Source organism: Lonchura striata, chromosome 2 (genome assembly GCF_050655825.1).
Source record: "Lonchura striata isolate lonStrDom1 chromosome 2, ASM5065582v1, whole genome shotgun sequence".
In the NCBI taxonomy this organism is placed as follows: domain Eukaryota; kingdom Metazoa; phylum Chordata; class Aves; order Passeriformes; family Estrildidae; genus Lonchura; species Lonchura striata.
The window spans coordinates 112,376,398-112,520,576 of record NC_140704.1 but is presented as its reverse complement, the minus strand read 5'-3'; the positions used below and the strand labels follow the sequence as shown (position 1 = coordinate 112,520,576).

At 37.6% G+C, this 144,179-nt stretch overlaps 2 long non-coding RNA genes across 3 annotated transcripts in view; both read right to left on the bottom strand.

Moving 5' to 3' along the window:
* Positions 1-36,343: 36,343 nt before the first annotated feature.
* LOC116183323 (uncharacterized) lies at positions 36,344-84,595 on the bottom strand. 2 transcript variants are annotated; one of them, XR_004147926.3, is made up of 3 exons: positions 82,992-84,595; positions 81,021-81,170; positions 36,344-37,968 (listed from the first exon to the last, which is right to left on the bottom strand). It is a non-coding gene; the product is annotated as an uncharacterized LOC116183323 (long non-coding RNA). The 2 variants fall into 2 exon arrangements; XR_004147925.3 differs by lacking the exon at positions 36,344-37,968 and adding an exon at positions 43,112-43,163 and having other exon boundaries at positions 82,992-84,588.
* A 59,162-nt stretch (positions 84,596-143,757) lies between these two features.
* Positions 143,758-144,179, bottom strand: part of LOC116183322 (uncharacterized) — a 4,818-nt gene continuing 4,396 nt past the window's right edge. Inside the window, exon 2 of the long non-coding RNA XR_004147923.3 lies at positions 143,758-143,959. This is a non-coding gene — a long non-coding RNA (uncharacterized LOC116183322). The remainder of the gene's footprint in view (positions 143,960-144,179) is intronic.

Genomic DNA, 144,179 nt, shown 5'->3' with positions numbered 1-144,179 from the left:
ACTGATGCAGACTCATGGCTTAAGAATTCATGTTAATTCATCTTTTCTGACATCCTGCTAAATAAGAACTTCCTTCTCTTCTAAATCCAATCCCCTTTGTTAAGAAAAATTCTGCATTGAAAAGTACTTCTATTTATCTTTCTTTTCTGTAAATAGATATGGTGACTCACCCCCATAATTTGACAGGAATCTATTGTAAAATCACACTTGTCAAGCATTCTTTCACTTGACCCATCACCCAAAGAACAAAAAAAACTTCCAAGCAGGAAATATCCATTCCCTCTTCTTGAAGTTGCCCAAGGGCTACAGCTTAGGCCGAAGTTCATGGTATTTATGGGTGCATTCTAAGCCCTATTCTCTAATTGGATCCCCATTTCAACCATTTCCAAACTGTGAGCTGAGACACCAAGGCGAGTAGCAGCTCTTCAGTTCTCTCTGGATATGCATACACTCAGTCCAGCTTATAAATAAAGAAACAGAAAGATAAGGTGCCCTTAAATGGCATGTAAATCAACGCATTGTGTGTCAAACCTCTCTGGGTTGCATATTTGCATAATGTAGTATTAGCTATATAAGTAATTATTATATAATTAATTATTTATTTATTTTCCCCTCCCCTGGAGAGCCAAAGTGATTCTTTCTCACAGCAAGCCTTATTAAATGCACAGCGAGTCCCAAAGCTATGGCACAAAGTGATTTCTGCATACAAAGCAATACTTTGTTTTTCTATAACATACTATGACCATCAAAGACAAAAATGGTTTCACAATAAAGATATATATTATTCCACATGCTTGTACTCTCTAGAAACATATACAACAGGCATGTCTTTTCTGTTACTTGTATCTAAATTCTGCCTACTAATCCTATCTCAATATTTTAAGATTACACTTTTGTCAAAATCTATGTCTGCTCTAGACTATGGTAAACAAAGGCATCCTTCTGTGCTCCCTTGACAGCTTAAATGGCTATAGAAACCATCCTTTCTTTTTTGAGTGGTACCTCATGGCTACCATTTAGGACAAAGTAAAAGCACCTTGACTGCACAGCGTTGAATTCCTAGTCTTCCTATTCCTCATAGGTGCATGAGAATATTTGCTACCAGTTGTAAAAATCAGATGAGTGTTGATTGCCCTCATTTGTAATTAGCACTGAATACACCAGATTGCCATGATCACTTGGAGGCTGACAATGTCCATGTTGCTCAATTCATGTCATTTGAAGGATATTCCCCAGCTAGGTCATCATTAAAGGGATTAAAAAGCTACAAAAGGGGACAATGCTTTTAATTTGTTTGGGGATTTCTTTCACACTTTCCAGTGTCTTTGAAGTTTCTCAGATTTAACAGGTGAAATTTCCACTTGAACATTGAATACAAATGTTCTATTAAACATGGAGTCTTAGCAAAATTTATATTGATAATCAGACCAGGAAATATATAGATCTATATCCACTATCTTCTAGAAATCATCATAAATTCAATCAATAATAAAAGCTCTTTATCAAAGTGCCTTTTTTTTGTAATGCATTCTCAGGCTTGGCAAACATAATGTGCTTATAACATTTCAGTATCCACAAAATCTTGGGGAAGGGAATTAGCCTTTCATAGAAAATAAAAGAATGCACCCCCTCCCTTTACCACAGGTAAAACCAGGTGGAAAATACCTTTCTGTGCCTTTGTAATATAAAAAAGGTACACCTCACTAAGTTATGACACCAAGTTATCAAACCAGAAATCAACTCTTGCCCATTAACACAGTATGTTGTACCATCACTGCCATGCTATTCTCTTTTGCAGTACTCTTTTATTTCTTACTACATCCAATATTCTTTTGTGTCAAGAGTGAAGAGAGAAAAAATAATTAACTATATGACTATGCACTATTGTATAACATCCTGTTAATTTTGCTTAGCAAATACCTCTGCTGGAAGTTTTGCTGGAGAAAGAAATACAAAACTCATCCCTCAGCAATGACACTTCCTACTAAAATGAAGTGTTGGAGTCAGCATATGATCTTCAGAACATGATTAACAGCTTGACATGTCTTAGTAATTCCAGGAAACTGAAAGTGCATTAATCTACTGCACAGCCTAATGTATTTGTTTTCCATAAAAATGTATGTGTCCCATGGGATGAAATTTCTATTTCAGTATTTTGCTGTATTACTCAAGCTAACACACATCTTTAAGAAGTACCTTCAGCTGTCTCATTGTCCTTTGGAAGTCACACACATTTCCCACATAAATGAGTCAGTACTTACCTTAGAGATGCCTGTAAAGGAAAAGAAAGGTATACTTCTGACTGCTGTGGTAGCTCAGGACATACTGTTTTAAGATCTGAAAACAGGAAGATGGAATGTATTTTTATTTTTAGTTGAAAGTGACCTTTCAAAGTACCACTTATTTCTTCAGGTAGCTTCAAAATGTTACTTCTCTATTGTATAAATTCTCTTCAGTAATCCACCAATTCTCAATGACTCTTATTTGGGGGCAGGAGGGAAATGACATTCTTGGAAAGCATCAAATAAAAAATGAGAATAAAGTCTTGCGCCAAAATATTTTTTAAATATAAACTTCAACAGCATTAACTATTTCCAAACCGTATCAATATGCTTGTCTATGTACTGAAAACCAAAACACAAACCATCAGATTATAATAATGACATTTTTAAAGAATTCGGTGTGGCATAGGAAAAGCTGAGTTCTTGTTTGTATGAACTCTTCTTTTCCAAACCCAGTGTTTAATAAAGACAGAGAGTACAGCAATTATTTAATCTGCAAAAATAAACAGATAGCTATTAAATAGAGCAAATATTTGGTTTTTAAAAAGAAAGTGTTTTAAAATATTGCATATATTTGCAAATGTTGTACCAATTTACTTATCCTTGTTTATCTACATTATGACCGAATTTAAGATTGCCCACATTCTGTTTAATTTCTTGTTTTGAATTCAGATAAGCAACATTGAATTTTTCTAATTTGTTTACTTCTGCTGCTTTGCTTAACTGACAAAATATAGTAAATGGCTCATAACAATCTCTGCACCACGAAGGTATTAATGAGCTGAGGGTGCCAGTGAATATCTGGATGAACAGTGTATCTTATTTTCTTTGCCTTCAAGTTATGTTACTTACTTATGTTAGAGCTTGAAGGTCAAGCTCTAGTACTTCCTTTTTCTTGCCCCACACACTTATTTTTCCTGAAATTTTTCTCAGTGTTATATTGCAGTTTATAGGTTCCAGTGCAAGACTAAGCTGATAGAAATGCATCAAGGTTAGTCTATTTACAGTGGGAAAATTTCTTATGCTTTTTGTTAATGTATTCAGAATAGTTGAGGTTTGTTATCCTGTAGTATTTGTATTACCATAACAGCAAGCCTATTTAGGGTCTTGCCAGGAAAAGAAAGAAAAAACTGTTTCTTCAGACATCCTAAATCTTACACAGAAAGTTTAACAATGAGTGGAGAAGAGGAAAAAACACAAAGTCTCAGAGTAAACTATTTCCCAAATAAAAACTAAAAATAAAAGAATAAAAATGAAAAAGCATGTCAATAATATTTAACATATTGATTATGCCATAGTCAAGTATTAGCACTGTAATCACAGCTGAGATGAGCAAAATAATATTTTCTAACTCACTGAAGTTAGGCAAGTCAACAAAAGGGGAGCATCAATAGCTTTGCAAAAAAAAAAAAATAAACCAAAAATCCTGAGACATGAGGGAAACAAACTTCATCCATTATGTGCAACACCACTGTTGCACTTGTATTATCTGTGGCTTCAGTCATGGACAAGTATCTGAGTACCTTAAATAATTTGGCTTTTTAATTCTGGTTTTTCATTCAACATCCCAGAAATTTTTTTAAGTGGGAAGTTAATACAAAGGGAGAGTCAGGGTATGGGTATGATAAGGTAAAATCCCCTTCCTAACCCAGAAATTTCAGCACTGAAATGATTGTAAAGCAGGCTAAACCCGAGGGACAGAATGGAAGGGGGAGAAAAAGAGAAGCAGAACTGGTTGGCAAGAGAACCCATCAATGGAAAAAAAAGCAGTTTCACATCTGTTGAGCAGACTATAAGGAAATCTAAAGCTAGACACCTTCTATAAGTTATCCTCAAATTGATCTGTTCCTCCTGAAATATTATCAGGACTAAATTTTTTTCTAAGATGTTCAGCAACAGATAAATTAATTCCCATTCTCCTAAATCTCACTCATTATTTAGCAATTCATCATTCTCTACTTGATACTGACACTGAGACTGTCAAATATTATCACATATCAATGAAGATTTTTCTCCTGACTAATAACAATTAAAGTAGATGTGTTTAACAGTATTGCATCAGTAGAATCTGTTGCAAGAATGCAACTTTGAGGTAGATTATAAACTAACAAACATTTTCAGAAATATTTTGGCCAGTTATTTCTCTTTGTTCCTTCAGGAACCATCACTGGAAAATAAAGCCTAAGGCTACAGGATTGTGTAGCAGATGGTGTATTTTAATATAAACAATATCATCTATAAATCCCATGTATTTATATTTTTCTGATAAGAAAATATTGACAGTTCCTCCAATAAGTGAGCTGAACTGCTATTTAACCTTAATACACTTCACTTTTTTCTAATTATTGACTTCTTTGTTGAAGTGTTAAGGATAGGGTGGGAATTTTTCTTCTTTTTTTTAAGGAACAGCATCCTAAAAGAACCAGTCCTATATTTCTATGCTTAGTCAAAACTGATTAAGTTTCCTTGTCTGTTTCATGCCCTTTATATATTTGTGTCATAAGCTTTCAACTAGATATCATTGGCACATTCCTTTCAAATCAAAGAGATTGAGCTAGTACTAACCTGGATGCAAATCCATGCTCTGCAACAGATTTCCTGTTATAGCTGACATCCAAATGTTTTAGCGGATCTGGATGGAATTGACTTGTCTCTGCAGCTCATAAAATTTAATACACATGAAATTAATTGCAATGTGTCAGGGAACAGAAGAGGAATTGCTGGGGATATCTCAATGGTATTTTCCTCACATCATATGAAGCCTGAGAGAAGCCATAACTATTGTTAAAAGTGTAGCTATTAAAGAGGGAGAAATATATAATATATATTTTATATATGCAAAACATATATATTCCACATTTACACGTACATAATGTATGACTTATTTTAACATCAGATTTATAGCATTTTCTCTTCTTCCTCTAGTTTACAGAATATAATCCTTTTCTGTAAATAGCATTGTAACTAGGCAGTTTCTGAAAACAGAAAACAAGAATGCCAGCAGCCATGAAAAAATACCCAGAGATGTTCACTGAAAAGCCTTATTTAAAAAGAAAATGAAAGAATAATAATGATAAATATACTAATAGAGGCTGTAGTATAGGAGAAACACTTCCAGTATTTCTTTTTCATAAAGGGGTCTGCTAAACCAGTAATGAAGCATCCAGTGAAACTGGAAAGAGAGCATTTTTTTAAATGTTGAAAGAAAATTCTCCATGCACACAAAATTCACCTGCAAAATCTTTGCCACAGGGGTGACAGTTCAGCACAGGACTGAGCATTACCAAGAAGACAATGAACAGCTGCATTTCCAGTAAATGGAGACTGCCATAACTAACTTAGTGTTTCTTATTAATCCTCAAGCTTGTAAGCACTAGCTGTGACATGACTGGTTAGGATCAAAAAAAGAATGCTTCCCTATAAGAAGGTTATTGACCATTGAAAGTTCTTGGAGTTGCCTTTAAAACACTTGGTAAGGTTCAGTTTGTAGTATGCACAAATTTGAACAATTATGGCATGCCCAACATTATTATATTTGAAAGTAGGATATATATTTAATTTCAAATTACTAATTTGGTTATTAAATTGTGGAAGAAACTTGTGTGTTGCATTTTGAAAATTCTAGGTCCTTTTACAATTTACACGATTTATAATATCAGGCTTCTTAATAGAAAGATTTGGTATGACTTGACATTCTTCTCTCCTAGTATTATTATATTTTCTGCTCAAATTTCCTTTTATATTTATCCATCTGAACTAATGTAATGTTTACATCTGTAGAAAATATATTGGAGGTGAAGTAAACATAAGCAACTCATTTATTACATATTTATTTCTTACAGTACCCTATTGGTCGGGACAGTTTCCATTAGTATTTTCAATAGACAAATAAATAAAAATCAAAATCTGTTTCTATGATGATTTTAAAAAAATGCAGACTTAATGAGAAAGTACTGATTTCTGTAACAGCTACTATACAAATTCTCCATTTAATAATTGTAGTAACGGAATTTAGCCTGACTAACATTTCACTTCTCCTAGATTTAATTTTGACCCTGATAGCAATTTCCTTCTCCTCTTACACATACTTGTGTTGCACCACTTCCCCTATTTTTTTCAGCTTAACCAGTATATTTAAGTTCAACAGACACTGGCCACTAATAGTTGCAGCCTATCAGTGGCTGCGGTTACTGTCAGCCTCTGGTCCCAAGCCATGACTGAATTTTTACTTCAAAAACCACAAAACCCATCTCTTACCAGCTGAATTAAAGAATATTGTAAGAGATGAGAAAGTAGTAGATTACAATTCTTGTGAAAAGCAAGTCATGGTCATGGAAACAAGGTCAGTGTATTTTGCATTTCCCATTATTTATACATTCTGAGCCTTGTCCTAACATTCTCTGTGGCCTTTAAGAGCTCATGTCACTTCCTGAGACCATCTTTATTATAAATGCAGCTATATTTCTTGGAAAGTGTGGGATTGTGATAGTCATTACTGGAGAATGGCATTGTCATCTTCTGACAAATGCTTTAGCCCCTCCCTATCATTTACTGCCTGCATTTCACTCTTGGTCCTAAGTCACAGAAAAGTTTAATTCCTCTGGAAGCCAATAGTGTGGAGGAAAGATGGGGATTTACTACCTACTGACCATGTTTTCCTGAAAGTTGACAGCTTCATCACAGACTCCTCCGTGCTTTGGAGCTGGTCCCCACAGTAGAAACTATTCCTGGCTCTGTTTTCCCCCAGACAATGCGAGTTCCAAGAGATTCTTCAGGGATTGCTCTAATGGCCCTGCAATCCACTGTGAGATGGTTTTAAATGAAATAGCATTTCTTTGGCAACTCTACAGTGAAAGCAAGAAAAGAATGAAATACTGGCTGAAAATAATCTTTTCTGGAAGCACACTGTGGAAAACATTGCTGGGGAATGCATACCATAGAAAACTCACCTACCAGGTGCTGAAATATTAACTTGGACATGTAGCATGCTATGACCCAGTGCTTTTCTTAGACTCTTGTCATAGCAGCATGACACTGTCTGAAGGCAAAAACCACTCACACAGTTTGCTTTCAAGATCACCTATGGTAACAGACACTTGAGGCTTTTGGAATGCTCTCAGCATTTTAGGGTTGAAAGTGGGTTAACTAAGCTAATTAATTTCTTTGGACCATATCATTCATATAGAAAAATTACATTCCTTGTAAAACAGCTGTCTTGATTAATTTTTTTTTTCAAGTCCCTCAGATATGCAGCAAGAATACATTTCTTTTTTATGAGTCTTCTGGCTTTTCCCATAATACCATTATAATGTTCTTTGACAACTGACATTACTAGCATTACTTATATGCCCAGCTCATTGTTCTTAACTTACAATTTTTCCAAACTAACATTACCCAACTAGCTGAACAAAGTGTGCAGCACAATTAATTGCATAAACCTTTCAAATCTATATGAAGAAACACCATGAATCATGGTGCCATAAATATTTATTGTCACCTCTTCTTAAATACCTTTAGCTTTTAGACATATCCACAATGGATAGTCCAGTTTAATGACCCTGAAAAATAGCTATGGTATTTACAGAAATAGCTGATAGACATGCACAGTTTCCTTCCTCCCAGTTCATTTGAAGTAGTGGCAAGGTGCCTGCTCAGGGTCTTCTCAGATTCTATCCCATCATAAAATGTAGTAAATTTGCATAAATAACTTGCCAGAAAAAAAAAAAATGTCTTTTTGATAATGTCCCATCATGTGCCAACCGTGCCACATTGATACCACATGCCTCTTTTCAAAGGATTATATCAGTCCATATTTAATTGCAGAAAAGAGCTTACATATTTTTTGTAAACAGCATATTTTCAAACCAGAAGTGTTGTGTATAGCTGGTTAACACATAATAAGAAGAACGTTAATTCCTAAATAAACAGCATATGAGTCTTTACCCTCTGCCCCAAAATGAAACAAATAGAACTTGAAAAAACATAGGTGCCTTAGATAAGTCTAATACAGGATTAAAGCCTGTGTCAGTAACTGCAAAAGACATCATTATCCCATGACTTCTGTCTAACTTGCATCTTCATTTAGCTGTAGTTTTGATGCCATATCTAAATATATAGTCATTAATGGTTGTTTTATCCAGGTTTACTTCTCCTTGTGCAAGGTACATTCTTCAGCCCTTTTTAATATTCTTACATGAAAAAAATAAAAAATTACAAATACCTGCACTAATGAAGGAAGTGTATGTGAATGTGCATAAGAAAGGAACATTCTCTAATTAAAAAATTAAAAACAAAATAGCAGTTGCTTGCAATCTGTTCTTGGGAAGAGAATAAGAAAAACAATTTTACCTACAGCACAAAGTTGTCACCCTGCTAAATGAACTGCTCAATAGTATTCAAATATTTGAAGATATTAGAGTGATTGCAGAACTTATGTAATGGGAGTGGAGAAGGTCTCCTCCACACCTAGAGAAAAGGAATTGACCAGATGTATGCTGATGTATAGTTTGATGTAAAGCACTAGACTTAATGTCAAGGGTTATCTGCACATTATTGGAATAAATACATTCTTGAGACGAATGAATATCTGAATGGAAGAATGAGTTATACAAAACATTCACATTTCAAAATCCAAACTTCCTGCCTAAAAGGCAAAGCGTTTGAAACTGGACTTTGAGAAGAATCCTGTCTACTTTACTGCAGCATGAATTTTGACCAGGCTCAGGATAAAAATTCTTGTAATGAAGTCTACAATATTTATGTTGGTCAGATGGAAGAAATATCAGATGCTTCCAACTAGAAAGGAAGTAGTTTTTCTCAGACAGCTCAATGTTTAACCAATCCATCCAAAATCACTCGAATGATATAAAATCTTTTATATCATTACAGCTGTAACTGAAAGCAGATAACATATTTGTTTCCTGAATAGTCATGTAAATGCTGACTCCTTCCTTACATCTCTAGACCCCCTGATTCCTTCTTTGGCATATCCCAGAATATCCCACACAGTATATGAAAACATCACCTGGTACAAAACAAAGTTCAGGTGTATATCTCTTCTTCAAAACTCAAGCTATTTCTCCAGAAGAGATTTCTCACAATCTACAAGTATTCTAAGAGTTAAAAATCAAGTCTTTAAAAGGTGCCACTATTTTTAGATGTTACAAACTCCTATAACACACTTTCAAAAGTATTAGCCGTATCAGCTGTTCTTTAATGGAAGCAGCACTTATACAATTATGTTCACCTTCTCCTAAAAGCTTGCAATCTATACAGCATGGAAAATATAAAACATCCTGAAATACTTGCTTTTCTTTTCTGTCCAACATTTTTATTTCAGTAAAACTGCATTGTATACTAGATGGGAACAATTACCTCATGCCAGTCAAAGGCCAGACTGTAGCCATCATTTTTTCAGCTTGCATTAAAATTTTAGTGCAGGAATCTGAGCAAAACATAGGTTTGCAACTGTCACAGCAGGTGCACTGTATGCAGTGGTCTATTAAAGGAATAAAGATTAGTAAAGTAAGTGCAACACAGTATAATGCTGTAGGGTTAGTAAAATGTCTCTTAAAAGTATAGCACTTATGATGCTGTCAGACTATCGACTGGTGTGACATAAAAACCACTTTTCCTAAAAGCTGAGAGTACTCGGCTTCTCACAAGTCCCAGCCCCATCTATTGGTGAGAGAAATTACAAACATCTGGAGTCAGGAGCAAATCTTTACTCCCTGAGCATCTGCAACTTTAGTGTAGGGAGTATGGAAAATGGAGAAAGGTTTTGGTTTCCTTTTCCTCACACAGAAAGGTACATGTCAGGGATGGCAAAAAGCAAGTCATATTAAAATAATGAGCATGTTTGCTCTGCTTAAGGCTACATAGGAAACTCAGAAGATATATTCCTGATGTAGAAGACAGTAGACATATTGTAAAATTTTATCACTACTTTCCACTGCAAATAGTCTTGCCACTTACTAGTGTTTTCTTATAAATATAACACACATTGCTCTTTAAAAGTATAATGATATTTCTATATATGAGATTAGTTACATTATGTTAGTTTGTCTTAGACTTTGTTTAAGAGGGAGCCACTATTTTTTGTGGCTATTTGTCTTACTAAGCTGTGTTTGCTTAATAAATCTACTTCTCCAATTCCATCATACCTGATTACTAACCTCTCTGAAAATGGTCATTTTAAGTTGTAGCCCCTCACAATTACAGTTGTATTTTGAGGCTATCAGGAGCAAGGAGCAGGCATAAACATACATATCTAAGAAAGATAAGCCTTTTACTAGGGATCAGGTGATTTCAGAGGATCCAAGCAAGAGCAGCAATACCCATGACATGTAATTGCCTCCAACACAGACAATTGTGAGAGATGTTCACCTTATATTCTCCCTGCTCTTTTGGAGCAACCATCACATCATCACCCTAAGGCCAGCAAAGCAGCCAAGATAAGCCAGAGGTCCTGGCTATCTCCTTTTGTATTATTACAGCTATTCAGACTGAAACTGCAATCATGGTTGAGTAAGGGATGAGGTGTAGAAAGCCAAGTCTTACAAAGGTAAACCATTAGACCTTCAGTCAGTTGACAGTCCTCTCACTTATTTGAGTTAAGTGCTGAACCGGGGCTTTTCCAAGCCATCTGTGACTCATCTATGCGGTTCTCTCATTTCAATGTGCTTGCTTCTGCATTTATACCAGCCTTACCATGCACCACACAGGTGTGAATCACCTGTGAGTCACTTCTGCCACAGTGCTGCCACCTGTTTCTGTGCTGTGCAACCACATATCCCAAAACAGGTTAGCCACTAAATTTCAGAGTCCTCTTTATGGTGTAAATGGAGTAACAGAAATTCCACCAGAGGAACCACTAGAAATAACAAAAGAAAGTAAATACAAATTAAAATTTTGTCCTGCATTAACTTAGTAGCATGCTCAGTTACTTGCTTTGTATAACATGCATATAGGGACATAATCCAAATTTCAGCAGAAAAGCTGACATGAGGTAATATCCTAATGTTCAGTCTATCAGTCATGGAGCAGAACTCTGTGCATTAAAAGCACCTTTCACCATTAAGGAACGCAATAGCAAATTGACTGATTTGCATAAATGTAAAAATGTGTTGTCTCTCAAGAGCTATTATCATGCTTTCCAAATGCAGTTGTTTCAGTTTTTAAATTTACGAATTCTCCTGGTTTTTTTAATATATAAATCTTGGCACCCCTATCACACATACTATGATTCCCAGTAGGTAGGAAAGCCCTGAGAAAATATGAAATGAACTTTTAAAAAAATATGTGAAGCTGGGGGATAAAAAGACAGCAATTCAGAAAGGCAATTAGTGTTGGTAACAGTCTCAAATAAACTTTGGATTGGGAAATTTACAGAGTTTAGTCCAGTGAGATTTTGTTAAGCCTTGATATAAACTGCATAAAGCAAATAATAAATTAGTCTCTTCAATCTTTCACTTCTAAAATAAAATAGTGTCCTACTTCTGGTATAGAATGACACACACACACACAAAAAAAAAAAAAGTATGTTGATATTCATAAGACTATTCCCCTTCTGGAGAAAAAAAAAATAATCAGACCATTATCCCTGAAATCCAAATGTGCTAATCAGCTGAATTCAAGTGGTCCTTTCCCATGAAAAGGCAAAGAAACCCTGGCACTAGTCATTCCATTGACTTAAATAGAACCACTTGAATAAGTGAGAATCTCCCAACTGGGCCAGAGCTTTCTTAGCACTACATTGTAAATTATAAAAAGATATACTGTACTGTATCTCTTCCATTAGGCATAGTTCAGCTGTTGAAAATTGTACTGTTGGTGCCTTTTTTATCATCTAGTGAGAATATATCTGAGATAATGAAATCATACATTACCCTTTGAGATTTACAAATCTGACACCACATGTAATGTCTGCTCTCTTTTCTTTACATTAATATATATGAAGACATCTCTTTGTATGTGGAAAATAATTTCTTTCAGTTCTCCATAATTTTAGAGGTAATTTAATGAGGAGAAGGATGATTTGATAGAATCTTTCTCTCATTGTAACTAATCTAATAAGTACCTAACATTTTAGGTAGTACTGTGCTATCTGTATTGCTGCTCAATGAGGCTGCCACTTGTTCCAAAGACAAAAACCAGACTGGCAGGGAAGCAGCAGTTTGGCTAAACTTCACATACTCGCCTGTCGGAGAAATTCAAATCACCCTTCATATCTTTAGTGAGCTCATTCGTTCAGGAGAAACAGCTTGGGCTTGGCAACGGATTTTGGAAGTACATATTTCTCTGATGTTCTATGGAGTACTAATTTGTGCCTTATAAATTATACAAAGTACCTATCAAGCAGTAAATAGGTAAATGGAAGTGAAGGTCAGCAGTGTTTGAATGAATCTGCTGTTGAAGATTTGTCCTCTGATATTTTAATTGCTCCCCTCTGATGCATTCAGAAGGCATGATTACCTTTAAATAATGGTGAAAATATAGACCCTTTTAAACTCCCTCTGCTTGATCAACCAAATCAAGCTCAAATTTTATGTATTCACCTATAAGGGACCTCACAGCTCTGTCTGCAGTACTAGCTTATTTCTTCTCTTTCTCCTCTCCTTGCCCCTTCAAACCTGTCAAGCTGCAGGTTTTTATCTTGATCTTTTCCCATTTTATATAACCATCACTGCACCATTTTTCATCTTGCACAATAGTATGTGTAGTGATATTCTGACTAGTCTTAATAATTTGCCAGGTAATTTAAATTATATACACATGGAGCTCTGCTGTTGGATGTACATTGCCCAGTAGATTAATGCCTGTTGTTTCCAGTGCTTACAGAAACACTTTTTCAAGTCTTGATCCTATTTGCAGGGCAGAGCAGCGTGTTTTTAATGACAGGAAGATGAAAGGAACAGGTTAGCAGCTGTTTCCATACTGCAGCTCTGTAAATCCCCTTGTACAACAGAAGATTGGAGGGTTTGAGCCAATGGTTTGAAACACATCTCGTGACTCTGGGATTTTATAAGTTTTGAGGAAGAGGCGATGATTATTTTTTTTTTTTTTTGTGAAATGTTCACAGCCACCTCCATGTGGTGATCAGTCCTAGGTCAGAGTGAATTTTGCTTAGACTCACAGTCATCATACACTTTAAAGAGTTTGTTAAGCCCTAGGCAAAGACCCAGAACTCCACAGGTCACTTTATTACTGCTGCAGAGAGAAGTGACTGTATCACCTTCTCTTAAAACCTCAAAGCTGTTTGTTTTGAAATTTCTGATTTTCAGAGTTTTTAAGAGGCTACTAGTTGAGTAGTGACAATGATTGTCTTTCAACCTGTTTTATAGATACAGGTTTCTTGTCAGTAGGTTACAAATTAAATTCCCCAGCACACACAGACTGTTCAGTAATTCAGCACAGCTTTTTAATCATAACTCACAGTATGTGAAGTAGTTCTCCACAGGAATGAAGGATTGTCAGAAAAAAAAAAAATAATACAGATACAGATTATTCTATCATTGAGCAAAGGTTAGAGATGATGGACTCTTGAAGGTCTTTATTAGGGCTTCTTTAAAATATTTACTCCTTTTTTAACCTGCATAGTTTGCAAATACATGACTTCAAAGACTACAATTCCCTGATAGTAGAAGTATTCTTCAGGCAGCTTTCTATCAAACTGGAGGATGTTACCGAACTATCACAGTCATCGGGACTTGTTAACCAGAGGTTTGAAGCCTACAATAAAGATAATGTACAAGACAAATCCTCATGCATTCACCACTCACTGTAGATGGCTTCTGCTGTGAGCCACTTCTATTTCTTTTGATCACAAACTTCCCGAGGAGATGAAATAACAAGTATGCCTACGTGTATGCTGATTGTCTACATCAATTCACTGAAATCTGTGGGAGAGATGCAGCACAACAAAACTGCTTACAACAAACAGGTTGTTAAAGAAGTCTAGAACACTTCCTTTTTATTTCTCACCCACATCCCCACACACTCCCCTCTGGTATGTAAGTGGAACCCCTAGTTTATAGGGAAAGAGGCCAGGGAAAGTTTCACTAAACCCAAGGTGTTAGACCTCTGGATTTCTAAATTGTCTGTTTCTGAAGCTTCAGTGCAGCGAGCATCCAGCTCAAGCACTTCATCCACCCACAGACGTGATTATCAGAGCACAAACTGAAAGGAAACACAGAGATGACCTGCCTTAGGTAGGCAGCAGAATGAGCGGCAGAGAAGAAAAAACAAAGCACACCTCAGGCTCAATAAACGCCCACTAGTGGCAGCCGCCTTCCCTGTGCCTTCCCCAACCAATTTAAAAAAGTAATTTAAATCTGAGGATGAAAATCAATACCAAAATTTGAAAGAGAGGGGAAGGAAAGTGTCTTATTATCCTGACTAAACTGCTATAATTCACTCAAATCAAGACATTCCAGATGGTTTGGTACTAAGGGTAGGATTTCTGGTTTATTTAAAGAAGGGAGTTAGTTCTTAGCATTTATTATTTACCTTGTACTTTATTTATACTTATATGTACAAATTTTTATATTAAAATCTTATACCTGCAGTGCTGAAAATATTTTTGTCTGGGATGGTTAAAAATAAAGGTAAACTGAAACAGCTTTTGCTCTTATTAATCTTAAAACAGAAATTGGCTAGAAGAGTCTGTGTTTGCCTTAAGAATAGAATTGTGTAAAGAATATTTAAAATGACATAGCCATTCTTTCCTGGGGACCTCCTGATGGCTCCTGACATTTCAACCTCGTAATGTACCAGGCTGATTTTATTTTGTTTGTGCAATTAGTCATGTTACTTATCAGTACAAAAAGTGCTTTTTACACTAAACTCCAGGGAATAAAATATGCAGAATTCATGAGATACAAAACACATCAAAATTCATTTCCTGAGCAGAAGCACTGAAACACTGTGTAGCAAAAACTATTACTTTTTTCATTGTGTTTGTAATAAAGAACTCAAGCAACCATGCCCTTCAGGGCTGGGCTCCTCACCACTCCACTTGAACTCAGCCTCAGCATTGAGCCATGGCATGTGAAGTTAATTACTCTGGGCATTGGGGCTCTAAACAGAAGAATGACCCTATTTGCAGCTCCGTGTACCGTGTACCACGCTACAGTGAATTCTTTCAGTACCTACACACCGCACACTCAGCGGCTCCGAGTGGAGTAATAATTCTCACGCTCTGGAGGAAAGCTCAGCTGTCATCTCATTTTCACAGGGACACTTGTCTTCTCTGATAACCATTTAATGGGGGCTGACATCAGTCCACATCCAGTCACTGTCACCCTCCCAGTTCAAATGGCATGAAAATGCAAGGGTTACAGCTTTCAGAAACTGTCATGCAGAAGGGCAGGCTTGAAGCAGTTTCCGAGCCTGGATCTTGTGATCATGATGCCTTTCTATCAGCTTTTGTGATAAGGACATCAGAATTATGTAAATTCAAAAGTCTGTGGCTGGGAGTGACTCCCCATCCAAAGAACCAAACACTGTCTGCAGGATACCTGGTTTACATAATTTGACAGGACGGTTGACTGACCAAGAAGATGAATATTTTCACAGGAACTGCAAATAATTTAACAAAAAAGGCCATTAGACATGATTGCTCATCAAATACTACTCTCAGTTACTGTTGGAGTGAGAACTTCCAGCACCTTTAACAAATGAGAAAACAGAAAAATACCCTGCCCCTCTACATGTGCTGAAATGTCTGGCATTATCTGACAGTCAAAAATTATGTCAGATGGTGTGATGTATATCAACAGTAACATTAACCTACAAGAAGAATAAAATAAGTGAGGAAAGATCTATGCCCAGTAAAATATTTTGCAAATTTAACTCAAATAATAGAAGCATTTGGTTTCTTTAGCAGGATCTGTACTATTTTATTTATGTATACTATGATACATTTTCAACTTGAAATAAAGTTCTTAATGCTCAGGATTTTGAACAGTATTTGCAGGGAATTGAATAGCCACTTGGAGGTAGAAGACAAGAGCTGGACAATTATTTCTTGAGATACTCCATTTTTCACCATCGTAACACAATAAGTTTACAAAGTTTTTTCAATCCTTCTTGAGTTTTTATTTTTTTATTTCCTGATATTGGTTAATTATTTTATTTATTTATTTATTCATTCATTAATGTATAACCTTGAAAAGGTTATTTTGCAGCTTCTGATTTTAATGCATCAGATACATAAACTTGCATGTAGGGAGAAGAGAGTACAAAGAAGAACTATGAAATTGCTCTTGAATATTGCTTTAATTCTATATAAAATAGGAAAATAAATTATAGATTGAACTTTTAATTTACTAGGTCTGGACTAATAATCCAGGTAGTTTTTAATCCTGGCCACCATTTACTAATATTCTTTTGTCAATAATTATTCACAGGCCTTTGCTAATCTGTTATCCACCTCTAACAGAAGCAATGGTGTTTGATTGGATGTAGAGAAAAACACACTTGATCCCTTCCTGACACATGAATATGCTGAGAGGGGTTGCATTCAAAGAAGAATTATATGATTAAAAGGAAGAACATTAAATATTCTACCCTTGGGAAACTGTTCCCACTTTTGTATAGCCCAGATTAAGTTATTGGCTATTTCTTCCAATACAAGAAGGACATTCTTGATATGCTTATTGCAATACTACGTTATCAGTAGCTGTAGAGAACTAGATTTCCTCATTACAATTACCTGGCACTTCTTTTCTGATTGTTGACTCAGTAATATCACCATTTATTTCTACTAGATTTTTTTCAGGCCAAATGACAATGTGGGTTTTGGTTTTGGTTTTGGGTTTTTTTGTTTTGTTTTTTTTTTTTGATTAAGGAAAATGTGAGAAAGCATGTTCCCATCAACAAATTTTTTGTCTGAAACTTTCAAAATTCTAAAAGTAATCTCCCATATCTCCTGAAGCATCATCAGGAACAGAACTCTCCTATTTCTTTCTTTTCTTCATTCATTTTTTCTTCTGTTTTCAAGCTCTGAGTCTTTTTTTCTCCCAGAGCAAAATCTGAAGCTTCAAAACAGACAGCAATGAAGGTGACACTTTAAGAAAGCTAGAGTAGGTTAGATCTGGAATGGTTTTGCCTGAAATGACACTTTAATGTACAGAAGTTTCAGGTGACCCTGCAGAAAAGGAAGCATATTTTTCCTGACATACTCAGTGAAGTTACCACAAGCCTTATATGGGCATAACTTGATTATTGAGAAACATGCACTTCCATAAACCTTGATCAGCTGCCTTTATATTAGAAGAATAAACTGGGTTTCTTCCCACTTCCTTTTTTTTTTTCCTCCAAAATATAAGCCTTTATTTTCTACTTTATAAGGAACTGTTACAACAATCCAGATTATGAAATTTCAGATTAATCTATGTGATTTTACATGCTGCTTAGTCACAAATTGTCATAGTAAACCCTGATCTCAATCAGTACACTTTTCAGGTAAACAATACTTCACATAGTATCACTTTCTCTTTTTTATTATTTAGTATCTGTTATAGTCAGTGGCTTGGTTACATGATAATATATTTTCTTCTTATACCTGGATAGCTAAAACAATAAAGCCAGAGAATAAAGACCACAGGGTTGTGATATACAGCATATGATACTTCTAGGGGGATTTTTAAGAGTAGTATTTATTTTGGAATATACTTCTCAAAGTTTTTTACCTATGCATGGTTTTCAAAACTCCTAGACTGTTGTCTGAATAATCATCAATAATATTGAACTAGTTGTATAATGGGACTGATTTAATCTTTCCTTATTTCTGGTGAAAATTGACCTTTAATTTCATGTGTTTCTAGCCATCCTAGCTTACTTCCAATAAACCAAATTTTTTCTCTTATTAAATCAAATCTGATCATATAAAAAAGTGTCATAGTCTGTCAAGCATAAAACATACTAATCATTAATTGATATTAATATTTGACCCATTCCAAAGATTTTAAATGTTCCCATTAAGATATACAATCACTTGGTAGATTTAGAATATATTTAGGATATTTAAATTAATCAATTTGCTATGTCATCGCCAAATGTTCAGGGAAAAGTTGGCTTATGGGATCTAATTACAAATAAAATCACTCTAAGCATGCAGAGATTTGCTGGAAAAACAATACATAACTTCCAGGGTTCAATTCATATTATGTCATGCTTTGTGTGACAAACTCTCTGGATTTTGAAATCTGCAGTTTTATGAAACAATATTGAAAGGTTAAATTTAAAGAAAACACACTAGCAAGCCTCCAAGACTATAGGAAAAAATCAAATGCCATAATCTCACAGAATGTCTACAGCACCCAAATGAAAGGCAAATGTACTGGTTTAAGAAGCAACTGATTTGTGTGTTCTGCAGCAGTGCAGCAATTGCTGATGGAAAGATCCTTTGTGGTTTGCTTCTATGAAATGGAAGCAATTGATCTGATTAATATTTTGCAATTCCATAATTTCCCCTAAAATAAAACTTAATTCATAGAAAAAAAATTGTAAGGAAAGAAGGAACCCACATTGATAAGTACCTTTTAGAGCTCAGAACCAGGGACATGAAAGTCCCTTTAGAGAAGCAGACTCATGCCATTTTCAAAATGTTATGGACTGTTTTTCAATGAGATTTTCCCTTCTGCTCTCATTAAGTTTATTGATGAAAGCCAAAGGCAAAGCATATTCCTGAAAACTTTCCATTTTTATAAACCATCACAGCAAACAACTGGAATTTCCCAGGTACAGAAGAAGCTTGTTATTTGAGACAGAGCCACTCCTTCTAATACTTATTAAATATGCATTAATCTTGTTAATCTGTTATCCCACCCAGTGAGAATCCTGGACACATGGGATCAATTCTAAGGAGAGTGGTGGAGGCACGCTCTTAGATTGGATCTGCAAAATTTGTTCCCTCAGGTTCAATATGGTAGCAGTAAAAGTTGTATAATGGGAAGTCTTTATTGAGTATACAAAATCTACCACTGATTCATGGAATCTGCTGTTTCTGCAAGGAGTGTAAATGATGTGCTGATTTCAATTGAACTATTCTTACTAGCTAGCACCAGCTGAAAATCAGGTTCAGGACATGTAAAGTGTCATTATTAGACACAGCATTTACATAGGATATGTTTTTATTATTGTTTATCACTGATGTATATACCCTTTCCTCTTCTACTGTCATGGTATTTAGAAAGATGAAAATTAAAGAAGCAGCCATCTCACTTCTGTGCTATTCCTTTTTCTCTATTCTTAAGAGTACTGAGCAATGTGCTTTTTTTCCCCTATGGATGTTCCAACTCTACTATCTGTAGAGCAAATTATAGTAAAAAAAATTATAGTAAAAGACGGAAATAAAGTCACTGGATGTCAACATCTTGATTTGTTTTCTAAAAAAAAAAAAACCAAAAAACAAAATCAGTGTATTTCACAACAAAAAAATAAATTTAAAAAAAATTTTAAAAGGGAAGAAAGGAAAAAAATATGCTGTTGACAAGTGACAAGAGAAAATAACTTGTAGGAAGGTTTTAAGCCCTGAGGATTTATTTGTACCTGCTGGGTTAGAGACGGCCAAAGAGCAGAAATAATGATCAGACAGACAAATACACAACCACAAATAAGCCTGTGCCATTGCTCCTGGCAACTGTTCATTATTTAAAACAAACAAAGACCTGTTCTTTGTATAAAGGTAATGGAAGGCTGTGTTTAAAGATTGAGCATCCTGAGAGAACTTTGAAGGTAAAAGGCAGTCTTCCAGAAACATTTATTGTGACAGATATTTAGAAACAGGATGTGATTTGTGTAAAGTAAATCAAAAGTGTTCCAAAATCTGCAGCTCCATATCTATAGCAATTCAGAAGGGGTTGTAGATGTCCATGTTGTTTTGTTGCCATTTACTGAACCAAATAATTTAATTTCTGGTATGATTTACATGCTCAGCATACTGGGTTTATTCAAAGAATGCAAATAAACTAGTAAATGTAGCACTTTGAAGGAATGGAAGGGGAAAATGGCATACATGAAAGCTTTTCATTATATACACCACAGAATGAATCGGAAGCCCTAGGTACAACCTGGATTCTGAGGGACAGCATGTGACCCTTCATGCATCCAAAAAGGTTGTTTGAATATCCTACAGGTGTAAATACAACTTGCCAGTTCACCCAAGGAGTAAATGGTTTTTATAGTGTCACTTGGAGTGACTCCTGGGATGGTGCTGCACAGGCCAAGAAGTTGGGCCCGGTGATTCTTGTGGGTCTCTTCCCACAAGATAAGAGCAACTCAGCATATTCTGTGATTCTGTGAACTGCTAGTCACCTACACCATGAAAAAATCTACTGGGAGCCAGTAGATTCATTTATCCTTTCTATTCTGACTACTCTGTACTTGAGTTAATTCAACACACTTGCTTAAATAAAAACAAACTTCCCACATACAAGAAGGGAGCTTGATGCAAGAAGCTTGATGCAACAACATTTGCTTCTTTTCTTTTTCCTTTTAACTTTTGAAGAACTACATTGTTCAGCAGTTTATCATACTGACACATCTAGTTGTGTTACTGCCTGATGTGATGTGGCACAGCCCATCAGGTACTTGAGAGTCAAGTTCCACTTCTCCATTTTGGCAGCAGCCATTCAGTCCCAACACAGGTTGCTTTTACTTTCTTTGTTTCCTTTGCTGGTGTCACACTAACACATATTTGAGTGTGAAACAACAGGAGCAGAGCTAAAGTCACAACCTTGTGATGACACATTCCATACCTATGCTTCCCGCTCAGTCCTTCATGGCCACACTGGTGTCTGTAGGGTTTATCTAGATCTTTCATTTTAAAGAATAACAGAAAAATTGTGTTTGTTCTTTCCCAATTCCATATTAAGCTTAATAGTGCATGTCAATAACACTATCATGTCCAGGCAAGTGAATATACAGAGTTTAGGTTAAACCAGCAGGACTGCAAATCCCACAAGAAATTTCCTTCCAGTTTCTTTGTCCAGCATAAATCACCATCAGTATTCTTACATCCCAGACTTATTACTGGGATGCTTCACAACATTACAGTGGTCTTTCTACACACAGCCTTTGGAAATTTTCCAATAAAATGAATCTGAATTTCTCCTTTGAAGACAATGAGTTTACAGACAAAAAAACTTGTGCAGTTGAGGAGCTGACACTCCTCTCTCCTGTTGTTTCTCAGTTTCATTTTAAGTGAATAAAAGGAAATCTGTGTAGTTTGAAGTCCCTAGGAATTCTCTCAACTACAAAGAAAGAAGCTCACGTTGCTGAGGTGACAGCAGACAGATAAAACCAATACTCAGGAGAGAAAATACCAGCAGATCACATGGCTCAATTTGAAGCATTATTTTTATTATTTCCAGCTAAATCAATTATACCTAGTATTTTTAGCTGTAGATCAGATCTGTTCCTAGTTTTATGTGAATGCTGATGAAAGCATCACTTTTAGCACACAGTGTGAAGGTTTCTTTGTAGTGAATAAAAAATATATTCAAGCGATATTTTTCCCATTGAAACAAATATTTAAACAATTTTAAACTTCTCTTTAATTATGTATAACAATGCCCACTTTTATCCTCAGACAAGCCTCATGATTCGAAGATAAGCTTTGCCCAAGGTCTGGAGGCAATTCTAAACAAGTGTTTGAGGACCCCTGAAAATGAGCCTACTGCTATTTGCCTGGAGGGTGGTTATCCCAGTTACATTCTCATATACTGCTTAAGCTAAAGAATTAACCTTTTCATCATACAAGAATGACTTTTCAGTGGCTGCAGCTGAATTAAAATAACAAAGGGTACTAAACATTATAAATTTCATAGTGGGTCAACTGAGGCAGGAGAGAATATAGCACAGATCACTTGCTTAAATAGGTGAGTTTAGCAGTTACTTGTTTCCAAATTGAATTGCCTCTCTCTGGGAAAAGTTAGAGTAATATTTGCAACAGAAGAATTTTTGCTGAAATTTCTTCCCATATATCAATCTTTTCCTCAGTAATGTGGGAAGTTTGTTTTTATGAGCTCAGAAATCTATTTTATAGTTGTGATACTTAGAAGCAAAGATTACTCAGGGTCTGTTTTCGTTTGGTTTGATATGTGGGGTTTTCTTTACAGAAATTAACAGTTTAGATTTCCTTTGCCTTGTGATTGCCTAACTTAAGCAAGGTCACGAGGATAAGTTGAAATTTAGAAAGGAAATGTACACAGTTCTGGGGATCTGGGCTCTGCTGTGCAGTTGCATGATCTCATCATCCACAAACTCATCCTTTCCCACAGATCTCCCCTCACTTTGCCACTTTCTCCTCCTGCCCTCGTCAAGCAGGATGTAAGAGGACAGGCTCACACTCATCCCACACTCATTCCACAAAGCACAGCCAGCAGGGTCACAAAACAAAAAAGATTATTCCTTTCTCTTCCTCTCTTCTGCCATTTTGCTGTGAAACTAAGGGGACTGCATCAAGCAATAAGTACAACAGGCATGTCTGGAACCAGATCATTAGTGCTCACTCAGCAAACTTAAGAGGTATAAGAGGAAGGAAAGCAGAAGCCGACCCATGTAACGAGTAGTTTCATTGACTTGTGGGGCCAGATGTGGCTCTACTGCAATTTCATTGACGTGTGAGATTACCCCTGAGTGAATATGGACTGTAGAGAGATTAGTCCTCTAGGAGAAAATGACACCTCATCAGCCCATATTTTGCTTTCTGGAAAACTGCTTATGGCTTGAGTGCACAGATTTAGGCATGAAAAAAAAGAAAAAAAAAGAGCAATTACCAGTCAAGGTGACTATAGCTAGGTCTAAATCAGTGTGATAGAAATTAAATAGCCCATTTTTGTAAGATAGGAAGCTGTGTGGGACATAAACAAATTACAAAATTTTCTTTCTTTATGCAGCAATAGAGGGTCCTTGGAAAGTAAACAAAGAATGAGCACTAGGAAGGTTTATGTCATAGCACTAGTTTAAATCCAAGCCAAGAAAGGGGAAAATACCTTGGATTTAGCTATAGCAACAAAAATATTTTTAAAAGAACATACAGATATGCCTTCTGATAAAATCCTTAGATTATTGCAGGAAAAAATAGGGAATAAAAATGCACGTGCAGAAGAAGGAAAATACATGCTATATGAAAGCTCAGAATTAAAGAACAAGGTTGTCAGGACTTGGTTTTAGCAAATGCAAGAACCGAGGATCTCTTTAAGCATTTGATTGCCTCCCAGTCACAGACTTAGAAACAGTCTCATGGCTCCAATATAGACCATTAATAGGCCAGATTCTTCATCCTTACTAACTGCATCTGCAGCTGTCAGCCTGTGACTCCTCCAGGGGACAGAGAAGGAAAAAACATTGCAAATCTCAGTAGAGCTAAAACAATAAAAGCCTTCAACGTACATTTGTAAGCTAAACTGGAACAAGGGAGGTGTGGATGAATGTTCCCTTCTGCAGCTGTGTAAGAGGGGTTCTGCTCTCCAGCAGGAGTAGCAGTGCAGTAATAGCCAGCTGGCAAGGTGTGAGGCATGTGAACCCCTTTCACCATCTCACTGGGTTGCAAGGATTAAGTTTTAGAATTGAAGCCCATAAAAGTGATTAAGCACTCACCATTGTTGTAGGTTAAGCCAGGATACTGAAGAATAAAACATCCAGAAGGTGGATCAGGCTGCTAAGATTGAAGTGGCTCAGGTGGATCTGGCCTGGCAACATAAGAGTGAATTATTCATAGTTCTGTTGTAGTTTAACCCCAGACACACTAAGTACCAGCTGCTCATTCACTGCTCACATCTCCACAACCCTTGTGGGATGGAAAGGAGGATCAGATAAAGTAAGAAACAGTGGGTTAAGATAACAATCAATACTTGAAATAAAATAAAATATAATCATAATCATAATCATAATCATAATCATAATCATAATCATAATCATAACATAAAAAAGAGAGTGGGGAATAAACAAAAAAATCTAAGTAATGCCCAATGCAATTGCTCACCACCCACTGACCCAGTCTGTTCCACAGCAGTGATTGTTATGCCACAACTGATATCTCATTTTTCTCCATCCCTTTGGTAGAAGAGTGAAGGTCAAAATTTGCTTTCACTCGGAAGGTGTCCAGTACACCTGGAATCAGCTGCCCCAGGGGCGGAAACACAGCATTACCATCTGCCACAGACTGATCCAGCCTGCACTGGAGCCGAGTGAAGCTCCGGAAATCTGAGATACATTGATGAAATTATTGTGCCATGCTGTATAGCAGAAGAGGTTTTTGGGAAGAGGAGGAAAATGGTCTGAATCCTTCTGAAAAGTGTGTTGCCATAGAACAAAGTATTGAACCTGAATAGGAGAATCGGTTTTTAGAAAAAATATGGCAAGATGGACATCATCAGATGCCAGTGGATCAACTGATGTGACCAACAAAATAACAACTATACTTTCTTCGGCACTGTGAGTTTTGTAGAATGTGTATTCCAAATTACAGTCTGATTGTCAGTCCTCTCTATCAAGTAACCCAGAAGAAGAACAAACGGGACCCTGAGCACTGACAAGCATTTGAAAAAACTCAAACAGGAGATACCTCATGCAGAAGACCTTGGGCCACTTTGGACAGAGCAAGACATAAAAAAATTGTGCTCTACAACTCAGCCAAGAGAAATGTCTCTACCAGGAACCTCTGGCAAAAAGCACTTTGTGAGATTCTAGGTCAACCATTTAGGATTTTGTGTCTGGGATACAGAGGATCTGAGGCTTGCTATACTCCAACTAAAAAAAAAAATAGCAGTTTTATCTGCTTCAGAAATTATTTGTGCTGAAGCCCAGCTCCTGCTAGCACAGTGCTGGGTCGGATGTTTCAAAGGAAAGGTACCCTCTACACATCATGGACCTGATTCTACATGGAGTAGATGGGTCCCACTGATCACACAACTAGCTTGAATAGAAAACCCCAGTCATTCAGGAATTTTGGAAGTGGTCATGGACTATCCAGAAGGCAAAGATTTCATAAGATCACTAGAGAAAGAGGTAACAAGTGCTGAAGAATCCCCTGTTGGACACCAGTAAAAGACCATTGTGGCTTAAGCAAATAGGTGTTTAAATACCACACAGTCAGTCACTTACTCAGAGCCCTGTGGGGACAGGGGAGACAAATGGGGGTGAAAAAGTAAAATTCATGGCTTGAGATAAAAACAGTATGACAGGACAGAAAGGAAGCAATAATAATAGTAATAATAATAATAATAATAATGATGATGATGATGATAATAATAATGATGATAATAATAATAATAATAAATAATTGTAATTGTAATTGTAATTGTAATTGTAATTGCAATTATAATAATAACAATCCTATATACAAAATAAGTGATGACCTCTTGACCAATGCCCAGTCAGTTCCAAAACATCGCCCCAAAGCTACTTTTCCTCCTGGTTTTTATAGTGAGGATGGTGTCATATGGTGTGGAATATACCTTTGGCCTGGTTGTGTCAGCTGTCCCAGCTGTGTCCCCTCCCAGCTTCTTCTGCTCCCCCAGCCTCCTCACTGATCAAGTGGCATGAGAAAAGGAAAAGCCCTTGATAGTAAAAGCCCTTGATAGAAAGTAAACACTGCTTAACAATAACTAAAATATCCTTTTTTTTTTTTTTTTGGTCAATAATCTGGTCCAAAAGCTAAAATACAGCACCATATCAAATACTAGGAATAAAATTAGCTCCATTCCAGCCAAAACCAGGAACCTGTTTTTATCAATCACAACATAATATATAATTATAATATAGTAACTATTATCAGTTTAATATAATTGGAAAGATAAATTGATCTGATCTATTGTAGTTGAGTTTGGGAGGAGAAGAAACAAAAAAGTAATGAAAGCAAACAACAGAAAGACTGGTTTTTCAAAAAGTTGTTAAAAGTTTTTGCTTCTCCTAAAATACTTGCTTCTTAATGAAAACTTACAGCTATTCCAGAGGTTTCGGGAGTCTGTTTTTGCATTTCCTTTTGGAAGGGAACTTACTGCACTGTTGTAATTCAACCACTAAAATTTCCACACCAGGAACAGGCCAGGGGCAAAGTTACTTTGTTCTTTACTCTGTCCCAGAACTGTGTTTTATTACTGTATCCCCTCAGGTCCCTAAGTTACAATAGATATCAAAGTCAGCTTTCCAAATCTATTTTCACAATAATTCAAAGTGGTTTCATGCCTTTTTTTTTTTTTTTACATTTTCCATCTGTACCATGTTTAATATATGAAGTTAATTATATGTGAAAATGTAAAATTGTCTGATTTAATGAAAAAAATAAATATCACATGTACACTTCAGTAGAATAAATTGTGTTATTCCTTGCATTTGTCTTATGCAGCAGAATGTAAATACAGGATTTTGTAGCTTGTTCAAAAGTGTTGTTGATAATATTTTTTTTATTCCCTTGTCTCAAATTTATTGAAAATGGATGCAAACAATAAATAAAATTATTGCCAAGGTTACTTTTCCTAAAAGTGGCTGTTATAATCAGAAACCGGATGCTATAAAAATGGTATCTAATATCTCACATTTATTCTCCCTCAGTGACTTTTTTATCAATTGTGCTCATTTTGCAAGTCAAAACAAGATCCTACTGACTGCCAATACTGCAGTTCCACATGTTACTTGGAAAGCAGACAATATTCTTCTACTCTCTGTCAGTGATAAAGATTGCAGAATAAAAACCATACCCACGCATCTGGATGATGATGCAGGAGGAAAACATAAGGGTTTGAAATTCTGCTTTGCAGTTCAGATAGTGGAAAACATATTTATAGTTAAATGTAGGAAAATGTTAAAAACCTGAGGCAGGTGCTTGGGCTGCCAATTTGTGATTGTGCTTCTGGTGCCAGAGCTTTGATTCCAACAGCATGGCAATGCTTGAAGAATGGCAAGCATTGACATTGATGCAGCAGCAATTTTGAGCACACATAGCAAAGTTTAAAATAACTGAAATTATACTGAACTGTTGTCTTAGTCAGCATCTCCAGTGAGCTGATTGAGAGCTCAAGTCTGGGTCTGAACCACAGGGTTTTTATGGCATAGTTTCTAACAAACTGTCAGACCCTTTGCACCTTATTTAGCCCTGAGTAATGTAGTTACAGAAAAATCTCTAAATGTAAAAATAGTCAAGACCCTAATAAAAGTCAGTGTTGTGTTGGCTTCCAAGTTTTCTGGTGGACTTTTGGCCTATGCATAGAAGAACCAAGGAATTCTATGATCAATGTAATAGAAAGTTTTCCACCTTGAATTTCCTTCTACCTTCTTCATAGCTAGCCTATGCCTTTTCTGATTCTTTATTGATGATCAAAGATAATGGAATTAGTACTCTATTGCTACACCTGAAAATGAACTTTTTCTTTATAGCAGATACAGACTGCTGGAACAGAGACAGAATTAAGGCTGACATTAAAATGCCACTCTGCCTTTTTTAATGTTAGTGTTTTAGAGATTTTAGGGCTTCTTGTTTCAAAAGCATATCTTTGGAATTGTGTGTTTCTTAATAATAAATCATGTCTTCCTGTTTTGCATTGAAAAGACCAGTTCATACCCCTTGTATGAACCTAAAGACTTATGTTAAAATAGCGAAGGGAAAATAAATAAATAAATAAATAAATAAATAAATAAATAAATAAATAAATAAAGTTTAGGAGGCTTTGCTTTGGGAATGATGCTTTGTTTGGTTTTTTTTCTCCCTCATAAATTTAACAATCAAAATACTGTTTTTGCTGCAGTTTTAGAAAATTTGGAACTTAAAATATTTTCAAGTGGCTGAAACATATTATTTAAAGAAATTATTTGCTCTAACTTGCTTTCTTTGACTTACTTGGAATCTTTTAAAAAAAATGATCTTTCTGATAACTATTGACAATGTAACCTCTTGTTTGTTAAGCAGTCAAGATCAATTTACAACTTACCTTTTGTTTAAAGAAACATTAAACAGACAAAATTCATGGCATATTATGTGCTGCTTCAGTTAAAAAAATCAGCAATACAAACCTAATAAATGTTCTCAAAGTTCCACTGAACTGCCATTGGAGCAACTGCTGTATTGATTATTCTCTCTTTTCTTCTGTTTTAAAGGGCTACTTTAAAGGGCTACATTTATACAGCTCACATGTCTATCAAAAGAATAATCTTTACTTCAGTAATTTTTATTTTGTCTGAGCTTTTAGCACATTTAATGTGCTGCTGCTCTTTACAGCCTAAAATTTATAAACAGCATTTTGAGTGGCACACAATGGTTCAGTGTGAGGTACCTAAACATATGCACTTGTTTAACTATGGAAATTGTCACAGCGTCTTTCACAGCTCTACCTGCAACTGTGAAATTGTCTGTGCTCAAATACTTTGTTGAATGCATGACTTAGAGCGAGAGATATGCTGAAGATTTTTGCAGTGTCAAACTCTAATTATCACCAAAGATCTTCTTCTAGGTGTTTGTTTACACATATATCACCCCAGCAAACTTCCAGGACTTAACTTCTCTCCTATTTATTTTCTCACATCCCATTGTATGTACCAAGATCTAAACCAGCTTCTTCTTTAAATTTCAGTGAAGGAAACCATTGCCATCAAGTTGCCCACCAGACATTGGTGCAATTGACATGGTTTGCACTAGAATAAGCAACAACCTAAGTATGTTTACAGTGGATGCATTTTATTTTAGATGTTCAGCCTTGGGCACTGTCAGATTACCCTCAGAACCTTCTCTAGATTGACCTTTCCTTGATTATGTTTTTTCCCCTGGCAGAAACCTCTGAATAAGCTTTTCCCTTTGCTATTGTTTTTTTTTTTTTCTTTTTTTTATAGCTGCCTCTCTTCCTAACATACTGTTCACCCACCACAAATAGTTGTTGTATTTTTAAATAAGGCAGACAGACAGATACTGACTCGTAGCGACATATAGACCACCCAAATTATCTGTAGCTCCCTCCACATTTCAACTTTCTTGTCTGAAATGAACAATGACCAAAACTGGCTGCTATTAAAGTTCTGCAAAGCATAGTAATGGCAAACTTGCCAGTAAAGTTTAATCATGTTTTTCTGAGCCATATTTATCTGGTTCATATTACTGGGATTTATGATGTCTGTGTAGTGCTGGATCTTTGCCCCCTACTTTCATTTCTTTTCCCCTTAACTGAAAATGTAGCCTAGGTTAAACAAAATCCATAAAAAGCTATGATCAGGAAAAAGAGAAAATCAGATGCAGTGAGTGATATTTCAGTCAAGCAGCACAGCTAGAAACTCAACCCAGAGGTGCTGTTGATTCAGTTTATGTGTGATGCTGAATAAGCTGGAAGCTGCTCTCAAGATTCTTTGTTTCAAAACTGAATACCAAAGAAAGAATTTCTGCCAAGTACTGTCTCATAGCAAATGTAAAAGTAATTTCATTCCTTTTTAATTTCCTCAGATTACAGACAGTCAGGAATCATACAAAGACAGAAAATCTATTCTTAGCTCCACTGGAATGGTGAACCAGTTCAGATTAAAGAAGAAACAGCACAAATCTTTCATAGAAACTTCAGCCAAAAAAATTTAAATATTCTAGGATAAAAAGGGGCATAGTTAGCTCTGTGCTATTATTTCTATCAGATAACTTCATCTTTTCTAGTGAAATCAAAATACTAAAATAGCAAAAAAAAAAAAACAAAAAAAAAAACCCTCATGTTGTTTCAAAATACCTACAGGTTCTTTTTAGACATATACCTAACAGTATGCAGAATGTTTTTTCACATCTGGCTGAGATTGAAAGCAAATTAATAGAAAATGATAAGAAATAATTTTGAAAAATATTTTAAATTGTATGCTGGGGCAGATATGCAAATTAGTAATTTGCAAACAAGCTCCTCAATAGAGTAGTGGCAGCTGGGTCCATACCTCTGTCCTTGTTAGAACTGATGGGCAGCACATGTGTCATATTTAAATCCTGCTATCTATAAACTATTGTTTGAGTGTAAGCAATTCATTCTATTTAGCTTTAAATATAATATACTATACAAGAAAATCTAGTAAATTATAGAACTAGACAAAGCAGAGCAGTGCACATTCTAGGGCTCCCCATTTGCAAAAGAACCTTTCTGAGCTTGTGCTACTAATGATGTTACTGTGTGCTGCTGGAAGCTCTTTTTCAAAAGCTTCAGGATTAATTTGCTATCAAAATGGATGACAAGTATTCACACAGAAAATAATGATATTTTTAATTCATAATTTATCATGTCATGTGATGCCATAAATTAAATAAAGCTGTATTAATTCTAAGTGAAAACATCCTTTCAGGGGATAGCAATCAATTCACACATTATGTTTTTCAGACGAAGTGGGAGGGTCTGTGAAATATTTCTCCCTTAAAAAATGTATTTTCAAAACCTGGTGAGAAAGTTTACAGGAAGAAATGTCTGGAATGATAAACTGAATACAGTCATTGTTGGAACTAAAAAAAGCAAAGCAGATTAAAATATTTTTTAATGTAGAAATTAATTTGATATCACTTTTCAGTCTCTCATTCAAATAAGATTATTTTTGTTGCCAGTAAGATCATTTTCAGTGTGGATAGGATAAAAACTGAGGGCCAGACTGAACAACCCTTCCTCTAGTGGAAAACATATGAATGAAATAATGACAAAATTTGATATAAAAAACGGGCAGAAATATTTCACAAAATACATGTTGTTCTTTCTAGTTCTTTCACTAAACTATGAGGGACAAGAAGCAACATAAGCTAAATATATTCAGAAAAAAATTGGTCAGCTAACCTTCCTCCCAGACATAACGATAGAAAGCATAGCACACTGCATTTAAGTGGGAAACTGAACAAAACCCAAGCAATTCTAACAACTCCCATGCTTCTGCTGCACTTGTGAATATCAGAGTGCCTTGGAGACAAGGCTTCACTGCTGGCTAGAGGAGTCCTTGGGGAGGTGGGAGCTCTGGCTCAGATGTCTCTCTTCAGTTTGCTTTCCCTCCCCTTGCTGGCTGTCCTCATTCTCCTCAGAGAGCTCTTACTGCGTCAGAGAGAGCACAGAGCATTATCCCCTTTGTTCCAGGAGATAGCTGGGAAGTTGGAAGTTGGAACTGAGCTGCTTGACTGCTTGACATGGCTCATTATGAGCATACCCCAAAAAAATTACACAGGGAAAAATTGCAATCAGAACTTAAGGTGTACCTAGATATTTAAGGGGTGAACGGAGATATAAATGCCAGTGAAACACAAAAGAACATTTTGGCACCTTGGAATTCACCTAGACTGTGCAAGGGCCGGGCAGAAACTCATCAAGCTAATAGTGATCAGATTTCTACATCCACACGTTTTGGGTCAGCATGATACAAAGATGCAAACTAGGTATTGAAAGCAAATACTGTCTTGCTAATGCACAGCTCTGACTATAAGTAGAACATGTTAAGCCAGACACTCATTTTGCAAAAAATGGAAACGTAATCTTGCAGTCCCAAATCCAATGCAGCCTTCTCCGGTTTAAGCCTTGTGCTCCTAGGAAGTTCATGCCCACTACACATCTTCTCTGTGATTATAACTTTGGATTAGATTTTCAGGTCTCTTAAAACAGAGAACTGTAAATGTGCAGGTCATTACGGATGGAGACAGATTAAAACATCACGTGTTTATAGAAAAAGTGGAGTCAAATAATTCCTTCCACTTTAATTTGATATTAAATTTGTTACTTCTTTTCATGTTGTAAATACCATTGACACAAATATTGCTAGAAATTTTCTGATCGCACAATGATTCTTAATCTAGCAGGAAAAGGCATAACAGGATCTGAAGGCTGGAACTCTAATGAGAGGCAGAGAACAGTATTATTCACATGAAGAGGGGTGGTACAGATCATAATGGTAGGTCCCCAGCAACATTTGTACTAAAAGCTGGTATATTTGTACCAAAAAAATGAAAAAAAAAGAAGAAGAAAGAACCAAACCTAGTGTTTGGATCTTCAGCCCAAAGAACTGAATTTCATCTCTGATTTTGTCAACAAATTCCTGTGTCACTCATAAATCACTCTCCTAATTTCTAATTTTCTGAGTAACCATCTTAAAAACATTTAGTTTGATTTTAAGATGATCTTAAAAACATTTAGTTTGATTTTCAAAGGTCCTGAATAGTTACATCTGTAATTAAAGCCATGGGAAAGACACACAGAAAATGCTTTAAGTATGCTAAAGTCTTTGAAAAAGCAATATTTTGTGGTACAATGTTTGAAAGTTTAAATCTTTCAAACTGCAGCTATTTTGGTACGCATCTGGCTCATATGCAAATGGAGATTATTGTCTTACATTACCTAATGGGCATTTCAATAATAAATTCATTACACATATAAGGCAAAATTTATTCAATACTTGGCTACCTAAGAAAGTCAGATGGAAGGCTGGCAGTATTTTTTTAACACATCACATATCCCTGTGGCTGCACATGAATTCTATACTTGTATGTCTCCTCACACAGCAGTGATATGAGGGAACAAGTTTCTGACCTATACCATCTCTACTCCCTTTTTTTATTTTACATTTTTTCTTTGTGTGCTGCTTTTCATGGAAATTTAGTTGAGCTGATCACTCGTTATATACATTAATCCTCATATACTGTTTAATAGCTTTACATAAGTATAGTGGTGCTTAGAAATTCAGGAAGGCATAAGGCTTTCCAGTTTCATCAGACATGTTCTGGGCAGACAACAGTGTGTAGTTAAAAATATGATACTGAAACAAAGAAAATTACATTCTGTCCATTTTTCACTTGAAACAACAGCCAAACACATTGCTTATAGCAGTCAATCTGGACATTTCTAGGGCCCTGAAGAGAGATGGGAAAGCTGTTGGGCAGAGCCATCAGGTGTAGTAATGAGATAAGGGAGCTGGAGAGATCCTTTGAAAATAGTTGTTGGAGAGGCTAGGAGGAGGCAGTTTGGAGGTTTGGGTTTTTCATTTTGGGGCCACATATGCTCCAGGAAAGATTCATATTTCCTATCTCAAAGGAACACACATAGTATACCAGTAGGAAATACCAAACAATCATAAGCAGTGCCCAGCAACTTCTGCTCTCAGTGGATCTAAGTACAGAGATGATGAAAAGGCAGCTAAACACCAAATTGAATAACACTGACTCTAAAATAAATCACAGTACTCAGTTCAAGTGTAACCAATATTATCCACATTCTTTTGCCAAAACAATAAGAAATTATTGTCAACTCTTCACAGACATTTTAAGGCAACACTGTTTTTCCTTCACTTCTAGAGAATAAAATAATTGTGTGGAGAACATTTAAGAATGAATCTTTTTCCCTTATCAGACATTCCATAACTGACTAACCTGTTTATTCTCTTGGAAAAAAAAAATAAACCGATAAAAAAATTAGTTGAGTGGAAATTATATGTTTGACAGTTCAGCAAAAGTTCAGTTTTTTCCAAATGTGGGTATACTAAACATTGTGGGTGAATTCCAGTAATCTAGATTATTCATGCAAACTAGAAATTACTCAGGAAAATAGACATTTTATTTATAGAATTATCTAATTTTTCTTCCTCTTGATTATAACCTCTACTTGCTTAAGACATATACAGATTGCTCTAAAATCATACTTGACCCAGAAAATAGAGATCTGAAGTATTTTCAGTATTTCTTTTTAGCTTGCAACTTTTCTTGCCAATCAGTTCACACCCATTAAATTTTATATGTATTTTTTTCCCACTAATGATGACAGAAAACTGATTTGGAAAAGTAATTATGCTGGATTTCTTCCATTTAAGGGACTACTTCATTTTCATATAATAAAAAAAGAATATGAATAAAAACTCACATGTTCTCTTATGTTCTTTCAAAGTTAATGCTCCTTGTATCTTTTGTCTCATAAACCTTTGGGTTTTCTGGAAAAATGTTCACACAAATAAATGCTTTGTATATTTTTAAAAATAAAAATAACTCATGCTTTTTTATGAATATGAGATAATCATATCTCTTTTGAAACACCTCTATGCAAGTGTAAACTACAAAATGCTCTCAGATCTTTAGGAGATCAAAAAGCTCATAGCTTTGAAAGTCAGTCTCTGTTAACTGCAGAAACTTCTACACATTTGGATGTTTTATGATTGTTAAAATTTTGAATATTTAAAGATAGAACTAAGATTGACAGAAAGTGGGGTAAGGTACTTGCATGTATTTTTTGTCATATGGGTTCAAAGGAGACTAGTGTACAAATCTGCTTGTAGAAAAATTAATTTTGGAGGTCTTAGCCAGTAAGAATTAATTTATTAATTAATTAACATTTTCAGACAATTTTATATAGATTTATTCAGAAATTCTTTCTCTAATGATCTCACCCAGACTTTGCTTTGATGTAACTGGGGCTTGTGTATCAAGCTGCTGAAGATTACTAGATTTGCCCTCATTCTATCTGAGGAAGAATATTTCCTCCTTCCATCCAAATGAGGTCCTCCCAGACCAGTCTATTAGGTAATGAAAGGAAGAATGGGGTCAGCTAAAGATGACAGAATACCATGGAAAACAGATGTCTCTTGAGACTAATGCATTACAGGATCTTCTAATAAAGGAAAGAATTCATGAACTTCTTCTCTTCTCTTCTCTTCTCTTCTCTTCTCTTCTCTTCTCTTCTCTTCTCTTCTCTTCTCTTCTCTTCTCTTCTCTTCCCTCTTTTTTTTTCTGTTCCTAATAGAAGATTGAAATTGAAAAACCATGTGTTTAAAAACAAAGGCAAAATTCATGTCTGTCATGTTATATCACTTATAACTTTCATAATGAAAATTATGTAGTGTATATTTTTCTCAAAACTTGAATCAACTCTAAGGGTCAAGGACACTATAATTGACTAACCCAGCAATTAACTTCTCTATTTATTTATTTTTCAGACACTATCTCATAAGAAAAAATAAAACCTTATATAAAAAGAATACAGAATAGGAATGTGGGGAAGAATGGGAGGAAGCCAACACAAACCAAATCAAGGATAAACACAATATCTTAGAGTTATATTTAGTCACATTCACCTGGGACATGGGAAAGGAGACTAATTACAGAGGTTAGATGGGTCAGAAGTTAGGAAATTAACCTTAGATTTAGAAGACTCACATTCTATTCCCTACTGTGCCACAGACTTCCTAGGTGAAATTGGTCAAATCCTTTTACTTCTGTCTTGATTTCAATTATTCATATGAAAAACTGAGGATAATAATACTTCCCTCACACATTCTGCTAATGATTTTCATTATTTCAACATTACAGTGGTTTAGATTGTATAGATTTGGATAAGGGCAAAGAGAAGGACAAAAGAAATGGTGTTTTTTTGAGAAGCTGAACTGCCTGCAGGGAAAAAGACTCCAAAATAATAATAACCATTAAGACAAACTCTGCCTTCAATGGGTTGCAATTCAGATAGCTGAAATTTATGCTGTAATGTCACTGTAGGTGTTTATTTCCTTAAATCTCCTCTTTGTTTAAATCAGAGCCCTACCATTACTTTGGCAAAGTTTTTTTGTGCTGAAATAGAATGGTATTTATTAATAGGTTGCTTTTTTATTTTAAGTCTATAATTTAAAGTAACTATGAAAGTCAAGATTCAGTAAAACCTGTGTCCAGAAGTTCACAGAAGCTCTGGTAAGGGTGGCACCTTTTTTGAAAGTGTTCCTAAATTATATCAATTGCATGGTTTGTGGTATTATATACACTTAACAGTTTTTAAAGAATTAGCTGATGATTGAATCTGTTTATGTACATTCATTTAATTTAAAAAGATATCTTTTATGTTTATAACTTTCAGTATAGCTGATAAACAGCTTAGGCTGAAACTTATAATGCCACTCTGAATCCAGTATAGTCCAGGACAGTCCTAAATTGCATCAAATTACACAATTCTTCCTGTAAAAATTCAAGCCATGAAAAGACATCTCACAGAGAAAGTTAACAGTAGCAAAAAAAAAAAAAAAAAAAAAAAAAGTAGAGAAGACCAGCCAATAAATTAATTTATATGCACACCCAGAGTCCCTTTTTTCCAAGGGCAAATATGCAGACAGCTCAGCTGTCTACAGCTTTCTCTCACCTTTTCAGTACCTCTGTGTATCACTTATCCACATGGGTATTCAAAGGGGTAAAATGGGCATGAGAGCAAATAACTGGGCAGTCTAATGGAGTTGTGGCCCTTGTTATGTTCCCCTTATTTGCATCACCTGCTCCAACACTTCTTCTTAAGAGGCATCTGCCAAACTGCACAGCACTCTTCCCTGCTTGTGCAGGTAATGCTCTTCGTGTGGCCTCTTAAATGGAACAATTTATCCTCGGGGAAGTGAGTCACACTTCAGTTAATGATGATGCTGAAGCTAGTAGGGGACAATATAAAGGTTAACAGTAATATTTTGCAGCTGATATATTAACAGTATCATCCAGTTTTCCTGGGAAAAGAGCAGTGGCTAGCTTGGTCCTGTTTACTATAAATGTCTGTAAAATCAAGAAGATCCAAAGAATAAATTTAATTCAGCCACAAACTCACTAAACAGCATCCAAAGATAGGGGAAAATATTTCCAAATTTTAAAAATTTATTTCATCAGGCTCTCCAGAGACCTCTCATGTAAATCAACTATGATTTACAGCTTGTGCATGACTTTATGCCCCTACGATAATGTCTTAGAGTTACAGACTCTTGAAATCAATTAAACTACTTATCACTAGCCTTTAGAGTAGGCTATAAGGACAATGCAAAAGTTCTGATATTGTTTATTAAAAGCAAGAATTGATAGGTAATTTATTTCCAAATATTGTGAAAATGCCTACATGCATAATAATTACAATGGTATTACAGGTCATGCCAAAATGCCATGAAAAATCATAGAGACTAAAAACATCTAATCAAACATTTGTAGCATTTTATAATAGGAATCCATCAGATTTATATTAGTCTATAAAGAAATCTACAAGTAGAATTTATAAAATATATTCAGTGTTCTTTTCTGAATTCATGAGTGTCGCTATATAAAAGTTTGCATCTTAAATGAAACTAAAACAGAAATTCAACCACAAAATAAATATTTTGCAGAAACAAGACTTTCTTCAATACTTGTGAAAGCCTAGAAATTGTGTCAATGTAATATTCTGCATACTATTTCATACTTAATTTTATTTTCATTATTCTTATTATATATGACAGAACATTAATTAATTGAGTGTTTCTGCTGACATTTTTGTTCTTTTTTTGTTTTTTGACTTTAAGCAGCACTCTTGCATGCTGCTCTAAGGCTTGAGAGGGCATGAGTCTTGGGTTTTTTCATTGAATACTTGAAAACAAACAGTTTAGAGTACTAAATTTGCAGACAGAATTGCTCAAGATATCTTTCCTAAAGCATAAGAATAGATGGTTTTCCTTGGTTGTTACTCCCAATTCCCACTCCAGTAGCAGATCCAGCATATCCTGAAGACAACACAGGACCCAAGTGGAAGTACAACCAATATACCAGTAACAAAAGTTGTAGCTCAGAAAAATAAAGATGAAATAGCTCTTCTCTGAACATACATAACTAAAAAATAATTTTAATCCATTTTTACCATCTCAAAATACTTTCCTTACCTGAATGCTTTTTCTTTTACAAACACAAATCTCTACATCGGATTCCTTTGCTTCCAGGACTGACTTGATGTGAGTCAGATCTCTTACCCTGAGTGACAGCAAACATACCACTCAACACAGCTCATATAGTAAGAACTGACCAGGACCAAATTCATCTCTCTAGTTGATCCCATGTTGATTCTGCTGTGCAAAGATTTTGTGTACAGAACCAAGAGAGCTAGGAACTTAAATACAATAGATGACATGAAATCTAGCCCAATTTCAACTTAAGGTACATGGTGGACTAACCCAAAGGAAACACTGATGATCCCATTATATGCTATGTGACTCCCAAAGGACCAAAATCAAAGCCACAAATAACCATCATTTCTTAGGAAGATTCTTAAACATGTTGATTAATTTTACACCTAGTCATTGGTGATTTTTTGTGCAGCTGCTGAAACAGCACCTCGTCCTGCAGTATTCAAACTGACAGCAGCCATCCATAGCAGTAATTGCATATAGCTTTCCCTACAACAGAATCACAGTTGTCCATGTTTGACCCTGGCATGGAAGCCACTCATAAATGCACAAACCCTCATTTAAACAGCAGATGGGTTGGGAGGAGTGGGAAGTTTCCAGCTTTACTGTGGAGTTGCGTTATTTGTATGTTTTATTATCCCTGTATTATGTATTGGTTTATTCCTTTGTACCCCCGTGTGCAACTTGGTTTATCCCCAGTTTTCCCGCCTTGTCCTCCCTTCCCGCCTTCCCAGTATCTATCCATCACCCTGGAAGGGGCACTTTACCCCCCCCCGGTGCCTTGTCTGTCACTCGGTGCCCCTTCCCATCCACCCAGAAGCTTCCACCTTGGGCACCGGGTGATTGGGCGAGGACCTGGGGCTCCCCCCATATCCTTCCCCCATTGGACCCCACCATATCCCCCCATCCCGGAGCCACCCCCTATCCCTATCCCCATTGGTCGTTGGATACCCCTCCCTTACAGTTTATAAGCCAGTGCAAGCACCTTGTGCTTGTTCCTGTTGGCTGGCACCGTTCTAGGATATTTGGCCCCGTTGGGCTACAATAAACTCGGACTTAGCCCCCAGCAGGATCCGCTCTTCATTTACCACCGCGAGGCTTGCTAGCGCTGCCCAGAACCCACAAAGGCACTCTCCAAACCCCAGCTGGGAGCGGCGGAGGGTGCCTCCATCGCCCGCCCTCGCCCCACAAGAGCTAGCCAGGGCTGAGAGAAAAGGGATTTGGGGCAGGAGCGCGGCACTTTACTCCTGCCAGAACCTGGCTGTGCTGCTTGGCTGTCGGATTTGGCTGTGACAACTTCCACCAAAGGGGAGAGACACAGGTTGTGCTGCCCCGTGACTGAGAATGCTGCACTGCATGTCTGGGGAGCCCCCTCCAGAAGCAGCAAGATCTCTCCCTGTACCCTATGTGCAACAGTGGCTGCCAGGCCACTTCCCAGAGCAAGGTTCCCTCTGCCTACCCCAACACAAACTTACCTGTAAAAGGGTTCTTGAAGCCACTTCAGAGTAAAAGCTGTATTCTCTTAACATATCCTTTCTCCTTTCCCTTGGTGAAACTCATCTTTCAGAGTTAAAAGGGAATATATCTTATGGCGTAAATAAGAATCCAGGCTAACATCTCTCTAAAGACACTTATAATCAAATAGCATAAATCATATAGTTAACCTTCTGACACAACAATTTTAATTAATACATTTTTAATCATACGTGACAAGTTGTATCTGCTAATGAATGATGACACTGGCTAGAGAAAGAAGTACAGTATTGGGCCTCAGAAATTTTGCATTAGGCATGGCTGTGTGGATTTTAACAATCACCTCACCATTCAGGAAAGCTCCTGAGCTGAAGCTTCAATATGAACATATGAGTTGCCTACAGACATTCTAAAAAAATCTCTTTGAATCAAAGTCTTCACTTCCAGGTAGCATTTTTCTCAATATGGACAATAGAGACTACTTAATCTAATTGCTCTCTCACAAGAACAGAAGGATAACTTCTAAACTCTTTGGGGCTAAAAGATATCACTCACACTTTCATTTTGAGATACTTTAATTACTAATCTCTACAGATGGGTTTTTCTTCTTAAAGACAATGAAGGAAGATGGAGGAAAAAGGTTTTATTTCCTTGTAATGTTAGTGATGTGTTTGATGGTCCAGTTCACTAGAAGATCAACAGCATGTGAAGATTTCCCCAGAGACCTTCATTGTTACTGGTGTAGATCTCACCACAATTCAACACATTTATTGCTCTGTCTCTTTTCACAGATGGCTGTGACACTAGTTTTCCTCCTTGGATTTTTTTAGCAACTGTACTTTAAAGAAAACAAGCTGGACTAACAAATCTTGTTAAGATTCTAACATAAAACACTAAAAGGGTAGAAAAAAATCTCAGTTAAAAGTGAAATGTACCATATGCCCTCAAACAACTATGCATCATTTAGAACTGCCTTTGTGACTGTCTTATTGTCCCCAATTGCACCTGGATGTATGTAGAGATAAAACTTTCACTACAAGCTGTAAATATCTTCCTTTTCATCATTCTTTTTGTCAGTACTGAAAAATACATTTTTTTGCATAGTTTTTCTTCTGAAAGATTTCATATACAAAAGCTATGCAATAGTTTCATAGATAGCCTTTACTATGAACATTTTTAGTTCAAGAATGTAAACCAATTTTAATTAATGAGGATGAGTTTTTAACCTACTTCCTTTTTACAGGACTTACTAAAGATAAAACTGATATATGGAGAGTTTTCCTCTTTGAGTGTTATAACCCTTATTTGCATAATAAAAGAGACTATGCATAAGCTTAAGAGTAATCATAAATGTATATTAATGAAGACATTTATAGACACATGAAAAAGTATACCACATTGGGGAAAAAATCTAAGATATTCATGTTGACAGATTCAATACAGATGATGTAATGTATGTTAATATTATTATAAATTCTTACTGTTATTCATAGGCTTATATTAATATTGTCATTATGAATCATATTCTGTCAGTTCCCATGAGAAAATAAAAATACATGATGGCAATACACAGTGGCAAAGTGGCATTGTCATGTTTATATTAATGTCAAGTTTGAATTAAAATTAGTTCTAAAATTAGTGACAAAGACATTGTTTTGCATTTAAAAACACTCAGCATTCATGTTAATGCTGCTAATAAATTGATATTGAAATAACCAGCTTCAATAACTATAGATTGAATGTGTTTGTTGTCAAAGTAAATGGAAATATAATCTTTTGAAGTTGTCATTACCGAGCAATGAATAAGAAAAGTGATGTGCAGACTCTTTGCTTATGAATATGATGGTCTTGATTCTTTTTCCTGATGACATTTATTTTGCCCTAGAGTTGGTTTATGGATGTCATCCTGTTCTGTGTTTTTTTTTGTTTTTTTTTTATGCCACAACAGTCAGGTTCAGGACTTGCGGAAGGGCATATATGGCTCTGAGATCAAAACAGAGGGTAGTCACTGGGTATCATAGGGTTGATTGAGCAGTACTTCACCTTCCTTCACCTCAGTTTCAGCTGTGGACCACAAGCAGTGTTGAATTTTCTTTGGTCCAGCCTACTGCAAGAAGAATCATGATACTTGTTTGCTTAGTTACATCTCCATTCAAATTCCTAAGAAATATTTCAATGAGAACTTATGGTACACATAGAGGGTTTATTAACATGATGACTGAAATTGTCTCTCCTTTCTTCTTCAGTACGGTGTCAGTGAGGAGTTGTTGGTTGTATACATAGTACAGTCAGCCTTTTTGTTCCTTGCAGGCACAGTTTGTTGTAATTGGGAGTGGAGTTGAGGCCGATCCTCATCCCCAGTGGGCTACAGCTGTGTAGGACAGGTGACCATTGTTGAAGGCAAGGAGATCTGGAGTGCTGAGGTGTACTGACAAATCACAAAAGGGCAGAGAGGGCACATAGGTGTAATGTATATAAGATGAAGGGTATAAAAGGTTGTACTGAAAGTGCTGATGTTTGAAGCCTTCTTCAGTGTCAGTCATATCTTCACCTGTTGTTTTCATCAGTTGAAATAAAGTAGCAAGGGTCTGCTAATAACAAACAGAAGCTTAAGCCTTGCAGCACTTGTTCTCCTCTATTTTATTTTGTTTGGGCCACAAAGAGATAGAAAAATCAATGTATAAATAGGGCTTGGTATATTATTATTTCCCAGACAAAAGCTAAAACAGTTTATATGTTACACCAAAACATATAATGAGCACCACTTGTGAGAATCAGTTTGGATTGAATTATGTTGCTAATTTGAAGAGGATTTAAGAAAATCTAATAGCTGATCCTTTGAGAAATATGATATCTATACAGGGAGAGGTTAATTTTGAAGAAGTTGAGTTGTATATAGATTCTCATGGACACAATGTAGCAGTACTTGAACATCTGTATACACAAAGGACATTGAATGCATACAAGAAACTATCTCTTTATGCACTCATTTAATTTTCTTGTTTACTTTCCATAGATACTTCACAATGTAGATATTTTCATATTATTCTACCTATGAAACTTGTCCTTATTTTCATAAATATTTGGGCTTCACAAAAATACAAAAGTCTATACAATGAGAAACTATGCACAAGATATATGCATTAAGAGTTTTCTATCCATCTTTCTATTCCCTGACAAGTTACCTTTCATTCCAACTATGCACTACTAGTGTCACAAGGGCATTGATAAAAACACAAAATACCTGCATAGATGGAGCAACCATACCCAATTGTTATCCCATTTGAAAAAAACATATCCCACTCTCTTTCACATTAATGCAAACTCTCTAGATTATTGCCTTCTCTCAGTTGAACTGAATTCTGCAGTCGCAGTGGTTAAAACCTAATTTAATCTATATCAGAAAAGTTATTTCAAAAACCAAGGCTAATTAATAGTATGCATTAGTGTACAGATGCTCTAGGTAGTAAGTGCACAGAAACATTTGTAAAATATGAAGAATTCAAAAAGATATAACTTTAAACTAAAGAGATTCAAAGTGAGAAAGAAATGTTACCTCAAATCCACCCAATCAGAACTGATAATTCTGTCTGCAAAGCCCTAATCTTGTTTCCTGTTCAGGAAAATATTACCTCAGTAATGCATAGAACTATGTTTCAAAGACATTATTGGCATGATTACTTTAATAATGGAAATTATCCCACTAACATCTATTTACAAAATCAGTGAGTAAGATACCTCAGAGAGCTTCATCCTTCAGTCTCTTCTAGAAAGGCACTCTTTTTTAGCCTAGAAGCACAGAACTTCGTGTCAATGTCTTGGCAAAAAAAAAAAAAAACAAACAACTAAAAAGTGCTTCAGAATTGCATTTTCTACCTAATGTGCAGGAATATAATCAAGGTCTTTTCTTTAGGTGTATTTTCAGACTGTCTTGATTTGTGTATGGATAGGTCTCACATTAATTAGTGATGGTGCCACATTTGGATCATGTCTGTTCTGATACCATCAAAACTGGAGCAAAATACTTAATTCCCTCCCTTCTTTTTTTTTGCCCACCCGCCTTTCATTTCTGGGGGATGAGAAACCGTGTCTAACCCAGGGAAGGGAATGAAACACAGACAAGCTACGCAGCAATCTGCAGCTTAAGCCTGGCAAGAGATCAGCCTCTAAAGTGCTCCCTTTCAGCGAAGCAGCTTACCTACCTTCCATAAGTATGTGAAAGTCTGTTTCTTTTCTACGTTTTGTCAACACTTGTTTATCTCATCCTACCAAATCTCCTTGAATTGAGTTGTGTGTCTGCAAAATGAATCCGAAGCTCAAACAAGCCATTGACATTCTCTGCTCCCACCCAAGAGAAGTTTCATTTTTCCGCTGGCGATGATCCATGACATTTAAATTCTGTCTTCCAAAAGAGGCTTATAGAAAACTACGGAAAGAACTACACAGCCAGTGCAGGAAACATAACTTTATCACTCTCGTTTAAACCAACTAGCAAAGCCTGTCAGGATAATGTGAATTTTTGTTTACTAGCTCATTTCTTGACTTTTTACATGACTGACTTTCCAACATGCTGTAGTATGTCATCTTCAAGATGCAAGTATGGTCTGCAGGACAGCAGTAATTTCCATGATGGTGAAAGAATAACAGCCTTGAGACTATACATGAGTTTTTCAAGAACCAATTTTAAATCCATTTTAGCAAGGCTAAGAGCTGCTGTTTTAAATGGAAGTGAAAAGGGTGACAAATTCCCCCAACCAACCCAGGCTCTCAGCTGGGTTCTGCCTGGCCATGTTCATGCCACCACTGGTCTGAAGGGTCTCTAAAACAGATGGTCTGGCTGTCTGCTGTATTTCTTCTCACTAACTCTTGATGTTAACTCGAGGCAAAACTTCTCTTTGATGTGTCGCCTTAAAAAAGCAGCAGTACCAGAAACCTTGTCTCTGGGGTTTACAGAAATTCAAGATATAGGGAAAATATGTCCAGACTTTTGGAAAATTAATTTCCTTGAAGAGATATCCCATTCAATGTCACCTGATAAAGCTCCTATGATTTCATGGCAGAACTTTGAGCACTCAAGTCTTCTTCCCACCGATCTTTAACTCATGCTTTGCATTCCATATTTTTCCTTTTACATCTGATGAAAAATAAATTATTTCTTGCAATAATTTGTGACTCTGATGAGGAACATATAGCCACAATTTATCTTCTTTCCTGCAGCTCACGATTCCCCTCCCCTACCTTTTAAATATAATATAATATAATATAATATAATATAATATAATATAATATAATATAATATAATATGATATAAATATAAAGATATTCTAAATGCATTCTTATAACTACAAATTCATGATTGCTCTCTGACATATACTCTCCAGGGTTTTTCTCAAACTTGCTGTAAAAATGATGGCATTCCCATGGGGAAAATTTTACCATGAAAAAATTACACTGTTTTGTTTTCATATGCAGCTGATATTTATTTAACCATAGTTAAGTCTGGATATTTTTCTCATCCTGCTTCAAAATTATATTTGTCTTATATTAGCTCATCCATTTCCATATTTTCTATTGGGCTGAGTAAAATAGTAGGGACCTTTTAATTGTTCTTCATCTTTAACTCACTCTTTGAATCATTGAATCATAAACCTGTATTTATTGGTACCTTTCTGTAGGTGGTGGAACTGGAGGCAATAGTGCTGGTGTGATCTGGCCAGAGAGGTACAACTACAATGCTGCTGTGCAGAGTATTTGTTTCATTGCTTTACTACACAAGATCACATTGCTTTTTATTGCACTAGCACCATCCTAGCTATTTGGTAGCTGTCAGCCCCAGATCTTTTCCAGCACAAGGCATTTCACATACCTTCTTCTTGAATATCTGGGCTTTGGAAGCACTTTGGCTCTGTTCTATAAACAAATCACATTTTTCTGCCTGGACATGTGTCAGAGTATCCAGTGTATCAGAGTATCCAGTTATAGGAAAAAAAACCCCAAACTTTTAGTCACAATAACTAGGGACATGCAAATAGTAATACTTTCTCTGGTGTTTTGGTGAGATTTACTTGCTTTTCTCACCATTCTGCAGAAGAAGAAAAGTGTTATGTTCCATATTTCACAGACCCAAGAATCCAAAGAAGACTCGTGTGGCCTAATTAGTACTCATCAGCTCCTTATAAACACATGCATTATCACTGAAAGATACTTGATAACATAGAAGTCTCGTGCAAATTAGGCAACACTGGCTTTCCAGTTAACCTAGTCTTGTGTTCTGTCTGCCTTTCAAACTCTTTTTTATTTTCCAAGTATCTAAAGAGTTTTCAAGAACGGAAGGAAAAGGAATTGTACGAAGAAACTTGCTGACCCCTTTCTGAATGTCATGTAAGTGACTTTGAAGACAGACAAATCTCTTTTCTCTTGGTTCCTATGGAAACATCCACCTCTACTCTTCTTTATCACCATATACCTTATTTCTCATGTCTCTAGGTATTTTCTTTCTGCTTCCCAAAATGCTTGAATTGAATATACTCTCCATATTTATTCCTTATGTGATTTGACACTTCCCTTATCATTGATGGAAGCATTCAGCAAAATTTCAAGATAATCTTTTACCCACCCATTGGAAAAATCTCCATGATTTCACTAGAGGAAAGAATGGACTGTCAGAATTTCTACACAAAATTGTTCCAATTTTAGATGTGCTTCTTCCAAAGAGATTATGGGTGTTCACCACTTAGACTGGTAGGATGAACTGCTGAAGGCCATATGCACCTCTCTTCAGCATTAAAATCAGATGTTGCCTGTGATATTAACAAAGGTAATAACTATAAGCACATATTTATGTGTATGTAGAAAAGTGAAATACAGGTTGGAAAGACAATGTATTGCTTATTTTTCTTGAGCAAAGTGATAATTGTGATAGGTTCAGTACTTTAATTGTACCTTTAGGAAAAACATAGTATCAGAAGAAAACATTACAGACTATGAGTGATAGTACAATCAAATAATGCATACATCATTTTAGCACTGATGTATTTTTTATTAAATTTAAATGAAGGGGGCACAGGGAGAAAGAAGCCCTTTTCTGAATGCCTAAGACCAAAGCCTGAAACAGTGTTATCCTCTATCTACATGTGAGTTTTTATATCACCTGATAAAGAGTAAATTTTATCTGACTTCAAGATAAATTGTTCTTCAATTTTTTGTTTATAACACCTCTTCTGCCTTCCCTAAAAAGAACTGTCTTTACCAAGGATATATCATCAATGAAAATTACATTGTCATCTCATGAACAATTTTTTCAGCAACAGTACCTAAGTGCAAATAAAAACGTACGACTGTGGATAAAGAGAGAGAAATGTTTTAAAATAGTTCTAATAACAAAACCAATTGCAACACCAAGTCATGAAATTATCACTAAACAGCAGTGATGGAACTGCATATTGAAGTGTGATAAGAAAGCAAGCTAAAGAACAAGTACTGGGCATATTTCTAAAAAAAAGAAGGCCTAAGTAACCTTCAGCTTCCTTTCTTTTTGCACTCTGCATTCTTACTAGATGATGTGCAAAGATAGCAACATTTATCATTTTAAAACTTGAGAAAATTTCAGAGAGGGTTTGTGTTTGGGGGCACATAAGTCTCAAGGTTGTCTTTTTGCCAATGTGCTGTACTGTTATTGCACTCAGGGTGCACTGCTGACAGTCACTCTTCTGCAAAAATGACAGAAAATAGGGAACCAGAGTAAGCAGTTTCACTTCTTGCACACAAAATGTCAACTTAGCTGTTATCTCATGGCCTAAGTGATTAGCAAAAAATACACAATCATTCTGAAGCTGTTTACTGTATCTGCCACAGAGGCAGCCAAATTCCCAAGCTATCTGAAATACTCTGCTTCCAATTCTCAGGGTTGCTTGCTTATATTAGAGATGATGCTTCAATCTCTCACAGTGATTTTGCTGCCAAATTTTTGTGTGTTGCTGTATTATTTTCTAACTCAGTTCCCTTTAAGTCATGTTTATTTTACCAGAAAGTTGAAATGATCAGGCACTTTTCAGTACAAAGTCACCAATCAAACATTTGTTGCATAATTTAAACATGTGGTGAGGGAGTATACCTGTATAATTCCATTGTGTTGTTTACTCAACATACTGAGATAAAGTCCCTAAAGGCACTGTAAGCATACAAAAGAAAGGCAAAAAAATTTTTCCATCTTTCTCATTCTCTTGCTCCCTCATTGCTCACTGGGCTTTCTTCCAAAATACTGGAGGTCAGTCTGAGGGGCTTTTTATAACTTAATCCTTTGAATCTAAATCCGCACTTATTTTTTCTTCAGCTAAATAAAAAAAAAATAAAATGCAAAACATTTCTCTCAGTTATAGACCACTTTTTCTGAAGAGAAAGTTGGATTCCTAGCTCCAGTGGGAATTACATTTTCTTTTCTTTCACAAAAATGTCTCTGGTTTTCATAAGGCCTTTAATGTTCTAATATAAAATTGCCTGATTTGTCTTTTCTAATGTCTCATTTAAAGCAGAATGCTTTAATCTGCCCCCTCTGACAGACTGCAGCTAAAGAAATACTTTATTTTTTAATTCTGAGATTATTTATTATGATAAATAAATTACTTTATTATAGTAGGGAATTACATTCATAATTGCTGTTATATTGGCTTCAGGGTTCATTAAAAATATATGTTTCTGTTGTAATAACTATTTCTCACCAATGCATCTTAGTACTGTGCTTTTTAAAAATATATACCATGATTATAATAAAAATACTGAATTTATATGCTATTTTTCACGTAGGTGGAGACAAGATCATCTACAATATATACCTGTGAGAGACTCCTTGGAGAATCTTAGCAAGAAAAAAAGAGGGTTAGCATTCTTTGGGTGGACACAGAACAAAGTCCAGTATGAGTCCTCTGACCCCTTATTCTTTATGTGAAATTAGATTCAAGTACCATCTGTCTTTCACTAAAAGATTATTTGGAAATAGTATTATCAAACATTAAAAAGAAGTTTTCTTGGGGGACACCACAGATATCAACACTCCGGGGTTTCTCAAACTGTCATCTGTGGAAATCCAGGTTAAAAACATCACCACACCCTTCTTTGGAGAGTACGCATCTTTTCACCAGTTCATAGCAGGGATATGATGAAACCGGCAATAAATCAAACTCTAAAAATGGTATTCTATAGAAAGGGAATGTGTTTGCTGTTTATATTCACATAATGGTAAACTGAAAAAGGGTGTCATCTTGCAGAATTCCTCTCTCATAAGTGTGCATCACACGAATTTTATGCTGAACCAGAAGCAGCTGTGAGAAAAAGGCAAAAACCCTTCCTCCAACTTTTGAGCTTTTTTAAAAAAGTCTTTAAGAAATAGTGCACTGTGTTTTGCTTCAGTAATAGCGGAAGAAAAACCTCCCTGCAGGTTTACCATTGAACAGCCACAGTGCTATTTGTTCCAGACTTAAATGTGTTTCCCACTGACTTTGATTGACAAGGGAAGTCAAAGATGCCTAAGACTTTTGTTCCTCACGGGATCAACCAAAAAACTTTGATATATCTACGTTAGGCAGAACACTGCCTGTTTTAGAGAATTTGTCCCCAAAAGTATCATCTAAAATCAAGAGCTTTGAGCTGTGCTCCCTATATAATATGAGAGAATTGAGTTCCTTAGATGTATGATCCAAAAGCCCATATCCTTACCTTGGAAAGCAATTGGACAGTCAAAATACAAAGGTGTACACTGGTTTTTCTTTCATTATATTTTCATCATATTTCATCCTGGCCTGTCAGCCAGGACTGCCCATGATGTAAGGGTAGTCACAGCAGCATTGCTTCCCTCCTAACACTTTGTCTGAGCATGAGTTTGTGGGCTGGGATGTGAGAAATCATTTTGGGCCAGTCTGTTTTCATGTGGACCATAATATGACAACTCCATGACATGCAAAAGAGTAGTTATTTAATTGCTTTAGCCAAACATGGAACCATATATGAGGTTGTTTCCACTCAAAAATGCCTGGGGATTACAATGAACCTGAAAGTCCATATATTTTGCAGTATGCTGTGTAAGAGCTGGAAAACTCTTGGAAATAATTTGCTCACCTGCAGGGAGCAATGTGAGTACTTTATTAGTCACCTCCTGACCAGTGGTCTTAACCAGAGAAGTGGCAGAGGCCATCTTTTTAATTTTGAGAAGAGTGCCACTGTAAAGTTTTGGGAGCTGAAGGGCAGCCTAGCTTCATTCTCAAAGTAAAAGCTAAGCAGCAGCAATAATGAGTAGGATACACTCGTCCATCAATGGCAAGCCAACTGCAAGCTTTTTAGTAACCATGTGTAGTGGCCAGGTCATGTTTCCTGTCACCAGAAGGTGAGAAAAAGTAGTCTACAAGTCCTGCTCTTCTCTGAACAGTTCTCAAGTAACTCAGGCTGCAGATTGCTACTTCCTTAGCAATTACATTCAGGAGTGTTCCCCAATTTCTATCTTAAAAGTCAGCTGTCAATTCCAATTGCCAGTTCTTCCCTTCCACAACTTTTCAGTTAATGGACTGATTTCTGAACTGACCTGAAGTTTGCTTAACCACAATAGGAAAGTTCATTCAAAACAGAATGTTGGGCCATCTCTAACTCAGCTGATAAAATCACTCCCCTTGCAATGACAGAAACATCAATATGTAGAGAAAGTAAGGAGAGTTTTTAGTGTTATTGAAGCATTAGCCTTGGATGCTAGGTTTTGGTAATAAGAAATTGGCTCTCTCCCTAGCAGTGTTAAGGCAAAAGGTATTCAACATTATTACATTGCCAGCAAGAAAATTGACTTAACAAGGTTTTCTGGTTTTATAACCGGTAATCTAGCTGCTAGCCTGCTGAAAATTACCTGTTTAGTGATACTCCATAGTAACTGATTTCTAATGCAAACATTTATTGCAGTCCTTAGTTTCAATATCTTTCCTATTTGCTTTTGCTAGTGCTGATGGTTTTGTTTGTTGAGTTTTTCCATTATCCTTTATTCCAAAACTTAAGTCTTACCAGGACAGAGAGTCTCGGGTTAAAACAATTTTTAACCAGATCTCACCATGTTATAATACCTCTATATTTCTCATGTTGCCAGATTAACAGACCTCTCCTAGAAACTGATGGTCTGAAAGAGATTAGTTGGATTATTAGGACTCCAGATTTGGAGCTAGAATGGCTGGAGTTTCATCCTCCCAAGCCTCCAAAGAGGTCAATTCTTCAAAATCATTTAGTAGGAAAGGGCTTTGACTGATTCAGTATTTTCTTATGATTTTAATTTATAGAATCAGACCAGTGAAGAAGACCTATGTTAGAAATATGGATTGCAACAGTTTAATGACCGTATAAAATTCCTTTACATCATTTTCACAAATAATGCTTGGGCTAAAAAAAAAACCTTATAAATATTTAGAAAGGAACAGAAAAGGAGAAAAATGCAGTTTGTTAAAGTTATTGCTGAATGTGAAACTGAGATTCCTAAACTATAATTTTCAAGTAGCATGTGCCACTGTGCCATTAGCATGCACAGAGTGCAGGTCTTCACCAGCTCTTAAGGGTGGTATTCTTACAGGAGGATTTCACTACAGCCAGTCTTCTGATGGAAAATTTTAAGTGAATCAGCACCCATTCATTTTTCCTTCCTTGGATTCTCTGACAAGTAGCAGTTTTGTGGTATTTGTCTATTAGGAACCTGGTAGAAATTACCAAGATCTTTCACATAGTTTAAGGCAAATATTTATTTCCTGGTATTTTTGATAGTTAAACTGTGCTAAATTATAAGGTGAAGTTTTAATGAGACAGAACTCTATTCAGGTGTTGTCAATGAAATACCTTTATTTTCTTTGCAGTTATTTAGGGTTTTCTTTAAAATCTCATCAAGGTCAAGTATTTCTGATCAAACTGGAGAAAGAGATTGACAGGCAGTACTGGACTTTTTAGTAATATCATTATCTTGTTTTTATTCTGGATTTGGGGATCATTTTTCCACAGATTACTTTAAACTTTGACTTGGAAAATCAAAAATTACACAGATCTTTCTGAAGTTGTTGATATGATTTCCAGCTATATCAAAGACACCTAATGCATACTTTGTAAAACATTCTAGGTACAAAAGGTTTTGGTGTAATGATCAACATTCTGGATGGTGAACAAACTTGTAGAGCAGATGGTGGCTGATGTGAGAAGCAGGTCCGGTACATATAGATGTTAATGTAATTGAAAAATATGAGTATGAAGGGGCATGCAGTTTCTACATTATAAATATATAAATTTCCCTGACATTGTAAGAAAAAACTATAAGAACAAATTTGCCCTTCCAAGTAACCCTCCTCTGTCATATATACCTTGATCCACTACATGAAACCATAAGACCAGGTATTAAAATAGAAAAAAATTTCCATTAGATGTGATTCTAAATGGCTTAGAAGTTCTTCAAAAACTCTTCTGCAAGCCTTATCTCATTTTAAATGAAAACCCATGCTTGTCTGTCTTTTGAGCTGAGATGAAGGACATTACATCACCTACTAGGCATCTTTGACCTACAAAATAAATCTTCCTAGAAAAAGAGATAGATCTTTTAATCTGCTGCACCTTAACAAAATTAAATATTTGCTTAATTTGGAAAAATAATTTGCATTCTTCATTTTAGAAAGACTTTAGCAATGCTGGAAATTGCTCCTGCAATCTAGAGACCAGAACCTCATCTAATGTAAAGATTTTTACTTACATTAAATTCAAAGTTGCAAGCCAATGTACACCAACCCTGAATCCACTACAGCTGCATGTTAAGCTTCATTCTATTTGTTGAAATGAAAGGATGAAGATATGATGTAGCCAGATTTCTCCTTCCTAGCATTGTCAAGATTGTACTGATGTTGGCAATACAAGTCTGACCAACCATCTCAACAAAGAGATTGGTTTAAACTAAGTATCTGTGTGCCTTGCAGGCCTGTCTCAGAAAAGATGGCAATTTCCTCTTGCCCTTTTTCAGTACTCTTTATACATAGTTTTATGAAAAGCTGTAATATTCCCTGAGACATAGAAAAGATCCAGCTAGTCTTACTCAGAACTGAAAGTTTTAAGGTTAGTCTTGAGGGACATTATTGCACTGCAGGTCAATAATTCCTCATAACCTTTGCCGTGCCTCCTGAGGGCAAACACACATATTGTGATACCCCATTCTGCTCTGCTACAGATGAAAGACTTTGTAAAGGCTGGCTTAAGGTTAGGAGCCCTATGAAGGAATCCCCCCAAGGATGTTCTGTTAGGGCACTAAGCTCATGTGGAACAGCAGCAGGCTTGCCTCCCCTGAACCTTGCTGTGTATCACTTTATCTTTAAAGCAAAGGTACTAAAGGAATTCTTGGCTATAACAGAGGATGACAAAATGTTTTAAATCCATGCTTCCCAGACCAGGAAAACATTTGAGACTTCTCTGCTTATAAATACTGTATTTCAAGGCTGAAAAAGAAGACACTGGGTGGGAGGGCTGGTTTGGGGTGGGGATGCCAGTTTAGGTGGGGGTTTAGGTTGGGGGGAACTGAGTTCTATTCAGTTTAAGATTGACTATGCTCTACTCCATTTTGAAGTTTCTCAGATAAGTGTAAAAATTGCTCCAGGAACTTTTCAGTGAAGAATCATTTCCATTTTGTATTGCACTTTTTTCAACAACCTTATCTTAACCTCCTGAACTAGAATGACCATACTAGATTTTGCTTCAGTGACAGGCTAGTGTGATAAACTTAGTTTTTATGTTACAATCTATTGGATTATAGCAGTGAAATTAAAAATAGCTATTTGTCTAATTGAATCATAGCTAAAGGAAACACTTGAAATCTAAACTATATTTATTGTGTTTCGTGCTTACAGTTCCTTCTTATTTATTGTGCATTTTAGTAAATCTGGATGTCACATTTCCTTTCCAGTTAAAAATTATTCCATGATATTTAAAAGTAGAAATTATTTTTAAATTGAAAGGAGCAGAAAAAATTCTGCCTTGTCTCACAAGGCCATAGAAAATCAAGGTAAATTAATATCCTCTGTCTTCTGCTAATAACAGAAGTCTTACTGCAAAAATTAACTTTCCTATGTAGGCTGCATTGCTTAAATTCTAAAACACTTGGATCACGGGTCCATTTTCACTGACAGGAACCACAAAAATTAGCAGAGAAAATCATATCTTCAGCTGACATAAATAAATTGCACTGAGCTGAAGTCTGTTGTTCTGTACTGATCTGAACAAATTTCAAATCTGGTCCTTTAATGCGTAGGAGGAAAAGTTCAATAGTTCAAGAAGTTTATATTGCAGCAAGCCTTTCTGATTTGGCTGTAAGAAATTTGTTTCAGAACCAGTCTGCTTCCAACTATCTAGTTTGACCCCAAAAGTTAGTAACAGTGCATTGCACTCCTGAAGTAGAGGGTTTAAAAATAATTAACCATTTTGAACGAGCTCTGTTGCCATATTTTTTGCAGGGTTTTTTTTTCCCATTTACATTCCATACCAAAGAATTTTATTTCAGATTCAGAAGAGATACAAAATTGAAACTACCTTTTTTTTTCTCTGCTGTTGCAGTGTCCATTTCCTTCTTGGTTAAAGTAAGGTGCAGCTTTAATGCTTTCTCTAGAATCAGGAGAAATCCTTGCCAGCCTCACAGAAATAAACACAGTAAGGATCATAGCTAGAAAACACGGACAGAAGATGCAAAGACATGTTGATGTGGTGTTGCATTTTCTTGTCCAACTTTAAAGAAGTGGCAATTTGCTGTTTACAATATGTGTCTTTTCTATTAGGGTTAATTACTCTTGTCACATTCTGGCACATTCTGATTTTTAGGCTACTGAGCATTGAATCAGAACTATTACATCTCAAGTGCTGAGTGTTTGTCACCTAATCATCCCTTCTCCACACAGTCCTACGTCTACACCTCATCCAGCAATTAGGAAAACTTGTTCCATACTCTATACAAGCCCCATCTCCAAACCAGTCCTTCATTCCACAGCTGAAGCCACTGCAAGTAGAGTCTCGCACATCAGAAACTATTAAACTCAAGTTTCTTTAGTGGCTCAGTGGGACACCAGTAGGCCCAGCACTACAGAAAGAAGGCCACTTATTTAATCACCTAAATGTAGATTTAAGTCCCTATTGTTGAGAATCTAGGCTGCAGAATATGAGCCATTTTCACAGGGACACCCTGGCCCCTTTTTCATTGCTCTAGCAAACAAAGCAGCTGTAAATCCAGCTGAGTTTATGGCTCTGTTGTATTACTGGAACAGCAGAAAGCAGCCAAAGAACACTAGTGAACCTGTCCATATAAATGAAATACCTCAACATTGTCATTTTTAACTGTCAGATTTTTCAGATAAATAATTTTGAACTTTTAATGTTGGTTGTATAATGGACAAGGAGAGTTAAAGAAGAAATTTCTGCTTTCTTTGCCCTTCCACTACTGAAATCTCATATTTTCTAGCAAGAATTTTCTTTCCTGAGAGCTACCTGTTTAGAACTTCTGGTTGCAAAATGATGCCAATATAGAAAAGATTTATAATATGCACCATTAAGTGCATATTATGAATAGATAGCACAATAGACACTTTCATCATCACCAAAGAGCACATAGAGGGTAGCAATCTGTACTTTTCCAGCACCAGAAAAGGTGCCTGTATTAAGGTATCACAAAGCATTCTGTGATGGAGCTGAAAAACCAGGTCTGTCACACAGCTGAAGGTTCAGTCAGCCATACTTAATGTCGTTCCTGTGATAAAGGGTGTTCATTGCACGCTTATATGTGCTATTTATATGGACTCACACTCTGAAAAATAATCTGTCATTTTGCACTTGCTTGACCATCTCTCCATCAGTTGTTTGCAACCATTTAATTATTCCTATTTATTCAGCACAGACACAGAGGCCTGATTTGATGAGTGTATTCATGGCATACACAAAAATTGCAGGTGAAAACTCATAATTTGATCAGACCTTTGCCTTACTGTACATCACAGCTGGCAGACACCCCTGCCATTGAACATGTCAATTCCATAGTTAGAAACTGATTAGGCAGTAAGCCAAATCACAGAGCTATACATTGAATTGCAATAGATATATTCTGACTACATAATTGGTATATTCTGTACTGGGAGCAGTCACTTCACAGTTACTTTATTTTCCACTTTGAGGCAATACTTCCCTGAAGAGTATTTCAGTGCAAATATATTCACAATAGAAAAAAAAATCATAATAAATAATAGGTAGTAATAAATCACATATGAAACATAAAAAAGTTATAACAAGTTGTATGATTTTCTGGAAATGTATTCTCAGTGCAATATTCTGTCAGAGGCATTAAAGAGCTAAAAATCTATTTATGCTAATTATTTCTGTCACTAGTAGGATAGCCAGCTGGGAATAGTCACAAACATGGATATGGCTTGTGTTTTCTCCCCTAACAGAACCCTGCAATGGCCTTCCCAAGGGGCCCAGTACGTCACCACAACTGCTAACAGCAGCCAGCATGTACACTGTAGGAAAACATCCATATGTCTTAAGCTACAAATCACAACTTTTGTATTTGCTTCTATTGAAATCAGGTTGTTTCCACTTGTTTTTAAAACAAATCTGATCATTTGAATACTTTACAGCCATCAGAATCAAGCAATTTTCACTTCATCAGAAAGAAGACGGTGTGCAACCATGACAGCATCACTTTTTGCTAATACCACTACAGTTTCTGTCCTACTTTTGCAGTTTTTCTTCAACTAATTGCTGAAACTCCTTAAGCATACTCCTATTTTCATTCTTTTTTAAGCCAAACCATCTCTTTCTTTGCAGATGAAAGAAGGATTTGTGTGTAAATATTTACAACTCCCTCAGCTGCTGTGATAATTTGTTAGCTGCCTTTTCATCCATCACTGACCCAAAGAGCTGAAATCAATACAAAAAACTTCCTTTTATCATTCTCCTAGCCATGCTTCTGACATGTCTTCTCTACCAGAGGCAGAGATAGTTCCCTGTGCAGGAGATGGACATCTACCAACAGAACTCAAAAAAAAAGTAGCCTTTACACAATGCAGACAGTAGGAAATGTGTGAATTTCAGTATCAACACACAGCAACCAAATTTCTGGGTAAGTAGTAAGTGCCAATATAAATTACTTAGTGCTGTGTACCAGCCACCAGTGATAGGTACTCTGCCTTGGCCATAAATATCTGTATAGTGTTCTGTACTGTGTGGTGACAAGGTTTGGGTCCGAACTTAGGCTGCAAAAACTTTCATGAAGCAGAGCAAGAACAAAAGACCATTTATTAATATAAAAGTAGCATTCATAGGTTGTGCCAGGACCCCTTCATTTATTCAAAGATAAAACTAGAAACAGTTCCTTCCCCACAGATACAATAAGTCACAGTCCTGATTTACATCATGTCTGCAGTAAGTGGCCATGTGCATGCTTTTGTCCCACTGTAAATGTGAAGTTCAAAAGAATGAGGAGAGGGAAATACATCTTAAAGTTAGCTATATATTTCAATATGGGCTATAGGATATTTTTCTTCACCTTGAATAATACTTTATTGTTTAAATAATACTGCTGGAATGCAAATACATTGCTATAATTTGGAAGTGATGGATAGATAGATAGATAGATAGATAGATAGATAGATAGATAGATAGATTAGATAGATAGATAGATAGATAGATAGATAGATAGATAGATAGATAGATTAGATAGATAAATGCCCAGTGCACACATTGGAACAAATGGAACACAGGGGAAAAATATTGTGCCAGCTATACCTCCATGAGCTGTATTCAAGATATCCATGCTATTTTGAAAACTCAGCTATTAATAGCTATATGTATATTTAATAATATGCCCCTGTTAGCATATGTTAAAAAAATCCAAGTCTTCTTTTTGACAGAAAAATTGTCATAAATTTACTTGTTCGACTTTAGGGAAGGCTGGGGTCTGAAATAGCAGTGGTGTCACAGGTTAAATCTCCTCCAGTGTGTGCCTGCTAGCTAGGTCTTCTGATCATCAGCTGAAATTCTGGGGACAGGATGAATGGTGAATTAAATTTATTTGCTGTCTTTCCCTAACATATGTGTGGCATCACTAGTTATATCCTGGGTAAGGTATTCGGAGCATTGAAAATGCACCAAAAAGATAATACTGATTAAAAAAAAATAGCTCAGAATGACTGGCTGTCTAAGCAAATCTAAACTCTTTTGTGGAAATATTAATTTGTGCTTTAAACATTTTCAAAATGTTGAAAGATTAATCTATGCAATTTCTTAATTGTTTTCACATTATTTTGAAACACAGTAAGTACAGTACACAGAGGGAGTCATATTATGTCTAGGTGTAATAAGAATAATATTGTATAATTCTGTAATATTTTAAAATATTCTATTTATCATTTTATTAATTAAGTTTTACATAGCTCTGATTAGTTGCTTTTTCATTTGGCTTTTGTTTTTTTCCTTTAATCAACATATCTTCAGTTTCTTAAAGCTTTGCTTTAAGGTTTGTGATAGAAAATATAATTCCAAATTTAAAAGGAGAATTTTAAGAGTGAGTTGAATCTTCATTAATTTTATGGGCACAGTTTCTAAAGTAGTAAAATATTGAATATTCAGAATAAATGAAACTCATTATTTTCTTGCCTTTTCCTACTTAGAATGAGAATTTAGCAATAACATAACTATATATTTTAATATAGACTGTTACAATCTCAACCTTGGTATAATACATACATAATACTTACTATACTAGAACTCTGATTTTAGGATAAACTGGCTTTTTCAGCTCTGATATGGTATGTGCTGACCACTGCTGGGAGATGTTCCTAAAGGAAAATGCATTTCCTGGTAAAATCATCAGGAATTAGCCTGATAAAAAATGGTACATGAAAATATGATGTTGGATGAGAAGTGGTTTTTCGTGACAAATTCTGCTCTTGAAATGCTTCAATAAAATTCAGTTTTCAGTGAAGTAATCCACAGCCTTGACCTTAAATGTTATTCTATATCACCCCCTACATATGCATAATGGTTCTATTTTTCATCAAGAGAAGTTAGCCTGTTCACACCAATACATGCACCTGAATACTCCTAATTTGAAGGGACGTCTCTGCTTTTAAAATTCACAGTCACCTTTTTTCTGCAACATGTGGGAGTTTTCCCAGCCTGAAATGCGGGAGCGGTGCCATAAATAAATGTTAACATTAAATCTAGATATCACTGTTCCAAATGTCTGAAATGCAAAACGCTATGTCTAGTTCTCTACTTTTTGTAGAGAACTCTCTCCTACATACCAATGTCTCCTATGTACCAATGTTTATAATAAGAACCTTTCCTAATCATTGATGATCAGAGCACAGGGCATCTCTTCTATGAAGACAGGCTGAGAGAGATGGGCTTGGTCAGCCTGGAGAGGAAAAGGCTCTGAGGAGACCTTGGAGCACCTTTTATTACCTAGAGGGGCTGGAAGAGAGCTGGGGAGGGACTTTTTACAAGAGCATGTAGTGACAGGAAAAGGTCAAACAGCTTTAAACTGAAATGGGAGTAAATTTAGATCAGATATTTAGAAACTTTCTAGTGGAAAGTTTCTCTGACCTTGGCAGTGGGATGGGAATTAGATGGATCTTTAAGGTCCCTTCCAACCCCAATAATTTCATTCTTCTGTGCTTGCAAGTTTCTCTGATTTTAGGAGTTCGTACAGTTTACTGTCCTTATCCATTGAGATGGTTTTACTGCAGTTGTGATGGGCAACTGGCAAGAAACACAGAAGCTGTGTAGCTTTTATTTGACTAATTGGCATTGCAGGAAAGCTTTGGAGAATGTAAACTTTGTTTAGTTTTTTTTTTTTTTAATCCAAATTAAGCATTGTATTGACAGCTTGAACATTTTGAATGGATGTCAGTTAATTAACTATCGTGACAGTGAATTGACAAAATCCTGTTTCCTTTAACAAAGAAACTTTAAAAGATCCTTAGTGCATCCTACTGCCTAACAGAAACATCTACATAATTTCTAAGCTATCTATCAAACAGGCATCTGAATGCTAGCCACAGTTAAGTGAGCTACATAAAAAATGTTAGCCTATGATTATACTCATTCCATGACAGGAAACTTGTTTATTAATATGGGGGTTTAAAATGCCACTCCACAAGTTAAAAGCTTTATGCACATTAAAATACAGCACATATTCCTACACTGGATTTCAACACATATTATTCAGCACTTGTTACCTAAAAAAGCTTTACTTATTTCTTCAGTGAATGTCTTATTCTCTGTAACTACAGATTTTTGGGTTTGGGGGAAGAAGACAAAATAATGACAGATCATAAAATACCTTATTTCTACCTCATGAAACTTTTTTACAATACTTTCCCTGTTTATAAGGGCCTTAGAAAAAGAAAAATTCCCAATTTCACTGGTAAAATCTTGAACAACATTCAATTTAATATTGAGCCATGTATCCTTTTTTTTATTCTTTTCTCTTCTGTTCATTTTTAGTTCTTGAATTTATGATAATCAGCTCTGTTTCTTTCTTTATATTTTCGTTCTATTTTTGTAAGGGATGCTGTCTTGGAGCACTGATGTTTAAAACTGAAGGGTGCCAGACCCAAATCCCACGCTGTGTGGTAGTCTGAAAGATTATCTTCCACATTACAGTGATTAAATTAGACCAGACAGTACCACAGACCCTGATGTGCATGCAGTTAATACTTTGAAAGGACAGAAACTGTTCCCAACAGCTTCAAAATTGTCCAGCACAGAGAAGCTGCTGTGTGGGCTTTTATCCTCCTACAGATAACGTCAAGCATATCTACTGCTGTGTGCATTCTGCAGCCTTGATAAGAGGAAGAAGAAAACTTTTCAGGACTACAAGACATAGCTAAAACTAGAGCTTTCTCTCAGGCAGATTTTTGGGATTAAAATAGTATTTTGTTAGTTTTATAGATATTGAGGCCATAAAAGCATTTGGATTCATTTTTTTCTGGAGTTCCTACTAGAAAAGTCTATGCAGGTGCAATGCATTTAATAATTACATTAGTCTTAAACAACTAGAAACACAACCACAGTATACAGTGACCTTAGAGATAGGACAGATAATTACTGTGCAGTGACAGAGAAAACTTCAGACAGCAAAGTTGTTGTCTTTACTGTTAGCAGTGATAATGCAGCACATTTAAGTTATGTAATAGACTTATATGTCAAATTAATCTTTTCCTCAGCACAATCCTAGGAAAGCACCTTTGTTTCTATGTACCCTCTAAAGTACATCCGTCTGTAAATCATCAGTCCATGTTATTATTAGTCTTCTGCATTTACTCTGTAACATGATGGAAGGTGGCTTAAGCAAAGTGACCTGAAGCACTGCAATACATTTAATGGACTTGAAAACTCAACTGGAGGCAGAGGAAGGAAGCTATCTAATGCAAATGCCCACCTACCCTTTTTTCATTATTATTTTGTTTTTCTTTGCTTTATTGGTTTTGTTAGGGGTTTTTTTTAATGTAGTTTTCTCCTAAGGAGATGGAGGCACTTTGATGAAAAACATAAACAGGTTATGTACTCTCAAATTAAACACATGAAGTGAGTATAGCAGGAAGAGAAACATCCATATTAGGAGGATAAAATCCACAAAGAACCTGTCTTGTGCCTGATGCTTTGTCTTGATTCCATGTTTTCTTTGGCAGTGAGGGCAACTTAAGTGCCCATGATCCCCACAGACTTCCCACCAATTAGATGTATTTGTTTGAGGAGATTTGAAAGGTTTGGGAAAACTCTTTGTCCTTGTTTTGGGATGTATTTTTTTTTAACCAGCAAGGCTTCAGGAACCTGCTTAAGAGCCTGCCACCCCAGCCTGCAGTAGCACAGCTGAGGCAAAAGTTGAACAGAGGCAGGAGAAGACATAAAAGGTCAAGGGAAGAAGAGAGATCAGTTGAGTAACATAAACATGCAGTCACACTAGAAGACTCTGGGCTCATTTTTGGCATCCAGTGCCTGGTCCTGAGGATGTCATCAGGTTCTACAAGTTCCTCTCACCCAGTGACTCCCCACCTGTCCTCAAAGTCAGTGCTAACATGGCACAGCCACCCTGGGACCAGGGACCAGGATACTGTGAGAGGGCTATACAGGATTAGCTGCTGGTCTCCCTCCTCCATTTTTGCTCCAGAGCTGCATTTACACCTAGGTTCTTGCCTGAGCTACTTGTCTGTGTGCCTGCACTGGCTATGCACCTTGCTGATTTTGACCTTGACTTATTTCCAGATTGTCCCTGGATCTACCCCATCCCTATGGATCCACAGAGTGATCTGAACTGGGGCTGACCCTGGTACTGTCACTGGACCTGTTCTATTCTTCTTGCTGGAGTCCCACAGGGCTGCATCCTGTGTGTGTGAGGGCACTGCCACACTGTCACTCACACACACAGCTCTCCACTGATGCTGGTGCATCGGGCTGTGTTGCTCCCTGATATCCTGTTTCCCAAGTGCTTCAACAGATGAAGCAGGTCTAAGTTACTGCTAAGTCTGCTGAAGGCTTGTTCTTGTCTGTGCAGTCCTCTACTTTACCCACAAGCTTACTTTTCTTACTCTTATAAAGCCCCTCATCCAAGCTGCCATTAAGTTAGCTTCGATAAATCACTGGTTTTATTAGCTTGTTTTGTTTTATTTTGGCTTGGTTTGGTTTAACCTTGGTTTTGGTGTGAGGGACAAGATAAAAAGGTGTTATTAAGGCCAGCAAGTCACTTCTTACATCCCCTTAGCTGCCGTGAGAACATTCATTTAAGGTTGAATGAAAGCTCCTATGCAGTTATGAAAGTTCTTTAGTGCCTAACCCACCTTAGTCCTTAATCACAAAAATGAACTGAAAAAAGACTGACTGAATTTATCAACTGATGATTAAGGTACTTCTGTTCAAATTAGTATTTCATTAGTTATTCAAAATAGATCAGCTTCAACAAGAACTCATAAACTAACTCTGTAATACACCCAGGTAGAAGGTTAGGGCAGTAATACATAAGCAAAGACAGATGGATTAATAAATGCTTCTGAAGAGAGAGAGCAAAGTATTTTAAATTAAAAATAAACATTATTTTCTCCTTTTCTTTTTCTGCCAAACCTCTAACTAAACTTGATCTAAATTCATAAACCATTCCAGTCAAATTCTAAATTATATTGTGCAGCAAATAAAAAATAATTCATTTTCTCCTCTGTACTTGCAAGATTTCATTGCTGCTGAAATAATCCTTTGTAGATATGCCCCCCATAAATCAGGCTTTCCTCTCCAGCAGTAGCTGCAGGTGGCAACTGTGCTAAACCATTGGAAAAGATTCCTTCTCAGCTAAACTGAGGAAGTTATTTCCCCTGCCTCTATCCTCTGCCTCCCCTGCAAAAGTTTGTTACAGGGGCAGTGGAGCAAGTAGTAGGTCTACTCCTGAGAGCAGGTCTACTCATAACCAAGGGAAGCAATTTAACTTATCACATATTTCTGTTTTAAACTTCAATCACCAAGCAAACATATCCCTTTATGAACTTGGGAAGTAACTTCAGTTAGAGCTGGTAACTGAGTTTTTAATCTTTCCAGTCACAGTTCCCAAGTTCAACACAAGTTCTGTAGGCAGGGTAGGATTATTTGAAATTATCAAGTAAGCTAGCTAAGAGAAGTTAATGTTCTTCATGTGAGACAGACACTAATTATTTTTCTACTCCTAGCTAGTTTTCAGTGGTGCTAAAGTCAGTTGGTCTTGGGAATTTCCCAGCCCTTGTGGGCAACCACTAGACTTTCAACTGAGGTTGCTGAACAGCATAAACCAGAGCAGATGATGACCTTATACTGCCTGATGTGCCAGCACTGCTTCTTGAACGACTGAAGTATTCTTCAATCAGAGAGTCAAAACAAGAATCCCTTTAAAAATAATAATAATTCAAAAAAAATTACATTTGAGGGATTTTTCTCTCTGAACTGTTTCATCCTGAAGTGCATACAGGTGCAGGTGGCAGTGAAAGAAAAGCTATGGAAACACCTTTCAGGAGCTGCCAATAAAGGCAGAACATGCTGACTTAGACTGACTGAAATTGTCAAAGGATTGTCCCCTCTGGGGACAGAAATTTCCAGCTGCAGGCACTAGTCTACTAAAAAAACTTCAGTCACTTGTGATTCTGTGACCATAACCTGAGGTTAATGTCTGACATTAACTGAGTCATGGTTAATGTCATAACAGAGCTGGCATTCAGTGTAAATGACAGCAATTTTAGGCAATGTTTGTTTGAGGCAAGTAAACATTTCCTGTTTAGCAGCCATGATAAAACACCCTCACATATTTATTAATGAGGCTGATGGATATGAGCATTAATAAAAATGGACAGGTAGGTAATGAGGGAGGTACAGTCAGAACATAGGATTAAAGTCAGGTACAATTAAAGTTCAGCTTCCTAGTCAAACACAGGCTCCTTTGGGGCCCTAAGTAAATCATTTATGCACAGCCTCTCAGTTTTTAAAGAGAGGATAATAATATTCATTATCTTCACACATACATCTTGAGAGTGTGAGCAGTTTTGCGGTATTTTTTTCCTTAATTCTCAGAAGTGCCCTGTAGATTACCAATATCATGATTACAATACTGGGCAGAGCTGGAGACAAACGAATATTGCATAAGTTTCTTTATAGAACTCTAACAACATATTGCAGACATCTTTAGCCCTTATCAGTTATGCTCTTCCACTCTAAGCTTAAGACAAGCTGCCAGGAAAATAGCTGCTACCTGTAGGAATGATGCCACATCATAAGACAAACTCTAATGCAGAGCTGCCTTTAAAGACTACATCTCTGGGAGGGACTTGAAAGACTCAACAGTCAATGGCAGCACAAATTTCAGATATCCTATAAAGGAGAAAGCAGAATACCTGTCCTACCAAAGGTTGTAAAACAGAACCAAACAATACAGAGAAATTGCAGGATAAGGAGTGGAGGGAGGGAGTTAGTGAGAGGGAGAGAAACCACTACATCAAGCCATCTGGATTAAAACCAGATCCATCATTCTAAATTGGTGTTTGAGTGCTGAGCAAATGAGCTAAAGGAAGAAGAAAATCAGTGTGTTTGTATAGATGCATCATAGGGCATCAAGGAAGTGCTGGTTTACATTCTAGGCAGAGGAAAGTCTGTGCACAATCTATTATCTCTGGCTGATATTATGAAGCTGTTACTAAGAAATGAAGTGTATTTTGGGATATCCCCATGCACATGTACTGCTGACCAAGGTCTGCATTACAATCTATCCAGAACTTAGGCAGCAGTTAGTAATTAAATCTTAATGGTTATCTGCTGAGATGAAAGCACTTGGGACAGAAGAAACTGAAGTTTAAGAGGCTCACCACTCCATAGAAAGAGAGTTTGGAGCCAGGAAGGGTTACCACAGGCAAAATAAAGATATGGAATGAAAGATATGGAAGGCAGGCAAAAAAAAAAAAAAATAGCAGCAGTGAGATAGGGAAGGAAGTCAAGAAAGAAGAAAAGATCCCTGTGGACAAGCTAAACAGGAGTTAACACAAGAACTGCAGAAGCAGCTTAGGTTGTCAAAGAATGAAAAGAAACTCCCACTGGGAATATAAAGAGGAGTTGTTATTTTAGGCAGGTTTGAAGATTTTCTTGCTCTATTTAGCAGAGAATAAAGATAATTTGTTTACAGCACTACATGCACCTGAGAAATGGGCTGCAGCTCAGCATGTTCAAGCTAGATAAATATGGGAAAGGGTAATCTGAAGTAAGGACAAATCTCAAGGACTAAAGTTAATCCTAAAACTATACAGATTTTGTTCAGATTTCAAGGCTTAAGGCAACACATATTCTAGTGTCTGGTCAATGTCTAGCCAGGCAGCTTAGCCAGATCTAAGACACAGGGGCTATTTATATATAAATGCCTTAAACAACTGAGCTTGCGCCTTGCCTTGGTACAGCATCTAGTGTAGCAGAACTGTCCCTAGACCATGCTTCCTTGTGTGCCAAAGTCTGTCCAGAAAACAGGTGAATCCCTGTAGACAACAATACATTTCTCTTCTTTCACAGCATTTTCTCCACAAGTAATCTGGCTTTTGGTGATAAACCTGATGGTCATCTTTTAAATACAAAAATCATCAAATGCATTTCAAAAACTTTTTTTGCTTTGTTTTCTTACATCTACAGCATTATTCCAGCTAGAGTGAAACTGCTGTCAACTCAGGTGCTTAGACTCAACTGTCTGTGAGAAGAGATCCTGGAAAGTTCACTGCTCTAGGAACAACAGTGAATCACAGAATCACAAAATAGCTGGAGTTGGAAGGGACCTCTGGAGTTCATCTAGTCCAATCTCCTGCCAAGGCAGGGTCACATAGAGGGGGTTACACAGGAATGCATCCCAGTGTGTTTGGAATGTCTCCAGCAAGGGAGGCTCCAAAAACAGGAGGCAAGGTGCTATTTAAAAGCACCTCACTCATCAACCATGCCAGTCTAGACTGTAAAGAGATGTGGAGGAAATCTTTTTCCCACAAGGATGGATATCCTTACCTTTGTGAAATGGAATAATTACTGCTTCAGATTTTTTACTTCACAGTCAAATCTGGTTGAAAGTTTGAGAGAACACTAGGTTGAAAGTTTGAGAGAACACTAGTACACACTGCAGCCATATAACCTGTACTGCTTTAGAAATCTGGATACAGATATCTTGAAATTACCTTCTCAAGGATATACATAGAATCCTAACTTGTATTCTTTCTTCAGTTAGACCTGAATAATCTGTTATATGGTAAAGATTGCTGGTTTGTTCCTTGCTCTAGTTTCCATTTAACTTAGCTTACTAAGCTCAAGAAAAGATCAGTCCACTTACAGCAGAAGTTGAAAAACACCAGGTGTTTCACTATCTTTGCTCAAACTTGCTTAAGGAATAAATTGTTCATGTCATATCCCAGACTAATCCTTCTCAAGAAAACTATCTGCCTAGTGATTTTCAGAGATGCTGAAAGGAAAAGAAATACTTAATACTTTAACAAAAATACTTTGAGCAAGTTGGTTTTTCACTTAAAATTCCATTACTTCCTTCAGAAAGCAGCTTTTAAAATCAAAAGAAAAATCAGCTTCTAAAATCAAATTGGAGACAGACCCTGCTTCTGAACCTGTCAGCTTGCAATATCTTAGAATTGAAAATCCTTGCAGCCCCAGAGTCATCATATCATTCTAGGTCGATTCCCTTCGGAAGCAAGGCTTGAACAGTTCCACTGTGTACAAGTGTGTATACACACATTTGAATCCTGTGGCTCACCTCAGCTGTGAAGAAAGGTGGAAAGCGCAAAGATAATTTTCTACAAGTTTCTCATAAACTGGCAGCAGAGAGAAACTCTCTGCATGCTCTGGCAGATCCAAGAGACCACTTCCAAAACAAAATCTCACTTTATCAGACTTTAGAATCCACACTGCAGGACCACTTCAGCAAAGATCCCAGTCAGAGCTCCTGAATAATTAGAAGATACAAAATCAATAGGAAGAGGTCCGGCACTCTCAGAATAACTTGTTAAAAGTCAAATAGCTCCGTAAATATACAAACAGGTGAGCATCCTCTGCTTCCTTTCCCAGTGCAGGTTGGAGTACTGCCAGGAAAAAATAAAAAAGATGAAGACCAAAAAATCAATATAAGAACTTCAAGCAGGTTCCACATTTGTGCTTTTGTGATTTTTTTGTGATTTGAAACAATGTGGTGCTCCCAAACGTAAATAAACATATTTTTAGCACTATGCTTTATTTCCTTCCTCCCAAATGTGATATAATAGTAAATGGTCAGAGTCTATAAAGCACATGCAAACTTTGAAGAGATAGGGAAGAGCATGGGGCTACTGGAAACTGCTGGTCAAATTACTTTGTTTAGAGAAATACATCCCAGACAGATGCATGACTCATATCCACTACCATCTGTTAGACAGAAATAAGCCATCTTTGCCTCATTAAGGTAGAAATTATCCTCTTTTGTAGTCAAAGATGACCTGCTGACCTGGACCCCAACAGCTCAGATTAAGCAGGTTGGGACAGTTGATGGTATTAGGACCATTTCCTTCCCACTCTCAAAAATTATAATTTAACCAAATTTCCATCCTCTCCTTCTGAAATAATTCCTCCAGGCATTAGGATTCATTTCCCTCCCTTCTGTCCTTGGTTGAAGGCAACTAAACTGTATAAACTGTAGCAGAGCATCCCTAATCATAATAAATCCTTGTCTCTCCTGGAGCCTGGTGAAAATCCCCTGGATATGGGAGTGATGCAAGATGGGATTCACAACAACTGTGAGGCCTAAAGACCAATTCTGTGGGTATCAGCATCCAGACAGCAGGTAAAACTGCCAGCCCCATGAGGAACAAAGCCAGAGGATCATCAGCTTTGCAGCTCTCAGCCAAGCTAGGAACTTCCAGGTGCTCCCTGCAGCCATGGAGCCACAGCAGTGCTCCTGAAGGGGTCCTGCCAAACGTGTGCCACCTGTGAAAACCACTGACCATAGGGAAGCTATGGGCTGACAGGACAGAGATGGCTTTTGCATCCAAGAATTCAAATTCAGATTCCAATAAAGGCATATTCTGCTTGCAGTCTGTGTGGGTGCAGGCTAATTTTGTGTGTGTGCACAAACTACAAAGGGTTGTGTTTCTTGACCTTCCTCACTCCCAGCAATGTGTTATCATTTTGGGTAAAAAAAATGTAACACAAGAGCGCTCTTGTATGCACATATCCAGCAAAAGTGCTGACAGCAACTGTAAGCTGGTAGAACTACAAAACAGTCAAATATATGCAGAAGGATGAAGTTAAGGTTTCTATTCCAGAATTTTCAGTTATTTTACAGTCTACTTTCCATTTGTGGACTCCAGTTCTGAGCACGGACTACAGGCTGAAATACTAGGAAACACAATGGCTGAGCTGAGACTATCTCAAAATTATGGATTTTTCTATCACCACAGGTACAGCATCCAGTTATCATAATATCAAGTGGCTTCAGAAAGGGAATATACTTTCTCTTGTTGCAAATTCTGCCAAGATTACCTCCCCCTGAAGATCAATTTCATAGCTATGGCTACACTACAAAGAATACTCCTCCCATCTAATTCACAAATAAAACAATAGAGACATTATAAATAAAATGTATCCAATCTTTACAATTTATGACAATTTAAATGCTGAAACATGATATTCCTTTTTTTCTCTAAAACTGGTGTATTATGAGACCAAAACTTTTCTTTCACTCCCCACCCTCACCAACTACCATCTCAGGAAATAAATGGTTTGCACCTGCATTTTACAAAACACCTGAGCTGTGCTGGAGTGTGTCTGACCTGATGCAAACAAGCAAGCACAGCATGATGCCTACTTCCTAGCAGTGTACAGCCTAATTAGATGGAGACCCAAAAGTTCTTGTCAACTTCTATACCAGGGGAACTTCCTTCTAGCTCTTCAAAAAGCAACAGCATTCCTGTGATGCCTTAAGTTTTAGCTTTCATATTTTTCAGATTCTGTACTGCCTTAGTGTGTAACTCTGAACTTCATATAAAGTGTTAGCAAGTTCTCTTCACAGTTTAGTTAGACAAAAATCCTTTTCCAGCCTGAGAACCAAGGACACCATTGCAGCTTCAGGCCCAAAAGTACAAACAACAGTGAATTGAAGAGAGAAACTGGGAGGATGAGACTTCTTAAACTGAAGCTGTAATTGGACAATTGACTCCAATCTGTAAATCTGTAAAACTTATAAAAGTGTGAAAATCTCATGACCTGTCATCCAACTTGCATCCATCTTGGGTCCATCTTGGGTGGAGCCACGGCCAGTCTCTTGTACTGCCCAAAGTGTATCCTTTGAAGGCCTTTTAATAAATGCCTACTTTATTCCTTTAACACTGTCTAGCCTCTTTTCAAGGTAGCCACTCAGGCATCACCTGCACACCACAAAAGCAATTAATTAGGATCTCCATAAGTATGGGAAGAATGGCTAAAAGGTTTTAAAAGCTCAGTATTGCACACAAAGATATTGAATACAGCAAGAGTCGCAATGTGGTTGAGGGTTTGGGGATTTTCATCTAGTCTAGGTTGGAATTTGGAAAAAAAATGGGATGTGAATATGTCAGAAAATCTTGGTTGTCTTTTAAAGCCCTACAAAAATGTTTGAAGAACTGCCAGGGACAGTTTCACTTTTCATTTACTGTCCATCAGACCTTTCCCATTATTTTCTGTCAGAAGATGAAGAAAAGGGATAGATGAATAAAGAAGCATTGTGGAAAAATATTTATTTGTTTTGTTTTAAAAAGTTGTAATCTTGTTGTTAGAATTAGAATAATTTTAATTAGGCTTAGACAGAAGTTAGAAGCTGGCTTCCAGCTGTACCTGTGTGCTTGCAGGGACATGCTATACCTGCTAACAACAGGGGATTTGCATGTGTGTGTGTTTAGAAATTATCTGCAACATTTTTGAAGCCTTCTTTCTCAAGTCTAATATCCCTGCAATGATACCCAAAACAGAGGCTGAGATAGCCTGGACATGTCAATAACATGGATGAAAGCTTTCCTGACTTAGATGAAAAATCCATGACTGATATTACTGATTACTAGTATGACTGATATTACTCGCATTACTGACACTAATACTCTTTTTAACTATTATTTACCTTATTAGAAAAGTTCTCATTTGCTTCATCTCGTAGTTTTTTCGGTTCACTGTACCAGTGCTGAGCTTTTTTTCTTCCATATATGCATAAATTGTTGCTGGCTGACTGCAGTCACATCTTTAAAGCTCACTTCTACAAATGCGGAAAGAGCTAACTGCTCTGAATACCTGATGTTCACGGGGGTTTAGGTCTAAACTAGTTTTCTAGCCCTTTAGGCACACACATTTGAAAAATTTGTTCCTAAGAATGTCCTTCTAGTTGAATAATTTTAATCATAGAACTTGGAGTAGGTTTCTTTTCGTCTCTTCTTTTTTTTTTTTCTTTTCTTTTTTCTTTTGCATTTTCTTTTTTTTTCTTCTTGTTTTTTTTTTTTTTAATTGCATAAACACTTGTGTGTGTGTGTGTGTGTGTGTGTGTGTGTGTGTGTGAAATGCTACTGCTGTAGAAAGTGTGACATACAGTCTAGTGCAACTTATCAAATCCAGGCTGTCTGGCAGTCGATTTCCAGCACATCATGTTTGTCTCATGAGCTGTGACTACAGCCCATATAGTTTTGATTTCTAGATCTCGTGACTGACCACATACAGCTGCTGTTTACAGAACTGTCATATTTAGGCAGAGAGTGTTAAAGCAAACCTTCTTACGCTATAGAGATAAGTTGCAAGAGTTTAATCAGAGAAATAAAATAGGAGCAGATTAGAAAAAATGTCTAGGTACTGCAAAAACTCTGAGTTAAAGCAATAAGAGCATATACAATACACCTACACACTCATATGTAGACAGGTGGGTACAATTATATACTTAGGTGTATATATAGTAACACACTTCTATGATAATTGAAAAAATAACTTTAATACTCATGAATTGTATGCAGTAAATAGAATTCATATTCAGGTTACAATCTGTCAATTAAGAAGGTTGTTCCAATATATTTTGCTGTCAAAGACATATTAATCTCACTTGCAAACAAATCCCTCTTTTATTTAAGAAAATATTTAAGAGATGCTTCTTTTACTGAGCTCTTTTTCTGCCAACCCTTTTATAAGAGAAGGGTACAGTAAGTATCCTAAACTAAGAATTATAGATGATGACATTCTCTTTCATTATCCAGGATAATAAGCAATTTTCATTCCTTGGAAACAAGCAGACTCTACAGCAAGCCTTCAACAAATAAGAAGATGCATAATAGATGCTAGGATCATATAATGTTTATCTTAATTTCAGGAGTTTTTATGGATGAAAAAGTTACACTGTGGATTGAAGATTATTTGGGACAGAAAATAAGACATCTTGCAAGTAAGATATTTGATTTTAGAAATATTATTATGCTTTCAAAAAATGATACTGTCTAGGATGTAATGTCAGAAGAGGTATTGAAATTTGCAGTTCTGGAGGTATGCATTTGTTCGTTTTTAGCTGATTATAAAAGCATCTATGACTCAGAGGCTTCACCTGAAATTAAACAGTGTCTTTAGCAAGCAAATTTGACAGAACAAAGAAATATTTTTTTAAAAATTGAAACATATCCACGAGAAAATTGCTGATAAACTTCAGTAAGAACTAAATAGAAAATAATTCACTGGAAAAGGATAGATGGAAGCAGCTACTGTTGATTTTTTTTGTAAGTCTCTTACCCCCTGTACAATTTGGCTTTAAATAGTAGCTTAGTTAGAGCCAAACTGACAGTCTAAGAACATCAAGATGTCAACTCATACACTGCTACTGCTTTTAGAAGAAGACAGTAACTAATTTTAAGGGGGTACATGTTATACAGACTCTGGTTTATCTCACAGAGCTGGTTCATTTCTTGTCCTAGCCCGTTTCTGATGCAAGCCCAAATTCGCGAAAGGATTTACAATTAATTTTAAATGGCTGAACACTGTCCTTTGAAGGACATACTTAGTTTCTTTAAAGGAAGGAGAAGGCTAAGGACTAGTAATGGATTTACCAGAGTAACAAAAATGTCACATAAGTGCTTTCCTGCACTCTCACACCAACCCCAGATAAACACTTTAGTGCCATCTGAAACTGTATGCATAACTCCAGCTGTGCCATTCCTCATCTCCATGCATAATGGTGGCCTCTCAGTGCTTCTTTGATTTGAGACATTTGTTCTTTTGTCCTCTGTGGTAAAATTGCAGGATGTTATTCCTCCCTCTGGCTTTACAGCTAGAAGTTGACATGTAGAAGAACTGAGGCATCAGGTAAATTTCAACACACATTGTCACTAACAAGAAGAGAAGACCCAATACAAGACCTTTTCTGCATTTCAGAGAACATGTGCTTAAATGACATTTGCGCATTACCTAAATATCCCAGCAACAAGTGAAGAAATCCTGTCCCCTTGTTCTCAAACACGTTATGTCCACATTGCATGAAGCCTGTCATATGAGTTTAAATATAGTTTGCAGACAGAAATAATAAAAAAGGTAAAAAGAAAAGAGAAGCCACTCAAAAACCAAAGGACAGAAGGCATATTTCATTTGGAAACAGGTGTCAAATCAGATAGGGAAGGAGAAAGAATGGATCCAGAAACAGGACCAGCAGAGATGAAAACTCTGGTCAAAAAACAGCAAACACTATAAAAGCTATCAGATACACTGCTTCTAGAGGTGACAAAGATAAAATGAGTTAGAATTCATTTCACATGTGTTTTATGGTTGTTGCACACTTAAAAATCCATCCCTCTACTCAATCATAACTCTTTTGAAACACAATTAATTCAGCAACTGTTTCCTACCCTTTTTTCCCAAATAGATACAAGTCTAAAATTCATCAAATACAGAAGCTATATAGACTTCAGTATATAATATGTTCTATTGAAAAACAATTATTTTTTTGGCTTTGACAATTCACTGGGTGTTTATTGTTTAGATAAAGGGAATCTAAAGGTCTTCTCTCAAGAAAAGTTGTTCCTTTGTAGTTGTCAAATGGTAAAGGACACTAATAATGGAGTATTAAAACAAAGCAAAAATTGACAATGAAAATACATACACCTGTTTTATCCAAACTCAAATGCTGCTTGTCACTTATCAGAAAAACAGATTGCAGTACTCACAAAATATTTTCGTTGCTGGTATAATGAAGAACTTTCTTTTCAAAGGCAGATGACTGAGATAAATATTTATTCTGGTGAGCCTAGTGTAAAATGCCTATATTCTTTAGAGAAGCATGAAACAATTAAACAGACTGGGTTTCATTTGAATTTGAAAAATTAGAAGACACTTTACACAATTTAGCATAGTAGCTGCAAAGTAGGACTATGTCCCATATAGGTGACAGACTGAAGCTCAAAACAGGAAACCTTGTGTTTGAAACATTAGCATTTACTTTCACAGCAGTGGCTTACACAGCATTCTGCTACTCAACACCACATCCTTGGCTTGTGTAAAGTATTTGGAGGATTTAATAGCCCAGAGCTCTGACTGATTTTATTCTTCACACCTGCAGGGCTGTGATCACAGAGAAGTAGTGGGATGGCTCCTATGGCTGGAGTGTTGGGAGTGAAGGATGCTTTAGGAAGGACAGGCAGGGGAAATGCTGAAGAATGTCATCAGTGATCAGCTGGAGTGCACAGAGCTCTGCCTTGGGATGGATGAGAAGACAACAGAGAACTTGTTGGATCAAAGGATCCAAGGAAGGGCAGGGACAGGTTACTTTATAATGGGCATCTGCTGCAGTCTGATGCCTGCCAGGAAGATTGAGTGCCTGAGGTGCTCTATAGACAGGTGTGAGCAGTCTCACATTTACAGGCCATAGTCCTAAGGGGGAACTTCTGTTGGAGGGTCAACACAGCAGGTCAGTAAATCCCGGAGGTTCTTGGAACACAATGATGGTAACTTCCTTCTCCAAGTGACAGAGGAACCAAAGAGGAGAAGCGCTGTGCTGGACCTTGTTCTCACCAGCAAGGAGAGGGACTGGTGGGGAAGGTGAAGCTCAAGGACAGCCTTGGTTGCAGTGACCAGGAATCGGTAGCACTTGAGACGCTTACAGCAGAGAGGAGGGCTCACAGCAAGCTCCCTATCCTGGACTTCAGGAAAGCAGACTTGGGCTTCTTCAAGGATTTGCTTGGTAAGATACCAGAGAATAAATCTCTGGAGGAGAGGCCCTGGAAAGCTGGTTAATATTCTTATCCAAACTCAGGAGCAATGTATCCAAGTAAAGATTAAGTCAGGCAAAATCACTAGGAGGCCTCTGTGGACAAACAAGGAGCTCCTGGTCAAACTCAAACACAAGAGGTTTAGAGAGGATGGAAGCCAGAACAAGTAGCCTAGGAGGAGGAACACAGACATTGTCTGAGCTACTAGAGATCGTGTTAGGAAAGCTAAAGCCATGTTAGATTTAAATCTGACCAGGAATGTCATGGGCAACAATAAAAGCTTCTACAGATATGCCAATGATAAAAGAAAGATTAGGGAAAATGCTGCTTGTCTCCAGAAGGAAATGGGAGACCTGGTTACCTGGAATATGCAGAAGTCTGAGGTACTCTATGATTTTTTTTTTGCTCAGTCTTCACTGGCAAGCTCTCCGGCTACAGTGCCCAGGTTAAGAAGACAAAGGCAGGGACTTAGAGAATGAAGAATTTTCAGCTGTAGGAGAAGATCAGGCACAAGAAGATCAATCTCAAGAATATCTAAGGAAGCTGAAAATGCGCAGTGTGACCAGCAGGTCAAGGGAGACAATTCTGTCCTTGTACCCTGCTCTAGTGAGACCCCACCTGTAGTACTGTGCCCAGCTCTGGGGTCCCCAACAAAACAAGGACGTAGACCTGTTCTAACAAGTCCAGAGGAGAGCCATGAATATGATCAGAGGACTAGTTTACCTTTCCTGTAAAAAGAGGCTGAGAGTGCTGGGGCTATTCAGCCTGGAAAAGACTACCTTGAGACCTTACAGAGAAATTGCGAATGTTCCATCCCTGGAAGGGTTCAAGGACAGGTTGGATGGAACTCTGAGCAACCTGGTCTAGTGGAAAGTGTCCCTGCCTATACCAGGAAACCTGGATCTAGATGATCTATAAGATCCCCTCCAACTCAAGCCATTCTATGATTTTATGATTCTATGGGAAGTGACTGGTTTTACAATTAAGTCATTCCAAATCTTTCAGATGCTGCAGCAGTTAAGACCTGTTCTTTATTCACCAGGCAGGGCAGTCTTCACATCTAGACTAACATCTAAAGGGAAAAGGTATCAAACTGAAAGCACTACTAATCATTTATGTATACTGTTTGGAAACAATTCTCAGGTCTGAAAAGTGCCTTTCGAATAAATACAGACCAAGGAAATGTAATCATCAAAAACAACTTAGACATCACACTCTTCAAAAGGAACAAATTGTCATCATGACATGTAATAGCTCTTGAACAACATTCACAGCCCTGTCAGGGGTTTTAAAAGATTGACAAAACGGGATGTGGATATTAAATTTATTTTCTTTCCTACATAAAATGCACGTGCACGATAACAGTGTCCTGGCAAGCTGAACTTCACAGTTTTTGTCATTTTTTTACAGGCTGTCTTGATTTATAGGAAGTGTTATTTCTAGTATGTGAGCCACAGTGCAAGGGGAACTGCTGTCTCTGGCCATGCACAACTGACCCAATTCTTTACATGTGGGGATTAAAAGCAAAGACTCTGGAAAATATGATGTTGACCCCCACATCCAGGTTCTGAAACATTCACAGTACTCCCAAGTTGAGTCCCAGAAGCCAAAGCTTCCCTGGGACTAATCTTTCCCATTGGTATCTGTTAAAACAAGAAGGAGACAATTTCTGGAGGCTGTTTCTTTCATTCCATATCCTGAGGCTGAAGCTCTGGATTTGCCCAGGGAGCCCTCTAGCATGCAACCTCGGAAAGAACTATGGGAAATTCTCTCCTCACTCTGGGAGACCACCCACACAAGGTTGCCCCACTGATCCGAGGCTGAAAGGCCTTAGTTCCCCTTCTGCCACAGAAGTGTATCCCAAAAGTCACACCAGCTGTCCCAGAGCTGGCTGGTTCCTCCTCTGCAGCTTCAGGCAGCGTGGGAGACAGGCCACCCACTGCCATGGCCTTGCCTCCCTCAGGCAACTTCGTGTTTCTCTTTTCTGTTTGCTTGTTGGCTTTTTTCCCAGTACCAGGGGCAGGTCTGAGTTGTCAGCAGCTTATCACAAGAGAAATATTGGGCTTCACTTCTCCTACTCCCACCCCATCTACTTCTGCTCCTCTGCCCTGGTTCCCAGTGAGAAGGGGAAGGGATGGAGAAAAAGGAGTATCTTTTACACGTTCAGTGCACTGACCTTTGCTACAAGCTGGTCTTTTTTCTTGAATAATGTGGATAAGCTATCAGCAGAGTGTTTCTCTCCACAGTGGTGGCCAATGCCTCAGACCCACAGACGTCCCCCTCCCACCTCAAACTGAAATGTGCATGCAGCATACTGAAGGTCACAATAATAACAATGGATCTATTCCTCAGAGTTGGTTTTCAAAGCACAGAGAATGAATGAAATCCCCATCTGTTGCTTTATATCCTGCTGATTTAATCCTCTGAATCACTAGCAGTGATAAAGGAAGTGCTGGACATGTGAGAGAGCCATCCTAAGTCCTTTCTGCCACACTGCCATGGCTGCAGGAAGAAAAGCCACTCAAGCTGAAAAAGGATGGTGGTTACAGAGAAGTCTCTGTGAGGAGTTCTCATCTCTGGGAAGGACTCAGTGGTCTGAAATATCCTGGGACTGTTGATCTCCAGGGTGTGTTGGAAGAAGATGAATGTCTCAAGAAGCATTTCTCCGCTCATACCAGTGATGACCGTGACATCTTCAGAGAAAGAATTTGTGCCAGCTCTGTAACAAGTGAGGGGAGAATGTGGTCGTCTGCTGTAAGTGTTGACAGCAAATTGCCAGGTTTTCTTACTTTTTCTTTATATTTTGTATTGAAAGAACCTTTGTGTACATCCCAAAAAGGTGACATATACGTGCAGACAAGTGGTGATGTTGTGCCTTGGTTTCCCCCTGCCACCCTCCTGTGATGTCACTTACTCTTCAGCTGTTATTTACTGGAATTGTGCAACAGGCTCATATTTCCCTTGTGCAGGTATATCTACAGCCTGGACACCACCTGTAGCCATAATACTTTCAGCTCAGCTTTAGCCTTGAGGCACTAGAAGCTTTTCTCTCTTTAGTAGGGCTGGGAACAGTTGTCCTTTGTTCACTTTGCTTTAGTGTGGAACCTGTGCTGCAGGGAGGGAGATGAAGGAAGGGGATGGAAGGGTGATTTAGAAGTGAAGTTGTTAAAAGGGAGACTGGTGTCTCCTCTCAGTCTCAGGTGGATTTCCTTTTGTTTAGTCTAACAGAAGAGAATAATATTTCCTGCTCTGCATGCACAAACAAAAATATATATTAAAAAAAAGCCTCTCAATAACAGTATTAAGAGTTATGGGCTTCGTGGGGAAAAAATGAAACAGGAACAAAACAGCCCCCCTCACAATCCCAGCTTCCTTGGATGGCACAAAGCATCATAAAACAAAATTCTACAGCAAATACTGTAGAACAGGGATATACAGTATTGCCCATAAAATTAGTCATGTGTTATTGCACAAAGTGGTGTTTTCCATAAGAGATGCCTATTTAGCAAGCTTGAGCAAGAACATTAAATATGAAAATAAGAAGAAAACATTTAACATTGTTGAAAAGTAATTAAAAATATATTTCACCATATGCTTCCCTGCCATTACTTCATTTCAGCAAAACAAATGCCTAGAGCATTTATTATCCCCCATCATTTTTTAAAGAGGCCTAATGTTTCCATTTGGCACAGGAGACACACAGATAAAATGAATCAGCCCTGAAATGAATTGTGTGAAATGCATTTGTCTGAATTCAAAAAGCTTCTCTGTAATCAAAAAATGCAGAAGTATTTCTATTCTCTCAAAATGTGTATCTGAAAAATAACCATTTTCTCCTGGTTTTGCACTGTAATCTTTGACACAAAGGCAAAAATTCCTTTATGTTTATTAGGGTTCTGCTCCAGTTAGAGTCAATTTTACAAAGTTCAGGTTGCTAACACAGCTCCAAAACAGCCTTAGTAGTAAAAAAGCAAAACAAAATTTAAAATTTTAAAAACATAAATAAAGTACAACAATACATCAAAAAGCTTTCAAAGCACAACTAAACTCTTGAGACTGAGTTTATCCACTGTGCAATTATGCTGTTTCTTGCACTGTGATGCCAGGCATAAATTTGACCACAGGGTTTTAAAAGATAGATTATAAGTAATTTTATTTTAATTCATGGTGGACAGAAGAAAAAGGTATCTTCTTTCATAAGTGATGACTCAAAGAACAGTAGTTTTCAGGGCTGCATTTTGAGATTTATTTTTGAAAGTGATGTATCTCTGGCCAGTTAAAGGCAGAGAGAGGAAGGCAGATATTATTCTTCAGAAGAATAATGGATTAATAAAACAGCCACTTAAAAAAAAAGTCCTTGTTTGTGTCAAGTGATAAGAACAACCATAATTAATGAAAATAATTTATAAACACAGCTGGATAAAGATGTTCGTGCTGTGTAGTTGATGTGGTAGTTTATTCATTACTGGCACTGAAACACACGCTGTGTCTCTTTGTCTTTACACTGACTCCTTTTGAGCATGTGAAACCTGACCCACCAGCCTGTATACCAAAGCTCTGCCATGCAGGACAATCCACTGGCACTGACCTGGCACGTCACGGTGAGACAAGTGACCTGAGACAGAAATCAAACACAGCAGATTCTTCCTGGGTGACCGGAGGCAAGGAATGCATTAGAAGTGATGTGAGAAAGCCCTACGATGCCCTGAAATGGTCTGCAATAGTCCCTCCCTTTCTGGGAGCAATGAGGGGAGACAGAAGCAACTGAGGAGGAAAGAGTATATTACATTAGTCCAAAAGATCTGGCTTTTTCTGTCACTTCATAGAAGGAAGCACAGAGAAAAAGGTGGTAGGAATCAGGGAAATGTGGATACGGGCTTTGTGTCTTTCACTGGACTCAGCAGGAGCAAATTTTGCCATGGTGCCACAAAGCCCATAGCATATTTTTGATATCAATTAAGATGTCTTTCCTTCTCCCTTCTTCTGTTCCACCCAATAAAGTATTTCAGTTCAAACACCACATTCTTGTTCTCATTTGAAAAAAAATTGAAAGGGCAGCACTGGCTTCAAATGATATCTACAAATGGAAAAGCTGGATTGAAATGTTTCAACTGAAAACCACAATGGGACTTGGTAGCCTGGAAACTCCCAAGGGAATTATTATCCTTCACTGTTGACCACCATTAAAGAACATGACCAGGAGAAATGTCTAAATATTATCAGATGCATAGTTAAACCACGTTATCTAACAGAAGAGTGTGTTTTGCAGCAGATGCAATTTTGTTATGGTTCCACATGAAAGAAGCTGGCTCTTCTATTCAAGAGATGGGTTCGTTCAGCTCTGGAAATCCCTTTTTAAGAAACACTTTATCAGGCAAGAGTACAACACTGATGCAGAGAGAAGAGGTGGTGGAGCTGGGGAATGGAACAGATTTCCATCTTTATCAAGCAGACCAAAGGCCTATGCTGATCAATGAATCCCATCAATTCAGTAATGTATTTCGAGCACAAAGGTCACTTGTCCTTTACAGAGAAAAAATAATCTGGGTTTGAATGAGTTTCTTTAGCACTTCCAGTTCATGATTTGATCTACTCTTAGAAGTTGTGCTAGCATTACTGAGTGGAAGGGGAGTATAAAAAGAAATCACACTTTAAACCAGAGCATGGAGACTTAGCTCCTCAAAAACAGATTTTATTTTCTACTGAAAGAGGAATAGTTTTTCTAATGTAAGCTGCATTTCCACTTCAGAAACCTGCTGGTGTCAATTGGTATAACTATACTAGTAGACCATTATAGATGTAAACAATCCCCATAAAACAAACTAAGAATTTAAGTACAGATTCTAAGAAGTTTACTTAATGTTTGCAAACTGATGTGAGCTATCCAAGTGAAAGGAATTCTTAAATGCTGCTAGATTAACTACTAAATTGGGAATATTTGACTAATTCAGTTAGTTGAAAGATCTTGCACTATTTTATTATGTCTAAAATAATCTATAATCTTCTAAAGGCTCAGCACGGTGGATTTGTAGTATAAAGCTGAAAAGCAGAGGAAGGAGAAATGTCAACAACACTCAGCATGGCTACTCCCCAGATTAGCTGTATATGCCTAGAAAAGGCATTTCCTACATACCAGCCTGGGATGTATGTCATATATCCTAGGATATATGTCCCAAGGGCCTCTCAGCTTCCAGGACCCAGACATTCAGTAGTACCAAACAGCATTATAAAAATGTTATATCTATTTCCCAATTACTGTGCATACTGTAGATATTAATCCAAGATATGTTTTAATTAATTGGTATTTTTAACTGCTCAGAATGACTGAAACTCACTTTTCTCCACCAAGGATGTATATTGTGTTAAGTATAAATTAGCTCTATTTTGAGCTCAAAAATTGTGCATAAAACTGTTGTCCAGATTAAAAAAAAAAAAAATCTGTCTAAAAGAGAATGAATAAATAATTGTCATCTCCTGACAAACATAAAAGCAGAGGAGGAAACACATATGTGATTTAGAAACAGGATTACTCATAGATTCAGAAGTAATAAATCCAATTACCTTGCTTGATTCATCAATAAATGGGAAAGTAGTATTTGTTTTATTATCAAATTAAGTTATTCTTTGTAAGTAATCCACTTAAAATAATTGTTTCCTAGCATCAAGGAAAAGTAATCAGCAAAAAGGAACATAAAATGTCTTTCTACTGCTTTCTCTGTAAAAGGTTTTTTCACATTTTTCTGAGCACAAGATAAGACTATTATAAACAGTGGAAGAGAAATTCATGGAATCCAGATAAGTAAATGCTGCTTTTAAAACATCTTTTGCTCTAACTACATGGCACAGTGATTTAAAAGCAAAATTCTCACACCTTAGATTCAGAATAAAATGGTCTTCTGGGAACTTCACAATTCAGCTACTGTTGAATTTTCTGTCCTCAGTGAAGCAATGTTGGTGAAACCTTTGACTGCCAGGGCTGAAGTATTCCCAAAAGTATCCTCTGCTCACAGGACATTACTTTCTGTGTGTAGAGTACAAAAATATTGTCACTGCTAGTTCACCAATATTGGCACAACAAATACAGGTTCACCTATCTCAGGAGTAATAGTTTAAGCAGAGACAGAGGGAGATGGAAAAACTTAAAACAAGCTATCTGTTGTGGCTAAACTATACTCCTGCAATTTTATGACTTAAGTGTGTGGAACCTGAAAATGTAATATAAGGAGCAAAACAGGAGAAAAATACTAAAAATCGTAACCTTTTATTTTTTCTAAATCTCCTTTCTGCAAGGCAGCAATGTCCCCTACAGTTTTTGAACTCTCAGACAGTAAGGCATCTAGAACACTGTCTCATGTTCAGAGTTTGGTATGCAAAATAATAAAACATCCCTCATCTTATTGAAAAGGAAATCATAAATCCCACCAATGCAGAAAAGGCTTTTATTTGTCATCAAAGAACTGATTCATCTCATGCAGAGTGAGATTCAAAACTTGGATTACAGAGATTATCTGGCAGTGACCAGAAGTTTATGTATTCACCATATTCTAGCAAGATTAAGTTTTTGGCCCTTCTGCTAGGGAAGACTCCACTGTGCTCCTTTGTGAAGAGGTGAATCAACTTGCATTGCCATGCTAGACACAGCAGCATAGAGTTTAAGACAAAGCTATGACTCACTGATGATAAATTAATTTTTAAAAGAAAAGTTTTCTCACTTTGTACAAGTCACAGTCTGGAGCAGCCCTGATAGTGTAAGCTCCAAGCAAATGAACAGTTGCAAACAGTTACTAAAGATATTGATTTATGGCAATGTCTGTGGAAAGCACCATGGTATGAGAATCTGTTTCCATAACCTAGACACCCCTTTTTCCCCTGTATTCTATGCTCCTAAATTGCTAGGAGCTGCAGAACTGTACCAGACCACAGTTCTCCAATGAAAGTAGCCATTAACCCCTCAGATATTCAGGCTGTTCAGCTTTCTACTCTTGCATATATTCAAGCTAGGACCTAGCATAGTAATGGACAAGCCACTGAATCCTCTGGAGTTAATTATTTCAGCTCAGCAATCTATTTCTGGGTGTCACTAATATTAATGTGGAGGTTGTATGTTCTTGTCTAGGACTGTATTTTTAGCTGGCAGAGACCCATCTGAAGGCATAGTTGGCTGTCTAGGGTTGGAACAAAATGTCAAACCATCCAATATCTAAAAATATTAATGTAATTGCATGCTGAAAAGTGATAACTGAGTAAGTAAATACAAATGAATGTCAGCTTCAAATTGTGGAGTATGCTATTCTATTTTTTTCTTGCATTAATTGGTATCAATCACTTTAATTTTTTTAAGATTCAGTATCCAAATATTTTTTTCATACAACAGTGAAGTATTTTGGTTTAACTTTGAATACCTCATGAAATAATGCATCTGAATACTTAACAACAACAAAGAAACCCAAACAACCCAGTATCCTAACACATTATAATATTTACAAATATTTAAATATTCTTTAAAATAATAATTGTATTGAAAAACACTAAGTTAAAAATCTCATAAAACACTCAGGTGCTAGCATGAGGATTGGAATTGCCACTATAAACATTATAGAAACATTATAACTGCACATTCTGCTTCTGAGATAGTTTAATTCCACAGTTTCTTTTAATGATACTCATCCTCAAATGAGATTGCTGTACTTTGAAATTTTGGGGAACCTGAATTCAGTGGAGAACTGTTTAGCTCAGAATAACCAATTATGTATGAGAACAAAAATCTAAGATAGTCAAAGGGAGAGAAAACCAACAGTGATTAAAATAAATGAACAACGAACAAAACTCATAAATCAAATACCTTTAGGCTCCTGTGAAGTCTGAAGCATAGCATTGCAGTCTAATTTCAGTGAGAAAAATCAGAGGAGGAATTCTGCAGTGATTCTAAATAAAGTATACTGTGAGCACAAGGATTAACCACAGTGCACTACATAAAATATTAATCTATTTTTGTCACTTTGATTCTATGATTCCATATTTTTCAGCTCCACTATAGGAGCATTTGTGATAATTTTTTCTCCTCTTCACTACATATACCTAATTTGTCACTGAGAATTCATTTGAATAACAGATCAGAAGCACTTCTGGTGTGTGCACACAGCAAGACTGTATGACCAAGAAGGAGTATTTTCCCTTGCAAAATTCTAAATTCTGAAATCCTCCATTATTTCCTCATATGAAGTCCATGGCTTTTACTTTTTAAGTTATGCTATGGACAGAACTCAGTGATGACAAGAGTAGCAATAAGAGACTGAATCTAGAGAGTGAGAACCTGGGTCTCTTAACATTTGAGAGTCTGGGTGGATTAATCTCTGCTAAAGAAGCTGGAAGAGCTCTGTAGTCCTGGGTATTGCTATGTTCCTTACCTGCAGGGGAACTCCAAACTGGGGAAGACCCAGACTGCTCTGCAACTTTCCAGTTCCTGACTTCCTCAAAAAAGGAAAATATGGTTGTGACTGAGGTGGGAACTACTGAGTGTTTCAGTTTGTATGCAGAGGGGGAAATCAAAGGACCAGAATCCAAAGGTAGAGCCTCTGTGACAGGTCAGACATTGAACCAAATAAATAGAAGTGCTTTGGGCAGAAAAATCTAGCCCTTTCCCACCTTATTTTTAAAACCTGAAATCCCCAAAAAAGGTTAACATAAAAATGAATGGAAATTAATATTTCCATTATTTGTAATTCTGATAAGTCTTATTATTTCAAACACATAGCCAAATCCCAAAAGGGTGTGTGATCTTAGGGCTTCTCATCTCCAGCTTGTCATTTCACAGAACTGGGCAAACAGAGCAGCAATTAATAAAATATGGGATTTATATTTGAAAGGAGAGAAATCATCAAGGCAGACTCACTGCCAAAGGTAAGGTTCTGGGTGCATTCATCAGTTCGGACTCTATTATTTCTGAAGTACTTTGTGGGACAGAAAAAGCCCTACCACCATTCTGTCTGAATAAGGCCCCCTACAAGGGTAGAACTCATGCCCAGAAGACATCAGAAACCTTAGAACCTCAGTGCTTTTAGAAACCAGTGTGGGACTTGTCTTTTGCGCTCCGTCTTTCCTCAGAAACTCACACAGAGCAATCTCATTTTTCCCACCAGCATGGAGAAAGCAGATAGTCACAGAGATCCCTTTCTGTCTATGATGAACAGCTGCCGGGCTACAGATGTTGGGTTTCATTTGGTGGAGCGCACCATTGTATCCTCGGCGCTGAAAGGTGCTGAGCTGGGGTTTGATGTGCTGTTGTTAAGTAGCATAGCTCCATTTGCACTTCTTGGAGGTCCAGACCCGTTTCTCTGTCTGGGTTTGTCCTTTTGCTAGCTGAGATCAGTGAACTTAGGTTCATACAGAGAGCACAAGCTTTGAAGTTATCTGAGGCAGGTGTCAATGTTATCATCAATAGCACTTCTGACACATGTCTTCAACTGGGATTTTAACTGCATTTTTGCCAATACACAATCCTTTAACTTCCTCTAACTTAGCATAATTGCATTACAGGAATTTCAAGGAGTTCTTTGAACCAAGATACAATTAACATCCTTTCAAAGAACATTCCCACCCAGCATTTACCCTAGGTAAACTTCCTTTCTGAATAAACAGTCTGTTTAAGTGTAAATCCGCTTTTTCACTTGTAGAAGCAGTTTCCAGTCTCTTCTCAAATACACTTTCACACCAAAACCAGCCTGCAAGGCTTTGCATGTTATAAGGTGCAATTTCAGCTAGAAAGCAGGTAAAAAATGAAGTCAAAGATTATGAGGACTCAAAGAAAATGAGTCTCTGCCTCTAGATCACTCACCCATGAATTCAAGAAAGAAAAGCTACAGACAATGGATTCCTAGGTAAAAAGATAACAGTGGTCTTCCATTTTTAATCTAATTTTTAAACTGTCCTGAGAAATCCATGCTGCAAGCTTTAGTTGATTGGAAAACAAACAGCAGCTGTAGAAGACAGATGAAAACCGATCAGAATGAAGCAGATAGGATTATCCTGTCTTCTGTCCACTGCTGAGCAAAAAGGAGACTTCAGCCTCCAGAGCTGTCATTTTAACACCTCTATATAGCTCTAAAATATAAATAAAGAAAAATCTATGTAGTGTCTTAATCACTACATGGTGATTTAGGATATCATCTGACATTAGCTAATCATGCACATCCTCTTCACTTTCCTAAGTCAGGCACTGCTACTGAATGGGAGAAGATAAGACCTCCATTTTAAAAATATTTTTAAATTGCAATGTTTAATATCATCATTATTTTTAGGAAAGAAAAACCTTTATAAGCCTTTTAAATAACAATCCACAGCCTGGCAAGTGTAGGTGAGAGTACCGTGCTATAAGAAGCTTTGAAATGTCATAACAAATTCTTTCCTTTCCTTTACATCTAATCATGCTGTGCTCAAGCCATGCAATTTCTAGAGGCAGCCCATTCGTATGCTGTGAACATTTATGAGTTTATACATTATATAGTATTTATTAGAATTTGGATAGAAACCCAAGAGTTTTAATGGTGGAGTTTTCTAACATTTTGCTGAACACACACACAGAAGAGCTTGAACTACTGCCTCTATTTTTTTTTCTCTTGGATTATCAAGGATTAACTTAATGATTTCTGTGGGAAAAAGAATTCTCATAAAAAGAAAGAGAAGGAGTGGAGAGTTTTCATCATATTTAAACAAAAGAAAACATTCCTAATTGCTAAGTAGATGTGATGAAAATATAATTTCCACAACTTAAAAGTTCAGATTGTTTCTTCCTGAGCCAAATGTTCAGCCTTTAGATGTCTTTGCACTGGAGAGCTTCATCTCTTTTCTGAAATACCTGATGCTATGATTAAAATACAAACTCCTTCAACAAAGGTTTTTTAGTCAGGAAAACACTGTTCAGGGATAACACATAACCACTTATGGATCCGTCAAAATACCACTTACCTGTCAAGCCAGGATCAGACATTTATTCCTTGACTGCAAGAGAATGTGTGCACCATTGGATAATCCATTTCCAGAGTTCAGGGCCTGGAATAAGAAATCTTAATGATTTTTAACTTCCGGGTTTTGTGGTTTACACTACATATTGTGATATTTCTTGCTTGGGTCCAAAGCAATAAAAGTGCTTATAAAGTTCATCCTACATCTGGCAAGTACATGGTAGAGGAGATCTAAATCTGTGTTCCAGAACTAATTCTTTCAAAATGGAGTCAAAGGAGGATTTAATCAAGTAGAGTTAATAAATTCACCAAGACCTTATGATCACTATGGTCATGCTTTTAGAAAAGATCACAAATCTCAAAGACAGCTGCTCTCAAAAAAAAAAAAAAAAACAAACAAACAAACAAAAAAAACACACCACCACAGAAAAAAACACAAATAAAGCAGAACAAGCTTAAGCTCCCAGAAACTTGTTTCTTGCTGTGCTAGTCCAGATTGTGTCTGGGGTGAGAAGATAAAAAGCACTGGATTCACACTGCTCCAAAATTGAAGGAGAGCAGGGGTGAAACAGGCCATTAAATTTGTAATAGATCTGCTGACTGTAGTGCTTTTAGTTCTGCTCTGTTTTAAAATAACTGGAATTTTATTTGAAAAGAGAGCATATACTTCAAACAGACTAGTAATCCTGGGAAGCTACTTGAAAAAGCTAAATGCTCAGATTGTCAGATAATTTCTTAAAAAATTCTATTCAGATTAATCCATTACAAAATCCACGTTGGAACATTCCTGGGAGAGATTTCAACCTGTGAGCATTTCTTTTCCATTGAGATCAATGTCTTCCAACTTGTTGCATTTGGGAGTGTTTTGGTTGGGTTTTTGTTTGGTTTGTTTGTTTTCCATTTGCACTGATAGATCACACCTGCTGGTGCTTCCTTCCCAGGCAAAAAAAAAAAAAAAAAAAAAAAAAAAAAAAAAAAAAAAATAGAAATACCCTAACCTTTCTCAGAAATTATTTTGCCAAAAGGTTCCAATGAAAGAGAATGGATTTCTTGCTAAAACAAATGTGTGATCACTTACCTTTGCTCATGCTTGTTTCCACATTCATTTCTTTGTCAGAAAAGACATTAAAATATAATTAATATTTTAAATTACTTATATATAGATATATTTACATATGCAGACACACATGATTTCAGATATGAGGTTAAAAAGTTTTTAAATTGCAGACATAACATACATTGACAAAATTGCCCAAATAAGCATCAATAACAAAGAAGTTAGCTAGTCCTTCCTGGAAATAACCTTAAACAACACTGCTTTAATCATTTGGTGGTCAACCTTGGAGTGGAGACAGAGAGCATTATGTATTTCCCCCACAGCTATGGAGTCATTTGTCGTGTACATTATGAGTATATGGAAAGGACATTCTTTAAACAAAGGCAGCAGGAAATAAAGTCATCTTCAATCACTGTCATGAATATTCTGCTTAATTGCTGATGGCTTTTTTCACTGCATTGCAATGCCCAGCCTGCTGTCTTGCAGCCAGGCATTGCAACAAATCAAAAGTTACAGTGGGCTTTTACCCTTCTCCAGAGGTCCAGAAACAAGAGCAGAACCTGCCAGTTCAGACCAATAACTGCTGTGAGGAGATGACGGTGCTGCAGGAGGAAACAGATTTCTCCCTGAGAAGGCACAAGACAAATACCCTTCCCACTGATTGAAATGACACATTGCTACATCTTTCTCTTACACATGACTCTTACAATCACAGCTCATTATCCTTGACCTGTCCTTAATGCTGTAGTAAGGGCTGAATAGACTTTTTGACTGCCCTGTTCCCACAGAAAACTTGTGTTTTTCCTGTCAGAAGCCATACAGTTTTTTAAAGTGTCTACCTTGACAATTCCAAGAGACCTTGGCTGTATCTGCAAAGAGTTCTGCTCTTTTAAAAGAAATATCCCCAGCCTTGACAAGAAGTAAATATATCACCTGAAGCCACCTCTGCTTTTCTCCTGAGTTTGACATCCAAAAGGAGATCCAGAGTGTGTGTCTGGCTGACTGTGGAAGTGGTAATTCTGTCCTAATGAGGATAACAGGCAATTCTGGAGGGAATCCAATCTACAGGGAGAAGGAATCAAATTCAAAGACCATGGTGTTGTTGGTTGCCACATGCTATGGTCTTCCCATTTTAGAAAATTCCATATTCCTTTGAAGCGCTCACAAAAACATCTGTGGGTTTGTGGCTTGGTCCTTGTAAAATGTTAACTACTTTATGCCACAGAGCAGGATCTCTCAGCAGAGCCTGTCATCTATTTGAACAAAATGCTGCAAAAGAAGCAGGGTAAGTTTTGAAAAGCTGTCTATCCAAAACTTAGTGAACATAAATAATATATTTCTTCCTGGCCCTGGTCTGTTTTAACATAGCAGAAAAATAGCAGCCTTGCCATTGCTGCTGAGTGCAGCTAATGGTCTTTTTTGTCTAAATTACAGTTGGTCCCTCTAAAAGTGTGTTTCCTGCCAAGTGTGGTTTCACAAAATGCTGAGTCAGAGGAGCTGGGGTGAGGGACCAACAGCAGCAACAGCAGCTGTACACGGCCCATGGCATTAATGGCACTTCTAAAAGAAGGTTAAGAAACAAGATTGTTACCGGGCAAAAGGTGCAAAACTGGAAGGAAAATAAAATGTACAGCAGGGTCATTTACAGTATTATTATAATACAGTATTATTTCCAGAAGGGAATGTCCTACTATAGTTGCTTGATGACATATATATATATACATATATATATATATATATATATATATATATATGTCATATATAGACTAATGCCTTAATATTTAGGAGTTGGTCCTTTAAAATATTAATGGGCTTCTATTGGACTAAGGACTCAAATGCAAGTCACCATGCATCAGCACAGTGGTCTGCCCCAAGAAATTTGAGGCAATTTGCACTAGTTCAGGGTTCTACATGAGAGACTTAAGTAAGGCAGCTCACTTTATTTTTGCTTGAGGACCCCCACGTTTGCAGCTATTGTACTCCAATTGATAAGATGTGGGCTGTTAAGTCACAGTATTATCCAGTGAACACAAAGTCTGAACAATTGGGAGGGTGTTTGCTGACTTCCTGTCTTCCAGCTAGGGTAAGAGTTGTGTCACCCCATCTACATGGACTTGCCCTCAGCACTCCCACCCAGAGCCATCTCTGAAAGACAGAAGATGACTGGGCAATAGCAACGATGAGACAAGATGAAATATACTTTTCTTTTTGCATTTCATGTCTGAAAATGGAAACAGGGAAAAGGTAGAATGAGGTGGTGTTAAAAGTAGTTTAAGCAACTCCCAACTTCTCTGGCCACTTCTCCTTGTTCCTGTCACCCTCAGTTGTTGTGATTGCAAAGCATAAGTGGGAGCACAGAATGAACAACACAAGAGATTACATGCATTTGCAAATTAATCCCCACCAAAACTTCTTGTTTTCCACACATAAAAGTAATTTATCTCCATGTACAAATTCCGGGGTCAGTGTAACAAATAGGGCAAGAACAAGTGACTGCAGGGCTGTTTCAGTCAGCACAACAATGGAAAAATGTCCATGTAACCACAACCACCTTTTTAACTCTCAATGTCTTTTCCTGCTCCAAGCTCTAATTCTAGCAACCCGTGACCTGATCTTTTTTCTACTTAAATAAACGCTAAATTTGCCATTAACCTTGATATAAGTAAGATTGATTCTTAATACGTGAAGGATATGATTTTCCACATTTCTTCAAGGGTAGCATCAAGGAGTACATTGGCATTACTGAGTCCAGTGCCCCTCACTGGCTGCCCTGTAGCAGATACTTGCTCCCCAAGAAATCAGAGGCCCACCCATACCCCACAGAAGGGCTCCCAACACCACAGCACCAGAGAGCAAGAACTCAGGTGATCCCACAGAAGGACACATTATTCTTCTGCAATATGACCCTTTTATGAGGGCAGAAGGTGTGTCCACGCACAGGGTGGGGTCCTGCAGCAACTACTGCTGAATGAGCGCTGTTCTGCCCAAATCCCTCCACAAAAGAAGGGTCACAGAAGCAGGAAAGGAAAGGCCACATCAGCAGTCACAGAGAGAGCCTTCATTTACAGTGAAACCACATGTGTAGGATACCAAGTTCAAAGAAAACAAATACCAACTTCTTGCAGTTTCGCCACAGGCAGGAAGCCTTGGCCAAGAGGACGGACCCTGGCTTAACCCTGCAACCTAACACAGCTGCTGAGCAAATTCTTTGCCCAAAGCAATGAAGAGGCACAAGTGCCTCACATTGGTTCTTTCTATCTCCATGAAGAAAGTAAGCACAGCTAGACTTCCTTTTTATCCTGGTCCATGTTGTCTCCTGACCCGTTTCTCAACTTTGAAAGGGGTTAGAGGTTTTAGAACAACCTGCTATTTCTGTTTCTTTTTTTTTTTCTCTTTCTGCTCCTACTTGAAATGGATTGTTGATGCAGATAAGCAATAGGAGGAAAGGGGAAATGCACTCTTTATGTTCTTTTATACATCTTATGTTCTTCTTAAACATCATCTGTGGAACAGAATCAGCAACACTAACCTGTAGGGATGTTTTAAGAAGCCACTAATAGATTGACACAGTTAAGGTTCAGCTCTGATGTTAATGGGTCCCTTTTGGAGCCAGTTATACAATGAAATAATGAGAACAATTTCTATGACTATTTTCTGTATCATACCTTTTCTTTCAGAGTTGGTAGGTTTTGGTTGGGGTGCTTTTATTCAGGAGATATATTTGTTGCATTTAGCTGACTCTTGGCCCAGATTTTCACTTGTAAAGAATGTCACAATCTAGAAGCCTAAATTTATTCGTGCTTGATTTATTTATTTTCTCTTAGGAAACATTTTGCATATCAATGGAAAATACGAGGGTGTTTCTCTCAAACCATTTATTAGAGTAACTGTTAAAGAACGCTGTTCACAGTGCACTGAGGAAGCAAAGGATACAGACATTTTGGGTATTCAAATATCAGGCTGGACATTTGTGTGCTGCAGGAGCAACCTGTGGGCTTTCTGCTGATCGGCTCAGCTCTATTTTACATGTACTTTTTATCACTACATTCTATTGTTGCTCATAGTAACTCACTTATACATTCCTTTTCATTCCTTAATATTTTTCCAGATGAAAATCTGCCTGAAGCACTTTATGTACTGATAGAGTTCTCCTTTCTTTTAAGTTTTATTTCACTTTTTTTGTAAGAAAACTAAACAAAACTGATAAGCTGGCGTATATAAGGACAACAGAGATGCAAACATCTGGAGAGAGAAATGGGACTGTGGCTCAGGAAGGCAATTCAAGTTGGACAAACACCAAGTGAAGTGGCCTCAGAGAGACCCTCCAAGATGTGACTACTTAGTAAGCCACTTTGTCTGCTGCTGGCTCCTTTACTTCTCTTTCCTGTGCATTTCTATGTGTTCTTCCAGATGTGTCCCTCATTTTTCCTCATATCCTATCACGACAGAAAGGTAACAAGGTGCAGGGTCTCCAAAGTGAGCACACAGATTTATGCTGCGTCACAGCTGTCAGTTTTGTTTGGATTGTGTTTTCCTCTGCTGTCCAATTTTCAGCCCATAGCTGCTGAAACAGTTCAGAGGAGCTGAAAACTGTGCACTACTCTGTTAACAGGGTGCAAATACTAAGAGGAAAACACCCATTTTTCTACTTCCAAGACTGGAAGGCACATTGATATACATGCAGGCAGCATACTGCTACTCACAGAAACCAGTTACAAATGAACTTTAAATCTCTTTACTGTCTTACTTTTTCTAGAAGTGTTAAAGAGGTATCAGTTTGAGGCCTGGATTATGCAGAGACATTGGAAAAATCATGGCCTCCTAATAGCCCATTTAACATGTTAAATGAGCATAAATAAATGTAGGATTGTGTGTTTCACAAGATTTAATTTTATGCTAGTTTCTGTACTCATCGATTTTCCCCTTTTCTTTCCTCCAAGAGCACCCATAAAGGGAAACCCTATAGGCTCAACTTCGCATGCTCATAAGGATGCACAAGGACAGTTAACTGCTTAAGCCCCTACATTTTCAGCTTTAAGGAAAAGCAGGACTAGAATACTAATGTAAATGGTCATTATTCAAAGCAGCTGCCTCTGGGCATAGCAACTCTGCCTCTCTGCAATGAGCTCCCTCATTAGCTGGCAGGTAGGAAAGGGTGAGGTAGGAGGAGTGGGCTGACAGGTGACTATTGACTATTGACTGGTGGAGATGTCTCCCATGGGCTCTTTTGGGAGACTGGTGAGGGCTGCTGCTGCCTCAGAGGTACTTGAACCCTGAGTTTTGTCTCATCCCATCTACGGTCTGGATGGCACTTCTGGTAATTTTCAGTTAGTAAGAGCAGATAATGGGGAAGGAGCACAAAAGATCCATTTTGAAAAATAAATGTGAAGTTTTAGTCAGAAGGAAGGATTTGAGTAATCATATACTTGTAGAATTTTGAGATGGCTGGGCTTGGTGCAGGGTCAGAGCTCATACCCCCTGTAGCAACATATAACGATTCATTGTTGACAAAAAAAAATGTTTTGGTTTAGTTTGGTTTGTTTGTTTGTTTTTAAGTAACTCAAGATTTTCCCTGGACTGACAAATATATGGGTTTGGCTTGTATCTCAGTAATGCAGGTTAATGATTAGTGCTACCAGCTAACTTCAGTTTACCATAAGTCTAATATATTTGAAATCTGATTTCTTTTTGAGAAGGATAGCTTGTTAAATACCATGATGCCTTCTTAATACTAAACTTCACAGTGTCTCTGCTGAAATCATAGAATCACAGAATTGTTTAGTTCATGTAGTTATGTATTCATGGCCAATTCCTAGAATTCCATAATCTTGTTTGAATAGTGCACAGAGTTTCTTAATAGCAAACAACATTTTTTTTTATATAGCTGGCCCTGCTCTGGAGCATTCCAAAGTCTGATATTTATGGATAGAACAGAGTTTGATGTTGTTCCAGTAACAACCAGGACAACCTCTAGACATAAACCTTTTTTCACAGACTGAGCCACCTGCATGTTATATTTTTGTGTTAACTTTGAAACCACTAGACAATATATTTTAGGTAAGATGTCATTAAATGTAGTACCTTTTCAGATTAATAGTGTTATGCATTCCTCATTTTTATGTTAAGGTTGCCCCATTGATCTTAAGCATGAAGTTAAGGTATACTAGGGCCAAACTGACTCTTGATACTTAAAAAAGCTTTGTAACAGCAGCTGAGGATTTCCCCACAAGTTCTTTCATGCACTGCTCTTGTATAGGAAGAATGAGGTAAATAGAACAATTTCCTTCAGTGATTCAAACATGTAGTAACTGCCCCGTGGGACCACTGCAAGTTGGCAGATCAGACCAGACTTGCTCCTCCACCATTGCTCATAGGGTCTGATTTCCCTTTTGCCTCCTAAAGATGGAGCATTTTTTTCTGTGAAAACGAGCTGGCCATAAAGCACACCAAGGAAATAAAAGGGTGACAGGATGTACTTTTTGATTGTTGGATAGCTGCATTCATTGCTGTATTTCAGTGCGGCTCCAAGAAGCATTAGTCAGAAGACTGGTGCTCTAGTCATGGCACTGCCAACTGCATTCATCAGGCCCCCAAAGAGGCAGAGAAAGCTTCAGTCCAGAAGTATTAAACAACCTCCAGACCCAGTGTCTCACTAAAATTAATGAGGCAAAGTCATCAGCATGCTCTGGCTGTTATGCACTGCCCCAGCTATAGAAAGAAGATGTAAAATTAGTCTGATAGGTCAGACAAACACCATTTGAGATTGTTTCATATTTCTAAAGAAGCACAAGAGGAGCTGGAAGACCAGACCCAGGCTATTTCTAATTCCCTCTCAGAGTCAAGATGGTACTTAATTGCTAATGTTGCCAAACATATTGCAAAACATAGTAATATGGAAACCATGCAAAATAAGAGATCTAGGTTGTTCTCTACCTTAGCCTGCTAATATGGATTATAATTTATAAAATATGCAATTATGTTTCTGGGCACGGCTGTAAAATACACTGACCAGTTTTCAAAATCATGCATTACGGGGGCACAAATATTCTTGGTTTTTGAAGGAATTTGACCATAAAATTATCTTTTTCTCAATAAAAAGATGAAAATATTACTTGCTAGAGACACAAAAGCATTTAGGAGCCAATGCTCAATAAAAATCAATGAGAAATAAGTGTTTAAATGGCTTTGTGGATTCAGCTGGTATGTAAATAATAGAAGTTTCTACTTCTTCTCCACTCCTTATTACAGATGGAAGACAGCATTGATTGCAGAATCTGTAAAATATCAAGGGGACAGGAGGAAAACCTTTCCATGCTGAGATTTCTGGTATCCATAGCACTAGGATTATATCTCCTAAGTTATGTAGTTGGAGCTTTGAAACAATTTCTCCTGATTTTCAAAAAGGAATTTGTGCTTTCAGAAGCAAAGCCTTCATCATCTGGTTCCTCAGTTCATTCAAGGGAGCATATGGAAAATACACACATCAATATGTCAAGCAATGGTTTGAAGAAAAAGTAGATGTTATAATTGAAGTAGATGGACAATTGAAATCTTTTATGAAGTTTTCAGACTTTAGGAAGAATTTATCTTCTCTCTCTGAACTACTTCCAGCCCCTGTGGATTTCAAAATTGTTTTTAGATACATGACTCCATTGTCTTTATTCTCCACACATATACACACACACATATACAACTTACCAACAATTTTATTAAAATGCTATTCACATGAAAAGGAAGAAAAAAATCTCTTTTTGTCTGTTCACCTTTTATTTCATACATAGAAAGTAGAAAGTTATGCTTACTAGGTTAGGAAAGACCTCATTAAGTCAAGGCACTGAAATATCTACAGTTTAAAGTGTTATGGAAAAGGAGGACAAAATGCATTCACAAATAATATAATCATCACATCAAAAAGAGGTTGTCAGATAAACTGTCACAAATGGCCGACAGTGAGCTCTAAGTTTGAGAAAAACCTCTTGAGTAAAGATATGCTTCTTCCCTCCTAACAATACTATTAAAAAAAAAAAAGAAATTCTGAAAGTTTGTGGAATTACACCACTGTGGGATATGAAAACATCAGATTAATAAAATGCACACTGCATCAGCTCATACAAGAGATTCCAGATGGATTAGGAATAAAAGCATTTTTGAGCAGACCTCACCCAGATTGCAGGCACATTCCTGCCACTGTATCTGTAACTTGCCCTGCTCTTTTCAGAAGCCCTTGCAGTGTGCTGCTCCTGTTCCAGATATGAGGGCAGCATCCATCCAGAATTTGGCTAGACCATCAGAGCAGAACCCAGAGCAGCTTCCTGCTGAGCAGACCTGAATAAAATTATCCAGAGGACTTCAGTAAAAATTAGTGATCTTCAGTAAAATTACACAGCAGACACTTGGTAAAAATTAATTGCGTAGTCTAACCTAGAGCACAAAGGAAAGCAGTACCAAATGAACAGCAGCAGAATTTGGCCCGTATTGGAAAGAGTTGATTTTAATGCTGGTCAAAAAATAAGAAGGATGATGGGGGGGGAAGGGGAGGAGGAAGGGAGGGAGCCCTAAATTTATTTTGTTACTGATTCCAGCAGGAAATGAAAGCAGATCTTTCTTTTAAGGCTGTTTGTTGAGTCATACTCTTCTGAAATTTTCTTCTTTGTATTTCTGGGAATTATGTGCAGTGCCAGAGTACCTTCTTGTTTAAACAATGTTTTGGATTGCCAGAGTGGTGAGGAATGTGTGCCATGTCACATGGTTTCTGTAATTCCACATAAAGAAGTAGATGAGGCTGGTTTGACTGCTGTAGAAGCCTCAATTGAAGGTTCCTTGTGTTTTGTAGCACTATAATCAAAGGGTTCTGTATAATTCAACATCACTAGATTAATGGCTGATTTGAGAAAGTACAAGGATACAAGTAGGAAACTGAAGAAATTTAATTCAGCAAGACTCTGTAAGACTTTAGTGGGATTATGGAAAACAAAACTATTCAGGCAGTAGGCTGGGTTGCCTAGAAATGGGGTAATTGTTTAAAGTAGTTAAAAAAAGAAGTCATTTACGCTCCTGGGGCCTTTATTGTTAACAGATTGCTTATCTCTTAATTTTCTACCTTTCTCAAAGTGCAGGTGATCTTCACATAGTATAACCAAGTCACACCACTCTGTAAAATTATATTGTTTTGTGCTGTAGATATCCACATTTCTATAGAAAGGGATTCATTTTTCAGAGAATTACAGCCTTTGGAGAGAGAAAAGACCTATTAGGTCATAAAATCTGTACCTCTGCCAGCACAGGATTTATTTCATCGTCTATGTATATTCATTAGTGTTTTGTTCAAGCTGTTTCTCAAAGAAGCAAGGGGACTTCCAGTGCTGAACCAGGGAAACAGAAATGTGGCTGAGTTCCTCTCACCAGACAGTCACCCTTTATATCCTCTCTACCTTTACAAGTATTATTATTAAATACACATTTTTCACTTTCAGAAATGCCTCTGTACTAGCCAAATATTGATTACAATTCCATCTTAATTTAAATTAAAAATTAATTCTCTTTCAGACAGCTTTGTGTCTCATATTTAGGCAGAATTGAGGTTACTGAAATTTAGGAAAAGAAAATTATTCTTTTATGAACCAGGATGTAGGGGTTGACAGGTGAAAACTTTGAAGAAAAAGCCATGTACGATGTATCAACATAATGTAACGTTTCACCTGTATATGTCTTATCTGAATTTCAGATAAATCTGCATTATGGAAATTTATCTTCACTTTTGAAGAGGCTTAAACCTATGCTCTAGATCAAATGAGAAATTGCATATCATTAAAGTGAACCACAAATAAGGGCTTAAGGTCAAGCATGTATCAAACTGTTGTTAAACGTCCTTAAGGAACAAAATAGTTCAATTAAAAGAGAAAGATATGTACAATTTCTTGTTCTCATTCATAAATGCTTTTCAGTATAAAAACCTACTAATTTCCTCTAAATCCAAGTTTTTTCCATGGAATTCAGCTCAACTGTGCAAATATAGGATTTATTAAGAAGCACATAATCATAAACCTCATCAAACAAAATCACATAGAATTTCACATAATTGCATAGCAGACATATGTCTTACTTTCTGATAGCTGAACTCAACATTATTTTGGCTTTTTTGTAATTTTAAAACAGGCTTTGTGTGACTTTCCAAAGTTGTTTTGGGAGTTACTTAACTATTGTTCTTACCCATTTGTATGATGATAAAATTAATATCAGTCCCACTGATCTAGTGATAATCAAAATCCCCATGTCCACATTGGCCACTCAAATCATCTTAGAGATTACAGGAGGATAAAATTGCTAAAATAATTTCCTTGTTCCTTGTCCACAGACCTAATAGTTTTGTAAGCCAATTTGTTGTGTGATTTGGCCACTTTGTGTTGACCAGTCCTGGTATTTTAGCACCTTTCTAAGAAAAAAATCCTGTGCATTAGGATTGAAGAGTGTGGAATTTTTTTTTTTTTTTTTTTTTTTCTGGTGAAAGAAGACCAAAACCTACTGCCATCTTTTGCCACTCTACTTTGTTATTTGGCTTTGTGAGAAAAAAGCAAGCATTAGCAATCTCTACCTGACTTTGCTGAGTATACTATGAACATATTCAACTATTGAAAAATCTTTTCAGTGGTGCTTGTCAAGGGCCATCTAGAATGACAAGCAGGAAAGAGACTCCTGTGTGTGTGCTCATGTTCAGGGGCATACCATACCTCACGAGTCTGCATGAACTTTCAGCATGCTATTAAAAAGGTTGCAAGGTTTATAGAGCAGAGGTGCTTCTAGATGGTATCATATTGGCCAGTCACACTGGTACTGTAATCAACAAAATTGCTCAGCCTAGAGCTCTTTCAGTATAAACAGGAAGGTGGGACTGACAAGGTGTTTTCAAAACCTTCTGCTAGGGAACACATATTCCTGTTATTGAAAAATCAGATCTGTCAAACTTTTGGCCTCCTGTGTGTCTGTATTCCCCCGGGCTTCCAGGGGCAGGTTTCTAGCCCAGATGATGAAGATTGAAGGTAGTTGATTGTCTTCACAATAGCTGGTGGATAGACACTCTGCTGAGGCCTGCCTGTCACATTATTTTTATAGGTTCTGACAACAGCACAGTTGAGTTTATGAAACAGATGATTCATCCTATGTATAGCTTTTTCTACGCCTGAGATATATATACATATGCATTAAAAACATGGTGGGAACTGTTGTCGTGGAATATGACTGCCTAAAGAGAGACAGTAATTCTTCTTGAAGGGGAGAGCCCACAGAACAGAAGCGACACGCTGGCACTCTGAAATGCTGAAATGCCAGTCTAATGAGATAAGCAGCATTTAAATTTTGTGCTCCACTGTATTTTCAACTGCATTATTTTCTGTGCATCGAAAACTTTATTAGCAGTGTAAGGATTTGTCTGGGAGTAATGTGTGTTTATTTGTACACTTTTTACAGAAAGAAACATGTTTGAAAGCCCCGAAAGTCTGTTCTTTGGTTGAATGATGGTCATGTGGGATTTACAATCGAATTGTAAGGACAGGAGGACAGGAAGAATACAAGTGACAAATAGAAGAATCTCTCTGCCAGCAGGGAAGAAGAGCTGTAATGAGCAAAACTCCCAACTTGATCTAATTTAGAGCCAAGCAGAGCTTCAAGAATGTGTGGGAATTAATCTTTTTATTTATCCAGAATGAAGGAGGAGAATTAAGGGTAAGCGGAACAGCACTGAAATGGACAGATTTGTATTCCCCCCTGAAAAACATTGCATCTAAGTGCCTGACAGCTAAAGTTCATAAGTGCACCAGCATATTTTTAAGAAACTGTAAGAAACTGTTTGTTCTTTCCAGATGGGGGATGGGAAAGAGGGTCTGAATTTGACCAATAATGTGATCATTGTTGAAAATCTACAGCAGTACAAGAAATGAATGCAGAATTTAGTCTTTAAAAAAAAAGGAAAATAGGAAAGTAAAAAAAGGAAGACAAAAGTAATGAGTTTTCCTGACTTAGGCCCCAGCTAAACAAAATGTCTAATCAGAGAGCTAAGGATTTGCAGTGTTTGGCCTCTCAGCTTGAAAAGATGTGATCAGCATGCTAGCATGGTTATGGTTTCTGCTCATCTGGGTTTCTACAGCTTCCAAACATCCATATCAAAACTCCACTTGTCTGCTCAAGCAATTCAGTTTCAGCCTAAATAAAATTAAATATATTAATGACTCATAGAAATAATTCCATGTTGGGAATCTCATAATGTCACTACTGTTCTTTTATATAAGTCAGGTCACATAGTTGGACTTAACTTGCATATAAACTTATTCCTATAGTTGCTGGCTTTTTGCGCTCACATGCATTTTTATGCCCCCTTCTCCACAAACTTGTTTCATCTTTCCTTTTGGCGGCTTGCCAGTATAGTAGCCAGATCCCCTATTATATGCCAATTAATCCCCTCTTGATGAATTTGAGTCATTTGTATTTTATTGTACACAGTACGGAAATACATCATGGCAAAATGTCATATAAATAGGGCATGGGTTACTCAAGTATAAAGGCTTTTTTGTCCTCTACTAGATGCACATTTATCATTTCAAATTAAAATAACCAACATCTTGATACAGTAACCTTTTCCATTGTGTTTGAAAAGCTTTTGAATATTTTTTCCCCATCAAAATGCTAACAGTGCAATTTGCCATGTTTTGGCTTAGAAACATAGCAAGGAGATTAAGTTACTATACTGTGTAGTTCTTTACAACTAGAAGTAATATTTAGTAGTGGTATAATAATCTGCATCAATTTAAAAAGGCAATAGTCTCCAAGGAGGTTTCTGCATACTGTGGCCTCTGCCCAGAGAAGAGCAGGTTTGCTCCTATTAGCAACACACTAGGAGAGTTCTATGCTTTCAACAAGGCAGGGGCATGTGTGTGAACCACAGCCAGAAAACATTTTAATTGGATGCCCACAATGGATTGTCAAACCTACCTGTGCTTGAAGCAGATACTTAAATCCAGCTGAATTTACTGACACTGCTCGGCGAGGTAAATAGGGTGTTCAAGCACAGCTGAGCTGAAGATTTTGGCCTCCTTAGAGCACAGTCCCACACTGTGACTGAAGTGAAAAATGGTCCACAATGCCTGAAAGACAGATTTTGCCCTATCTTTTTTTTCTTCCTTCCTTCTATTCCCCTTCATGCTGCTTCACTAGCTATTTACCCTCTCCCATCCATCTCATTAGATAGTGATTGGCTGATCCCTAGGAAAATTCCTTCAGTTTGCTTTACAAATAAAAAATTCCTTATACACTTTTTTCCCAGGTTGTGCTCTGCCATTTTATTTTGTTGAGGTGCTGTATTGATATCCATTACCAAAGCCAGTACAAAGTGGGTAACCAGGAGCAAGAGCAGAAGAAAGCTTGGAGGAAAGGTAGGGTCTTCACCCACATAGTAGCTGCTCTTAGTTCTTATCAGGTTGCATTAGGTACTCTTTAAAAAACTTACATGACTTCTGAAATTTCAACATAGTGCCATCTCTTTAAATGCACTTGTGTCCATAAGGGCATTGGCTGAACTGATCTTGTTAAGTCCAGTTCCAGTTATAAAACCCTGCAAAGGCATTTCCTTGCATAATATTATTATGACGCCTAGATGCTTTGCTCAAAAGTCAAAAGGAATTAAAGCTCTGTTACACAGCAAAACTGTGTACCCAATTAGAATACATAAATGGTGCAGACAGAAATGCCTGTATGTTTAAGAATAAGAAGGATTTAACTTTTAACCAACCTTAGAACACATCCTTGTATGTATCCTTTACTTGTTAATCTGATTTTATTTAGTTCTAAAAAGGGGCTTTGCATGCTAATTCAGATTAATTGGGTCTGACTGCATGTAATTAAAAATTAGTAAAACAAAGGCAGACCCTAAATCAGTTCTTAAAGAACATCTTCCTTCAACTACAAAAGATTAGACTTTATGCATGAGTAGCTCTGAAAGGAAAAACAGTTATTATTGAAGAGTATGCTAACATTTTGTCATTAAAAAATGAAGCACGTTTGCCTAACAAAATTAAATGATCCAGACAATAAAGCACATTTGCTGAGATCAAGAATGATAAAACTAACAGTAGAGTAAAATCCAATGCAAAAAATATTAAAGCCCATTACTGCAATGAGCTTTTGGCAAAGGACCTCTGTGCAATAGAGGTCATATAACATTTCAGTGTTTGCACTGGATATAACCCAAGGAATTAATTACAAACTTACAGTGGAAAAATTCTTGGTATTTTTTTGTGCTTCATAAACAATGCAACCTGCACATTAAATTGGATTAAAATTAGGACATTTTCCTTAATTACCTAGTCTTCTTTTTAAACCCAAAGAATTTATTTAATTAATTTAATTTTTTTAATCCATTTTGAATTTGAGAAGCCTTTTTCACCCAGTTCAGTTTACTGCAGTTGGATACTAATATCATAGAAAAATATTAGCAGTTCCAAAGATTCCTATAGTTTCTTTAGATTTATTTTTACGAAAGAGAATATTTGGAATTCTTACCAAAAGAAAAAAAAATTGCAAATATCTTTAAAACAAAAAGCTTCTTTACAGGGACAATGAAATGACCAGAGCAGACCCACAACAGTTTCTTTCACAGCTAAAGTCGTGTCCTTGGTTATTTTATGTAAAATGAGAAGAGGAAGGTTAAAATTCAACTCTATCTCCAAAAACAGGCCTTCTTCTGCCCTTTTTAAGTCCCATTTGTGTTACTAAACATCTCTCAAAGGAGTCTTCAGCCTGGTCTTGTATGCAAGTAAGAATTCCCCTGCTCCCCCATCTCCGTACAGGTATCAGGGCCAGAAACATCAGCCCTGGCAGCTGCTCTTACAGCTACACTGAGGTTAAGATCATATTGCCAAGGGAAGTGCTCCTCTGGGTACTGAATATAAACCATGTGGATATTATGGCCCATCTAGGATAATCTCCAGGAGTGATGAACCTGGGTGCATTGGCTTGCAGTGGTGCCTTCTCAGCAAATGAAGAATCTCTCTGGTGAAGGGTAGAACACTTGGCAGTGGCCTCCAGCAGCTGGCATTTATTTGCCACAGCTGGGAAGGATGTTGCCCACTAACTCAGAGGGCAAATAGCCCCTGAGTAGGGGGAAGAGAGGGAAGAGAGGCAGTTACTAGTAGGGAAGAGAGGAACTTACTATATCATCCTTTGAGAGGAGTGTAGGCTTTTTTCCTATAATAGGTATCTATTGATGCTAAAAGTCCCACATTTTCACAGAAAGAAAAAAAAAAAAAAAAGGGGAATTCAATATATTGAATTCTTCATGAGGGCACCCAGTCTGGAAAAGTCTTATTTACTTCTTTGGAGTCAGTATTTTAAGATGAACACTGTCTTGTCCATGTTACTTTCCAATTATTAATGGCTGCTGCAAGTATTTGTCTAACATAGGATTTCAGAATGCGACACAGTTACAGTTGTACATATGTTAAAATATAGAGCTTAAATTTATCTCAGGACACATAAGACATCCTCTGGGAAAGCTGCACAATGCAACCATGCTTTCTATTTTTGGCAATAATTAAACTGTACTATGAAGAGTTATTAGACTAAATGACACTGTAAACCCCAAAAGCAAAATATCTAACATCACAATATGATGTTCTTAGTCCTGTCTCATACCTCATTCTTTTCAGCTCTACTGCAAATGAAAATTAGAGTCAATGGAAGCTAAAAAGGTATTTTATGCATGGAATAACATATCAACTCAGTGAGAAAATAAATACTGTTTACCTTTTTCTGTTTAAAAATGTAAATTCTTCCTGCTGCACAAATTTGTAAAGTAAAATTGCTCAGTACTTATACATCTCTCATGCTTATCTTCTAAATCAACAGTGATAAAACCAGAATTTTGAGAGTAATAGAGTATATAATAGGAAAATCCCTTTGTCCCTTGCATTAACACAGTGCAATGAAGTCCAAAATATAAAAATATAAACTGTGATTCTGACAATAGTCACTTGGAAGATAAACTTATCATGGATTATATATCTTCTTTTAAATAATGCATCACACACTTTTCTGAACCACTGCTGTTCCTTCTCAAGGTGTTGTAAAAGCTGAACAACCTGAAGCATATTTATACAGATTAAGTGGTTTCTAATACTCCAAAGAGCACTCAATCTGCATGAATATGCTTCGTGTTGCTATGTGCTTCTAAAGCCTGAACAAGGAGCCTAAGTGATTCTGAAAGTCTGCTGCACATTCGTGTTTTGATAAGTCAAACAAAGGCGAAAATGGAAGAAATATGTTAATTGGCCCTGGCAAACAAGACAAGCAATTGGCAATCAGAGGCTTTCCAGCCTGAGATTCTTATTCTCCAGCCATGTCCTTAAAATGTCTCAAATTATACTAATAATGCAAGTTATTATGCTAATATGGACTCAAAAATGGGATAATGCTGGAAATGATGTATCCTTGATAAAAATGTCCCATAATCACCATGACTAATGTTTATTAAAATGCTGCCCTAGAAACTGAAGCAAAGGCCAGCTGGTTTACCTTAAGGGTTCTGTTGTGGCATTTTCCAAATATTCTGTGTTTATCGCTTTTTCTAGCAGACCATCTAAATGAGAAAACAGTGGTAAAACACTTGGCAAAAAAACCTTCAGATTCTGACACCTTCCTCTGGCAGAGCCATGAAATGGTTATTCAATAGACAGCTAACATATCTATAAGGTATGCTGAAAGTGAAATGCACACAGAGAAAATTTCAACATAAAACCAACTGATTTGTATATCAGTTCCACACTTTGCCCAGTGTTGACTAAAATAAGGGGAAGAAATTACAACAGCAGAATTAGCACACAACTGATTGCTCTTCCTGACTAACATGGTGGGACAGAGTTAGTGGTGTGTTTTGTTGCAGATGTCCTTCCTCTACCACTGAGTTAAGGGCACAAGAAATGTCTTGTGGCGAGCAGAGGAAGATATTCTCCTACTCTATTTGCTTGTGGGACATGAAGAAACTTGATGGTAGGTAGGTTCTGAAGGCACTATGAAAATGTTGGCATATATGAAAAATTTTAGATTTGTAATTCAGGCTGTTATGGAGGGTAACTTTGAAAGACTTTCAGAATGAGGTGTACTGTCAGCAAGGTTCACTGTTTAAGTTTCATCCAAAATAAATGCAAAGGCACCAGCAATTTTTTGTTGTTGTTTTTCTCTATGCAAAGTAATAGTGTGTGGGATCTTGTAGAACATGTAACAAATATTCAGTACAAACTACTTTTCCAGCAACTGGGTCCCAGAGCTGTATAAATATATCCAGAAAGCAGTGCCCAAGGCTTTAAGAGTATGTGAAATGAAAAGGATACATCTGTCAGCTGGTGTGTAGCACAGGAGGCAAACTGCTGAGTGAATTGGCAAGGGAGAACAGAGGATGATAATGAAGACAGCACTAAAGTCACTGGAAGAGATGGAAGGTAACATTTTGCTGGTCTTCAGTTCAGCGTGGTTCAGAGCGCTGGATCTTTTGGAATAGTTCATTGATTCCTAAGGCAAAAAGGTACTTTCTTCACAGAGTATTTGCCCCAGATATCTTCTACTGACACCTGTCCTGAGAGACAGAAACAGTTTTCCAAGCTAATAAACAATTCACTAAGTGCTTGCCACAGTAGAGTAAGGAGTCTTTGGGGTTCATAAAGGACTAAAGTAATAGCTGTAGAGGAAAGAAAAAGTGAAGGATAAATGATGTGTGGCTCAGAGTTGCCATTTCTTTTTCTTGTTTATATTTTCAGTAAGTTTATTTACTGTAATCCTAAAACAGCACAATAAGCTGACCCCAGCCTCAGGGGGAAAGGGAGGTCTGCCATAATATATTTGGAAGGGAAAGCTACAGGTCAAGAAAAATACAGGCAAATAAATAGATGCTTCAACCCAAACAGGCTACAATACTGAATAATTTACACAAATACATTTATGTGGGATGTGCCCTGATTCCAACTGTTCAGAAACTGCCATATTGAACAAGTCCTTTGTATGCATAGGGATAGGATGTTTTTTTATCCTGATACCTTAAAATGTTAGAGGTAATAAAATCAGTATAATGTGCAAAGCATGACACATACCAAACTGCTTCTTCCTCACATTTGTCACTTTAATGAAGCCATAAAACTTGGGCATGCAGTGAGGATGGAGAAATCAGTGGTGTTCGGGGTTTTTTTTTAATACTTGGGTCATGAGGCTGGATAGGTTTATAGGTGGAGCAGAACAGCCAGATCTCCACCCTTTTAGGTTATTCAAAAGTTGGATATTAGGATAAAATTCAGAGCTGTAAAAGAGTTTTCCCTGCAATCATTAGTACCCTCTTATTATTGTTACTTGAAATTTTTAATATGCCTCTGACATGTCCCAGAAATTTAAGTCTGCAGGACAGCCAATTTCTAGTAAAACCTTTGGCTTTTGAAAAAGCAAGCCTAAAAGGACCAGTGCCATTGCACTGCACTTTATTTGCATGCTGTAGGATGGTTTCTTCTGCATTTCACCACACACTGGTTCCAAAAGAAATTAGACCATATGGTGAGAAATTTGCCCGTGTGTGCAGTTTACCAACTTTGCCCCTAACAGGTGTGGCTATCGCAGCAGGAATGGACTAATGGGATTTTAGTCACTCAGCTGTTTGCCTGCTGTGAAAGGGCACCCTCCTCATTACCAGTCTCCATCACTCCATCCTCCAGACAGCTGAATGGCTAAGTGCAGCATGTTGCCTGATGTTTGCCCATCTCTTCTATGTCATCACTAGGTTACTTTTTGACCTGGTCTTTTCAGACAGCTGTTTGCAGCTACCCCATTATTCCCATCCTTTCTGCCTTCAAAATGTACCAGACACAACTTCTGCGGGACCATGCTTCAGCTCCATTAACACCTCCCACCTCCACAAGCTCTGGGACTGCTACCTGTTTTCCAGTGGTGCAAAACCATGATTTTCCTTCCAGTGGGCTGTCAGGGCCAAGGAGTTGGGTCCTACCTGATCCCAGCAGATCTTGAACTTTCTTTTTTGGGTGCTTAAGATCAGCAGTGGACACAGGGAGCAGAAGGTCCTTGTACAGCAGCGAAGGATCTCATTGTCACTTCTCTTTGTGTGCACCTCTCTTAACCCTGGGAAGAGATCACAGCACAAAAGGTGTTCAAAGCAACAAGAGTGCTGAGTTCACCAGTATTTTCATAGTGCAGTTTTGTAGATACTAATTTTTTCCAAAAATTCCCCTTTCTTCTTCTCTTACCTTGCCTTTCTGGTTGAAGCTCTGCCAAGCTAATGAATCTAACAAAAGCAGGAAAAGCAACATAATAATCCAACCAAGACAAAGTAGTTATAAATTATTACAGGCAGCTCCAAATTCAATCTGCTGTTGTCCTGGTGACTGACTGGGAAGCAACAATAATTTTTTTGTTTCTTCTTAGGCTGCAAGATGTCATCCACAACTGTCTTCGCTCTCCCCCTTCCCCAGCCTTCCTTTTCTAGCCCTTGATGTTTCTCTTTTCTCTCAGCTCGTTTTCTAATGATATAGCTTTGGAGTTAAGCAATCCTTCAACTTTCAGTGCTATCTGCTATTTTACCTTTTTCTTCATTGTTTCATTTCTTTTAAGGAAAGCTCGGAGGCATTGGACCCTTAGTCCTCTGAAGAGTTCCCTGCTCCCTGCAATTCCTGCATTTCCTTTTTTACATGCTGTCATGCAGCCCTGTGTGACATTAACTCAGTCCAGGAGCCAGTACACCACTCTGTCACCCTGCTGCTTTGTGCTCCTTTGACTCCTTTCTGCCAGGCACACCAGTATTTCTACTGCCGATCTCTGACTCGGAGCAAACGAATAATGAAGCTGACCTCATCTCAGAAAATAAAGCAGTCTTTTACCTGGACACATGGTAGCAAAGGGGCTCAGGACTCCACCTTAGCTTCTCCAATTCACTGCTTCTTTGTTCTCTGTTTTTAATTTTCACTCATCCTTTGTAAAGAAGAAATTTTCTAATATATATTTTTCAGAATCCAAACTTAGTATTTTTTGTGACTTTCCTTCTCTTCTATCTAAGATTTTTTTTTAGGTTTCCTTTTTCCTGTAGAACACACAGAAGTGAGGCAGTTTGTATGTTTATCAGTTGTAAGAGCAATGATGGACACTAATATCACATATTTACTTAAACTGTGTCAGTACTCTGTCCTCCATGATGAGTATAGAAATTTGTCTAGAAAAAGCATATATTAAGTATGAAAAACTGCAAATAGAGAATGTGTGCACATTTGATGCCACAATATGTTAGAGTAAGGTGTATATAAAAGCAAACAGAGATACATAATCCCTATCACCTACTTAGCTGCCTTTGTTTCCTTCAAAAATTTCCTCTGTCAAAAGTGAAAGTACTATCCAAGAGTATTAAACACACTACATTTAGGAATTAGCTGGAATGGTGGCGTAACACTCCTATAAAGCAACATTTCTAAAGTATCACACAAGGCACAATGTTCTTTATAAAAGAGACCTGGGCAGATGTTTGGTTCAAATTGTCCATTGCAATAGAATCTCAGTACCATTTGTTAACGCAAAAAAACCCAAAAAAAATAAAAGAAAAACAAACAAACAAACAAAAAAAAAACCCACCCACAAGAGCAAGAGTAAATTTCTTGGAAGTTCACAGCTGGGATTTTAAAATGTCTGATTCCAAAAATTAGTTGTACAGCCATAGGTGATTGCTCACATTAAAAAAAGAGAAATTGTGAAGATGGCTAGAATTCAATTCAGCTAAGTAAATACTTGTAATACAGCTATATAGGGAATAAATTTTTCTTTAAAATTCTCCTGAAATATGTGTTTGCTTGAACACATATCAAATTTACATCTGAGATCAGAGAAAGACCCAAGAAAGTTATGCCAGTCATATTCTTGGCAGCCATCAATAGAGTAACGCTGTCAAATATGGTATAAATTTCTTATTAACACATTGTACATTCTGCTCCTCTTGCCTCACCCATGGCCATGCAAACAGGCGTGGGTGGTGGCTGGTGACAGCTTGGTCCCCAGGCAGGGCCAACAGGTGGCTCTTACACACCCAACAGCACTGAATGTGTCAGAGACCCCACAACAGAGGGGTAATCACCACCAGGAAGAAACAAACGCAGGAGAAGACTCCTTCAGCTGGTATACACACAAGGTGTCAGAGAACAGCAGGAGGAATCCCACGGCCTTGGTGACCATAGCACAAAACATATCTGTGAGCAGAGGATCCATAAAGAGGCTGGCAAAATGACAAAAAAGGGAAAAAAGCCAAGGAGCTGCATCCAAGAAAGACAGCAAAAATCTATATGGAGAATCAAGAAGACATTTGCTGTCATGATGTCAACAATTAATGGCACACTCTGGTAATATTACTCTGCTAATAGCTTTTTGCTCAGCAACAGTGAGATTTAAAATGGTTTTGAGAATTCTCATCTACCTTCCTTTCCTACTGCTATTTTTCCACACCACACCCTTACTTTTCTGGGCACTGTTGCTTCTTGAACCCTAAATAGAGGAGTTGCTTCCACTTGAAAACTTAACTAGCATAAATGACAGTGAAAAGAAAGGCTGTTGTGGAATAAATGAAGAGGTGATGATTTCTCAAGACAGCACTATTGGAATGTGAACTTTGCCATTCTGTCCTGTGTTCCTTTACAGTTACATTTCTTCCCCCAATACTGCTATGTTCTGCTCTAATCCCTTGAAAAACTGAAATAGAAGGGTATAATCAAATGACTCACCCCTCCTGTCTGCCCAGGACCCACATGCCCTCAAATGAGGGCAGGCTGGGCAACTCAGGGAGCCCAGAGAGACTGACACCCACTGTTCAGGCATCTGAGACCAGCTCTGCTGGTTGCTTCCCCTCAGTCAGAAATCTGATTCAAAAGGACGAGCTGGAAAAGTCAATGGAATAGCCTGACATTCCCCTCTGCACAGACACACTGCTTCAAAAGCAGAGATGAAAGACAGCCTCGCCTTCCTGCTTCCCTCCCCATGGCCACCTAACCAGGGGGCTGGTTGTTAATATACTCTTTGGGAAACCGGGGTCCTTAAAAACACATATTAAAAATGAAATGGCCTGAACCACATTTTGGAAAGTGCCCTCTACAGATGATACAGATTGGTGTACATCAAGAGCACTTTCAAATAGAATGCAGTTGTTCCTGACTTTAGGATTGCAGGTGGGCCACATGCCTTAACTGGATGCCCACAAAGACATATGCTGGAAGCTGAAAAGCAAGCAGACTTGCTCCAGAGAGATAACACATTAAGAAAGACCACAGAAGCCACAAGATTCACCCCTACTGCCCACTACACATCATGGTTTAACCCCAGCTGGCAAATAAGTACCACACAGCCACTCACTCCCACCCATTCCCTGGTGGAGAGAAGAATCAAAAAGAAAAGGTAAAGTTTGTGGGTTGTGATAGGAGCCGTTTCAAAATTGAAACAAAATAAAATATAACAACAGCAGAAGTAATAATAATAATAATAATAATAATAATAATAATAATAATAATAGCTATTAAAAGGAGATAGAGGAACAAAACCCAAAAAAAATAATGCACAGTACAACTGCTCACCACCTGCTGAGAGATGTCCAGTCCATCCCTGAAAAGTGATGAGTCCATTCCAGCCAACTTCCCAAATTTATATACTGGGCATTGCATTTCACAGTGTGGCGTATCCTTTGGACAGTTCAGGGCAGCAGTCCTGACCATGCTCCCACACAGCTTCTTGTGCACCTGCTTTCTGGCAGAACAGGGGAAACCAAAAAATCTGTGACTTAGAGTAAGCTTTGTTTAGCCACAAGTAAAACATCAGCATGTAATCCACATTACTCCCATACAAAATGCAAAACACAGCATTGTTCCAGCTTCTAGGAAGAAAATGAACTCTATCCCACCTGAAATGAAACCAGAACAGCCCTGTCACAGCTAGACATGTGCTGTGTTACCCACTAGCAGGTTGCTATTGCACAAAGTCCACCAAAGTTGCATTTTAAGCACCTTCATTCATTGTTGGCCCCCAAATCTCAGTTATGTCTATATATGGCTTCAGGTTTTTACAAAAATTCAAGCTGGATGCAACCTTTCTGAGAGGTACTTGGACAAACCCTGTGTCCAATTTCATAGGAGCTGTCCTGGGCCCTGACCTGGGTGAATAGGACAGTTATAGCACAGGCTGTCTGTGGGTCATGCTTCCACACAGTCCTTCAGGGCATGTGTAGATGGTAACAAAAGGGAAATGCCATTTAACACACAAATTTTGTCCATGAATTTAAAAGGAATAGATCTGCTCTTTCTAATAAGTACTCCTGCTATGCACTGATTAGTTCAGATACATGCACACACATGTATTTACGCGCACATGTCTATGCAAATATACATTTATACACATTTTATAGTATAACAATTTCTTAAGCATAATGTTTTTTCTAAACAGATGGTTGCACAGAAAGATGCAACAAGTTTTGTTGGATAAGTACTAGACCTGTCAGTTGACACACAACAATATTTTTTATTATACATTTGTCTTATCTTACTGTAGGTTTGAATTGCAATCAAAAGCTAATATCAACCTGTTTGAGCATAATGGAAATTATTTAAGGCTACTTAGGAAAAGGATCACTCACTTTTCGTTGTGCCCCCACCTTATTTTCAAGTTAATACACAAGGCAGACCTTGGGCAGCCTTAATTTAGTTTGGTCTCTTAGCTCTCAGATCTTTCATCTGTACACTGCCATCCAGCACAGCAGGGGTGTCAGGTTCTCAGACCAGAACAATCCAGTCCCTCTAATTATTGAGTGAACTTTGTCTTTGGCTTTCACTGTGGTAATGGAACCCACAGGGAGCAATGATCAGGTCTGAAGTATAATGAAGGTCATTCTCATCAAGGTATTTATTTCTTTAAATTAATAAGAATGCAGAAAACCACCTATCCTGAGCTGTAAAGACATGTGTGTTGTATAAGTGAATTATAGATAAAACTGTTCCTCATGAAGAAGCACTAAGAATTTCTGAAATGGAAAATAAAGAAATCTGCATCATCTGCACTGCATGTTGCACATAAGAATCTCCAAAGTCTCATTTTACCACTCGTGTATCCCTGCTGGGGTGACTAGCATTCAGCCTATGGAGTGGGATAGCTGCTTAGAGTTTCCCAGGTTTCCCAGGTACAAGCATAGATAAGCAGCCAGAGACGTTTGAAAGAAAAATATGGGATAAAAAGAAAATCTTTTTGAATCACATTCACTCTAGCTTAGTCAGTTGGGGAAGATAAATCAGCTGTACAAAACCTGGCTGAATTTGTTGTCTAGACAAAGTTAAGCTGGATGAAAAGGAAGATCCTTTCTTCTTTTAGAGAAGGGATGTGTTTGTGGAAGATACTGATGAAATAACCCTGAGGGATGAAATCTCCCCTTTGCTCACAGTGCAGGGAGCACACATGGAGTAAGTGGAATTTTTGAGACTCTCGTGCTATGGGGGGACCTCTGCAGTCATAAACTCAAGGCTATGGACTATGTTAATTACAAATCTAACAGGAATATGAGTGTAGGGAATAAGCCTTTTTTTTTAAAGACTTGGGGAGCAATGATAGAGAATGTTATGTTTCAAATAAGTAGGGTCAAGAAGCAGGTGCATGGTTAGCGGTGTTAAGGATTGATTCAACTTTTCACATTCAAAAGGCTTCAAAAAGCATCAGAACACAATGCCACTAAGGGCTGCAAATGCAAGCACTGCTTTGGGGGCTATTGCAACTGATACCAAGGTGACTTTGTGTTAAGTCAATATGCTTTAGCAGACTCCTCTAATGAAAACAAACAAACAAGCCAACAAGCCAGCTGCTAAAAATCACCGCAAGTAAAATGTCATTCCAAGAAAGTCGAAACAGTCTTTGTGAATGAAGTTTTCTTTCACAATATTAAAGACATGCCTCCCAGGTCTGAATGGGGAACATGGCAATGAAATTGATCCTGTTTTCTTTTGTTTGGGATTTTCAGAGCTCTACTTAATTATTCTTTCCTCTTACACAGAATAAATGAGTACAAAAAAGACCTTTGTGTTTTCTAAGTAATTGTAAGATTGACAAGGAAAACATGGCATGTAATTTCTTTCAGCCCTTAAAGTCTCCTAAATAAAGTACATCTTCCCTGGTGAAGGATTCACAGTAGCACTGAAAGACCTCTTTGAAGCACCCAGCCTTCTTCCAGAGAGGGTATCTCATGGTATGTTTCCATTCCTGCATCTTTGATTCAATTAGATATTATTCAGAGCATGTTGAATCTCCAAATTTTACTCTAATATTCAAATATCAAGCTACCAAGTCTTATTAACTTTGAAATTCAGCCTTTTTCTTTTTTTTTTTCTTTTTTTTTTTTCTTTTTTATTTTTCTGTTACAAGGGGATTTATAGCTGATTTTGTGTTTGGTGGTGGCGATTTTTTAACTGCATGCCTGCTTGATTCCTAACCACAATCCTGCTAACACGACTTTTGGACAAGCTGACCTTCATGTCTGGATGATTTCATAATTGCACCCTATTCTGATCCTTCAGACAATGCATCCTGACTGTGTCATGCAAGCTGGGAATGTTTTCCTCTTGTGCATCTCCTAGCCCCCTCCTCACAAACAGAATCTTCTGCTCAACAGAAGTACATGCAAGATTTTCTTCAAAATGAAACACAGTTTCAAATTCATTTTTCTGCCTGGGATTTTGAGATAATTCTTTTCCTCTGTTACTCAGAAAGTTCTGAAGATTCCTTGTGTTACAGATATAAATATAGGTATATTTCTCTCTCTCTTTTTTTTTTTAAGCTCTTCTATTTTGTTTCCTTCTAGTGTCTCTGTTAACTATTTAGGATATTCCTTTGTAGCCTTTTTGAGATGTGACAAGCATTGTTCTCTCTTCACAGTACAGAACTGAAAGTAAAATTTCACTACTCTATTTTGCCACACATCTCTCACTCATGGAATGTAAGGTAGCTGAGATGAAAATAAATGCAACTCTTGGAAAACTCTGAACACCCTCCAGTCCTACTAATTCCAAGGGAACTGTAGCCTATTAACATCTCTGAAGACTTAGTCTTGTTCATGCAGTCCTTTGCTCCTCTGCAAAGCACATAGTCAATGCCACCACAGCGGCACACACTGAGTGACATATGCTTCAGTTAGAGTGGGTTTAAAACTGTCCCTTTGAATTTACTTAGCAAAATCCTATTCAGAGTGTCATTTTTGCCTAAATTTCAATTACTACTTCCTGAAGTCCCTACTGTGTTTAAAGAAGGGAGGACTTTGCTCATATTTGTGAGATGGACAACTGAACTATGATTTCTCCAGGTCCAAAATATTGTTTTATAACCCTGAAAAGGCTAAAAAACATCCTTAAATCTATTTTGAGAACAAGCTATTGTACTGAATGTTGATACGCTGAATATTTTTAATATAATTTCATGTAGCTCTTGTTTCTATTGCATTTTAACTTTCATAACTAACTCTTCAGATGGCTTAAATTCACATTTCTGTTAATTCTAAAGAGACTTTGCTAATTGAAAATCTGTTAATTTAAATGTATAGCATTAAAAAGGAAATACATATCTTTTATGTTCTTCTTTTCTGCACTATCAACACTTCCTATTAAATAGCCACACAGGCTTCTTTCTACTACAAAAGATGCACACATCAAAACCAACCAGCTCAGTGAAGAGTTTTATTTGCCATAGTGTCTTTAGGCATTCGGACAGAAAGGAACTTATTAATACAATATAATTCTACACTGGAAAAAATCAGACTTGAAGCTATCTAGTTTTTCAGGAGCAATAATGGGAGTGTTAGAGTCAAGACAGCATAAGCAACTGTCATCCTTTGACCAAGCTTTGAATTTATGCCTGCTCTATGTTCTTCCACCTTGACTACTACCAGTAGAATAAGATAAAAGAATATGTTTTCAAATAAAAATGAATGTTTGCAAAATGTACCATTGGAATCAAATACTTAGCAAAACTTCTGACCTTCAGTCCTGCTGAATTCAAAACACAAAGGCAGCTTTGAAATGCTGCAAATTGGGCCCAGCTGACATTTAAATATCAATTCTGAATGTGTCCACACCAAAATATCGATGCATCAGAACTGGGGCTATTGATTCTTTTCAACATGTTTCAGCCATCTGCTTTCCTTCACTTAGTTTCACTTCTGTCAGTTCTTACAATGAATAGACTTTGGCTGGGGATTCACATGTAAAGAAACCTCTTGTTTGAAATAAAAATGGACCAAATAATAGTGTTTCCCTGAAATTGTTGCCCAGGCCTTGTATGTAGCACTGCTAACAGGGATGTTCTATATAACAGCTGTTGCCTCTGAAACTCTTGCATGGAAAGCCCTTGCCCTGAAAAACACCTGGAGTCCAAACCCATAAATTGCTGGGATCCTGGGATTCCTGCTTTTGTGTTTTGGGGCTGTTTGGAGTATTACCAGTGCATGGTTTAGCATGGGCGTTTGTCTTCAGAACTTCTGGACAGACCACTCTTCTTTATTCCTCTGCCAAGTCAAGCAGGGTACTTTAAAGCACCTTGGCTCATCTTCATCTCTGGTCATAAGGGAAAGGAAAACTCTCCTGGATAGAAACATCTACAAGTTTCATCAAAATGTACTTTTTGCCCTGACTTAGCTGTTTGATCCTTCCCTTCTCTCTCTTCAGATCTTGGCCTCTCTGTCCCATGACAAAGGAGTTCATTGCTGAGGACAGAGGCTGCCAAAAACAAACTCAGGATTCACCTTGAATGATCTTTGAATTAGGCAAGAGATCAGGACCAAGTGAAATCCAAATTCACATGGTTGGTGATATTTTTCTCTCATTCACGCCTAGTGCATAATTCTTTGTAGAGTTTTTGAGCACTCTGAGAGGGATCTCTGGAAAGGAAAACTGAAAAGTAGGAGAGAAGTAAGATAGGCACCTTATGTTGTAGATCTTAAGAAGACAAAAAAAGCAGGGATGTACTGGAGTAGTACTGCAGGTACTATTATTATTCTGCCAGTACCAGCAGGTGGGGTGCTGCAAGGGAATGTTTATTTGGCCAGGCATTTCTGAAATCCATTTTGATTATTAGTGCTAAATTAAGCCTTTAATTGCTGTTTGTTCTTGGGGCTTTTGGCTTTCTTGCTGTTTTTGTTGGGTTTGGCCTTTTTATAATTTAATCTGGGTTTTTTTTTGTCTCTGAATGCTGGCAACCTGTCTGGCCATATGGCATTGGAGAACAGTTCTGTTTGGCTCCCATTGTGTTCTACCACTTTGCAATCAGATATACCCAGGTGTTCTGAAAAGATGGAGGCAGATCATTGTCCCCATTTTATGAATGAGGAGACTGAGAAGGAGGTCACAGGGTTTGCTTGGTCCTTCTTGGGACACAGCTCCCAGAAAGGAGCAGCCGACCCCTTGGCACGCTCCGTGCTGGAGCAGCACTGCTGCCTGTGATGGCAGCATGAATGGCACAGGTGTGGGGGAGCCAAAGGTAGGCACAAGCTGTTCAGTTTAGATTGTCATCAGGTTTAAAGTGCATCCTCCACTTTGCATTTGAAAAACTAACTGATTGTGCTATTATGTTTCTCCTCAGTTCCAGATGCATCCAGCTGCATTTCTGCTCACACCAGAGAGTAAGGAGCACAGTCTCCACAAATCCTAAGTGTTGGTACTTGTCACAGAAAGGAAAAATACACTGACTGATTTTTTTGTTTGTTTTTTGCTTAACTACTTTAAATAAAACAGGTAAATAAAAAAAAATGACAGAAATTTTCAGGTAAATCAAATTAGGTAGAAAAACAAAAAACAACAAAAAGAAAAAATGAAATACTTTAAAATCTTTGAGACTGGAATGTAAAGGGATGTTTGAAGCCAACGGAGAGCCTGATGAGTAGCTTTCACTACCTGATCCCCATCTGCATTTGTAATGTATTGTCCTAAGCCACTTAATCTAAAAAATGATTCAAAGAATAAACACATTCCTAACTTTTGCTGTTATAGCCCAGTATATTTAGTCAAAGAAATTGGGTCAGTGTACTTTTTATTTTCTTTCCATTCTACTAACTCAACAGGATCCTGGCCACATTCCAAGCATGCTGTGTCCCATTCCAGATTTCATAGACACTGAAAAAAATAATACCAATGAAAAAATGGACTGTGGATGGCTCAGCTGACACAGCCACAGGCAGGAAATGGCTGGTTGTTGCAGCATATTATCCACAAAGCAAGGCAGACTGTAGGTTTTGTTATTTTACATTTCATCCTGCCAACTGTCTATTGGTTGTCGCAATCAGAGCTGCTGCTGCTGCTTCTGCTGCAGGGTAGAAAGTAAAAAATAAAATAACAAAGATAGAACAGCAGAAGCTTCTGCTGGTGCTATGAATACACACAGTGGAGCAGTGTAGGTATAACCTGTTATTGGCTTGATTAAGTAATTGGTTTCTGATACTAATTTTATTGTACCTTGTTAGGTAATAGCAATTAAAACTGGTCAATTGGGGAGAAGAAGGTTTTGTGAAAGGGACATTATGAAAGTCTTTTTGGTGCACAGTGGAGAGGCAAAGGACCTATAGCTATATGCATGTGTGTGTATATATATGTATGAGAGAATATATGTATTGCATGTATATTATGCATGTATACTCATATATATATATATATATGTGGGACTAAAAACTCCTGAAATCTAAAAGCATTTTCCAAATATTATCTTCTCTCCTTAGTCATCTTAATATGATTATATAACTAAGTAATTTCACTATAGAGGAGGAAGAATTGTACACCTACTCTTGGCATAATGATAATATACAGGAGGGTGTTGGGAAAAAATTAATAACTAATTAGCTTCACAATATCACTCCTGAATAAAAACAACGGTGTCTTTTCTTTTCTAGTTCCTTAGAAAAATTTATGTGAAAGGAACAGCTATTTAAAATTTTCCCTTATTTCTCAATTGTTGGGATTTTTTGGCAATTGTACTTTTGGTGCGTATTTTTGTCAACCTGGACAAAGAAGACAGAGAAATTTACAGTCTAAAGAGTGTGTGTGAATATATGTTTGTATATTTACTCATGTAGGTAGGGTGGAGGGGTAGAAAAAAACAATAGAAATATTTTAAACAGGTTGGAAATTTAATTAGGAAAGATTCTCAAAGAAGTTCGGATGCTGCAGAGAGCCTCATAAGAGTCAATTGCTGAGACTGCCACAGCATCCTCCAATGCTCCCACTTAAACCATGGCAAGAGCACCCAATAGAGCTGGGAAAACAGTGTTACTCAGTGTATGCACAACATGACACACCAGGACACAGGCTGTAACCCTCTGTAGCATCACAGTGTCTCCAGCTATTGCTTGAATTAGTAGAATGACTGATCTGCCCTCAGTAAGTGCAGAGCAACTTCATGTTCAGTGAAGCAGCAAACAACCCAAGGATTTTCCTAGCACTCCTATCAAAAGTTAAGTAACGCCATTATTCGGGTAAAACTGAGGCGCAGGGAAATCCCAGAGTAAATCACAGACACAACTAGGAATAAAATCTGGACTCCCCAGGCTTGTGCAATAACCAGTAGAAAACTCATCTCCTTTTAGTCAGTGGGGAAAACCAGCTGAATTCCCATGGGGGAGCTTGAAATTTCTCAATATAATCCTACAATTAAAAGCCAATACTTTTACTAAGATAAATCCTATTGTAATATACACAATCTGCACAAATGAAGCCAGGATGAAATAAGGAAGCCAACCCAACCTGCTCTATTGTTAATGAACTAAGGTTGTTAATAGTTTATTCACACTTATCAGGCTGGTGTCAGACAGCAGCTGTGTTCTGGGAAAGCTTGTTACCGACAATCTCACAATCATTAACAGGGATACACCTCCAGCCTCCCACAAGAGAAGCACTACCTTATCAGAGGTAAAATAGATTTAAAGTAATTGTGAGCTATAGCCTGTGAATTCTGCCAGGAAATATATAAAGTAATTTTGGGATTAATTTTTCTGATTCTTGTTTATTCTTTTATTCTGGAGTAAACTAATATTCTGTATAACCAAACATGTATCCAGACTGCACTGCCTGAAGTCAGGATGCTTTTGGCAGAATTTGGAATGCAACCCTAATCCCCAATTCCCAGCACTCTTTCATCAGTGAAGAATTGCAATCAGGGCCTTGTAGCAGCAATCAAACAGAAGTGATTGTCATGAGAACAGAGCACATGGAAAAGTAGGAGAAAATTGGATGGGACTTAGGACAAGCAAGAGATAAAGAGGTGTTATTTAATAAAACCAGTAGCAAGAATTCCTGACCTATTTATGACAATTTGATTAAGAAGGTGAGAGGCAACTATCAAAGTGGGGAGATGATAGCTAACAACTGATTATGGGAGGGTAAGCATTGACACTGCGTGACTCTGCAGTGGAGTAGACTAGGTGGGACTTTTCTCTGTTTTAAAAAGCAGAAGCTTTTTTCCCCGGTTTGGGGTTTTTTTGTTCAGGTTTGGGTTTGGTTTTGGGGTTTTTTTTGTTTTTGTTTGGTTGGTTGGTTGGTTGTTTTTTTGTTTGTTTGTTTAGTTTGGTTTTATTTGGTTTGGGCTTTTTTAGGTGGGTTTAGTTTTTTTTGTTCATTTGCTTGGGTTACTTTTTCTTACTCTTTTTCCTCTCAGACTTGTCAAAAGAGTGATTCTGCTACCCTATAAACCCAGCGACATTCAGAAGCAAACCAGGCACTGAAAGGGATAGGTTTGGTACTTTTAGTTCAGCACCCTCAGCATAAAGTTACAGCCCGCAGCATCACCCATTTAGAGAGGGTGACAGCCAAGGTCCGGGCGACTCAGTCACCTGGCTGAGAGCTTGCATGCAGCTGAACTGCCATTCACCCCTTATCAGTGCTCCCCCCTTATCAGGGCTCCCTCCACAAGCCCCGTGTCGAGGTCAATTAGAGGGCAGTGTCGGAAGTAACACTCACCAAGTCAAGGGCTGTGCGATGCCTAACCTTGAAATTAATCAGGATCTGAGGTTTTCCTCAGTTACCAGTCATTTTAACCTGATGCAGACAGTAGTTCTTAGGAAAGAAAAGAAGGAACTGGTTGGCCTGCCCAAGTAATTTCAATTGGGTTTTGCACCAGCATCATAAGACAGCTTTCCCCACTCACTTGTATAGAAACCAAGCATCACGCACCTGTATCCAGGAGAAACAAAGCTGCTTAAGTCAAGAAGCCATGAGTAAAAATTCAGGTCGCAAATTATCCAAGCACCTAATGTTACGTGCTGAAATCAGTTGTCTGTAAAGAAATCAGGGCAGTCCTTCACAAGTGTGACCTGAATCTTATTTCTTAGCTTCAATATGCCATAAACCACTTACCTTCCAAATAGAGTATATAATTTAAAAATCACACTTAATTTTGCATTTTCACAAAATCAGAAAAGGAATTACTAATGTTCAACATATTCAAAAGAAGTAACTCTTCACAGACTGTCAATTATAGCTATAACAAGAAACTTCCAAAAATAGTTATTTGGAGGTGACTGTATTTCTGTGGTGAGAAAAGTGATTTCCATTGCAGCTTTTGCTGTTTGCAAGAAAGTAAAATATTCCCTGGAAACACAGATTTCTGCTCCTTTTTGGGTTTGAAGGGTTTTTGTGCAAACACATTTATCACTAAATGTTCCTGGGTCAAGAAAATTTCAGCAACACAGTCACAATTTGTTTTCAGTCACCGGTAGATCATGCAAATTACAGGACAGTTTTTTGGTGCATTTTTGAGTTACAGAATAGGTTGCAGGGAATCAGACACATGATTTAACATATGTTAGATCCTGCAGACAGATTTGAGCTTAGCAGTAAGCATGTGGCTAGTCTAATTTAGAGGAATTATAAAATTAGGCAGGACTATTTCTAGGATTGGGTAAGTCATTCATTTTTAGACTCAAAGCATTTGAAGAATCTGATCACTAATTTATTTCTCAAGGATAATTCCCTTCATTTTGTGGCATTAACTAGCTTACACCAATAGGTTCCTTGGTGTCAAAGATAAGTGTCTGCTCAGGACAGCAGCCTGGGCTCCTTAATTCCTCGGAGTAATGTCACAGCAGCAGATGCATTGTCAGTAGTACACACAGGTATTTGTAAAGCATGGATCCACGTTTTACACTGTATCTCCTGATACACCTGACCAGACACCTCACCTTGGTAGCACTGCCTCTGACAGAAAACAGCTCTGTTATGCTGCTATGGCAAGTAGGAGCAGCTTCTGCATTAAGCCATTGACCCCTAATAGCCACCTAAACAATCAAGTGGGTTTTGCTTATCCCTGGCAGCATCCTTACAGCCTGGGTATTTTCTCTGACAAACCTTCTGCTGGCTTCAAAGGGATTGGTATTTTTTCCTACATATTTAAAGTCACGTATTGCATACGGACTGTGTTTATCTAAGAAGCACAGGGAAGGGTGGCACGGCATAAATCTGCCACTATTTCATGGATAACCTTGGATTAACCTTGGATTATATTCCAATTTATACAATTTTACAGGCTGAAATTGCCAAAGACATGATTTTAATAAAAAATGTTATTAAATCCTTTTTTTCCCCCTTTTGTCCATAGAATTTACATTGAAAATAGAATCAGAACACTTTAGCTTAACCTTTTACAAACCTATACCACAACAGAATACAAAGGCTTCAACACATTTGGAATTTGGCTTTTATTTATAAAATAGAGTTTAACAGTGAAAAGAAAACACACAACGTAGCATTTCTGCCAGCAAGATATTTTATCACCTTCTCTTGAAGCTCACAATAGAGAAATGACAAGGTGAAGGGGCAACTGATAACCATCTTTACCACAGAATTCTTCAATTATGCTTTATCTTTGATGGTTTCTTGTAAAAGAGAAGTATCAAAAACTACCATGCAGATTGTAAACCTTACAGTGGACTACAGTAAACTGACTGCTACCTTAAATGCAAGTGTTACCAAGTGTCATTTTCTATACATCACAGAAAAAGTCTGTGTTTTCTGATTTTTTTCTTCCAGTTTGAGCTGGTTTTTCCTTAGAGGCATGAGGAATAAGTTGTTGCTGGTATATGAGAAGAAATTATTTTGTTGCTGAGCTCAAGCTCCATTTCACACTGCTACAAGTATTGCCCACTCTTTCTGAATCATAAAGCACGACAACCCCAGTTTCCTAGCATGACATTTCTCTATGAATAAGGTTTAATTACCAATGAGAGGTCCATAACTTTTACTCATCAAACACTTTTTCATCAATTGCTGCTTCGTGGAATAAATATTGGTTAAGCTTGTAGCCTAACTTCCATTTCAAAATTGTTTCAGGAAAGTTAAAAATGTCACAAGTTATTCTATAATAAACCCACAGCTTTGTATGTGACAAGGCATGATAACTCATTGCTGTAAAAGAAACTCTGAACTAGCACGCTCAAAAAAACATGCCTGCTAAAAGAACATTAGATTTTCACCACATGCTTATACTGGTTCTATACCATTGCATAATTTTTCTTTTGCTGCTTCTTCTGTTTATACTCTCTAAATTTCCCTCCTCCTTTTCTAGATCTTAATTTTCCCAGACTGGCTTCTTGAACAAGCTCTCCCTAACCATAAACTTGCACTAGCATGAAGAAAGGAGAGGCACAGGCAGGGGAAAAAAATGGTCAGGTGCACTCCCCTAACAGAAATATCTGTATAACCCAGACTGTGTGATTACCTGATAAAGAAAATATTTGTAAACATCCAGGTACAAACATCTCAGGTTTTTCAAAATGTCAGAAGTAGACACTGGGTTTTCAGCATCAGGTAAGAGTGCATTAAAGTACAGTTATTACATTTAACACAAGTAGTGCTGATATGTCTGCTGATATTTCTAGTCAAAAACTTATTTTTTTCTAATGAAGTCTAATAATTTTGGCATGAACTGTTTGATCTAAATACAGCTTCTGTAGTTCAATAATGTTCATGTTTAGAAATTTAGTTTCCCATTATGTTTGCTAGACTGATGAAGTACAAACTTAAAGTAAATGGAGCCTGTGTGTCACTTTTGGCATGGTTTTCTCCCTAGACTCACACTGGCAAACCCCACAACAAAATTGATTTTTAGGGGATTTTTTTCATCCCCTGCAGTGGGATGGAACTGGTAAGCCAAAAGGTTGTATAAAAATGCCATGGAAAGGAATGTGGATAATGAATCCCTAATGTCTTAAAAACAACGGGTTTTTCAATATCCATCTGGGGAAGTTTGAATCTGAGGTTTTAGCACTCAACAAACAGATGAATCACCTAAGGATACGTGACAATCAGTTTATCAGCTGGACTAAAAAGCTGAATATTCAACAAGAGCAGACATACATGGTTAAATAACTCTGCCACTGCATGAACACAGGGCCCTATTATATGCCATGATCTGAGGTTATATAAACACAGACATGCTCAAGCATTTGTTAGGGCTTTTTCATTTTTTATAGCATTACTGGAACCTTCCCGAGAGTGAGGAAACAGCATTTGTTGGAGCCTCATTAAAATAAATGACAGTGTTGCTACTTCCTCAGATAACTTTGCTCCTGTCTCAGCAAAGGTAGACTGGTTCTGTTACTGGGAAACACTCTCTATTGCCAATTCTGTGGTGGGAGAACAGCCTTCTAAATTTAAAAATCCTTTGCTATTGATCCATATTTATAACATAATACTACACTGGCTTGCATTAAACAGCAGAGATACATTTTCATCCCTACGAAGGGAATTAAATGCCCAATTCTTATTATTGTTAATAGTTGTGTGCCTAATGCCCAGCGTGCCTGCCTGCAAATATACCCCCTTAATTGCCTAATGTGCAGTCTTGAGAGAAGCAGATTATTCTGCTTTATGTTTCTGCATTTGTAAATGTACCAAGGAACTGGTGGCTGTGGCACAAAGAACAGATTTGTCAATTTGTTTATTTTCAAAACAGGACGGCACAGGGTCTTTGTTCTAGCAACTCTTGGATACAGAGCTGTGAAAATCTGAAAAAAAAGAGAAGCATTTTAACATATGGATTTCTGTGGTGTGGGAAGGCTTTGCCTTGCATTCAGAACTCTTTCCAATTAAACTGAACGTTAGCTCAGCCCATTTAAAATGCATATAAATTGTGCTTACACGTTTCCAGTTATGCTTACTCTCCTTCTGAAAGATGCCATGAAGGGCATGAGCAAAAATGCAGAAATGTTTTAACCCCGAAGTTTACAGCTGAGGTTTGTTGCTGGGTTTTTTGCCTCTGGATGGAAAAACATAGATACCTAAAGACCATATTTAACATTGGTTTTTTGAAACAATTGAAAGAGTTGTACTGTGAAAAGCATATATCCTGAACAATTATTGTTATTCTGCATTACACTAGGGTTAAACAATTTTGGCTATGTTGAGTAGTCCCCAGAGAACTTCACTAGCTTCAGTGGGACTAAACCTAATGACACATTACTTCCCACAATGACAACATGAGAATTCAGTTGTATTATGTGAAAGATACTATTAAAATTTGTATACTTGCAAATACACTCGAAGGTTGGGAATAAATCTGAAAATTTCATGCACATGATTTCATAGCGACTGTATCAATTTTGAAATCCAAGGTTTATTGGAGTCCATAACACAATAAGTCACTGTATCCTTGGTAAAATCTTGTGGCTGAAGTTCCCTCTCTTAAGATAATAAAGACATTTCAAATAGCTTTCTCACAGAAACTGTCTTGAGATTTATTTAGTGCAGATCAATCTGTCCACATTATCCCTATTCACGCATTCCAACCACCTCCACTGACAGAAGGGAAAAGCACAGCCCAGAAAAACACCTAAACAAATAAATAAATCCCTTTTCCTGTTCTTTGAGAAAAGCAGAATGATTCCTTCCCAGAGAAGCCTCAGAGAATTAGGTGGCTAATGGAAGACGGCTACATCAGCCAGAAGTCTCAAGGGTAGCAAGGATGATGAGTTGCTTCCGCAGACGCAGGCAGAGCTACATCCTGAGACTTTTGGCGTGTCTGAAATCAGCAACATTTCTGTTCTTTCATCCAGGGGGAGTGTTTTGCACAGGGAAGCCCCCTGGGTGCCTCAAGCCACTTCTCATCAGGCTCTGCTTAGGATAGCAGCTCTTGGCTGTATTCTCTCCAGGCTGCTGCCCCTGGGTATTGATCTCCATGCAAAAAGGTCCCTCCTGCAGCTCACAGCATCATAGTGTCTCTATGCTGCGATAAGGTAGAGAGGAAACCATTCTTAGCTACTTCATGTCATCAGGGCTGAGGCAGGGCAGAGGTTTACAACTCCTCATGTTTCCTATTTTTTGAATATTTTGCTCATCTCTCAGACGGGGCAGTAGCACACAGAGAAATAAACCTCTTTGCTCTGTCATATCCCTGTAAGTGATATATCCTCATTAGCAGCTGCCTGAGCCAGTCAGTCAACGTTTTCCCAAATGCTTCTTAGCATCAGCTAAGTCCCATAATATTAATACCATTGATGTCTGCTACATCTGTATGGGATTTTAGTGAAGAGAGAATGTTATTAGAAGAGATAGTGTGGCTTTCCCTTTATTTGTTCTTACCCTGCATTTGTTAAACCAGAAGCACTTTTTCAAGTCACACCAATCAAACACAAACATCTAGGACCTAATGTTCACCATCAGGCACAGAAATACAGTCTATAAAAAGCCAGATGGGTGCCTGGGAGTGGTGTGATGGTACCAGGAACATTAGTTCCAAACCAGTTCTCAAAACCAACCCTGATTTTGCTAAGTGAGTTGTCACTTCCTCTTCACTAACCATGGCAGAAAAATCATTACTCTTTCTGGCACTCATTAGAGGCAATGTTACCTTGTTGTGAAGTCCCAAGCTGCCTGGATCCCATAAGATCCATGCAGTTCTTGGGAACGCTCCAGCTTCATGGTTCAACTGGAGGGGATTTATGGGTGGGAAAGGGGAAGCATAAGATGAGACAACATACCTCCATGTGAAAATAAATTTATTCTGTTGCACAGGCAGGGGTGAAGTGATTCAAAGCTGCCTGAGCAAAAGCTGAAGACTCCTCTAAGCTCCCCACACTACTCTACCTCGACAGGATACAAAGTGATAATTTATCCAAACATTGAAGACAGAGTTCCTCGGCTAGCATAAACAGGAGTTTACCCATTGGCTCTGGCCCTCCTGAGAACAAACTCCCATTGACTGATAAGTGATCCTGAGGATAAGGCACTATTGTTGGGCTGTTTCTAAGAGCTGGCCCTCATAAACTAATCCTTTCATGGGTGCCATAGGCAGCACATTCTAAAGCACTAAATTCACTTGAGAAATCCCACAATTAGGAGGCAAATTGACTCACCAATTTTGCCTGTAAAGGTCTTATTTTGCCAACCCATGTTTAAGAGGGCACGTATCTAGGTATGATAAGATTAGCAGCGCTCAAATAGATGAAGAGGAGGCGGGGCTACCCTGATGTATTTTCAAATCAAATTTACAAAGGAATTCTGTGTGCTCAAGGGCAATTATAATCACGCAACTGTAGGTGACGGAAACCCATGACCAATAAAAATTAAATTGGCCCAAAATTAATCATACGCAGCAGGACTGATTTGATTCAACCAGATTAGCTGCTAAAATGCCTCGAGAGGGTTGGATTAGCAGAAGATATACCCTTCTATCTCAAGGCTCAGGGAGTAATATCTTACAAAGGTAAATTAACAATAGAATACATTAGTTAGTCCTCTCTTGATCTCTGCAATGAAGAAGAAAACAAGGAAAACACAACTGCATGTGTTGGGTTGTTTCTGCATTTTCAGTTCTTCCATCAAACTTGCTTCAGCAGATGCTGCAGTACATGGTTGATGATGGTAGGCTGAGGAGAAACCAAGAGATCACTCAGTGCTAAGTATAGCACCCCAAGTTTTGCATTATTTGATAGTAAAAAATTGGTTAGGACAACTTTTCAATATTCAATATAAGAGTAAGTAAGATTTAGATCAAAAAGATGAGCTAAAACCAGCTGTTCTTTTCAGCTTCACTCCAACCTCCTCTTCCATTATCTGAGCAAGCGGAGGCCTAACAGTCTTATTTTTTACTAGTTTAATTTACAACAGACCAGGAGACAAAATGGCAAAGCAAAACAGCCTTAGATATCCTTACTACCTTCTTTCCTTCTCTAAATATATTAGATATCCATAGGTTCCTGTTTTGGTTTATCTCTCCATAAAGCATTACTGGTTCAAAAACAGAATAACCAAAAGGTAAAGGAAAAAATATAGTCTTCTCAGTTATTTCAGAAAAAGTAGGTATGTTTACCCTTGTATATATAGGCTAAGGATGAGCCTGCACATATCCAATAGCACTTTCAGAGTCTTCCATCTTTGTCCCAGGCAAAGGTATGCAGCTGGATTTCCATCAGAGTAAATGCACTGTGCCCTTGGCTTGCTTTAATCATGGAGAAAGTATAACCCTGATATCCTATGGTTTGCTCTAGATTTCTTGTCTTTATTTGTGGGGACCACTAATGCCCCGCTGTATCTTGTAAATAAATTATTGGACAGAATAACTTCCTCCTGCAAAATACAATTCTGATAATTTTTATGGTGGTCTCTATCCATCACTCACATTCATGTAGCTAATCAGCAGGGAAAAACCCCAACCAAATCTCCATGTTTCCTAAAATGCTGCCAAGATGGAAATATTGCACTAAATAGGCAAAATATGCATTTAGTTTTCTCATCAACTGGATCTAGCACTGTGTAGGAATTTTTACATTACCTGATATAGACTAGAACACCATCCCAAATTTCTGCTCACTCAAATTTTTTAGTCCACTCACTTGTACAGGAATGACATCAGTTCCATAACTCTTCCACTTTCCCTTCTAGAGCATATAAAAATAATGCCTGCAGTTTTCAAGTGCTAGTTAAGACCTCTAACTCTAATGAAATTTTTTTGTAATGTAGCTGGCTAGCTTGCACAGTGTCTGGTCACTGTACTGAAAGCTGTTTTGAAATTTGAAACTAACAAAAATTGGCTGAACTCGGTCAAAATATGGACAGGACCTCATTTATCTGAACTCTGATTTATACTAAATAAAAAAAATTCAGATTTCATTTACATAACTCCCCAAAGATGCATATTCTACATAAATTTACTCGCCTGTTCTTGTTCCTTTTTATAAACCTAGAAAAACACAATCTCTCTAAGAATATCTATTGGAAAACCTGGAAAAGAAAATAGAATTGATATGTGTAGATGATTTTTAATGTTTTGGAGGCATTTAGTTCAAGCAGTAAACACTTTTATTTTTATGAATAGTATTATTAAGGAGATTTCATGATATTAAGAAAGCTTAATTATTATAGCTTTCCTTGAATCACTATTGAGTCAAATATAGCTGCAAAATCTTCAGTGTCTCTGGTACTTATGCTTGAATTATCTTTTACATTTTTCATAAGTCTCAATCCAAAGAAGGTAAAAAAAGATTAAGTCCCTATAAAATTATGTCAATTAATATTTTTTTAATCATCTTTCTGTGAAGATCAAAATATGTCCAATATGAGCATGAGCTCTGTCTTCTCCCCTTACAGGAATTTTTAGACAAGATTTTAAGCCTTTGGTCACCAGCTGAAATATATGTACAGTGTTTATGGTTCACAACACCAATTACAGAGGATTATAGGGAATTCTAATTTGGAAGAGGGCTCTGGGCATGACCTAGTCCAAACCCACGCTCAGAACAAGGCTACTTTTGGGTGGGGTTGGTTAGGACCTTGTCCAGTCAAGTTTTGGGTGTCTGTGGGGAGTGAGATTTCACAGCCTCTCTGGGATCCTGTCCCAGGGCCACAACACTCTCCCTTTAAGCCTTGCTTCACAGTACCATAGATGCCTTAGCCTGCTGGCTTGCAAATGGCCTTCTGCCTCCAATGTTGTAGACCTCCTTTTCTCCTTTTTCATGCCCAGCCTCACTCCTCTTCATGCCAGCTGTCATGGCAATGCTTTCCAGAGCCTCTACCATGGTGCCTTTCTTTTGTTGCTCGTGAGCTGCTTCGTGCTGTTTCTCTCAAGCACCTGCAAGCATTGAAAGTGTTGTTGTGGCAGGGAGGTGGTTTCTGCTGGTGTGCTGATAGTCACCTCTTCTTTCTCCTCTTCTTCCCTTTTCCCTCCAGCTGTAGCATTTGGATTGCATTAGAGAACTGACAATGTACATCCACAAAACTACCAAGCAGGGCATTGCCCCTGCCAATCATCAAAGCACTCTCCAGGCAGTGCTAATGTTCCTCAGCAGGAGCCACAAGCCAGAAGTTTGAGCAAAGGCTGGTGGAAACTACAGAGTTACTGTGGAAAAATTACTATAAGGGAACCCTGCTGCATAGGAGGCAGGAAGGTGTTCCTCTGGAGACCCTCATCTCTTCCTTTCCCAGCTGGACCATGAGCAGTTTCCCCACCACCTTCTTTCCATCTGTCTGTTTCTCCTTCTCTTACCTTCTTCTTTTTCCCTAAAAATTTCTCTGTACACCATCAGCTACAGATGGACCTCCATGCATGTGAACCTGTCTCAACACACTTTGTGTTGAGAATATTTTAGTCAGAATTTCCCTTTCTGCAATTCATTGCTGTCATCTCTCATCCCTTTTTGTGTGTGAAGAAGAATCAGGCTCTGTGCTGCCTCTAATGCTTCCTCAGGTAATGAAAGACTGCAATTAGATACACACACAAAAAACCATAGACTTTCCTTGTATGTCACATCCTCCAGTCTCCCCAGTGTCTTAGCAGCTCTCCTCTGGACTCTTTCTAGTTTGTCAACAACTGTTTGGAGGTGGCCCTAAACTGGACCCAGCACTCCAAGTATGGCTTGTCAGTGCTGAACAGAAGGGAAAATCACTTTGTTTAGCCTGCTGAATATAGTCTTGCTAATGTAGCCCAGGATATTTTCAGCCTTCTTCCCCTTAAAATCAGTGTTGACATGTTTAACACTACTAGGATGACAAGGTCCATTTCCGGAGAGCTGCTGCTACCCAAGTAAACTACAGCTGGTGTCCATTCATGGGTTTATTCCATCCCAGGCATAGGAATTTGCCTTTGCTTTTGTTGAACCTCACAATGTTCCTTACTACCCATTCATCCAGCTTGTTGAGGCTCCTCCTCAGCAAGCCCAGCAGCATGCCAGCTGCATCCCCCAGACTTGTACCATCCATAACTTGCAGAGGACTCACCCATGCCAGCCCATCACCCAGGCTTTTAATGAAGATGACCAACAGAATCAACCTCAAGGTCAGATTCCCAGGAACATCAGACTGCTGCCAATTCAACTTCCTGTCATTAACTACTACTGTACATCCAGACCTTATCTCCTCAATGAAGTTATGTGGATGTTTTTCCAGAGTATGTCAAAAGGTTTGCTAAATTTGAGGCAAACATCCACTGCTCTCCACTTATCCACAGAGCATGACATTTCACCACAGAAAGAACTGAGGCTATTCAAGCACAAATTGCTTTCAGTAAACCCTTCCTGGCTTCAGAGCTTTCTCAGGATTTCCCAGTTGCTTTAGCATGGTGTCCTTAACTCAACCACACATTGACAAAAAACAACTGAGATTCCTCATTTTCTATGATTAATATTCAAGTCTGAGCAATTTTAATAGTACTGTGAAAGCATATAAAGATTATAAAACTTAATGACTTAACATTTCTTAAATTTTCTACCACGACTTTTTAAGAAGATGTATAGCACAGCACTTTCAAAGGGGACATCCTCTTTTACAACAGTGGGCTTGTAGCCTGCAAAGCACAGATGCTTTTCTTTTAGTGGCTAAGACTAGGCAATAAGTGAAATCTTAAGGGCCATATCTTTACTTATTTACATCAACCCATGCATTTTAGCTGCAGTGTAACTGCACTAGTTTATGCAGTTTATGCCAAAGGAGGATCTGGGCTCCAGTTTCTATTTCCAGCTCTATTTTGCTCATGTGAATGCAGCAGTTAATTCAGAACATATGGAAGAAGTGGGGGAGGGAGCTCCTGCTCTCACAGCTCATGCAGCTAGATTGATTTTTGCTAAAACTTGAAAAAAACCCACAGCACATACCATGTGTGACAAGTCACCATCCTGCATTTCTGATATGAATTATACTGTATAACAAAATGTGAGTGTAAAATTTAGTAGCACAGCAGTTATGCCACGCAACACTTCACCTGCCTGGGAGTACAGTTATTTCCATTTTCATAGTAATGGGCCATTGTATCCCAAAATGTGCTAAGAAAAAACACACTAACAGGATTTTATGTGAACACTTGGAGAACAAATGTATACAATGGAACTGAACTGAAATTATTTGATTAAATGCAAACCATTGATGTTGTAAACAATGCAAAAAGATAATAAACCTAAACCAAATGTTAAATAATGAGAGAAAAATGGGCTTTATATAGCTAAAAATGCACAGGTCAGATCATGCAGCTTCCACAGTATCTGCTAAGGCAATTTTACAGTAAAAATGAGAGTTCTCTGGTATAGCAAAAACAGCTCCACTTGATTGACTGGGAGAGATGTATTGCAATATTGAGCACGGGCTCTAAGTTGACAAAAGTATTTATAACTCTTATTTACCTCCTTCATTTCCCATGAAATCAACTGAAAATATGAATAACATACAATTTTTAGATTGGAACTATGTGACTTAAATCCATTTTAAAAATGGTCTTGAGTTGGAAGTTTTCTTTTTCCCAGTAATGAAAAGAAAGAGTATATCACAAGAGGAAAGGACAGCTTATATTTCACAATCCTTGCTTGGATGCAGCCCATTCCCCTGCTTCCACAGATAAGAGAGGGTGTTTAAACAAGCAAGATGGCAAAAGCTAGAAGAGACTGGAAAGCCTACAACACATTCAAAAATACTGCAAATTAGGAACAAACACAATGAGGACAGCAGTTAAGTGCTTATAAATACCCATTTCCTATGGCAAAGCTGTAATCCAGATTCAAAACTGCTCGTTTGTGTCTTTTACTGAATTTTCATTGCATCTCCAGAGGCAGCAAGGCAGGGAGGAGAGATGCCAAAGCGACACTGTGCCCTGAAGTTTCACTGCAGCTCTGTGCTGGTTGTTTCAAGTGGAGAGCTTGAACTATAAATGTGCAAAACCACAGTTCCCCTCAGGTACTGCTCACATTTGTAAGAACTGCAGAAATGTGACCACCTTAGGAAAGATTCCTTTTTTCTTTATTTTTTTTTTCTTTTTCTTTTTTAAGCACTCTCATTCTAGATTCTAGATTTAGGTGCCTGACTTTAGATGCTAAACGAGTTTTAAGAAGTCAGCTTTCATGCCCAGCTTGAATGCTTTTTTTTTGCAATAATATATTTAGCTGGGTTAAATGTATCCCTGAAGTAAGTTGGTCTATTGTGCTTACAGTCTGCTTAACTTTTATTTTTTTGTTTATTTCTTCTTTGGGTTACCTTTGTTTTGCTACCCTGTGGCAAATAAACAATCCTTTTATTGAAGATAGCTGGAATTGAATGTGAAGACTCATATGTATTACTCACTCAGGGTGCCTTAGAGCAAAGGGAACTACCTTGCTTTTTCTATTCCCTCACCAACCTCTCTTGTAATAGCGCAGAGTATTGTTACTATCATGGCATGACTCAGAGAAACAGCCAAAGCGACATTTTAGCAGACAGGATAAACAGCTTCTGAGGAACTGGGGCCCTATTTCTTTTATGCATCCTTTTCAACCCCTTACTGAGCTTTCACTAGACGCTCTTTTCAAATCTCATGGGTTATGGGGCTTCCCTACATAAGAGGGAATGAACTTCTATATTTTTTCTCTAGGAGACCCTGGAACACATAAGATTCAAAGACAACACTCAGACAGACATAAATTAGTTTGGGGTCATTTTGAGATTTGGCTTGATGACTGAACGAATTCTTACTGCATCCCCTGCTAAGCCAGGTTGTTCATCTCTCATTTTAAACTCTAGGTGCTTTCAGTAGTGTGGTATGTGCTGTGCTTCCTGTCAAGATGATATGAAAAGACTTTCATATGTGAAAAACATTTAGATACAAAATCACCAGGAAATTTGAAAGATGGAAAAATTCCAGCTTTACAATATCCTCCCAGAAGGATTTGCTGCTAAATTGAGATCTATTTGTTTATCGTTTTTTAACTCTCTGTGGGAGACACAGCACTGGGACAATGAGACATACAGATAATGAGCTGGGCAGAAGAAATGCTGCAAGAAATATCCCCAGCTTCAGGGGTTATAATCTTTCACCTTTTTATTTTTAAATGTATTTTTCCCATAACTTAAAAATCATTGAATTCCCAGCCCTTAGGAGATGACTACTACCACTACCACCACTACTACTACTACTGCTGCTGCTGCTACTACTACTACTACTTATTATTATTATTATTAATTTTTTAAAAATTACTTATTATTGTTGTTGTTGTTGTTATGTCTTATTCCATAAAAGGAAGAACTTATGAAAAAAGGTTTTCTATGAGTATGTTCTTTTGCCCTTGTGTCCATCTCACTTCAGGTGCCCCCAAGGAATCTCTGTCTTTTATAATACCTCTAACTTGAAAAGGATGATACATACCAGAGTCACTTTGGAACTAAGGTCAATCAGATAAGTTTTTTACCTCCATAAGTAAATAAACAGAGAAATATGCATAATACATAGAAAAAGGCTTGAAAGAAAAGAAGAGCCTGGAGTCACTTACCCCATTGAGGTAAATCCTATCATTCAGCAGCAGGATTTATCACACCAGCAGGAAGAATAATCTGCATAGGAAAAATATGAGTGAGTAATAAAGGTAGGTTTTGAAAATCTAGATCTGCTTTGATCAAGCACTGTTGTATTTAAAACACTGTCAGCTACTAAGACATAAATCACTGCTGGAGAAACTAATGTCAGAAGAATTGTACAGGAAAATGACTAATTTAGGAAGTCAAGACCACATGAAATGGAACAGCTTTACTTGTAAAGGGAAAAACCTCCATTCTTGTCAGCCTCAGAGTATAACCTCAGTCCCATCAGGACCAACTCCCTTAATACCTTTAATTTAGCAGAAAACATCAGTGTTTAGCTGAGACAATGAAAAAGACACCTGTATAAATTCTATGGAGCTGATACAAATTCCCACCTGCCTAGAATTTAAAGCCCTACCATTACCATGGATATGCAGTACTTTTATGAGTCAGAATTTTGCCATGGTTTAACCATGGAAGACAGGGTTAGTCCATGGTTAAAAGTCACTGAAATCCAACAGCAATTAGAAAAGTCAATATGGAAGGTTAATAGTGCCCTACTTGGATCTCTAAATTATTTCAAAACTTAAACATAGGGCTCTCAGTCCTCCTCAAAAACACACATCAAACAGATTTCATAAACTTGTTACAGGGCTGGGAAAATCCCTATTCCCTATTCAAATTCCTTTTGGAAGTACTTTAATTTCTGTTTAGCTTCCAGTATCAGAATCTTGTGAAAGCACCCTGCAATATGCATATCTGTAATTCTCTTTTGACTCTAATATTTGTATTAAACCTCAAGTTCTTTACAAATTCAACACTAGTAATCCTAAAATACATCTGAAGTTACAGAGGACAGCAGCTAGCTTAGAGATACAGTGGTATTTTAAGTAGCATTATTGCTGCCTTGGGGAGTGAAACCTTTGTTCTTTTTGGGTTCAGCAATTTCTTATCTAACTGAGACTCCAGTGGGTGGTGTATGCTCATCTTATGGCATTCTTTGTACACTTAATGTTACATGGGAGTATTTGAATGATCATTCAAGTTACTTTTTAAATGCTGATGTCATGCTTCTTTTCCATGTGACAATATGTGTAATACTGAAACAATAATCAGGACCTATGAGAAGAAAACAAGATATTACAAAACCAATTCCTTTTTTTTTATCATTTTATGAGAAATTGCTTCATTGTCCAGTTGTGAAAGACTATTCCCAGACCTTTATAGATCTGTTCTTTAGACTGCAGCTTTTTACTCTGTGTTAAAACATTTTCCCAGCATGTCTGAATGAGAAACTCTTCTCTTTTCAGTCATCACACAAAAAAATAGCAAGTTTCATTGATGTTAAACTTGGAAAGGGTTAGCAGAAAAGCAGTGCTATGAGTGATATTTTTCCCCTTTTGTCAGATGATAAAATAGAAATACCCCAAATGACAGAGAGTCCAGGATCAGATTTCTGATTGAGGCAGTTTCCTCTGAAGAGTCCAGTATAAAAATAATGTAATGTTCTTCATGGACTTACTGTCCCACGATCATGGCAGTCCTTGCAATTGAGAAGATCTCTGTGTTCAGTCAACATTGCAGATGAAGTTGGCGAAGGAAAGTGCAACTGTTCCTAAGTAACCATTTGCACACTCCAGAGTGTGCATTTGTCAGCCAACATATCATGTGTAGCTGAAGAGCTGAAGAGCTGTGTTAGCTGCATAGCTGAAGAGCTTTTAGGCTGGCAACATTTTTGAGTGCTTAAGACTAAAACTACACAACTGTACATGCCAGGGTAAGCCCTGATGTGGGTCAGCTACATGGTACACAGCAGGGCTCAAGCAAGCATCACCTCCGTGATGTATGAAATCATCACATGTTCATTGGCTCACACACATGTAACTGTGTCTACACAACTACATTCCCATCAGCATTTTTGAATCATATATGTGCTGGTTTTCATGTTTCATCTGACTTTGGGAGACATTGCTTTCTCTGGGACATTCAGATACTTGGTCTTTCAGGCACTATGTGAATACTAATATTAGTATTACATCTTTGACTCATTCCTTAATTTACTTTCTCCCTAACCAACCTAAAAATTGATAACTTTATGATAAATGTATGCCTACACTAATTTGTTCCCTTCAACTCACTCACCCCTGCATGGGCTGCCATTAGCAGCTGCAGCAGCAAACATCACTTTAACAGGGAGTAGCTTTTATCAGAGGACGGCAGACTTCTTGTTTACTTCATGCACAGCAGTGCTATCTGTCCTAATGCTCCCACTTTTATTACTAACAAGAAAAGCTTAGGACTGACATTGAAGGTAATGACTGACGGAACATGCCAAGTTAATACCAATAACTTAGAAGCAGGATATAAGCAGGCTGGCAGGCTCTAACTTAAAAGGCACATAACTCTTGCTACGAATGGTAAAACTCTCTCCTACACAAGGGAGCCACGCCCATCATTCTTACATTATGTCTTTCTTGGTTTCTAATTTTACTGGCACTATATGACATGATACCGTCTCTCTAAAAGCTATATTTTAGATTCCTTGTCTGTCAGAAGGAACCAGTCAAGAGGTGAATATTCTGGTTTTCTCTTTCACTGCTGCTATGACTGCAGGGATCCCATCTGAGATCAAAAGGGGTCCCTGTAGCCATAGCAGGGATTGGAAGAAAGAAAATCAATTTATGACTTCACAATGGATGTCATGCCAAAGCCATGTATAAGCTGTGTTCCAGTCCCAGTTGCCTTCATCTTTCCATTCCCTTTCTAAAGCCTGTAGTTGCCACCCAAGACTGAAAAGTCTTGGGTGGCAGAATATCTCTTCCTATGTGCTTGTGCAACAAAGAGAAATGGGCTCCTATCCCAGCTGAAATCTCTGGATGCTGTTTTAGACCACAAAATGCTTTTGGATCTTGGCCCAAAACAGATAGCTGCGTACACGGGGCTATAATAGCACAGCTCTGCCTTGTTCTTTTTCTCACATAGCAGTTTCCTTGACACTAGACCTGATAATTATTGAATGAATGCCCTCTTCCACTCTCAGCCCCCAGCAACCATTATCCTAATTACAGTCAAGCTGGAATCAGGAGAAAAAATCCCACAAAATCAACATCATCAAGTTATACCTCCAGCACACAAAGCTGCAACCACTTAATTTGAGTCAGGGGTGCTGTGTAAATCACCTCAACATATTCCACCTGTGCTTTGGGTAAAGTCCATTCAACTTTTGTAAAAGCTTGAAATGTATAAAACATGTTCATTAGAATTAGGTTATTAGCATGGCAAAATCACAGTTTACTGGTGAGAGGGGTATTTTAAATCATGGCCAGGCTGTTTTTTCTTTCACAAGACAGAAACTAACTCAAAATCCATTAACTTCTGAGGACTTGTATCTTAAAAGAAAGTTACACATGAACAATGAAGAGTACTGTAGTCTGACAGTTCTGGATTCATATGGATATTTTTATTTTCCAGCAAGCATATGAAAATGGTTAGCAGGTTGCATACTTAGGCTTCCATATTCCATATTTGCGGTAGCAGTACAGACCCAGATACAGCACTATTACATGGTTTATTCTGACAACACAATATGTAATGAATGAAAGAACTTGTTACCAAGGAGATAATTGGACTTGAACAGTGAGAATGTCTCAATGTGCCAATTTTCAGCATCAGTTTTTCTTTTGCTGGGGCTGTGAATTGTTGCTAGCCATATTTTTATGATAGCAAACTACTGTATTTATCTTATTTTTGTATGGCAGACTCCATCGTCTAATACATTGCTCTAACAGGGATTTTATGCAAAGCTTGACATGCTATGTATTAATAACCTTAAAAAAAAAAAAAGGAAAAGACCCCACAATTAAAATAAATTGGTCATCAGTAAGGAAGGAGAGTTTGCAGGCACATCAAAAAAGACAAAGTAATAGTAGTACAGATTCCTCACAAGAAAAATTGAGAGTGTATAGACAATATTTTGGAGGAGGCAGTAATGGTATATGTTGATGCCATACAGTGAAAGGAATCCTGCCTACCTGTCTGGCCAAACTTCATTACCAGGTTATTCTCTATTTTTATAACTTTAAATTCTATTACCATCTACATACAAATATATTTTTCTAGGCCTCTCTTATACCAACTTTTAGCATATTATCTGTAAATGAAATCTCTTTGACTTTTTTCTTTTTTTTTTCCAAACCAACTTCAAAACAACAAACTTCTGAGACATGCATATCACACAGAGTATAACAAATTGATTAAATTGCCTTCTTCTCAGTCTATATCAAAGCATATATGACAATTATTTTTAATCTTTACTGATGTTTGATATTTGGCTGTTCACCATGTGGAGGGGTGTCCCTATTTGCCTTATTTCCCTGTTCTACTTGTTGAAGGTTAAGCAATCAATACCACTGTTTTTTTTATTATCAACAGTAGCCTGTATCCCACATCTCAGTGTTCCTAAGTTTGTGTATCAATTCTTCCCACACATACAGAATTTGGGAATAATTGAAGGGACCAACCCAAAAGTTTGTCTTTAGTTACTGCCTTAAAAATTTTCTTGCACCTTGTTAACATTTCTAGCAGTGTATTTTTAAACACATTTTCAATTAAGTCTATGCATGATCATCTTCCAATACTAGCAGTGCCACCATTTCCTTCCTCAAAGGCTCCCACTGCCCCCTTGTAGATTGAAAAGCCTTCAGATCCAGGGGACAAAATGTTCCTGCAAGTCTCCCTTAACCAGCTGCAGTCTGAATATGCCATGTTGGTAAATCCTGGTGAAATGAGCAAGATATCCCATCTCCTTCTGGCTGCAGAGGGTAAGCAGTGCTTCCAGGAGCAGCTGCCAGATGGAGTGTGATGAAGCAGCCCCTAGAGGAACTTGGAACTCAGGAGCAGCCATCAGAAGAAGGAGCAGAGGAGGGAAGTCTCAGCCAGTGCACCCTCTTTCACAGTTTGCACTGTGCTGCTTCTCCTTATGCTGGAGACCTCCATTCACACTGCTTTCCAACCTCTAGGAAGTTGTTCTAAGTTTCTGAAGTCCAATGTTTTTTTCCTCTCTTTTTCTGAGGATTCACTGGCAGAACTAGATACAGAACTAGATGCAGAACTAAAGGGGCCTGTCTCCTCTGATCAGAGAAAAAACATCCATACCTTCTTCGAAGACTTTCCTAGTGCCACCATGCCAGAAAAATACATGGAATGCTCAGTTTTCTTGAATACTTGTTTCTCATCCAGTTTTTCTCCCCTCCCATAGTTTCAACCAGTTTCTTTTCCTTCCCATAGTTTCATAGATTTTCTCTCTGCTTCCAGTTTCCTCTAATAAACCAGTGATATCACAGGATCATTCTCTAACTGCAAGTACATGGTTAATTATAGGAAACAAGGAGATTTACTTTGCAAGCCATAGGAAATCAGTAAATAGCTGTGACATTCAACATAGGGACTGCTCTGTCCTCTTGACAAAGAAAAATCAAGAATAAATAGGGAGCATCATTAGGTTCACTCACCACAAAACCCCCATGCGGTACAAGAACAGCATGTAGGGAGAGTATATATGCATATATAGGTTGCAGGAGGCAGAACACCTCTGTGTGCTCTCTGTCCCATGTTGGAGAGTATGTCCTGTTTGAAAAGCAGTGGGTATAAAACTGCTTAACTGGTTTAGTTTGTCTTGATATCCTATGTTGTGTCAATTTTTGGTGGGATGTGCTTGGTGTGGTCTGAAAGCAATAGAGGAATCAGAGCTAAGGAGACCTCCCAATTCTTTCCTGAGCTCTTTCCAATTCTTTCGTCAGCTCTGTGAAGCTGCCCTACTAACACTCAAAAGTGATGCACACATCTCCCTAGACCTTGACAGCTTCTCTTTATTTTACTTTTAAACTCGTTAAGGCAGACAGGACTAAGTTCCTTGTCAAGATAAAACTTGTTAACTGGGGTCATGCTATCACTGCTTTATTGTCTTGGGTACCCGCTAACCTTCAAGCAGCTTCACAAATGTGTCCTGCTTCATAGCCATTGAAATTTAACCAGTGAGTCTTCAAGTGATACAGACTGACAAGACAAAAAAAATCATATTAATTCTTTATTTTTCTCTCTCCAGATTCATAATAGTGAAACTGAGGCAAGAATTTAAATCAGTGGAGTAATTTTATTTTTATATTTTTCTAAAGCAGGAACTTTTCCTTTTCATCAGGCCAAGAGAAATAGATTATTATAAGATTATTATAAGAGCACTGCACACAAAGTGTATTCTGATATCATCTTTCAGATTCACCAAAGAACATTTGTCATCACTTCTGATGGAATTAAATTGTGGTTGCATCCAAGGCACTGATTGAGGAATAAAAATGTGGAAATATCTGCAGACAACTCTTATTGAGATCAGAGGATTTAATGGTATGGAAGTAACAGCAAAATAAGGGTAGCATAATAAATCTAAATCCAAAATGAAATTTGGGAAAACTTGAGTACTAGTAAATTTAAATATTTTACTTCATAAAATTAAGTTATTCTTTTTTGGTAAATTTTTAGGTTTTGTTATCAATAAGGAAAATGAGCCTTGAAATGGAAATGTGCTCAATTCCTCTCTGATTTCCAATTCCTGGTCAAACTGCACTATGAAAATTTTAGCTAATCAACAAGTATCTCTTCTCCCTTCCATTTCTGGCCTCCTTTTTCCCCAAACCAGTAATTATGCTGTCAGTTGCCTCCCATTTCTCTCCTAGGTATTTTCTCAAGGCTTATCCACAGTACAGAAATTTATGATACAAGGAGCTGTGCTGGGCTTCTAAGGGTGCTTATAAAACACTTCACATCCATACGCCAAAGTGCTCCAAGTGGTTTGTATTTCTGCCAAAAAACACTTGGACTTTTCTTGTGTTCAGCAAGGGCTAAACTTGGCTTGAGGCCAGTAGGGACAGCACTAAAGGAGATAGGATGCAGCACTCATGCTGCAGCCCTACAGAGGCACTCTGTACATTCCCAGAATCCATCCCCTGTCAGAGCTACACTGGGAACTGGGAGATGGCTGCCCAAAGGGCTCTGCATCTGAAAAGCCTTGGGGATGTAAGCAGAAACGCTCCTATTCAGAACAGCAGTCGGCAGGACACCTCTGGATATTACAAATAGTTAGCATTTAAATCAAGGAACCGAGATAAGCTTAATAAGAACCCTTCTAATTATCAGGGTATTAGTAAGGAAGTGAGAAAATGACACAAGAAATAGAAGGGATTGCTGCTGCTCATCCCCTGCCCTGCCTGTCGTCCTCAGCCATGCATGCAGAGCTCTCCCTACTCTCCTTTCAGTCAAGATCTAGAGAAACAACAAGAAGAAAAGAGGGAGGAGGGGGGAAACTCACATTCAAAATAGCAGCAAAGAGCTCTTCTGCAAAGTGTGTCTGGAGAAGAGATACAAAAAGATAAGAGATACAAAAGATACAGCTGGCAGCTTGCACTGCTTTGCTGAAATAATGAGAGTAGGGTTGTACAAACAGCTACCTAAAATGGGCATTATTAGGTTTTTTTTTTATTGGGACTGAGAGGGAGAGCAAGGACAAGCAGCACTTCCTTGTGCTTTGTTCTTGTCACTTGACAGCTTTTTTTGTCCTTGAGATATTCTCTCAGGAGGCAAGGAGTACACATGGTTACAAGTCACTCCAGGATTGGGAGAGGAGGGTGAAGCTCAGTGGATCAAGGGATATGTGTCTGCAGCAAATTTAATTGTTTAAAATAATCTAGAATAGTTTTGCCAAGAAAGCAAGATTTAATTGTAGAGAATAATTTAAACTAAAATTAGAAGGGATTTTAAGTGTCATTACTTAATTCCCCACACAACACATTAGGCACAGGACTGGGAATCCTGATTTAACCTAATGATGAGCAGACTGACCAGATTTTCAAAGTGAAATAATGGGATTCCTGTGGGGGAAAGAGCTGTGCTCAGTCACAGAGATTTTGAGAGAAAAGCAGTGCAAAAAAGGAAAAGACTGCCAGCTTCCCTTTTCCCATGCTGTACTGCTCTACCTCTCCTCTACTCCATTTGTGAGCGGCACAGATTGCTCACTGGACGAGCCCCACGACAGCAAGTAACAAGCAGTAATGTTGATGAGGACAGGCAGCAATGCTGGGTTTGTTGTGCTGGTGAGATTAACTGGAGAGGAGGCAGAGCTGAGCAAGGATCCTGTTTGACCATGCAAGAACACCCTGTCCAAGAGCTGATGGCTGCATTAAAGGGAACAAGATACACCGGGAGATACCCTTCACACAATGTACTCACACAGAGTCAGACCCACCTCCTCACTGTGTTGTGCAGGCCACTCCACTAAAAAAGCCTTATTTCACTCTCCAATGGATTAATCATATTATTTCAGTGATAACTATCAGAAAGTCTTCATCTTGTGTGTGCTGACATCTCATGTCAATCTCAACAACTTTGAGATTTTTCAAAAAGCAAAACTGTTGGATTTTGGCCAGCCCTCTGACTCAGTATCCTTGCCTAAGGGCACAAGACATCTTCACCTTAACAGTAGCTGGGACATAGTGAGGGGCACTTCAGCTTTTTCTTCTTTCATTTGAACCAAGGCCTGCTGACCTAGCAGGTTGTCTGTTAGCTTTATGAATCATCCTTCAGAGGAAACTTTCTTATTTCTCTTCTCTGTTCTCCCTTTCTCAGATGAGCCTCTCCTCCCAGGCTCTCAATTACCATAGACATTCTCATTTTCTCCAAAATCACTGCCCCCTTGTCTGCCCAGGAGACACCTGTCCACGTCCTGGACTGGTGGTGGTAAATACCTCCATACGTTTTACACACCTTATATTATCTATCACTTGAGTTGTTGCATAGGATATTTGTACATGTTGGATTATAAACTTTTCCCAATTAGTAATGAATTTTTTGGGGTTTTTTTTTCTGCTCTAGAATCCCTCTTTTGCACATAAACAGTGAAAATACTAAAGCCTCTACACTGAACTAAGGCAATTCAATATCCAAAAATAATAAGGCCAGGCTTGAAATAAGGCTTTCAGTTTCTACAGCAGATGTAAAACACATGGAGGACGGATGGGACAAGCTGGAAATATGCTATGATAGTGAGCTCACAAGTAGATAGCACCTCTGAGACTCATTTGGTATACAATAACACACTAATGCCATCCTAGGAAAATACAACTGGGGTGTGGGCTTCCCTGGATCTTGTCCCGCAGGGAGACCCACTGCTGGGTGATCAACAGAAGCCCAGATAGTGTAATTGTACAATCCACAGAGAGACAGGAGGACACTCAGGTTGCTGAAATTCACATGGGTTTATTGAAGGTGAGATGAAGGACACGGACAGGAATAGGAACACAACCACACATGGGGGAAGCAAACTCTGTGAGCCCTCTCTGAGGGAGAGGCCAGGGTATATAAGAAGGCTAACCTCAGTGGTTATCTAAGGGGACCAGTGGAGGAACCGAGAACAAGATCTTTCTAGAACAGGGGGATAGTACAACCAGCAAAAGTCATGAACTGGGGAGGGTACAACATATGATGGACATACGTTCATTTGCATGGGGAAGGTGGGAATCCTGGGACAATACCTTTTCTTACACAGCCGTGGTTTCCCATGGCATTCCTGGATGATTCTCCCGAGGGCTGCCTCCCACACTGGGGTATTTAAAAATGTACTTAGACACTACATTTGCTGTTTTGTTTTGCCTCCTGTTTGTAAAATCCAGATCTTGCTGTTCTGCTCCCCACAAACACAGTGCTTGGTCTGTTTTGCCTGCCCAGACAAACATTAACAACAACAACAACAGTAGTAGTAGTAGTAATAATAATAATAATAATAATAATAACAGTCACAGTAATAACAATAATCACCATTAAATTTACCAGTTCAAGACTTAATTACTGTAACCATACTTTTTTGATCTCACTAAAGTCCACGTTATTTCTATTTGCTTACAATGATATTACTGCTGAAATCATCCTTGTTTACACCAGTGGTGTAAAACACTGGTGTTCACACCAACGCTGCAAACATTCCTGTTTGAATGCATTTGCCTCCCATTTCTTTGCTATGCTGACCCCCAAGTCTGCTTCCCACCATTTTATCTGACTTCAGCATTTAGCCACAATTAACTCTGAGTATGTTACATCATCTTTGGAAATCCAGACCTCCCACTATTTTCACTGTGCTTACTGTAATGCTCCAAACACAGACCAGGTCCAGTCAGGGCTCTCTCATAGACCATCTCTTTCATTTAAGTTCTGCTAGAGGGTCTTTTAGGCAAAAACTTGGACTTTGCTAGCTCAGCCTGGAGAAAGGAATGCTCTGGGGAGACCACAGAGCAGCCTTCCAGTACCTAAAGGGGACCTGCAGGAGAGCTGGAGTGGCATACAGTGGGCATGTAGTTGGACAAGGGGGAATGACTTCAAACTGAAAGGAGGTAAGTTTAGATTAGATGGTAGGAAGAATATTTTTACTGGGAAGTTGGTGAGACACTGGAACTGGTTGTCCAGAGAAGTTGTGGATGTCCCATGCCCAGAAGTGTTCAAAGCTGGGTTGGATGGGCCTTTGAGCAGCCTGGTCCAGTGGAAAATGTCCCTGCCCAAGGCAGGTAGGGTGGAACTGGATGATTTTTATGGTTTCTTCCAACACAAATCATTTTATGGTTCTATGAAAAATGTTGTTCTGCTTCAACAAGAGGAAATGAAAAGCAAAAAGAAAGAAAAGACCAATGTTTTAGCCTGCACCAGCTGCTCCCTGACATCAGTTAAGATTCACCCAAATAAGCTGCTGATTTCTCCCACACTTTCAAAGGCAAAATATTTTAATGAAAATGCCAGTGAAGACCAAGCCTGTATTATTTCTCATCCAATTCATCACTGTCAAAGAATGGTGCCTAATGGATACAGAAGGGGTAAGCAGAAAGAAGTCTGTATTTTAAGCTGCATTTTGAAGCAAGTTGAAGCATTTGCAGTAAACATTTCTTCATATTTATCGGGAGATCTGGATGAAAGAGAAGGAAACATAATCAGGACACAGGACGTTTCAATGTTCACAGAATCAAGGAATCTAGTTATGTGAGTCTGACCCAGGGATATGAAAGCATATATAAGAGAAATTAGACCAATCTTTCTGTGATGCACTGTAAAATGTCCAACATTAACAATTTTGCTACACTTCTTGAAATGAAAAAATTTGATTCAGAATTCAGACAAAAACATTT